Here is a 144,179-nt window from a genome sequence, read left to right as displayed (position 1 = left end):
CAATGTCATTGATCTATCCTCAGTTTTTTTCCTATAACAGCTATTAAACTCTAATTGTTTTAAAGTCACCATTGGCCTCACGGTGAAATCCCTGAGCGGTTTCCTTCCTCTATGTCAACTGAGTTAGGAAGAATGCCTGTATCTATTGATACCCCATCCAAAGTGTAATTAAAAACTTCACCATGCTCAAAGGGATATTCAATGTCTTTTTGTTGTTCCTATCTACAAATAGGTGCTTGGTCCTGGTCCTTGTAGTTGAATCTGTGTATGAAATTCACTGCTCGACTGATGGACCTTACAATTATTTGTATGTGTGGGATACAGAGATGAGGTAATCATTCCAAAATCATGTTAAAGACTATTGCACACAGAGTAAATCCATACTACAGTGGGGGGAAAAAGTATTTGATCCCCTGCTGGAACTTTTTGGACTTTTCGTCTGGACTTTGTGCCTGCGCTTTGTGCATTTTGATTACTGGACTAAACGCGCGAACAAAAAGGAGGTAATTGGACATAAAGATGAACTTTATCGAACAAAACAAACATTTATTGTCTAACATGGAGACCTGGGAGTGCCATCAGATGAAGATCATCAAAGGTAAGTGATTAATGTTAACGCTATTTCTGACTTTTGTGACACCTCTCCTTGGTTGGAAAATGGCTGTATGGTTTTCTGTGGCTAGGCGCTGACCTAACATAATCGCATGGTGTGCTTTCGCCGTAAAGTCTTTTTGAAACTGGACACTGTGGCTGGATTAACAAGAAGTTTATCTTTACAATGGTGATTAATACTTGTATGTGTGAGGAATTTTAATTATGAGATTTCTGTTTGAATTTGGCGCCCCGCAATTTCATGGGCTGTTGGGGAGGTGGGATGCTCACGTCCCGAACGATCCCAGAGAGGTTAAAGGTTTGCACGGCTCTCTCCACTGCTCCGTTTGATGCCGGATGGTGAGGTGGTGACAGAATGTGCCTAACTCTGTTGTTCTTGTAAAACATTTCAAAATCGTTTGACGTGAAAGGAGGGCCATTGTCCGATACGAGCTCCTTGACTAGTCCAAAGGATGTGAACAGGTGTCTGAGAAGATTGATGGCCTTCTCAGCTGTGGTCAGTTGAGTAGGGAACACTTCCATCCACTTGGAATGGACATCAACGACAACAAGGAAATGTTACATGTCAATCTCGGCGTAATCCACATGGATGCATTCCCATGGTGTAGCAGCCCAGGACCATGGATGAAGAGGATGCTCACGTCCCGAAGGCTTGTTGCGAACAGCTTCACAAGGTCAGCTGTGGCCTACATGCTGTTGAATGTCCTGGTCCAGGCAACCACAGATAACTGCAGGCGAGTGCTTTCATTCGAGTGATCCCTGGATGTCCCTCATGCAGTCAGATAGCAGTCTCCTCTGGAATTTGTGAGGTACCACCACCCTTGATCCCCACAGAACACATCCTTGATCAGTAGACAATTGGCCTTTCTTGTCAATGATTGGACAAAGGTTATCGTTATTTACGAAGGTTGGCCAACCGCCTAATGTTAAGTCTTGATCTCATAAATAAAGCACATATTAATCTAAAATCATAGCCTACATGTTTAGGTTTGTGCTCTTAAGTTGTACCTGAAGGTTCCTGCTCTGAACTGACCACCATCTCCAATACTCTGTTATCATACTCACTATCATTGGTGCATCAGTAGGCTACACTAATACAGCTCTGGGAAAAAAAAGAGTGGTCTCTTAAGCCATTTTGCCACAAATTTGGAAGTATGCTTGGGGTCATTGTCCATTTGGAAGACCCATTTTGCGACGAAGCTTTAACTTCTGCTTTAACTGATGTCTTGAGATGTTGCTTCAATATATCCATATAATTTTCCTGCCTCATGATGACATCTATTTTGTGAAGTGCACCAGTCCCTCCTGCAGCAAAGCACCCCCACAACATGATGCTGCCACCCCCGTGCTTCACGGTTGGGATGGTGTTCTTCGGCTTGCAAGCGTCCCCCTTTTTCCTCCAAACATAACGATGGTCATTATGACCAAACAGTTCTATTTTTGTTTCATCACGCCAGAGGACATTTCTCCAAAAAGTACAATCTTTGTCCCCATGTGCAGTTGCAAACCGTAGTCTGGCTTTTTTATGGTGGTTTTGGAGCAATGGCTTCTTCCTTGCTGAGCGGCCTTTCAGCTTATGACGATATAGGACTCATTTTACTGTGGCTATAGATACTTTTGTACCTGTTTTCTTCAGCATCTTCACAAGGTCCTTTGCTGTTGTTCTGGGTTTGATTTGCACTTTTCGCACCAGAGTACGTTAATCTCTAGGAGACAGAATGCGTCTCCTTCCTGAGCGGTGTGACGGCTGCTTGGTCCCATGGTGTTTATACTGCGTACTATTGTTTGTACAGATGAATGTGGTACCTTCAGGCATTTGGAAATTACTCCCAAGGATGACCCAGACTTGTGGAGGTCTAAAAGAAAAATACTGAGGTCTTGGATGATTTCTTTAGATTTTCCCATGATGTCAAGCAAAGAGGCACTGAGTTTGAAGGTAGGTCTTGAAATACATCCACAGGTACACCTCCAATTGACTCAAGTTATGTCAATTAGCCTATCAGAAGTTTCTAAAGCCATGACATCATTTTCGAGAAGTTTCCAAGCTGTTTAAAGGCACAGTCAAACTTAGTGTATGTACATTTCTGACCCACTGGAATTGTGATACAGTGAATTATAAATGAAATAATCTGTCTGTAAAAAATTGTTGGAAAAATTACTTGTCATGAACAAAGTAGATGTCCTAACCGACTTGCCAAAACTATAGTTTGTTAACCTCTTAGGGATCCCTTAAGCTCGAATCCCGCTCGAATCCCGTTATCGGGATAGATTTGACAACATCCAGTGAAATTGCAGAGCGCCAAATTAAAACTACAGAAATATAAATATTTAACATTCATAAGTGTAATACATCAAAATTAAGCTTAACTTGTTGTTAATCCAGCTGCTGTGTCAGATTTCAAATAGGCTTTATGGCGAAAGCACACCATGCGATTATCTGAGGACAGCGTCCCCGCATACAAAAACATGAAAATCATTTTGCAACCTGGCAGGTACGACACGAAAGTCAGAAATAGCAATATAATAAATGCCTTACCTTTTGAAAATCTTCATCTTTTTGCAATCCCAAATCTCAGTGACACAATGAATGGTCATTTTGTTCGATATATTCCTTCTTTATATCCCCAAAATTTCCATTTATTTGGTGCATTTGATTCGCAGCTCACTCTCACTCTTGGATTGCGTCCTACCTGACAGGTCGCTCCTATCAGGTGGCGTGGCGAGAATCCATGTCCACACCACGTGCTCTCACCACTGGTGTCCCCCAGGGCTCAGTTCTAGGCCCTCTCCTATTCTCACTATACACCAAGTCACTTGGCACTGTCATATCCTCACATGGTCTCTCCTATCATTGCTACGCAGACGACAAACAATTAATCTTCTCCTTTCCCCCTTCTGATAACCAGGTGGCGAATTGCATCTCTGCATGTCTGGCAGACATATCAGTGTGGATGACGGATCACCACCTCAAGCTGAACCTCGGCAAGACGGAGCTGCTCTTCCTCCCGGGGAAGGACTGCCCGTTCCATGATCTCGCCATCACGGTTGACAACTCCATTGTTTCCTCCTCCCAGAGTGCTAAGAGCCTTGGCGTGACCCTGGACAACACCCTGTCATTCTCCGCTAACATCAAGGCGGTGACCCGATCCTGTAGGTTCATGCTCTACAGCATTCGCAGAGTACGACCCTGCCTTACACAGGAAGCGGCGCAGGTCCTAATCCAGGCACTTGTCATCTCCCGTCTGGATTACTGCAACTCGCTGTTGGCGGGGCTCCCTGCCTGTGCCATTAAATCCCTACAACTCATCCAGAACGCCGCAGCCCGTCTGGTGTTCAACCTTCCCAAGTTCTCTCACGTCACCCCGCTCCTCCGCACACTCCACTGGCTTCCAGTTGAAGCTCGCATCTGCTACAAGACCATGGTGCTTGCCTACGGAGCTGTGAGGGGAACGGCACCTCCGTACCTTCAGGCTCTGATCAGTCCCGACACCCAAAGAAGGGCACTGCGTTCATCCACCTCTGGCCTGCTTGCCTCCCTACCTCTGCGGAAGCACAGTTCCCGCTCAGCCCAGTCAAAACTGTTCGCTGCTCTGGCACCCTAATGGTGGAACAAGCTCCCTCACGACGCCAGGACAGCGGAGTCAATCACCACCTTCTGGAGACACCTGAAACCCCACCTCTTTAAGGAATACCTGGGATAGGGTAAAATAATCCTTCTACCCCCCCCCAAAAAAAAGATATAGATGTACTATTGTAAAGTCGTTGTTCCACTGGATATCATAAGGTGGATGCACCAATTTGTAAGTCGCTCTGGATAAGAGCGTCTGCTAAATGATGTAAATGTATTTACATCATTTACATTTACATTTACATCATTTAGCAGACACCGGTTCCAACTCGCCCAACATGACTACAAAGTATCTAATAAGTTACCTGTAAACTTGGTCCAAACATTTCAAACAACATTTCTAATCCATCCTCAGGTACCCTAAAATGTAAATAATCGCTAAAATTTAAGACGGGATAAACTGTTTACAAAACCGGAGAAAAATAACTTGGAGCGCGCTCCTGTTCACGCGCACCAAAATACTTGAGTCTATCTGAGTGACACGTAGAGAGAATAGGACGATTCCTTAATTTCTCAAAATAAAAACATCGAACAATTTCTAAAGACTGTTGACATCTAGTGGAAACCATAGGAACTGCAATCTGGGCACTAATAAATCAGGTTTCCCATAGTAACTGCCTGAGTAACAGGTAGTTTACTTTGGGCACGCTTTTCATCCGGACGTGAAAATACTGCCCCCTAGCCCAGAGGTTTTAACAAGAAATTTGTGGAGTGGTTGAAAAACGAGTTTTAATGACTAAAACCAAAGTGTATGTAAACCTCCGACTTCATCTGTAGCTGCATCTGTGGCAAGGGCCATTCTCTTTTTTATTCTCCCCCCCCTCTTCTTTCCTTTTCTGACCGTCCATTTCACCGTGCAACTTGTCTAAAATGTTATCGGTAGAGAAGCAGGTAGATGGTTGCACGACAAAGCCTATTCCCCCTCAGGAAAATAAAAAGATTTGGCATGGGTCCTCAGATCCTCAAAAGGTTCTACAGCTGCAACAGGATGCTTTCTGACTGCTTGCATCACTGCCTGGTACGGCAACTGCTCGGCCTCCGACCGCAAGGCACTACAGAGAGTAGTGCGTATGGCCCAGTACATCACTGGGGCCAAGCTGCCTGCCTTCCAGGACCTCTACACCAGGCGGTGTCAGAGGAAGGCCCTAAAAATTGTCAAAGACCCCAGTCACCCCAGTCAAAGACTGTTCTCTCTACTACCGCATGGCAAGCGGTACCGGAGCGCCAAGTCTAGGACCAAAAGGCTTCTCAACAGCTTTTACCCCCAAGCCATAAGACTCCTGAACAGGTAATCATATGGCTACCCGGACTATTTGCATTTTGTCCACCCAACAGTTAATCAAATGGCTACCCGGACTATTTGCATTGTGTGTGTGTTGTGTGTGTACCTCCCCCCCAACTACTGCTGCTCTCTGTTTATCATATATGCATAGTCACTTTATGTATATAGCCTTGCTACTGTTATTATTCACTGTCTTTTTACTGTTGTTTTTTATTTCCTTAACTATTGTTCACCTAACACCAATTTTTTACTTAAAAATTGCACTGTTGGTTAGGGCCTGTAAGTAAGCATTTCACTGTAAGGTCTACACCTGTTTTATTCGTTGAATGTGACAAATGAACTTTGATTTGATATGCGTTGCGGAGAGACCTGATGTCATTTTTGGTGCACGCACCCTCGGCTGGGACACTGCAGCGAGACAGTGAGAGTCGCACCTGATGCGTGGATTCTTCGTCAACGTATTCCTGCTTGCTATAATATTGCTGGTAAAGTTGAATATTCACGGCAGGCCAAAACGACCCTCAGGCCACAGGGAAATGTCCCGACGGCCAGTCCGCCACTGTTTGCTTGTGTGTGTGCTCAGCACGGGTGTATAGAGGGAAAAGTCCTAATGCAGTTGAGAGAGTGAGACACAGAGGGGAAAGGGAATTTAGGGAGAAGAACTATGTGATGCTTGGCTTCTTTTTTTGTTGTGCCCCGCAAATGCACATGTACAAATGGAACACTAGAGCCAAAGCAAATTAATGTATTCCTCAAGACAAAAATATTGTTTTACAGTATTTGAAAAAATCGATTTTTGGTTAAAGATACTCGATTACTCATCATGCCCTTCCCTATTCTTAAAGCTACAATGTGTTTATTTTTGGGGGACCTGACCAAATCCACATAAAAATGTAATATATAGATTTGTCATTGAAATTAAGTCTAACAAGTGTTTGAGCTGTTCTATGTTCACTTTTTGTATGCTTCCTGTGCTTAAGTTTCGTTTTTGCGTCTTTTACTTTCGGTTTTGTACATCAGCTGAAAATAGAATATGTTTATTTATGGAAAATATATTTCACAGCGGTTTAGATGGTACAATGATTCTCTACACTATAAACTGTGTGCACAATTATTAGGCAAGCTGTATGTTTGAGGATTCATTTTATTATAGAACAACTACAGCGCACTCGGTCAATCCAAAATGTTAAACCTCAAACCTGAATATTTAAGAAAGTAAAAGTGAGGTTTTGGCTTTCTTTGGAGAATATCTATGCGTGCACAATTATTGGGCAACTATTAGTGTGCACAATTATTATGCAACTAAATGAAAAACGAAAAGTTCCCCATCTCACTTGTTTATTTTCATCTGTTAAAGTGAGAATAATAAACAAACAACTCAAAATGTAAAAATAAACATTTCTGACATTTCAACGACAACAAAAAAAATCGGTGACCAATATAGCCACCCTTCTATTCAATAACAGTCATAAGCCTTCCATCCATGGAGTCTGTCAGTTTCTTGATCTGTTGACGATCAACTTTTTGTGCAGCAGCAACCACAGCCTCCCAGACACTGGTCAGAGAGGTGTACTGTTTTCCTTCACCGTAAATTGTCAATTTAAGAAGGGACCACAAGTTCTCAATAGAGCTTAGGTCAGGTGAGGAAGGGGGCCATGTCATTATTCTTTCATCTTTAAGGCCTTTACTGGCTAGCCACGCAGTGGAGTACTTCGATGCATACGATGGAGCATTGTCCTGCATAAAAATCATGGTCTTCTTGAAAGATGCAGACTTTTTCCTGTGCCATTGCTTGAAGAAAGTGTCTTCTAAAAACTGGCAGTAGGTTTGGGAGTTGAGTTTGAGTCCATCTTCAACCCGAAAAGGTCCAACTAGCTCATCTTTAATAATACCACCCCATACCAGTACCCCACCTCCACCTTGCTGGCGTCCGAGTCGAGGTGGAGCTTGGCTCAGTGCTCTGAGCTATGTCTCTGAGCACTGAACACCTTGTACTTCTGGGCACTCCAGGTAGGTTGCAGTTCTGGAATATGACAGCACTGGAGGATAATGGGTTCCTGGTAGCTTCACGTTTGATTCTTCTCAAATCTTTGGCAGTTAACTTGTTTGGGATGGGGGCAGTATTTTCACGGCCGGATAAAAAAACATACCCGATTTAATTTGGTTACTACTCTTGCCCAGAAATGAGAATATGCATATAATTAGTAGATTTGGATAGAAAACACTCTAAAGTTTCTAAAACTGTTTGAATGGTGTCTGTGAGTATAACAGAACTCATATGACAGATGGGCCGATTCTCGGCAGTCATTCATTTTGATTCCGGGCCCAGTCCGACACCCGATTCCGGGCCGATTCAATCAGTTCTGGGGGGCTGCTTCTGGGCCGATTTCTCATTGCTAGCTGGGTTTGATTCTGTTGATCATGCTATTTTATTGAATAAGTTGTCTACGATAGGCCAGAGTTCTGACGCCTGTTCATGGTTTCATGATTATCTTAGTGACAGAAATCAGGACATCGTAATTCATGGGGTTAAATCTGAATTTCTTGAAGTACATAAAGGTGGCACCACAGGGGTCGATTTTGGGACCTGTTCTCTTCACTATTTACAGTATATAAACACTGTTGGTCCATCTGTTAAAATCTACAGTGCATTTGGAAATTATTCAGACTCCTTGACTTTTTCAAAATGTTATGTTACAGTCTTATGTAAATAAGATATGCATTTTTAGATTAAGGCTTTAACGTAACAACATTAAGGAGTCTGAATAGTTTTATAAGGTATGTATTTTTTAGAATAAGTATTCAGACCGTTTGCTATGAGACTCGAAATTTAGCTCAGGTGCCAGAAGGACCCAACAAGAATAGTAAACAAAAACATTTTGACCAACTGGGGTCCTTTTATTAGTCCCCACAAGGTCAAATGTTATTTCTAGGGGGTTTAGGGTTAAGGTTAGAATTAGGGTCAGGTTTAGGGGTTTTGAATGTGACTGAATTGTGTGTCCCCACAAGATTATTTATACAAGAGTGTGTGTGTGTGTTTATGTCTGCATTACATTCTTGTATACAATCTGGGGTCAGAGAGAAGGAGAGACCCAGGCCAGCTGAGGCTACAGCTGTTGAGCTGCTCAGACAGAAAGAGACTGGAATTCTTACTTGAAGATGATGAGAGCCATGACCACAAGGACTCCAAACAGATGGGCTATCTGGATCTGTTTTTTCAGGTTACCAATGCAGTCCTCCGCCACCATACTCGGGGAGGGCGAGAGGGAGAGACTGACTCCCCAGCCCTTCTGCTTTTCGTTACAGGCCTCACAATTAACATAGCTAACACACGTGTTAATGTTTTTAAATGTATGTAAAGTCTTTTGTCTGTAATGTATTTCTGTTGTGTCGCACCTCAGTAAGACTAGTTGTCGCCTTAGGCGTCGGCTCATGTGTAACCTAATAAATAAAAGCCGCCCCCTTGGTCCTCATTCAATTTCCCACATACAGACATGCATACATATCTCTCCTACTCTCCCTCCACTCTAACATGATTTGAAGTAATAATTTGATTAGCAGGTGTCGTGTCTTTGGCATCATTAAAGTGAAGACTGTTATTTTATGAAATACATTCTCTGTATTATTATTACTTGATAAAACTAATCATGTAAATGTATTTAACTAGGAAGTCGGGGCACCAAGAAAAATCTTCAGATTACAAAGTTATAATTTTCCTAATATATATTTTCATATCTGATCAATTTGTCTTCTAATGAATGAATTATTCTTTACCTCACATTAGTCTCATTCCAAACATTGTTAATTGTTGGTTATCTGCATGAACCCAGCCTTTAGTATGAATCATCCATACACCAATTGTCTTAATAATTAATGTAGTAGAGATCAGTGTTTAGAGAACTGAATTTGTTTGACATAGCATTAGTCTGTCAGTGTAACTGAGGAGTTTACACAGGAACTGTGGCCTGTCAATAGCTATTAGATTGTGGTTACATTTCTCCAGGTCCATCGCTCAGCATTTCACGAAAAGAAAGGCGGAGAGATGGCTTTGTTTCAATGAAGGATTTAAGCTTTAAATACCTCAAGGTTGCCCTCTCATTTAAATACATTATGTGCCCCAATGGCTGTGTTACACCACGCCATTCATTGCGCTACGTTTGTTTCTCTGGTTGCCTCTAAGGTTACCGTCTTCTTGGTTACTCCACAGGACAAATACCCAGGCAGAGATTGACCTGGTGTGCAAGATCGCCAACGAGTCTGAGGCGTCGGAAGCCATGCTATATCATCATGGAAGTATGTGAAAGGAAGTAGGCTAAATAAACGGGCTTGTCAAGTTTCTGCAAAGCCTTCTGGCTTGTGATGTAAGAGTGTGCAGGAATTAGGTTGCTATGTCCAGTCATTATAAAATGCCACAATTTAACACACTATTTATCCACAAGTTGGAGAAGTTATTCATTTCTCCAACAATTCTAGCATTACAGTATATGGGGTTTTATGTGAAGCTATGGCAATGAGACACAATGCTATCTTATTTGTGTGTAAGCACTTGGTGGTTGTTAGCATTAGCATGGTGTAGCACTGGCCTGTGACATTGTTTGGAGCTTGTCATTCCTCTGCTATGCCATACAGAGGAGGTGTGAAGAGAAAACTGGCCAAGACTGGGCCTGATTTGGGCCAACCATACAGCTAGTAGAGAGGTGGTTACTCAAGTGATGATTAACCTTGCCTGTCACCTGAAGACTTGAGCTCCCCTAGTCAGTCCCACAATGATAACTGAGGTTCTCAAATCAAATCAAATGTATTCATATAGCCCTTCTTACATCAGCTGATATCTCAAAGTGCTGTACAGAAACCCAGCCTAAAACCCCAAACAGCAAGCAATGTAGGTGTAGAAGCACAGTGGCTAGGAAAAACTCCCTAGAAAGGCCAAAACCTAGGAAGAAACCTAGAGAGGAACCAGGCTATGAGGGGTGGCCAGTCCTCTTCTGGCTGTGCCGGGTGGAGATTATAACAGTACATGGCCAAGATGTTCAAATGTTCATAAATGACCAGCATGGTCAAACAATAATAATCACAGTAGTTGTCGAGGGTGCAACAAATCAGCACCTCAAGAGTAAATGTCAGTTGGCTTTTCATAGCCGATCATTCAGAGGATCTCTACAGCTCCTGCTGTCTCTAGACAGTTGAAAACCGCAGGTCTGGGACAGGTAGCACGTCCGGTGAACAGGTCAGGGTTCCATAGCCGCAGGCAGAACAGTTGAAACTGGAGCAGCAGCACGGCCAGGTGGACTGGGGACAGCAAGGAGTCATCATGCCAGGTAGTCCTGAGGCATGGTCCTAGGGCTCAGGTCCTCCGAGAGAAAGAAAGAGAGAATTAGAGAGAGCATACTTAAATTCACACAGGACACCGGATAAGACAGGAGAAATACTCCAGATGTGACAGACTGACCCTAGCCCCTCGACACATAAACTACTATGTTGACCCAGAGTTAAAGTCTTAAATTAATCTAGGCTCATGTGGATGAAGCCTCTTCTAACCACAAGATTATTAAATACCAGTGACTGGTGACTAACAGGACAGATACAGACAAACAGCCGATGGCCAGAGGAGATGCCTGATTCACAGTCAATGCTCTTGCAGACTCTGCATTTCAGATTTGACACATAGGTGTGTTCAGTATGGAGTAAAATATACATAGCTGACTGAAAGTATAGATTTGGGGAGCCACCATCACGCTTCTTCATTATAACGATGCTGCTTACAATTTTCCAGTCATTTTAAGATTGTTGAGACATAGTTATTGTGGGCAGGGCTGTTTAGGTATAAGGTCATTACAGTAATGGATGGAAGGAAAGAGTGGATTAGATTAACACTGTGCTGGAGCCTGGGATGGGTCAAAGTCACAGCAGTGGGAAATGGGATCTGGTACCACAGGAACCTATAGAGAATAAGATCCAGCCAGACATGACTTGTTGATTGCAGATCTCATCCAGATGGAATAGGAACACAACAACAAGATTTGCTTGTTTTTATCCAATTTAAATGTAATTGTTTGTTTGTGGGAATTTTATAAAACAAAAGAACAATATCCAAGGTCTGAGGAATCATTGATTTAATTTACCCTAATAAATCTGATTAGAATTAAAGACAAAATAAATATGGGTGAGATTGTGTAGCTTTGATGGAAGGAGTGGGCAATCTCTCCATGGCTGAGGAGACTGTTTTGCATGCTTGTTCTATAATAGCATTTTGTGGTGGAGAGAAAATCAAGATGATTATGTCCCTGTCTGCTTTGGAGGGCAAAGGTTGACTGTTATTTTTAGTTTTTGGAGGTGCAATTATATTACCTACCTGAGAGACTGGATTGCTCACGTGCATGCGCTGGTGTGTGTAGGTCAATGGAGCCATTGCTTGTCTGTCTGATTAGCGGTAGTATCATGTAGCTGAGTTGTGTGTCCTCAGGCATGGTTTACAACCCGAGCTAAGGACTGTCAACAAGCACAAGACAAACTGCAATCCATAGGTTGTTTTAACTTTTGTCTCTTGAGTAAATGTGACAGACACCTCATCTTTTGAGATTAAACATCTAGATTAGAATCAGAATCACTTTTATTTGTCATGTACATTTACATGTATGAGGAACTTAACCTGATGAAATGGTGCTGACCAAAGTAAACAGAATATATACAGACAGACATATCCGAGACAATAAAAACTGTAATATCTTATGTTTCACCGTGACGTGACTGAACGACGACACGGATAATATACAGTTGGCTGGGTTTTCCATGCATCGGCAGGATAGAACAGCTACGTCCGAGGGGTGGGGTGTGTGTGTCTATTTGTCAATAACAGATGGTGCGCAATGTCTGATATTAAGGTAGTCTTGAGGTATTGCTCGCCTAAGGTAGAGTACCTCATGATAAGCTGTAAACCAAGAGAGTTTATCTATATTTTTCGTAGCGGTCTACTTACCATCACAAACCGATGCTGGCACTAACACCGCACTCAACGAGCTATATAAGGCCATAAGCGAACAAGAAAATGCTCATCCAGATTTGGCGCTCCTAGTGGCCGTGGACTTAATGAAGGCAAACTTAAATCCGTTTTACCTAATTTCTACCAGCACGTCAAGTGCAACCAGAGGAAAAAAGACTCTGGATCACTTTTACTCCACACACAAAGCTCTCCCTCGCCCTCCATTTAGCAAATCTGACCATAATTCTATCCTCCTGATTCCTGCTCACAAGCAAAAACTAAGCAGGAAGTACCGGTGACTCGCTCAATACGGAAGTGGTCAGATGAAACAGATGCTACGCTACAGGATTGTTTTGCTAGCACAGACTGGAATATGTTCTGGGATTCATCCAATGGCATTGAGGAGTATACCACCTCAATCACCGGCTTCATCAATAAGTGCATTGACGACGTTGTTCCCACAGTGACAGTACGTGCATATCCCAACCAGAAGCCATGGATTACAGGCAACATCCGCTCCGAGCTAAAGACTAGAGCTGCCGCTTTCAAGGAGCGGGACACTCATCCGGATGCTTATAAGAAATCCTGCTATGCCCTCAGACAAATCATCAAACAGGCATAGCGTCAACACAGGACTAGGATTGAATCCTACTACACCGGCTCTGATGCTCGTCAGATGTGGCAGGGCTTACAAACTATTACGAACTACAAAGGGAAACCCAGTCGTGAGCTGCCCAGTGACACGAGCCTACCAGATGGGCTAAATGCTTTTTATGCTCCCTTCGAGGCAAGCAACACTGAAGCATGCATGAGAGCACCAGCTGTTCTGGACGACTGCGTGATTACACTCTCCGTAGGCCGATGTGAGAAAAACATTTAAAAAGGTCAACGTTCACAAGCTGTGGGGGGGCAAATGGATTACCAGAATGTGTACTCACAGTATGCGTGGACCAGCTGGCAAGTGTCTTCACTGACATTTTCAACCTTTCCCTGACTGAGTCTGTAGGCCTGATCACCGACAACGATGAGACAGCCTATAGGGAGATGTCAGAGACCTGGCAGTTTGGTGCCAGGACAACAACCTCTCCCTCAACGTGAGCAAGACGAAGAAGATGCTCATGGACAACTGGAAAAGGATGGCCTAACACCCCCCCCCCCCCATTCCCATCGACGGGGCTGTAGTGGAGCAGGTCAAGAGTTTCAAGATTCTTGGTGTCCACATCACCAACAAAGTATCATGGTCCAAACACACCAAGAAAGTTGTGAAGATGGCACAAGACTGAAAAGATGTGGCATGGGTCCCCAGATCCTCAAAAAGTTATTCAGCTGCACCATCGAGAGCATCCTGACCCTTTGCATCACCGCCTGGTATGGCAACTGCTCAGCATCCGACCATAAGACACTACAGAGGGTAGTTCGTATGGCCCACTGCATCACTGGGGCCAAGCTTCCTGCCATCCAGGACCTACATACTAGGCGGTGTCAGAGGAAGGCCGTCACCAAGTCATAGACCGTTCTCTCTGCTACCACACGGCAAGCAGTACCGGAGCTCCAAGTCTAGTTTCAAAAGGCTTCTTAACAGCTTCTACCCCCAAGCCATAAGACTGTTGAACAATAAATCAAATGGCATTTACATTGACCCCACCCTTTGTTTTTACACTGCTGCTACTCACTGTTTGGTGTCTATGTATAGTCACCTTACAAATTACCTGGACTAACCCTATACATTGACTTTATTTGATTTCTTTACTTTAGTTTATTTTGGAAATATTTTCTTAACTCTTTCTTGAACTGCATTGTTGGTTAATTAAGGGCTTATAAGTAAGCATTTTACTGCAAGTTCTACACCTGTTGTTTTCGGGGCATGTGACAAATAGAATTTGATTTGACTTTATCCTGATCGAACATCTCTGGAGAGACCTGAAAATAGCATTCAATGCATTTTAGAATTAGCCTGTAACTTATGTGGAAAAAGTAAAGGGATCTGAATACTTTCCAAAGGCTGCAGACCACGTAGACACTTCTCTTATAAATGCCTACAGACAGCTGTCAGCAGGGTTTTCCATGGTACCGTTACGCCCTCACTCTAGTCTTCTCATAAGACTAGTGAAAAGCCTTCTCCTATAAGACTATGTATACCATTTTATGCGTTACTTGCCTTAATTTTATTGTAACATTGTGAAAACCAACAACTTTAGGCTGCCATTGACAGTCATGTTGTTATAATGTTCTATATATGTTGTATATAATGCACAGTAATAATGTATGGTGGCAGGATTTAAGCTATTATCAGACCTTCTGGAAAAAAACTTTTCAGCATAAGCAGCTTGACTACTGCTTGAGTACTGCAGCTGTATTGATCTACTGTACTTCAACAACAGATATACTCACATTGAATGGCTTGATTAGGATTTAAACCTTCTCTCAAACAACTTCATACATACTCTTAGAATAGGTTTCCCCCTACCCTGCTAGCAGATACCCATAGACTTCCAGTCATTGCACTAATGCTAGTTAGCATTGGCTCACAAAACTACCTTTAACTTCCTTCATACTGGACACAGATTCATACAAATAGTATCCCTTAGATCATCTGACTCTGGGGAAGTAAACAAAGGGCCTCATTGTCAAAATCCTGAAGTATCCTTTTAAGAGGCTAAGCCGGGGGGTGCTTCTACTATGTTAACATAGGGAATTGTTTTAAGATGGTCATACCAAGGATCATTTAGATATTTGATTTTGAATTTTAGGACCCCTTTCGGTATAATATATTTTTACACAAAAATTATTTGATAAAACCTTTGTATTAAGGATCCTCATTCTTTCTGGGGTCCAGCAACATTAAGGCAGTAATATACAATACCATTTTTTATTGGAATCACTTTTATAGATAACTTTGACACCTTCTGGAAACAGAAGATACTCTACAGGAATGATGGAGTGTTAAGGCTGTGTAAGGGAGGCGAAGTCAGGTGCAGGAGAGCAGAGTAGAGTAAACAGGCGCACTTTTATTCCATTCAACAATAGACACAAAAATTGACAGAAGTGCCCAAAACCACGGAACATAAACTATCGCGCGTGAACATACACCATTAACAATGAACAATTAGTACAAAATTGCCCTGAATACCTCTGTTGATCCTACAGCTATTATATGCAGTAATCATGAGCCTTTAAACCAGAGTTATACTGTTAGCACTGAGGCGGTGTGCCATAGTAGGAAGACCACCATGTGCAGCTCACCCTGCTCTATCAACTCCAATATATAAATAACATGAGCAAATCTACTTCTGATAAGCTTCCCAGTAAAGCTTAAAAAACAATCAAGCAACCCAGAAATATGCTAAAAATAGTCCATATTAATATATGCAGCCTAAGAAACAAGGTCCATGAAGTCAATAACTTGCTTGTAACAGATGACATTCATATTCTGACTATCGCTGAAATTCACTTAGACAATACATTTTGATGATACAGTGGTAGCATTACATGGTTATAACATCTACCGAAAAGACAGAAATGCCAACAGGGGTGGTGTTGGGGGTCTATATTCAGAGCCACATTCCTGTAAAGCGGATCTAATGTTAAATACTGTTGAAGTAATATGGCTACAGGTTCATCTGCCTCACCTGAAGCCCATTCTTGTGGAAAGTTGCTGTAATGATTATCTTTAGGAGAAGTAGAGGAGTCAGGCGCAGGACACAGGGATCAATGTAAACAAACGTGTTTACTTGAAAAATCAATAAATCTTCTCCTAGGAAAATACATATTGCGGAAAAACACCTCCGACCACACAAAACAGGAAACAATCACCGACAAGACAAACAGGAAATGCAGAGGTTTAAATAATGAACATAATTAGGGAAAATCAAAAACAGGTGTACACAATAAAGACAAAACCAAACGAACAGTGAAACATCGATCGGTGGCAACTAGTAAGCCGGTGACGTCGACCGCCGAACGCCGCCCGAACAAGGAGAGGGGCCGACTTCGGCGGGAGTCGTGACAGTACCCCCTCCTGACGCGCGGCTCCAGCTGCGCGCCGACACCGGCCTCGGGGACGACCCGGAGGACGGGGAGCAGGGCGATCCGGATGGAGACGATGGAACTCTCGCAGCAGGGAAGGATCTAACACATCCTCCACCGGAACCCAGCATCTCTCCTCCGGACCGTTCCCCTCCCAGTCCACGAGGTACTGAAGGCCCCTCGCCCGACATCTCGAATCCAGGATGGATCGAACGGAGTACCCCGGGGCCCTCCCGCACCTCATTCTCCTGGAGTGGACCAGCCACCACCAGCCTGAGGAGAGACACATGGAACGAGGGGTTCATGCGGTAATTGGGGGGAAGCTTTAACCTATAACATACCTCGTTCACTCTCCTCAGGACTTTAAACGGCCCCAGAAACCGCGGACTCAGCTTCCGGCAGGGCAGGCAGAGGGGCAGGTTTCTGGTCGAGAGCCAGACCCTATCCTCACTGCGGTGACGGTCTGCACCAATTTTCTGGCGTCGAACGGTGCGCTGAAGGTGGACGTGAGCGGCGTCCCAGGTCTCCTCTGCACGCTGGAACCAATACTCCACCGCAGGAGCCTCGGTCTGACTCTGATGCCAAGGGCCAGAACTGGCTGATACCCCAACACGCACTGAAAGGGAGAGAGGTTAGTGGAGGAGTGGTGGAGTGAATTCTGAGCTATCTCTGCCTAGGGCACAAACGCCGCCCACTCCCCCGGCCGGTCCTGGCAATAAGACCTCAGAAACCTACCCACATCCTGGTTAACTCTCTCCACCTGCCTGTTACTTTCAGGGTGAAAGGTAAGGCTGACCGAGAACCCCAGGTGTTCCATGAATGCCTTCCAGACCCTTGACGTGAACTGGGGACCCCGATCAGACACTATATACTCAGGCACACTAGTGCCGAAAAACGTGTAAACAGAGCCTCCGCAGTCTGTAGGGCCGTAGGGAGACCGGGCAAAGGGAGGAGACGACAGGACTTAGAAAAACGATCCACACCGACCAGGATCGTGGTGTTACCTTGTGAAGGTGGAAGATCGGTTATAAAATCCACCGATAAATGTGACCACGGCCGTTGTGGAACGGGTAAGGGTTGTAACTTACCTCTGGGTAAGTGTCTAGGAGCCTTGCACTGGGCGCACACTGAGCAGGAGGAAACATAAACCCTCATGTCCTTAGCTAAGGTGGGCCACCAGTACCTCCCAGTAAGACAGCGCATAGTCTGCCTAATCCCAGGATGACCAGAGGAGGGTGACGTGTGAGCCCAGTAGATCAATCGGTCTCGGTCAGCAGACGGAACGTACAGACGCCCAGATGGACACTGAGGGGGAGCGGGCTCTGCACGTGACGCCCACTCCATGTCCGTTTCCAGCTCCCATACTACCGGTGCCACTAAACACGAGGCTGGGATTATGGGCCGCTCCTCTGTGTCATACAGCCGGGACAGGGCGTCTGCCTTAACATTCTGGGAACCTGGTCTGTAAGAGAGGGTAAACACAAAACGGGTGAAAAACATGGCCCACCTTGCCTGGCGAGGGTTCAGTCTCCTCGCCTCCCGGATGTACTCCAGATTGCGGTGGTCAGTCCAGATGAGAAAAGGGTGTTTAGCCCCCTCAAGCCAATGTCTCCACACCTTCAAAGCCTTGACGACAGCTAACAGCTCCCGGTCCCCCACATTATAGTTTCGCTCCGCCGGGCTGATCTTCTTAGAGAAGAAGGCACAGTGGCGGAGCTTAGGTGGCGTACCCGAAAGCTGAGAGAGCACAGCTAGGATTGAGGTCAGGGCATTGTGATGGCCACTCCAATACCTTGACTTTGTGGTCCTTAAGTCATTTTGCCACAACTTTGGAAGTATGCTTGGGGTCATTGTCCATTTGGAAGACCCATTTGCGACCAAGCTGTAACTTCCCGACTGATGTCTTGAGATTTTGCTTCAATATATCCACATCACTTTCCATCCTCATGACGACAACTATTTTGTGAAGTGCACCAGTCCCTCCTGCAGCAAAGCACCCCCACAACATGATGCTGCCACCCCCTTGCTTCACTGTTGGGATGGTGTTCTTCGGCTTGCAAGCCTCCCCCTTTTTCCTCCAAACATAACGATGGTCATTATGGCCAAACAATTCTATTTTTGTTTCATCAGACCAGAGAACATTTCTCCAAAAAGTACAATCTTTCTCCCCATGTGCAGTTGCAAACTGTATTCTGGCTTTTTTATGCCGGTTTTGGAGCAGTGGCTTCTTCCTTGCTGAGCGGCCTTTCAGTTTATGTCAATATACTTTTGTTATGTTTCCTCCAGCATCTTCACAGGGTCCTTTGCTGTTGTACTGGGATTGATTTGCACTTTTCGCACAAATGTACGTTCATCTCTAGGAGACAGAACACGTCTCCTTCCTGAGCGGTATGACGACTGGTATGATTTATACTTGCATACTATTGTTTGTACAGATGAATGTGGTACCTTCAGGCGTTTGGAAATTGCTCCCAAGGATGACCCAGACTTGTGGAGGTCTAAAAAAAAAGTTCTGAGGTCTTGGCTGATTTCTTTAGATTTTCCCATGATGTCAAGCAAAGAGGCACTGAGTTTGAAGGTAGGCCTTGAAATACACCCACAGGTACATCTCCAATTGACTCAAATGATGTCAATTAGCCTATCAGAAGCCTCTAAAGCCATGACATCATTTTCTGGAATTTTCTAAGCTGTTTAACCCCTGTGCGGCCTCGGACATCCAGCGAAAAATCTTATCGCCATTAGCATAACAAAATGTAATATTTTTCTTTTTCTTTTTTTTTTTCAAATTATATCGTTTTATAGATACACCTCTCCTGAATCGAACCACGTTGTCCGATTTCAAAAAGGCTTTACAGCAAAAGCAAAACATTAGATTATGTTAGAGGAGTATATCGTAAAAGTAGCCACATAGCCATTTTCCGACCAACCACATGCATCACAAATAACCAAAAAACAGCTAAATGCAGCACTAACCTTTGACAATCTTCATCAGATGACACACCTAGGACATCATGTTACACAATACATGCATTCTTTTGTTCGATAAAGTTCATATTTATATATAAAAACAGCATTTTACATCGGTGCGTAACGTTGACTAACTATTTTCCCTCAAATGCATCCGATGAAACAGAGCTACAATTTACTAAATTACTATTCGAAAACATTTTTAAAATGTAATATTGTCATTCTAAGATTTATAGATGAATATCTCTTGAAAGCACCTGTAATGCCAGATTTAAAATTAACTTTACTGGGTCATCATACTTTGCGATGAAAGGGGATGCGATACTCTGAAAAATAGGCTAACGTTACAGGTCAGCGCCATCTTGAAACAATCGCGAATCACATCTAGTCTTGTATACTATTGTCAATAATCCCTTACCTTTGGTTGTCTTCATCAGAAAGCACTTCCAGGCATCCCAGGTCCACAACAAATGTATTTTCGTTCGAAAAAATTACTCCTTTATGTTCCAAGAGCTTGTTCTTGTTTGCGCGTCTGAAGGCTGATCCAAATGCTCCGTCGGCCGCGGGACAGCCATTTCGAGAAAATGCATTTTTTTCCCATTTAGGTTCGTTCAAACATGTCAAACGTTGTATAACATAAATCTTCAGGGCGTTTTTCAACAAGAGAGCCAATAAGATTTGAGGGGGACGATTGCATTGTGTTTCAAAACGTTTCGAAAGGGGAGGGTAACCAGGGGCGCCGGCGTCATAATGGTGATGGCCCTCTCCGTGTGACCACGTTCCACAGCGTCTCATTCATTCAGTTTTAACAGTAGGAGACTCAAACCACTTTGTAAAGACTGGGGACATCTAGTGGAAGCAATAGGAAGTGCTCAATGAACCATAGCTCACGGTGTGATTAATAGCCAACGTGATGAAGTTGAGTTCGCAATTCAGAATTCCACTTCCTGTTTCGATCTGTCTCAGGATTTCGACTGCCATATGTGTTCTGTTATACTCACCATTCAAACAGTTTTAGAAACATTAGGGTGTTTTCTATCCACAACTATTAATTATATGCATATCCTAGCTTCTGAGTTTGAGTAGTAGGCCGTTTAAAATGGGCACAATTTTTTTTCAAAATGCGCTGTGGCGCCCCCTTTCCTAGGCGACCGTCAAGAGGTTAAAGGCACAGTCAATTTAGTGTATGTCAACTTCTGACCCACTAGAATTGTAAACATGGGACCTCCACATCCGACTTCTTCACCTGCGGGATAGTCTGAGGAGGAAGGGGTGAGGTTGCTGAGGAGTATTTATATCTGTAATAAAGCCCTTTGACTGGGCCTGGCTCCCCAGTGGGTGGGCCTGTTTCCCAGGTGGGTGGGCCTCTGCCCAGTCATGTGAAACCCGTAAATTAGGGCCTGATACATTTATTTCAATTGAAGGAACCTATCCTATAAAGTTTTATCCTATTTTCTATTGGATTTTTGTATTGGAATCCTTTTGTATCTTATAGGAATCTCATAGGAGACCAATAGGACTGGTTACACAATCTGATAGGATTTTTCTACTATGGATCCTGTTCTTGGATTCCTATGGGATTCTATAGGATAAAATCCTATAGGATAGAATCCCATAGGACTCCAATAGGACTGGTTCCAAAATCTGATAAGATTTTTCTACTAGGGATCTACCAGAAAACGGGGTTGATTTGCACACACAGACAAGGCACACACAGTGCATTTGGAAAGTATTCAGACCCCTTGACTTTTCCCACATTTTGTTACATTACAGGCTTATTTTTAAATGGCCCAAAAATGTTTTGCAAATGTATACAAAAAACTGAAATACTGAAATATTACATTTACATAAGTGTTCAGACCTTTTACTCAGTACGTTGTTGAAGCACCTTTGGCAGCAATTACAGACTCGAGCCTTCTTGGGTATGACGCTACAGGCTTGGCGCACCTGTATTTGGGGAGTTTATCCCATTCTTCTCTTCAGATCCTCTTATGCTCTGTCAGGTTGGATGGAGAGTGTTACGCCACAGCTATTGTAAGGTCTCTCCAGAGATTTTAAATCGGGTTCAAGCCCGGGCTGTGGCTGGGCCACTCAAGGACATTCAGAGACGTATCCTGAGGCCACTGCATTGTCTTGGCTGTGTGCTTAGTGTCGTTGTACTATTGGAAGGTGAACCTTCACCCCAGTCTGAGGTCCTGAGCACTCTGGAGCAGGTTTTCATCAAAGATCTCTCTGTACTTTGCCCCGTTCATCTTTCCCATGATCCTGACTAGTCTCCCAGTCCCATTTAACGTCTTCATTTAACTTTTAATGACATCCCAAAATAGACAATCTTCCACATTCCATCTCTCATCATTACCAGCATTCGGAGGATGAAATATATTGTCCCTGTGTCCATTGTTTGATCTTCTAGATTTGGGTTGTAAACTCTTCATAAGGCACGAAGACATTCCGATCACCAATACTAGAGACCAGAAAGGAGTTGGTCTGCTGCCTTACAATTTACAATTGACGTAAGGTGTCATAAAACCCCCACATCAATCCCTCTACAGAGAGAGCTCTGTAACCTGGTCCTTTGGATCCTCACAGGAGAGGCATGGCACTCCAGACGTGATGCTTGGCATTCAGGCCAAAGAGTTTAACCTGTTAGGGCTAGGGGGTAGTATTGACACGGCTGGATAAAAAACGTACCCGATTTAATCTGGTTACTACTCCTGCCCAGTAACTAGAATATGCATATAATTATTGGCTTTGGATAGAAAACACCCTAAAGTTTCTAAAACTGTTTGAATGGTGTCTGTGAGTATAACAGAACTCATATGGCAGGCCAAAACCTGAGAAGATTCCATGCAGGAAGTGGCCTGTCTGACAATTTCTTGCCCTTCTTGATTATCTCTATCCATTACAGAGGATCTCTGCTGTTACGTGACACTTCCTACGGCTCCCATGGGCTCTCAGAAGGCGACAAAAAGCTGAATCGTGGCTTTGCAGGCTCTGGCTGAAAAAAAGTAGCGCGTTTGGGTAGTGGCTGGTTACAGTACTGTGAGACTCACGCACGTGCCCGCGTCGACAGAATGCTTTGTTTTCTTTCCTCTGTTTACCTAAACGCAGATTCCCGGTCGGAATATTATCGCTTTTTTACGAGAAAAATTGCATAAAAATTGATTTTAAACAGCGGTTGATTTTAAACAGCGGTTGACATGCTTCGAAGTACGGTAATGGAATATTTAGATTTTTTTTGTCACGAATTGCGCCATGCTCGTGACCCTTATTTACACTTCGGATAGTGTCTTGAACGCACGAACAAAACGCCGCTATTTGGATATAACGATGGATTATTTTGGACCAAACCAACATTTGTTATTGAAGTAGCAGTCCTGGGAGTGCATTCTGACGAAGAACATCAAAGGTAATCAAACTTTTGAAATAGTAAATCGGAGTTTGGTCAGGGCTAAACTTGGTGGGTGTCTAAATAGCTAGCCGTGATGGCTGGGCTATGTACTCAGAACATTGCAAAATGTGCTTTCACCGAAAAGCTATTTTAAAATCGGACACCTCGATTGCACAAAGGAGTTCTGTATCTATAATTCTTAAAATAATTGTTGTGTTTTTTGTGAACGTTTATCGTGAGTAATTTAGTAAATTCACCGGAGGTTTGCTAGTTCTGAACGTCACATGCTAATGTAAAAAGCTGGTTTTTGATATAAATATGAACTTGATTGAACAAAACATGCATGTATTGTATAACATAATGTCCTAGGTGTGTCATCTGATGAAGATCATCAAAGGTTAGTGCTGCATTTAGCTGTCTTCTGGGTTTTTGTGACATTATATGCTAGCTTGAAAAATGGGTGTCTGATTATTTCTGGCTGGGTACTCTGCTGACATAATCTAATGTTTTGCTTTCGTTGTAAAGCCTTTTTGAAATCGGACAGTGTGGTTACATTAACGAGAGTCTTGTCTTTAAAATGCTGTAAAATAGTCATATGTTTGAGAAATTGAAGTAATAGCATTTCTAAGATATTTGAAAATCGCGCCACGGGATTACACTGGCTGTTGCGTAGGTGGGACGAAACATCTCAAGGATGATCAATGGAAACAGGATGGACCTGAGCTCAATTTCGAGTCTCATAGCAAAGGGTCTGAATTAGGGTCTGTTTTTTATTTTTTATAAATTTGCAAACATTCCTAAAACCTGTTTTTGCTTTGTCATTATGGGTTATTGTGTGTAGATTGATGAGGAATTTTTTTTATTTAATCCACTTCAGAATAAGGCTGTAACGTAACAAAATGTGGAAAAAGTCAAGGGGTCTGAATGCTTTCCGAATGCACTGAATATTTAGCAATAACAAAGAAGAAAAAACATTTCTACAATAATAACGTTAGAAAACCAGAGATTCTCTGAAGCTGACCTTGGGAGTTAGGCTAATTAACACTGCAAGCTCATGCTAGCTGTGATGTCATCAGTCACTCTTAAAGGGACATGCTTTCTTACAGGTAAGTTGATACCGATTGGGGCGCTGGAGATGGGGGGTGTGAGCAGGTGGGTCTGGGCAAGGTTGATGTTGTGGATGTTTGAGTATGTTGTTGTTTATATGTGTATGTTTTGTATTGTTGCAACAAAAATTAAATAACTATAGGATTCAATCGGATTACTTTGATTTCCAGTAGGAACAAAAGTAGTCCTATAGGATTCTGATATAGGTGATACTAAATCCTAACATATATGGTACAATAGGATTACTTTTGATTTCCAATCGGGGGAAAAAGTTATCAAATATGATTCCATTTGGATTCTGATACAGGTGACACAAATAATACTTTAGGACTGCAAGAATCCTATAGGCAGTGGCGACCTTTCATTCAGGGCAGGTGGGGCTTTCCTGTTTTTCATTTTATTTAGGCATTAATACATGTCACATATCAGTTTGCAAACAATGTAAAGAATATATATATAATTGAGTTAATAAAGTAATATTCTTGAGTAAAGCAGCTCCAAAATGCAGGTGTTTCAGCCTAGCTCAGTGTTTTCTGTGGTGGTGGGGCAAGCCAGAAGAAAATATGGGTCAAGGTCGAGCGCTCAAGGTCATTGGCCACAGATAACATTACGTCAAATCACATTATATCTACAGTAGCTTTGATTGGACTGATCATGTCAACATCATACTTTCAAAATCGTAGCTAGCAGTCATCAACATGAATGAAGTCGACAATTTACTGGCAAATCCTTTTTAATCCTTGCATATGAAGAGAAATAATGAAGAGAAATTATAGATAAAACGTATCAGTGCTCATCGGCCATTGGACATAAACATTACACAACAAGTTGGAAATCGCAAATTCAACAATGAATGATTTGGAAGGAATCAGTGTGGCTAACTGCAAGCATTGCAAAGCAACCATTAGCCTGCTATTCAGTGGAGTGGCTGTGTGGTCCCAAGTCTAAGATTAAGGCTCTCTTTAACTATTTTAAAATTATAAACATTCAACATTGGCCATGCAGTCAATGAAACATGATTTGTGCAGCACTCAAAACAACTGTTAACTCGGGAACTGCAAACTTTAGTGAGTTCAAGACAACTGGGAACTAGGGAAAAAATGAGCTATGACTGGGAAAATACGTTTGTGTACGGACAGACGCTGGGAGATGCGAAGCAAGTACAGGGAGTGAATATTTAATAAATAACAGACATGAAACAAAACACGGACAGCTTCTGGACAAGAGAAATATAACATTAATGCTGACACAGGGATCAAACTGAGGAATAGACAAATATACTGAAGAAGAGGCAATCGATAAAGTAATGGAGTTGAGGTGAGTCCAATGAAGCGCTGATGCGCATAATGATGGTGACAGGTGTGCGTAATGATGGGCAGCCTGGCGCCTTCGAACGTAAGATAACACAGATAACACTGCTACTCCTACTGCTCTCTCCTCGTCTGACTACGTGTTCTCGCATACCCCTAGAGCATCGAGCCAGCGGGGTGGTGGCACTGGAATCCTCATCTCTCCCAAGTGGACATTCTCTCTTTCTCCCCTGACCCATCTGTCTATCTCCTCATTTGAATTCCATGCTGTCACAGTTACCAGCCCTTTCAAGCTTAACATCCTTATCATTTATCGCCCTCCAGGTTCCCTTGGAGAGTTCATCAATGAGCTTGACGCCTTGATAAGTTCCTTTCCTGAGGATGGCTCACCTCTCACAGTTCTGGGTGACTTTAACCTCCCCACGTCTACCTTCGACTCATTCCTCTCTGCCTCCTTCTTTCCACTCCTCTCCTCTTTCGACCTCACCCTCTCACCTTCCCCCCCTACTCACAAGGCAGGCAATACGCTTGACCTCATCTTTACTAGATGCTGTTCTTCCACTAATCTCATTGCAACTCCCCTCCAAGTCTCCGACCACTACCTTGTATCCTTTTCCCTCTCGCTCTCATCCAACACTTCTCACTCTCCCCTACTCGGATGGTATTGCGCCGTCCCAACCTTCGCTCTCTCTCTCCTGCTACTCTCTCCTCTTCCATCCTATCATCTCTTCCCTCTGCTCAAACCTTCTCCAACCTATCTCCTGATTCTGCCTCCTCAACCCTCCTCTCCTCCCTCTCTGCATCCTTTGATCTCCTCTGTCCCCTATCCTCCAGGCCGGCTCGGTCCTCCCCTCCTGCTCCGTGGCTCGACGACTCACTGCGAGCTCACAGAACAGGGCTCCGGGCAGCCGAGCGGAAATGGAGGAAAACTCGCCTCCCTGCGGACCTGGCATCCTTTCACTCCCTCCTCTCTACATTTTCCTCTTCTGTCTCCGCTGCTAAAGCCACTTTCTACCACTCTAAACTCCAAGCATCTGCCTCTAACCCTAGGAAGCTCTTTGCTACCTTCTCCTCCCTCCTGAATCCTCCTCCCCCTCCCCCCTCCTCCCTCTCTGCGGATGACTTCGTCAACCATTTTGAAAAGAAGGTTGACGACATCTGATCCTCGTTTGCTAAGTCAAACGACACTGCTGGTCCTGCTCACACTGCCCTACCCTGTGCTTTGACCTCTTTCTCCCCTCTCTCTCCAGATGAAATCTCGCGTCTTGTGACGGCCGGCCGCCCAACAACCTGCCCACTTGACCCTATCCCCTCCTCTCTTCTCCAGACCATTTCCGGAGACCTTCTCCCCTACCTCACCTCGCTCATCAACGCATCCTTGACCGCTGGCTACGTCCCTTCCGTCTTCAAGAGAGCGAGAGTTGCACCCCTTCTGAAAAAACCTACACTCGACCCCTCCGATGTCAACAACTACAGGCCAGTATCCCTTCTTTCCTTTCTCTCCAAAACTCTTGAACGCGCCGTGCTTGGCCAGCTCTCTTGCTATCTCTCTCAGAATGACCTTCTTGATCCTAATCAGTCAGGTTTCAAGACTGGGCATTCAACTGAGACTGCTCTTCTCTGTGTCACGGAGGCTCTCCGCACTGCTAAAGCTAACTCTCTCTCCTCTGCTCTCATCCTTCTAGACCTATCTGCTGCCTTTGATACCGTGAACCATCAGATCCTCCTCTCCACCCTCTCCGAGCTGGGCATCTCTGGCACCGCGCACGCTTGGATTGCGTCCTACCTGACAGGTCGCTCCTACCAGGTGGCGTGGCGAGAATCTGTCTCCGCACCACGTGCTCTCACCACTGGTGTCCCCCAGGGCTCTGTTCTTGGCCCACTCCTATTCTCGCTATACACCAAGTCACTTGGCTCTGTCATATCCTCACATGGTCTCTCATATCATTGCTATGCAGATGACACACAATTAATCTTCTCCTTTCCCCCTTCTGACAACCAGGTGGCGAATCGCATCTCTGCATGTCTGGCAGACATATCAGTGTGGATGACGGATCACCACCTCAAGCTGAACCTCGGCAAGACGGAGCTGCTCTTCCTCCCGGGGAAGGACTGCCCGTTCCATGATCTCGCCATCACGGTTGACAACTCCATTGTGTCCTCCTCCCAGAGTGCTAAGAGCCTTGGCGTGATCCTGGACAACACCCTGTCGTTCTCCACCAACATCAAGGCGGTGACCCGATCCTGTAGGTTCATGCTCTACAACATTCGCAGAGTACGACCCTGCCTCACACAGGAAGCGGCGCAGGTCCTAATCCAGGCACTTGTCATCTCCCGTCTGGATTACTGCAACTCGCTGTTGGCTGGGCTCCCTGCCTGTGCCATTAAACCCCTACAACTCATCCAGAACGCCGCAGCCCGTCTGGTGTTCAACCTTCCCAAGTTCTCTCACGTCACCCCGCTCCTCCGCTCTCTCCACTGGCTTCCAGTCGAAGCTCGCATCCGCTACAAGACCATGGTGCTTGCCTACGGAGCTGTTAGGGGAACGGCACCTCCGTACCTTCAGGCTCTGATCAGGCCCTACACCCAAACAAGGGCACTCCGTTCATCCACCTCTGGCCTGCTCGCCTCCCTACCTCTGAGGAAGCACAGTTCCCGCTCAGCCCAGTCAAAACTGTTCGCTGCTCTGGCACCCCAATGGTGGAACAAGCTCCCTCACGACGCCAGGACAGCGGAGTCAATCACCACCTTCCGGAGACACCTGAAACCCCACCTCTTCAAGGAATACCTGGGTTAGGATAAGGTAATCCTTCTAACCCCCCCCCTTAAAAGATTTAGATGCACTATTGTAAAGTGGTTGTTGCACTGGATATTATAGGTGAATGCACCAATTTGTAAGTCGCTCTGGATAAGAGCGTCTGCTAAATGACTAAAATGTAAATGTAAATGTAAATGTAAGAGAGGGGGAGTGGGAGCAGGTGTGACAGTTTGGAACTTTCATCCAACTCGGAATTGTACATTTGGAACTCGGGCCTCTTTTTAGATCTACGACCTGATGATCACTGATGTAATCATGATTCAACTGTTTTTTTCCAGAGTTCCCAGTTGTCTTGAAAGCACCATAAATCCAGAGAATGCCAGACTTTGATGGCAAAGTTTGCCTAAGTAGGGCCGCCATGCCATCTTCCTGTTCAAGTGAGCACAGCACAACAAGGTGAGTCCAAAAATGTATTGTATGCTGCTGCATAAATGATATCATATGCCAAGGGGATGTGTATACTGTAGCTAAGAAAGTAATACTAAGTGTATGTTGTGTAGCCCATGTGCCTCGCTTTAATAATTTGGTCTATTTTCACCACTTAATTTCGACTACTGTTCTGACTTGATGGTGCACATGTAGCCTACAACCTGTTTTTGAGAAATGTAATCATTGAATATTGTAAGAGATTTCATTGTCTGCTTATATGCCCCCTTTATTTATCCTACCATTCTGACTTTGTGTACAGGGAGAACACTGTAAGAACAGCCCATGTTCTGAATTCTGTCGCTGTACATTTCAAAAGTGCTGAACACATAGTTATATTGACTACGTCCGTCCCAGATCGCTCATTAATGTCTTAATTGAAATTACGGATTGCCTCTTATCTGCTTGTCGTCCCCTTATGCCATAGTTTCTACATCTCAATTGTCAGTAGAAACCACATTTGTTTAAGCAAGTCAGCCATATCAGCAATGTTTTTTTAAAAGGCAGTAAATGAGGCTGAATGAACTGTTTCGCTGCCAACAAGGCTCCGCTGATAGCCAGGTGTCGCAGTGGTTAGGTGTTGAGCCTGCTGTTGGGACAGCTTTATGTAGGCCCTAACAGTTTGTGGGCAGTGTTTGTCACCATTATAGTGCAATTCATGCATTGTTTAGTTTTGTGTTGTGTAGTGGCTTTGCTGGCATGCATCCCACATGTTCTTTTTTGCACGACCAAGATGTACATGCCAAAATCGACACTGCCTATAGGATCCAATATGATACTTTTTTATTTCCAATACTTGCAGAAAACTTAGACATAAACAATAAATATGGTACAGTACAACAGGGAAAATAGAATAAAGATGCTCTTCCCCTCTGATCTGAAAACAACGCGCTCTGTGTAGCAGATAGAAAGTCACAGTGACACGATGCTGCTGCCAAATTAAGTGATTATGCAACACTTGCTATTGCACACTGGCTTTGGCCATGTTGTAGGGAGGGGAGGAGCGGGGTCCTAAGAGTTCGCTGCCATTCACGTTTCATCACTTGAGCGCTCGACTACCCCGGATCGGTCCTAGGACGCATTTTAGGCGCGTGGATGCATACTTGCTATCACTGACTACCTTTTTTACTTGTATCGCGTTTGCAGTGGTTTCCGAACGAGCAGGAGCCAAAGAGGTTAAATAAGTGCGGTTTTCGCGATGGGAGCACAGACCTCAGCGCATCGGGACGGGAAGAGCCAAGAGGATGCATCAGCCGAGAATCTGAGATCAGCGGTGAACGCGATTTCGGAGGGAGATAGCGTCGTCGAATCCAAGGTAAAACAATGGTACCCAGTAATGGCCACTTTACAGCTGACAATGTCAATATCTACTACCCTCAGGCTTAGCCTACACCCCAGGTTTATAAACATATTTGAGTTTATTTTGATAAACAAAGTATAAAATATTGGGCATCAATGTTGAATATTTTTGAGAAATCATAAACTCACGATGCTGCGATGCAGTGCCACTTTTTTTCTGCTGAGTAATGCTATGAGGTGCCTGTGGTCGCTGCAGTTAGCTTGTCTGTAGTAGGCTGTAGTAGCGGACTAAACTCTACTCCCGCAGTAATAAAAACGCCAACTGTGGTCTGCCGTGGTCACGATTTACGGCTCAGTACCATGGGCTCACGGCATCAACAGTCCCTGTGTGCGTTTCAACAGCCTATACGCAATATTCCAACATTTATAGATGTTTAAGATACATGGATCTGCTGCTGCTGATGATGATGGAGAATGATAAGAAGAATAAAACAGATGTATTAAACATTTACAATCATATTCACAACACACATGCAGTCATAATACAGGCTGTAATATTTTGTAGCTTGTAATGAATGACACTCCCCAGGTTGATTGACAGCCACTTGTCTTGGTCTTCAGATTTAGCCTCCACATCTAGATAGTTTCCTGCACTTTTTGAAACATATTCAAAGATACCCTAGATAAAATGATGAAAATCATAAGAAAGGTATTGGCCAGTAATAACCTTTTAGCTTTTTGTGTCACATAATAATGCCATGTTTTGATTCCAATGTACTTGTCCAAGCTCATACATGGCTGACTAATTTAACAATTTGCTGGTCCCATGTTAGTATGTAGGGTGCATAACTGCCACATCTATGTTATATTGCGAACAATGAACTATGGATCATGTTGACAACAAGGTTCATATGACTGACACTGATTCTGCTGTGGTGGACAGTGCAGTGCAGTTCCCCAGACTCAGCAGCGCTGGGAAGGCATGTCTCAATTTGCACCATGTGAAAAGAAAAATAACAAGAGCACAGCAAATGTCCAAGGGGGTGCCTTGCTGGTTCTGACTTAAGATCCAGACGCACCGACGCACACACGCGCACACACACCTTAATTTAATTAGGCATAACAATCATTCTTTTACTTTGGCTAGTGTTCTAGAAGCCAGGCGTGGCACAGTGAGTGTCCAACATGATACACTCTGCAGCTGGGAGCTGTGGATAGGCATCAGTGATGTTTTTGTTCTACTGTAAGATAAGAGGAGATATGCCCACTGACTCCAGATGGGTTATGGATATATTGCTTCTGTGTGAACGCTTCTGTAGGTTATGTGTGAATAATTCAGCTTTAAGAGGACTTCAGTTAATGGCTTGGTACATTTGGCCACCTGCTGTTTTTGAAGCACCATTAAACAAAATGCATTTCTTGACCTTTCAGTAGCCAGAAGTTGAAAAGTCAAGTTGATCTTTATTTTGTTGTATTTTAAAGGTCAACAGCTACATCAAAGAGTATTGAAATATTACCCTTCTATGCTGAACAGCAAATTAATAGTAAATATTAAAGACTTTCAAAGTTCCATTATATTTTGATGAAGCTGTATAGCACAAACTAAGCATTCACTCAAGCTTGTTTTTCTGTGTGCTGTGTTTGCTCCTGATGTCATGGTGTGTAATAGTGAGGGTATTGTGATTTGTGATTTTAGCAAGAACAGAGAAGTAGGCATGTATGTATTGCAGATGACAATATGTACCCCATTGTAGCAGCTTTGTAGGACTATTCAAGCAACTTGCAACTTTGCTACTTCAAATATTTTTGCTTTCTCACCAATCTCAAATTTTAGTAACTTCTTGCATTTTTACCCAACGAAGTTGGAGGGATTGGATACAGGAGCCAGCTTTATGCAATGATGATGAAGGTCATTATTTTGATGGTTTCCCATCTAAAATGTTTCCCATCTGATTGGTTTAATGTCCACCTATCGAACTGGAGAGCATTCTAAACTTGATAAGACCAGGAAGAGATCAACTCCTCACTGAAGTAGCTATGAGTCGCATACACACCTATTCAGTTTCAGCCTGAAGTAAATCAAAAGTTTACAGTTTTTCAGCCCTTTAGTGACGAAACTAACATTGAATGCATGTTTACGGCAGAGTCTTTGTCATTTGGCCTAGGACATTGTCTCTCAGGGCCATCATGTGTTAACTTGTTATGGATAGGGGGCAGTATTTTCACGGCTGGATAAAAAATGTACCCGATTTAATCTGATTATTACTCCTGCCCAGAAACTAGAATATGCATATAATGATTAGCTTTGGATAGAAAACACTCCAAAGTTTCTAAAACTGTTTGAATGGTGTCTGTGAGTATAACAGAACTCATTTGGCAGGCCAAAACCTGAGAAGATTCTGTACAGGAAGTACCCTGTCTGACCATTTCTTGGCCTTCTTGATCATCTCTATCCAAAACAGGGGATCTCTGCTGTAACGTGACATTTTCTAACGCTCCCATAGGCTCTCAGAAGGCGCAAGAACGTTGAATGATGACTTTGCAGGCCATGGCTGAAAAACAGTAGTGCATTTGGATAGTGGTCGATCTGAGAACAATGAGACTGGGGGCGCGTGCACGAGAAGACTATTTTCTGTCTTTGAACGAAAACAACGACTCCCGGTCAGAATATTATCGCTTTTTTACGAGAAAAATCGCATAAAAATTGATTTTAAACAGCGTTTGACATGCTTCGAAGTACGGTAATGGAATATTTGGAATTTTTTGGTCACGAAATGCGCCGGGCACGTCACCCTTCTTTACCCTTCGGATAGTGTCTTGAACACACGAACAAAACGCCGCTATTTGGATATAACTATGGATTATTTGGAACCAAACCAACATTTGTTATTGAAGTAGAAGTCCTGGGAGTGCATTCTGACGAAGAACAGCAAAGGTAATCCAATTTTTCTTATAGTAAATCTGACTTTGGTGAGTACCAAACTTGGTGGGTGTCAAAATAGCTAGCCCGTGATGGCGAGCTATCTACTCAGAATATTGCAAAATGTGCTTTCACCGAAAAGCTATCGGACACCGCGATTGCATAAAGGAGTTCTGTATCTATAATTCTTAAAATAATTTGTTTTTTGTGAACGTTTATCGTGAGTAATTTAGTAAATTCACCGGAAGTTTCGGTGGGAAAGCTAGTTCTGAACATCACATGCTAATGTAAAAAGCTGTTTTTTGATATAAATATGAACTTGATTGAACAAAACATGCATGTATTGTATAACATTATGTCCTAGGAGTGTCATCTGATGAAGATCATCAAAGGTTAGTGCTGCATTTAGCTGTGGTTTTGTTTTTTGTGACATTATATGCTAGCTTGAAAAATGGGTGTCTGATTATTTCTGGCTGGGTACTCTGCTGACATAATCTAATGTTTTGCTTTCGCTGTAAAGCCTTTTTGAAATCGGACAGTGTGGTTAGATAAAGGAGAGTCTTGTCTTTAAAATGGTGTAAAATAGTCATATGTTTGAAAAATGGAAGTTTTCGGATTTTCGAGGACTTTGTATTTCGCGCCACGCCCATCATTGGATAATGGAGCAGGTGTTCCGCTAGCGGAACGTCTAGATGTAAGAGGTTAAGAGTTTTGGTCGGGATGCAAATCCAGCCAGCTTTAGATGTTTGCTGTTGTCTTTAAGCCTACCTTATGGTGTGAGGTTTCGCTTACCTCATATGTCATATAATCCAGCCCATCTGACTGAGTAGACCCTCATGACCTGTTATAACATAGGTGTACCATCTTTATGATATTGAAATGTAGGATTGTCACCCAGTGGCAATGAGAAGCTAGACCATCTCAGGGATGGTGGGGATACAGCTCTAACAGATCCACAGATGATGCAATTTCTATTGCACTCCACACTGTCCTTTCCCACCTGGACAAAAGGAACACCTACGTGAGAATAATATTCATTGACTACAGCTCAGCGTTCAACACCATAGTGCCCTCAAAGCTCATCACAAAGCTAAGGATCCTGGGAATAAACACATCCCTCTGCCACTGGATCCTGGACTTCCTGATGGGCCGCCCCCAGGTGGTAAGGGTAGGTAACGACACATCTGCCACGCTGATCCGCAACACTGGAGCCCCTCAAGGGTGCGTGCTCAGTCCCCTCCTGTACTCCCTGTTCACCCATGACTGCATGGCCAGGCACGACTCCAACACCGCCATTAAGTTTGCAGACGACACAACAGTGATAGGCCTGATCACCGACAATGACGAGACAGCCTATAGGGAGGAAGTCAGAGACCTGTCGGGTGGTGCCAGAATAACAATCTATCCCTCAATGTAATCAAAACAGAGGAGATGATTGTGGACTACAGGAAAAGGAGGACCGAGCATGCCCCCATTCTCATCAACGGGGCTGTAGTGGAGAAGGTTGAGAGCCTCAAGTTCCTTGGTGTCCACATCACCAACAAACTAGAATGGTCCAAACACACCAAGACAGTCGTGAAGAGGGCAAGACAAAACCTATTCCCCCTCAGGAGACTGAAATGATTTGGCATGGGTCCTCAGATCCTCAAAAGGTTCTACAGCTGCAACATTGAGAGCATCCTGACTGGTTGCATGGCTGCCTGGTACGGCATCTGCTCGGCTTCCGACCTTAAGACAAATTGCAGACTGTCGGTCACACTTGATATGGCCACACAACTTTTACCATGTAGGTAAAGCATGTAGGTGAGCATGTCATAACATCTCTTTTTTTGAAAGCGTGTTCAAGCAGAGGAGTTGTTGCCTTCATCAACTCGGAAATTAGTGACTAACACGCGCACCCCTTCTACGGGCATGTGGGGAGGGTTCTTGAAATGTAACATCCATCACAATGTAGCAGCTGGAATCCAGCAGCCCATTCTAGCCGTTTCAAAAGGAGGCGTGACAACATCGTGATATTTGATATATGGTTACGCAAGAATAGGCGGGATCCTAAATACTAGTAATGGGGGGTGGAAACGATATTTACTTATCACTATGTTATTTTTGGACGATAGTATATTGATATTTGACTCCTAATATCGATTTGTAAAAAGCCAACTAGCTAATGTAGCTAGTGATAACTACCGCTAGTCGGCACTACTTGCACCAAAACTCGGTTATTTTTCACCCTATAGCTTGTTCTCCATCTTCTTTTTAAATAATGAGCCATCATGTTTTCAGCACTTTTATTTCCCTGACTGATAAAAACATATTTTCTCATGCTCTCTCATCTCTCTGTAGCAGACATATAGTGAGCAATATGTTTGGAATATCAAATTGCAATAAAATCACCGTATCGTATCGCAATACATATAGAATTGTGAGAATCGCAATACATATCGTATCGGCACCTAAGTATTGTGACAATATTGTATCGTGAGGTCGCTGGCAATTCCCAGCCCTACAAAATACATTGTTTTGCTCCTGACACACAATACCTGTGTCAATCAAGAAATGTATGTAGCATGAACATTCCTTACACAGCACCATCCATCCATAAGCACATACATGCATTCATACAAACACTGTTTACACATGCCTGTATCATGCAGTTCACAATAGAGGGCCATTCACTTGCTCTCAGCAGAACACAGTAGCGGGTGATTATAAACATTGACATGGTTAACCTCTATGGGCTAGGCGGGACGAATTCGTCCCACCTACGTAACAGCCAGTCTTATCCAGTGGCGCGATTTTTGAATCGTTTGAAATACTATTACTTCAATTTCTCAAACATATGACTATTTTACAGCTATTTAAAGACAAGACTCTCGTTTATCTAACCACACTGTCCGATTTCAAAAAGGCTTTACAACGAAAGCAAAACATTAGATTATGTCAGGAGAGTGCCCAGCCAGAAATAATCAGACACCCATTTTTCAAGCTAGCATATAATGTCACCAAAAACCCAAACCACAGCTAAATGCAGCACTAACCTTTTATGATCTTCATCAGATGACACACCTAGGACATTATGTTATACAATACATGCATGTCTGTTCAATCAAGTTCATATTTATATCAAAAAACAGCTTTTTACATTAGCATGTGAAGTTCAGAAAAAGCATACCCCCCGCAAACTTCCGGGAAATTTACTAACAGTTTGCTAAATTACTCACGATAAACGTTCACAAAAAGCATAACAATTATTTTAAGAATTATAGATACATTACTCCTCTATGCACTCGATATGTCCGATTTTAAAATAGCTTTTCGGATGAAGCACATTTTGCAATATTCTAAGTACATAGCCCAGCCATCACGGCTAGCTATTTAGACACCCGGCAAGATTAGCCTTCACCATAATCACATTTCCTATAAGAAAAATGTTCTTACCTTTCTTGTTCTTCGTCAGAATGCAGTCCCAGGACTTCTACTTCAATAACAAATGTAGGTTTGGTTCAAAATAATCCATCGTTATATCCGAATAGCGGCGTTTTGTTCGTGCGTTCTAGACACTATCAGAATGGTAATCCACGGTCGTGCGCATGGCGTGACAAAAAATGTCTAAATATTCCATTACCGTACTTCGAAGCATGTCAACCGCTGTTTAAAACCAATTTTTATGCCATTTATCTCGTAGAAAAGCGATAATATTCCGACCGGGAATCTGCAATAAACTAAACAGCCGAATTAAAATACTCCATGGGGGCTAATCGCACACGCGCCTCATTCCATTGTCACCTAATGGGACACTTGAATAAGGCGATAATCTGTTTCAGCCTGAGGCTGCCTCGTCAACCTTCAGGATTTTCCCGCCTTCTGAGAGCCTATTGGAGCCCTGGGAATTGTCACGTTACAGCTAAGATCCTTACTCTTCAATAAACAGATGCAAGACGCACGACTCCTTGTCAAACAGGCCACTTCCTGCATGAAACCTTGTCAGGTTTTTGTCTGCCATAGGAGTTCTGTTATACTCACAGACACCATTCAAACAGTTTTAGAAACTTTAGGGTGTTTTCTATCCAAACCTGAACAATAATATGCATATTCTAGCTTCTGAGTTGGTGTAGGAGGCAGTTAAAAATGGGCACATATTTTTTCCAAAATTATCAATACTGCCCCCTAGCCCAAACAGGTTAATGTTATGTAATGTAATGAGTAGATCGCTTAAAGGCCCATACGTTCTTTTATAATGAGCTTTGGCTGATCTAGCTCCATTATGACTCTTTTTATCCTGTTTAGGACTGAAGGACGAGGCAGGCATAGAGGGATGGGAGTGGGTGAGGAGGGGGGAGGAGGAGAAGAGGGCGTAAAGCCAAATTGAGGAGCCATTGAGGATAGGCTGAGGGAGACAGGCTTGAGTGTGCACCAGCCCAAAACAGCCAGGAAGGAGAGTGTTTTGGGTGGGTGGGGGGACGGCGGGATGAGAGAGGGGGAGAGAGAGAGGTCAGGAGAGAGGTAGAGAGAGACCAAGAGGTGGAGTGAAATGGGGGCCTGCCAGGGTGACATAAAGACAGATTAATCGGGTGATTGTTCCTGGTCCCCTTGGTTAAAAGGACCCTGATGACAGCAGGGGTAGAGAGTGAAACGGACTCAGGTAAAGAAAGAGTCTAATGGGGAGATCTAGGCAGCCAGGCCACCCGTGATACAAGTCAGTATTCGACGTCCATCCATGTCTGAACACGTTGGAAAATGACGCGGAAACTGGCCACTAGGGGCAACAGTGAGCGGTGTTACCTTCAAGTAGATTCCATTTTTTGATTGTAGATGGGGTTGGCAGATGAACGTCTAATTCTGACATGAGACTGTGAGAGCTAGTTGGATCGAGGACCTCCTCTCTCATCTGCAGCTATGGGTTAATGGTAGAGTTTGTACTGAGTAGGAGTCTGTAGCTAGGATTCAACAATATAGCATTAACCTATCCAGTCCTGTCAGATCTTTGATCACAAAGGAAAGGCAATGATGAGAGAATGCTATTGAAGACTACTGGGACATGCATGCCTTTGATTCAACCTTTCATTGACTAGGATCATGTTGTAGGAGCCTCACCTGATTATATCATTCAGTTAAACCATATTGGAAGTAGCTTCTGGAGGTTAATCACGTTTATTTATAAAGCCCTTTTTACATCAGCCGATGTCACAAAGTGCTGTACAGAAACCCAGCCTAAAACCCCAAACAGCAAGCAATGCAGATGTAGAAGCACAGTGGCTAGGAAAAACTACCTAGAAAGGCAGGAGCCTAGGAAGAAACCCAGAGAGGACCCAGGCTCTGAGGCGTGGCCAGTCCTCTTCTGGCTGTGCCAGGTGGAGATTATAACAGTACATGGCCAAGATGTTCAAATGTTCATAGATGACCAGCAGGGTCAAATAATAATAATCATAGTGGTTGTAGAGGGTGCAACAGGTCAGCACTTCAGGACAAAATGCCAGTTGGCTTTTCATAGCTGATCATTCAGAGTTAGAGACAACAGGTGCGGTAGAGAGAGAGAGTCGAAAACAGGTCCGGGACAAGGTAGCACGTCTGGTGAACAGCTCAGGGTTCCATAGCCACAGGCAGAAAAGTTGAAACTGGAGCAGCAGCACGACCAGGTGGACTGGGGACAGCAAGGAGTCATCAGGCCAGGTAGTTCTGAGGCATGGTCCTAGGTCTCAGGTCCTCCGAGAGAAGAGAGCAAGAGCAAGAGAGAGAGAATTAGATGTAGGATATTTAAATTCACACAGGACACCGGATAAGACAGGAGAAATACTCCAGATATACAGTGCCTTGCAAAAGTATTCATCCCCTGTGGCGTTTTTTCCTATTTTGTTGCTTTACAATCTGTAATTTTAAATTGATTTTTATTTGGATTTCATGTAATGGAATTGGGCTAATTCTTTATGAAAGGCAAAAGCAGTTTGGGAAGGGAAATAGAATTGGAATTCCCTTTATCTTATCTGATATTTTTTTCTAATCTTTACAGGAAAATGCCACAGGCACTGCGAAGAATTTAGCCCGTCCGTAAGCAAGACGTCGGTCTCGGCGACATGGCTGGTTTTCCTTTTATAGTCCATGATTGTCTGTTGTCCCTGCCACAAATGTCTCGTGTCTGAGCCGTTGAATTGCGACTCCATTTAGACATATTCATCTTTAAGTAAATCACATACATTTGGTTCCACCTTTGGTCTACAACCAAACTCTAACGTATAACTGTTGGGATCAACTGAAAACATGCCCTGTATTCCAGCCATGTCTTTAATACATAAAATACATAAAATGCTGGTTGTCCAGTAGATTGGTCAGACCATCGTTGAATAGTAAGAAGCACAGGCACTTCCTGTTTGAGTTTCTTCCTATAGGATGGGAGGAGCAGGATGGAGTCATGGTTAGATTTGCCAAAAGGAGGACGGGGGAGGACCTTGTAAGCATCCCGGAAGTTTGAATAGCAATGTTCGAGAATCTTAGTAGAGCGAGTAGGACAGTCAATATGTTGATTGAATTTCGGCAGCCTAGTCCTCAGATTTGCTTTGTTAAAATCACCAGATACAATAAATGCAGCCTCAGGATATGTGGTTTCCAGTTTGCATAAATTCCAGTGAAGTTCTTTGAGGGCCGTTGAGGTTTCGGCAATAAATGGGATGTAACGGCTGTGGCGATGACGGAGGAGAATTCTATTGGGAGATAATATGATCGCCATTCAATTGTGAGGTATTCTAGGTCAGGTGAACAAAATGACTTGAGTTCCTGTATGTTCCTAAAATTACACCATGAGTCGTTAATCATGAAACACAACCCCCCCCCGCGCACCCTTCTGCTTCCCGGAGAGATATTGATTCCTGTCTAAACGATGTACTGAGAATCCTGCTGGCTTTACTGACTCCTACAGAGTATTAAGAGAGAGCCATGTTTCCATGAAACAAAGTATGTTACAGGCCCTCCAGAACACCTACAGCACCCGATGCCACAGGAAGGCCAAAAAGATCATCAAGGACAACGACCACGCGAGCCACTGCCTGTTCACCCCGCTACCATCCAGAAGCCGAGGTCAGTACAGGTGCATCAAAGCTGGGACCGAGAGACTGAAAAACAGCTTCTGTCTCAAGGCCATCAGACTGTTAAACAGCCATCATTAACAGAGAGGCTGCTGCCTACATACAGACTTGAAATCATTGGCAACTTTAATAAATGGATCACTAGTCACTTTAATAATGCCACTTTAATAATGTTTACATCTTGCATTACTCATGTCATATGTATACACTGTATTTTATACAGTATACACATATACTGTATACTGCTTTGTCATTGCTCATCCATATATTTATATGTATATATTCTTATTCCATCCCTTTACTTATATTTGTGTATTAGGTAGTTGTTGTGGAATTGTTAGATTACATGTTAGATATTGCTGCACTGTCAGAACTAGAAGCACAAGAATTTTGCTACACTCGCAATAACGTCTGCTAACCATTTGTGTGACCAATACAATTTGATTTGAATAATTAACATTTTCTTAGAAAGCAATCTACCTTTCCACAATTCCTTTACTCATACATAAAGTACTTCAGGAGGTAATAAATGCTTCACAGATTGGGTGTGGAGGATATTTTTTGTGAACGTATTAGAACAGCCATGGTCTTGTTTGTGTTTGGTCCTGTGTACCCGTTGTTTTAGGTTAAAGTGTATGTCATGTGCAAGGAAAGTCTTAACATGATGCGAAACAGCTCCAGGCGTTCCATGCTTTTCTTAACTCTTGTTCTGAGCACCTGAGATTCACTATGAAATCTGACACACGTCAAATCAGTTTTCTTGATCTTTTGATTTTGTGTGAGGATAATGTTCTATACACAGTTTGTTGAGGGCTGATAGCTGTCACCCGCTTCCATTGAAAAACAGTTTGCCCTTCAGCCAATTCTGTTGAATCAAAAGAATTTGCAATAAACAAATCAGATTTCCACAGAAACATGGCTGATGCAAAGATTAAAGGAATGGGGGTACAAGAAATGTCAGATCAGTACTGCCGTTGAGAAAATCCCAAACAATTGAGACATGATCTCTTTCAAGGACTGCCTCTCAAAAATAAGCAGTCTTGCATTCTTACAACAGCCTATTCAAAGTGCTCTGAACAAATTAAGGGAATCGTTCAAACTTTGCCACATTCTAAGATCCGATGACGGTATTGGTAATGTGTTTTCGGACCCTGCCTTGGTCATATTCTCACGGGGCAGAAATCTTAGAGATCAATTGATAAATTCTGATTTACCACCCCAAAATACCCCAGCACAACGTCACCTTGCGCCTCCAGATGGAAAAAACAAGTGTAATGGGTGCACTCAATACAATGGCACTTATAAATGTAGATTCTTCAAACACCCCCAAACAGAGAAACAGATCCCAATCAATGGTGTTATCAGGTGCTCCACTAAGACAGTTATTTATCTTATAACCTGTCCTTGTGGTAAAAATGATGTAAGCAAAACGAAGCGTGAACTGAAAGTAAGAATCTCTGAGCATCTTAGCACCATTAGGTGCAAAAACTTGATGTACCCAATTGGGGACAGTTTTTGGAAGCAAACCACTCTATTTTGTCCCTTCTCTTTATCGGCATCGAACACATCACCCTCCCTAGGAGAGGGGGTGACCTTAACAATTTATTGTTACAACGAGAGGATTGATTAAATCCTAATTGCAATTTTTAGAGGAGATCAATTGGGACATTTCTGCCCACGTCATCAGTGAGACTCTTCTAACGCAGTTCCATAGTTCTGTTGTTTATGGAAGGGTAGTATACAGTTGTAGTGTGTTTGTAGTGTCTCGTTAGTATGGGTGTGTAATTGACTGTGTTTCCTGTGTTTAGTAGGCTTGGGCGGTGTACAGATTGTCATACCAACCTCGAGCCATAACGGGATATTCAGTAATACCGACACTGAACACAAGGGGCACGATTGTAATCTGAAGGTTAGCACTGCTAACAATTACATGTAAAATCCCATAGAGAATGCTAACGAAATGCTAATGAGTTCATTGCAAACATTTGATACAGTCTCTGACGTAAGGTATTTGCAGGACAGACATCCTAGCTCATAAAGTTATACAAGTAACAAAAAAAATGCTACTCACAGTTTGCTGCATGCACAATTCATATATTAGACAGCAATTATCTTGATCCAGAAGGGGATTCTCTGCTGTTGACAAGTGAAACTTGGTTTTGAAAGAAGCTAACCACTTAGCTAAATAGTTAACTAGTTGCAACATTTTCAACCCAAATGCAAAACTGCAGAGTATTTAGCACATTTTATAGAGTTAACATATTAGTTACAAGATATCTAGCTGGTAAACATTTAGTTGTGAGTTCCATATCGTAACTAGATCACCTAGATCACCTGGATGCACAACAGTGAGTGTCTCACAAGGCTCTGGTCTCACGTCGTTGTGAGCTTGTAAACAAAAATCACGTGACTGGGGACTACAGGTAAGCTTCATAATGAAAAATTATGACAGTTGAAATGAAAAACGCAATCTTCTTTATCTCCTAACATACTGGTTTTGAATGGCGCTGGAAGAGAATGCTGCCGTTTTACGGGCTCTTAACCTGTTATGGCTAGGGGGCAGTATTTTCACGGCTGGATAAAAAACGTACCCGATTTAATCTGGTTACTACTCCTGCCCAGTAACTAGAATATGCATATAATTACTGGCTTTGGATAGAAAACACTCCAAAGTTTCTAAAACTGTTTGAATGGTGTCTGTGAGTATAACATAACTCAAATGGCAGGTCAAAACCTGAGAGATTCCTTTACAGGAAGTGGCCTGTCTGACCATTTCTTGAACTTCTTTGCCATCTCTATCTTTTACAAAGGATCTCTGCTCTAACGTGACACTTCCTACGTCTTCCATGGGCGCTCAGAGCCCGGGAAAAACCTGAATGTCGTCATCCCAGCCCCAGGCTGAAACACATTATCGCCTTTCTCAAGTGGCCGATCAAGGGACTGTGGGCTTAGGCGCGTGCCCTGGCCGCCCCCGTCTTTGTGATTTTTCCTCTGTTTGCCGAAAAGGAGATTCCCGGGTCGGAATATTATCGCTTTTTTACGAGATAAATTGCATAAAAATAGATTTTAAACAGCGGTTGACATGCTTCGAAGTACGGTAATGGAATATTTAGAATTTTTTTGTCACGAATTGCGCCATGCGCGAGACCCTGATTTACCATTTCGGATAGTGTCTGGGACGCACAAACAAAACGCCGCTATTCGGATATAACGATGGATTATTTTGGACCAAACCAACATTTGTTATTGAAGTAGCAGTCCTGGGAGTGCATTCTGACGAAGACAACAAAAGGTAATCAAACTTTTATAATAGTAAATCTGATTTTGGTGAAGGCTAAACTTGCCGGGTGTCTAAATAGCTAGCCCGTGATGCCTGGGCTATGTACTTAGAATATTGCAAAATGTGCTTTCACCAAAAAGCTATTTTAAAATCGGACATATCGAGTGCATAGAGGAGTTCTGTATCTATAATTCTTAAAATAATTGTTATGCTTTTTGTGAACGTTTATCGTGAGTAATTTAGTAAATTGTTAGCAAATTCCCCGGAAGTTTGCGGGGGGTATGCTAGTTCTGAACATCACATGCTAATGTAAAAAGCTGTTTTTTGATATAAATATGAACTTGATTGAACAAAACATGCATGTATTGTATAACATAATGTCCTAGGTGTGTCATCTGATGAAGATCATCAAAGGTTTAGCTGTCTTCTGGGTTTTTGTGACATTATATGCTACCTTGAAAAATGGGTGTCTGATTATTTCTGGCTTGGTACTCTGCTGAAATAATCTAATGTTTTGCTTTCGCTGTAAAGCCTTTTTGAAATCGGACAGTGTGGTTAGATAAAGGAGATTCTTGTCTTTAAAATGCTGTGAAATAGTCATATGTTTGAAAAATTGAAGTTTTTGTATTTTTGAGGAATTTGTAATTCGCGCCACGCCTATCATTGGATATTGGAGCAGGTGTTCCGCTAACGGAACGTCTAGATGTAAGAAGTTAACCAATTGTGTGTGTTTTTTTTGCATTATTTGTAACTTATTTTGTACATAATGTTTCTGCCACCATCTCTTATGACCGAAAAGAGCTTCTAGATTTCAGGACAGTGATTACTCACCTCGTGCTGGTTGAAGATAATTTCTTTAACGAGTCGGATGCAAAGGATTTACTTCAGACACCCGACAGGCCCTCATGCCCGTCTACCATCAGTCCTATTAGCCAACGTACAATCATTGGATAACAAAATAGATGAGCTATGATCATGAATATCCTCCCAGCAGGACATTAAAAGCTGTAAGATCTTATGTTTCACCTAGTCATGGCTGAACGATGACTTGGATAAAATACAGCTGGCGGATTTACGCTGCATCGGCAAGATAGAACAGCTAACTCCGGTAAGACAAAGGGTGGCGGTCTGTATATTTGTTAACCAAATCAAATCAATCAAATTTATTTTTATATAGCCCTTCGTACATCAGCTGATATCTCAAAGTGCTGTACAGAAACCCAGCCTAAAACCCCAAACAGCAAGCAAAGCATGTGAAAGAAGCACGGTGGCTAGGAAAAACTCCCTAGGAAAAACTCCCTAGAAAGGCCAAAAACCTAGGAAGAAACCTAGAGAGGAACCAGGCTATGAGGGGTGGCCAGTCCTCTTCTGGCTGTGCAGGGTGGATATTATAACAGAACATGGTCAAGATGTTAAAATGTTAAAATGTTCATAAATGACCAGCATGGTAAAATAATAATAATCATAGTAGTTGTCGAGGGTGCAACAAGCACGTCCGGTGAACAGGTCAGGGTTCCAGGGTTCCAGAGGCAGAACAGTTGAAACTGGAGCAGCAGCACGGCCAGGTGGACTGGGGACAGCAAGGAGTCATCATACCAGGTAGTCCTGAGGCATGGTCCTAGGGCTCAGGTCCTCCGAGAGAAAGACAGAAAGAGAGAGAGAATTAGAGAGAGCATATTTAAATTCACACAGGACACCGGATAAGACAAGAGAAATACTCCAGATGTAACAGACTGACCCTAGCCCCCCGACACATAAACTACTGCAGCATAAATACTGGAGGCTGAGACAGGAGGGATCAGAAGACACTGTGGCCCCATCCGATGATACCCTCGGACAGGGCCAAACAGGCAGGATATAACCCCACCCACTTTGCCAAAGCACAGCCCCCACACCACTAGAGGGATGTCTCCAACCACCAACTTACCGTCCTAAGACAAGGCCGAGTATAGCCCACAACGATCTCCGCCATGGCACAACCCAAGGGGGGCGCCAACCCAGACAGGAAGACCACGTCAGTGACTCAACCCACTCAAGTGACGCACCCCTCCCATGGACGGCATGGAAGAACACCAGTAAGCCAGTGACTCAGCCCCTGTAAAAGGGTTAGAGGCAGAGAATCCCAGTGGAAAGAGGGGAACCGGCAAGGCAGAGACAGCAAGGGCGGTTCGTTGCTCCAGCCTTTCCGTTCACCTTCACACTCCTGGGCCAGACTATACTTAATCATAGGACCTACTGAAGAGATAAGTCTTCAGTAAAGACTTAAAGGTTGAGACTGAGTCTGCGTCTCTCACATTGGTAGGCAGACCATTCCATAAAAATGGAGCTCTATAGGAGAAAGCCCTACCTCCAGCCGTTTGCTTAGAAATTCTAGGGACAATTAGGAGGCCTGCGTCTTGTGACCGTAGCGTACGTGTAGGTATGTACGGCAGGACCAAATCGGAAAGATAGGTAGGAGCAAGCCCATGTAATGCTTTGTAGGTTAGCAGTACAACCTTGAAATCAGCCCTTGCCTTAACAGGAAGCCAGTGTAGGGAGGCTAGCACTGGAGTAAAATGATCAAATCTTTTGGTTCTAGTCAGGATTCTAGCAGCCGTATTTAGCACTAACTGAAGTTGATTTAGTGCTTTATCCGGGTAGCCGGAAAGTAGAGCATTGCAGTAGTCCAGCCTAGAAGTAACAAAAGCATGGATAAATTTTTCTGCGTCATTTTTGGACAGAAAGTTTCTGATTTTTGCAATGTTACGTAGATGGAAAAAAGCTGTCCTTGAAGTCTTGATATGTTCTTCAAAAGAGAGATCAGGGTCCAGAGTAACGCCGAGGTCCTTCACAGTCTTATTTGAGACGACTGTACACCCATCCAGATTAATTGTCAGATTCAACAGAAGATCTCTTTGTTTCTTGGGACCTAGAACAAGCATCTCTGTTTTGTCCGAGTTTAAAAGTAGAAAGTTTGCAGCCATCCACTTCTTTATGTCTGAAACACAGGCTTCTAGCGAGGGCAATTTTGGGGCTTCACCATGTTTCATTGAAATGTACAGCTGTGTGTCGTCCGCATAGCTGTGAAATTTAACATTATGTTTTCGAATGACATCCCCAAGAGATAAAATATATAGTGAAAGCAATAGTGGTCCTAAAACGGAACCTTGAGGAACACCGAAATTTACAATTGATTTGTCAGAGGACAAACCATTCACAGAGACAAACTGATATCTTTCCGACAGATAAGATCTAAACCAGGCCAGAACTTGTCCATGTAGACCAATTTGGGTTTCCAATCTCTCCAAAAGAATGTGGTGATCGATGGTATCAAAAGCGGCACTAAGATCTAGGAGCACGAGGACAGATGCAGTGCCTCGGTCTGACGTCATTAAAAGGTCATTTACCACCTTCACAAGTGCAGTCTCAGTGCTATGATGGGGTCTAAAACCAGACTGAAGCGTTTCGTATACATTGTTTGTCTTCAGGAAGGCAGTGAGTTGCTGTGCAACAGCTTTTTCTAAAATTTTTGAGAGGAATGTAAGATTCGATATAGGCCGATAGTTTTTTATAATTTCTGGATCAAGATTCGGCTTTTTCAAGAGAGGCTTTATTACTGCCACTTTTAGTGAGCTTGGTACACATCCGGTGGATAGAGAGCCGTTTATTATGTTCAACATAGGAGGGCCAAGCATAGGAAGCAGCTCTTTCAGTAGTTTAGTTGGAATAGGGTCCAGTATGCAGCTTGAGGGTTTAGAGGCCATGATTATTTTCATCAATGTGTCAAGAGATATAGTACTAAAACACTTTAGTATCTCCCTTGATCCTAGGTCCTGGCAGAGTTGTGTAGACTCAGGAGCTTTGGAGGAATACCCAGATTTAAAGAGGAGTCTGTAATTTGCTTTCTAATGATCATGATCTTTTCCTCAAAGAAGTTCATAAATGTATTACTGCTGAAGTGAAAGCCATCCTCCATTTGCGAAGGCTGCTTTTTAGTTAGCTTTGCGACAGTATCAAAAATAAATTTCGGATTGTTCTTATTTTCCTCAATTAAGTTGGAAAAATAGGATGATCGAGCAGCAGTGAGGGCTCTTCGATACTGCACGGTACTGTCTTTCCAAGCTAGTCGGAAGACTTCCAGTTTGGTGTGGCGCCATTTCCGTTCCAATTTTCTGGAAGCTTGCTTCAGAGCTCGTGTATTTTCTGTATACCAGGGAGCTAGTTTCTTATGACAGATGTTTTTAGTTTTTAGGGGTGCAACTGCATCTAGGGTATTGCGCAAGGTTAAATTGAGTTCCTCGGTTAGGTGGTTAACTGATTTTTGTCCTCTGACGTCCTTGGGTAGGCAGAGGCAGTCTGGGAGGGCATCAAGGAATCTTTGGGTTGTCTGAGAATTTATAGCACGACTTTTAATGCTCCTTGGTTGGGGTCTGAGCAGATTATTTGTTGCAATTGCAAACGTAATAAAATGGTGGTCCGATAGTCCAGGATTATGAGGAAAAACATTAAGATCCACAACATTTATTCCATGGGACAAAACTAGGTCCAGAGTATGACTGTGGCAGTGAGTAGGTCCAGAGACATGTTGGACAAAACCCACTGAGTCGATGATGGCTCCGAAAGCCTTTTGGAGTGGGTCTGTGGACTTTTCCATGTGAATGTTAAAGTCACCAAAAATTAGAATATTATCTGCTATGACTACAAGATCCGATAGGAATTCAGGGAACTCAGTGAGGAACACTGCATATGGCCCAGGAGGCCTGTAAACAGTAGCTATAAAAAGTGAGTGAGTAGGCTGCATAGATTTCATGACTAGAAGCTCAAAAGACGAAAACGTCATTGTTTTTTTTTTGTAAATTGAAATTTGCTATCGTAAATGTTAGCAACACCTCCGCCTTTGCCGGATGCACGGGGGTATGGTCACTAGTGTAACCAGGGGGTGAGGCCTCATTTAACACAGTAAATTCATCAGGCTTAAGCCATGTTTCAGTCAGGCCAATCACATCAAGATTATTATCAGTGATTAGTTCATTGACTATAACTGCCTTGGAAGTGAGGGATCTAACATTAAGTAACCCAATTTTGAGATGTGAGGTATCACAATCTCTTTCAATAATGGCAGGAATGGAGGAGGTCTTTATACTAGTGAGATTGCTAAAGCGAACACCGCCATTTTTAATTTTGCCCAACCTAGATCGAGGCACAGACACGGTCTCAATGGGGAGAGCTGAGCTGACTACGCTGACTGTGCTAGTGGCAGACTCCACTAAGCTGGCAGGCTGGCTAACAGCCTGCTGCCTGGCCTGCACCCTATTTCATTGTGGAGCTAGAGGAGTTAGAGCCCTGTCTATGTTCGTAGATAAGATGAGAGCACCCCTCCAGCTAGGATGGAGTCCGTCACTCCTCAACAGGCCAGGCTTGGTCCTGTTTGTGGGTGAGTCCCAGAAAGAGGGCCAATTATCTACAAATTCTATCTTTTGGGAGGAGCAGAAAACAGTTTTCAACCAGCGATTGAGTTGTGAGACTGCTGTAGAGCTCATCACTCCCCCTAACTGGGAGGGGGCCAGAGACAATTAATCGATGCCGACACAGAGAAGTCTCGGCCTCCGACTCCGACTCGCTTAATGGGGAGAACCGGTTGAAAGTTTCTGTCGGCTGAATAAGCGACACCGGTTGAGCATTCCTACAGCGTTTCCCTCCAGAAGCCATGAGAAAGTTGTCCGGCTGCGGGGACTGTGCGAGGGGGTTTATACTAACGTTACTATCTGTACTTACTGGTGGCACAGACGCTGTTTCATCCTTTGCTACACTGAAATGACCCTTGCCTAACGATTGCGTCTGAAGCTGGGCTTGCAGCACAGCTATCCTTGCCGTAAGGCGATCGTTCTCCTATATATTATAAGTACAACGACTGCAATTAGAAGGCATCATGTTAATGTTACTTAGCTTCGGCTGTTTGAAGTCCTGACGAACCATGTCCAGATAAAACCTCCGGGGTGAAAAAGTTGAATGAAAAAAGTTGAGTGAGGGAAAAAGTAAAAATATGAATGAAAAAAGTTGAGTGAGGGAAAAAGTTAAAATATACGGTAATGAAAAAGTAAAAAACCGTCAGGTAGCAAAGTAAGATCGGCAACAAAACGCACAGCAGCGTAAACAAGTCTGCAAGTTGTGACCGGAAACCGGAAAGCTGGTGCACAAAATCTAATATTAAGGAAGTCTCAACATTTTGCTCACCTGAGGTAGAGTATCTCATGAGAAAGCTGTAGACCACACTATTTACGAAGAGATTTTTTATTTACCACCACAAACCGATGCTGGCACTAAGTTCGCACTCAATAAGCTGTATAATGCCATAAGCAAACAGGAAAACGCTCGTCCAGAGGCGGCGCTCCTAGTGGCGGGGACTTTAATGCAGGGAATCTTAAATCTGTTTTACCTAATTTCTATCAGCATGTTAAATGTGCAACCAGAGGAAAGAAAACTCTAGACCAGCTTTACTCCACACACAGCGATGTGTACAAAGCTCTCCCTCACCCTCCATTTGGCAAATCTGACCATAATTATATCCTCCTGATTCATGCTTACAAGCAAAAACTAAAGCAGGAAGCACCAGTGACTCGGTCAGTAAAGAAGTGGTCAGATGACGCAGATGCTAAACTACAGGACTGTTTTGCTAGCACAGACTGGAATATGTTCCAGGATTCTTCCGATGGCATTGAGGAGAACACCACATCAGTCACTGGCTTCATCAATAAGTGCATCGATGACATCGTCCCCACAGTGACCGTATGTACATACCCTAACCAGAAGCCAAGGATTACAGGCAATATCCGCACTATAATAATATTTGGAAGATAAATACACAACGCAGAGACAGAGTACGAGAATAGAACTAACGATCAATGGAAAGTGTTTTTTCTGTAATGGGAATTATCCATCAATGTTTCGGAGACATGGGAGGAATATGTCTTCTGAAATAGGATACTTGTTATTTAGCCATTTGCTAATTTTATTGCAAGGAATTCTAATTGTTCAACCACAGGCTAGGGCTGGGTTATAAAACTGCATGCTGTTCCTTTATTCACTGTAGAGAACTACTGAGAGAGCATCACTGAGGACAGGGAAGAATGACCGTCTACCTCCCTGTATGATTTGTCCTCTTCGACTAAACCTATTTTCCTCCCCCTGATTTGCTTGGGGTTTGTGTTATTGAAGAGTAACATCAATTGCTAACAGGACTGTGCTAAAGGGTAGAGCTGCCGTTTTCAAGGAGCGGGACTCTAACCCAGACGCTTATAAGAAATCCCGCTATGCCCTCAGACAAACCATCAAACAGGCAATGCGGAAAACAGGACTAAGATTAAATCGTACTACACCATCTCTGACGCTCATCGGATGTGGCAGGGCTTGCAAACTATTACAGGCTACAAATGGAAGCACAGCCACAAGCTGCTCAGTGACACAAGCCTACCAGATGAGCTAAATTACTTCTACGCTCGCTTCGAGGCAAGTAACACAGATTAAATGACTACCAAGAGTGTCCAAAGCTGTCATCAAGGCAAAGGGTGGCTATTTGAAGAATCTCAAATATAAAATATATTGTGATTTTTTTTAACACTTTTTTGGTTATTACATGATTCCATATTTGTTATTTCATAGTTTTTATGTCTTCACTATTATTCTATAATGTAGACAATAGTAAAAATGAAGAAAAACCCTGCAATGAGAAGATGTTCTAAAACCTTTGACCGGTAGTGTGTGTTTCATATTTGGTGTGTGTCGGGGAATGTCAAAAGGACAAACAATTCATAACTCATTAGGGTCATGCTGTTGTGTGGTGTATAGGGGCATGGCGGATGTGTCCCTCTCCCTCCTTCCTTCCCTACCCAGCTCCCTCCATCCACTGTAAAATCTCTGAGATTTACTGAGGGATCGTCAGTGTAAATCCTGCAGCCTTGGGAAGTGTACAGAGGGATGGGGAGACTCCCACACTACAGAATAGCTGACTGTGGTTATGCTTTTTGCTGAGCGACGGAAATGGATAGGGTACACGTACAGCTCCTCTCTGATAGAATATCTTATCTGTCTACGGCTGGTACACAGTAGACATGGCTGGGGGGGTTGAGACTGTCTCTGTTTCGATATGAACATCTGACAGCTTTTTAAAATGTTTTTTTGGGGGGGTAGATCAGCTTTAATATATTGCAGATAGATTGTGGGTTCTATCAATGCAATTGTTTGCATAATTTTCAATCCCCACTTTTTTATAGTATCTTTTAATTATATTTTCCTGCTTTATTATTTTCCCATAACACTACCCCCCCCCACACACACACACCTAAAACCTAAACTAATGGATCAATATTTAGACTTCTACTTCCAACTTATACATTATACATTTTACGAGCACGGTACATTTTACGTTAGTTATCCCTCTTTTCCTTTAGTCCCACCCTTCTGCCATCTATCTCTGAAAAGTTTTGATTTTTGCCAATATATTTTTAAACTGTGCTGTGATGTTTCACAAAAGTTCTGAACCATTCTCAAATCAAATCAAAGTTTAATTGTCACGTGCGCCGAATACAACAGGTGTAGACCTTACAGTGAAATGCTTACTTACAGGCTCTAACCACCAGTGTAATTTCTAAGTAAAAAGAAAAAAAGGTATTAGGTGAGCAATAGGTAAGTAAAGAAATAAAAACAACAGTAAAAAGACAGTGAAAAATAACAGAATCGAGGCTATATACAGTAGCGAGGCTATAACAGTAGCGAGGCTATATACAGGCACCGGTTAGTCGGGCTGATTGAGGTAGTATGTACATGTAGATATGGTTAAAGTGACCATAAACAGAGAGTAGCAGTTGCGTAAAAGAGGGGTTGGCAGGTAGTGGGTGCCGGGACACAATGCAGACAGCCAGATAGATAGCCAATGTGCGGGGGCACCGGTTGGTCGGGCTAATTGAGGTAGTATGCACATGAATGTATAGTTAAAGTGACTATGCAAATATGATAAACAGAGAGTAGCAGCAACGTAAAAGAGGTGTTGGGGAGGGGGGGCACACAATGCAAATAGTAGCCATTTGATTAGCTGTTCAGGAGTCTTATGGCTTGGGGGTAAAAACTGTTGAGAAGCCTTTTGGTCCTAGACTTGGCGCTCCGGTACCGCTTGCCAGGTGGTAGTAGAGAGAACAGTCTATGACTGGGGTGGCTGGGGTCTTTGACAATTTTTAGGGCCTTCCTCTGACACTGCCTGGTGTAGAGGTCCTGGATGGCAGGCAGCTTAGCCCCAGCGATGTACTGGGCCGTACGCACTACCCTCTGTAGTGCCTTGCGGTCGGAGGCCGAGCAGTTGCCGTACCAGGCAGTGATGCAACCAGTTGGGATGCTCTCAATGTTGCAGCTGTAGAACCTTTTTAGTTTCCAGAGGGGGAATAGGCTTTGTCGTGACCTCTTCACGACTGTCTTGGTGTGTTTGGACCATTCTAGTTTGTTGGTGATGTGGACACCAAGGAACTTGAAGCTCTCAACCTGCTCCACTACAGCCCCGTCGATGAGAATGGGGGCATGCTCGGTCCTCCTTTTCCTGTATTCCACAATCATCTCCTTAGTCTTGGTTATGTTGAGGCACAGGTTGTTATTCTGGCACCACCCAGCCAGGTCTCTGACCTCCCTATAGGCTGTCTCGTCGTTGTCGGTGATCAGGCCTACCACTTTTGTGTTGTCTGCAAACTTAATGATGGTGTTGGAGTCGTGCCTGGCCACACAGTCGCGGGTGAACAGGAGGGGACTGAGCATGCACCACTGAGGGGCTCCAGTGTTGAGGATCAGCATGGCAGATGTGTTGCTACCTACCCTCACCACCTGGGGGCAGCCCGTCAGGAAGTCCAGGATCCAGTTGCAGAGGGAGGAGTTTAGGCCCATGATCCTTAGCTTAGTAATGAGCTTTAAGGGTACTATGGTGTTGAACACTGAGCTGTAGTCAATGAATAGCATTCTCACGTAGGTGTTCCTTTTGTCCAGGTGGGAAAGGGCAGCGTGGAGTGCAATAGAGATTGCATCATCTGTGTTTTCTGTTTGGGTGGTTTGCAAATTGGATTGGGTTATGGTGTTGATGTGATCCATTACCAGCTTTTCAAAGCACTTCATGGCTACGTCTGTGAGTGCTACGGGTCAGTGGTAATTTTGGCAGGTTGCCTTCATGTGCTTGGGCACAGGGACTATGGTGGTCTGCTTGAAACATGTTGGTTTTACAGACTCAATCAGGGACATGTTGAAAATGTCAGTGAAGACACCTGCCAGTTGGTCAGCACATGGCCGGAGCACATGTCCTGGTAATCCGTCTGGCCCTGCAGCCTTGGGAATGTTGACCTGTTTAAAGGTCTTACTCACGTCGGCTACGGAGAGCGTGATCACACAGTCATCCAGAACAGCTGATGCTCTCATGCATGCCTCAGTGTTGCTTGCCTCGAAGCGAGCATAGAAGTGATTTAGCTCGTCTGGTAGGCTCGTGTCACTGGGCAGCCCTCTGTAATAGTTTGCAAGCCCTGCCACATAAGAGAAGCGTCGGAGCCGGTGTAGTATGATTCAATCTTGCCCTGTATTGACTCTTTGCCTGTTTGATGGTTCGTCGAAGGGCATAGTAGGATTTCTTATAAGCTTCTGGGTTAGAGTCCCGCACCTTGAAAGTGGCAGCTCTACCCTTTAGCTCAGTGTGAATGTTGCCTGTAATCCATGGCTTCTGGTTGGGGTATGTACGTACAGTCACTGTGGGGACGACGTCCTGGATTCACTTATTGATAAAGCCAGAGACTGATGTGGTGTACTCCTCAATGCCATCGGAAGAATCCCGGAACCTGTTTCAGACTGTGATAGCAAAACAGTCCTGTAGTTTAGCATCTGCTTCATCTGAGCACTTTTTTATAAACCGAGTCACTGGTGCATCCTGCTTTAATTTTTGCTTGTAAGCAGGAATCAGGAGGATAGATTTGTCAGCTGATTTACCAAATGGAGGGCGAGGGAGAGCTTTAAGCGTCTCTGTGTGTGGAGTACAAGTGATCTAGAATTTATTTCCCTCTGGTTGCACATTTAACCTCTATGGGCTAGGTGGGACGCATGCGTCCCACCTACGTAACAGCCAGTGTAATCCCGTGGCGCGATATTCAAATACCTCAAAAATGCAAAAACTTCAATTTTTCAAACATATGACTATTTTACACCATTTTAAAGACAAGACTCTCGTTAATCTAACCACACTGTCCGATTTCAAAAAGGCTTTACAACGAAAGCAAAACATTAGATTATGTCAGCAGAGTACCCAGCCAGAAATGATCAGACACCCATTTTTCAAGCTAGCATATGATGTCACATAAACCCAAACCACAGCTAAATGCAGCACTAACCTTTGATGATCTTCATCAGATGACAACCCTAGGACATTATGTTATACAATACATGCATGTTTTGTTCAATCAAGTTCATATTTATATCAATAACCAGCTTTTTACATTAGCATGTGACTAGCATGTGACTAGCATTCCCACCGAACACTGCCGGTGAATTTACTAAATTACTCACGATAAACGTTCACAAAAAACACAACAATTATTTTAAGAATTATGGATACAGAACTCCTCTATGCACTCGCTATGTCCGATTTTAAAATAGCTTTTCGGTGAAAGCACATTTTGCAATATTCTCAGTAGAGTAGGCTAGCTATTTAGACACCCGGCAAGTTTAGCATTCACCAAAGTCAGATTTACTATAAGAAAAATGTTATTACCTTTGCTGTCTTCGTCAGAATCCACTCCCAGGACTTCTACTTCAACAACAAATGTTGGTTTGGTCCCAAATAATCCATTGTTATATCCAAATAGCGGTGTTTTGTTCGTGCGTTCAAGACACTATCCGAAAGGGTAAAGAAGGGTTACGAGCACGGCGCATTTCGTGACAAAAAATGTCTAAATATTCCATTACCGTACTTCGAAGCATGTCAACCGCTGTTTAAAATCCATTTTTATGCCATTTTTCTCGTAAAAAAGCGATAATATTCCGACCGGGAATCTGCGTTTAGGTAAACAGAGGAAAGAAAACAAAGCATTCGGTCGACGCGGGCACGCGCCTGAGTCTCACAGTACTGTAACCAGCCACTACCCAAACGCGCTACTTTTTTTCAACCAGAGCCTGCAAAGCCATGATTCAGCTTTTTGCCGCCTTCTGAGAGCCCATGGGAGCCGTAGGAAGTGTCACGTAACAGCAGAGATCCTCTGTAATGGATAGAGATAATCAAGAAGGGCAAGAAATTGTCAGACAGGCCACTTCCTGCATGGAATCTTCTCAGGTTTTGGCCTGCCATATGAGTTCTGTTATACTCACAGACACCATTCAAACAGTTTTAGAAACTTTAGGGTGTTTTCTATCCAAAGCCAATAATTATATGCATATTCTAGTTACTGGGCAGGAGTAGTAACCAGATTAAATCGGGTACGTTTTTTATCCAGCCGTGTCAATACTGCCCCCTAGCCCTAACAGGTTAATACAACATAAGCGTAATCAATTATTATAATACATCAATCATTGGGTGCAGCCCCTATCATGACCCCAAGGTGAACTCTATCAGTAGAAATGCTGCTAAATGTGTCAATGTAGGTGGACTGAAATAAGAACCCTGCCTTCCTTACATCTGACATCCGTCACATCTCCAGTAATGAGGTTAGGACAAGCACAAAGTAAAGTAGCAGCATGTGAGAAACAAGTGCCCGACCGGCCGCCAGACAATATAAACTTCCAAGAAATACCTTTTGTTTGTGATTCTTTTATATTTTTAAGCGTTGAAATTGAATCAGGGAGGACTGGTGATTGGCTAGGGAACCTGCTGTGTCCCTCTCTGCTTTTATTTTATCTAATGTTAAATCTAATGTTATTCCAGCGTCTGCATTGGCCATACAACATTTACTACGATGCAGCCTCTGCTGAAGACACGACATTCATACTTCTTGCACTTTGCGGATCATGGCAGAACTGTTGTGACGGAAGTTGTCAAGGAAGTGAGTTTGTGTTTAACCTGTCTGGGATAGGGGGCAGTATTTTCACGGCCGGATAAAAAAACATACCCGATTTAAACTGGTTACTACTCTTGCCCAGAAACGATAATATGCATATTATTAGTATATTTGGATAGAAAACACTCTAAAGTTTCTAAAACTGTTTGAATGGTGTCTGTGAGTATAACAGAACTCATATGGCAGGCAAAAACCTGAGAAGATTCCAAGCAGGAAGTGGCCTGTCTGACAATTTGTAGTCCTTCTGTTGCATCTCTATCGAAATTACAGTATCTGTGCTGTTACGTGACACTTTCTAAAGCTTCCATTGGCTCTCTAAAGCCTTCAGAAACCAGATTGACGCGTCTCCTGTCTCTGGGCAGATAACAGGAGCAGAGTTTGTCAGTGGACTGCCTGGTGACAGAGAGACAGGAGATGCACGTTCACGAGACCTCGCGAATTTTTCCTTTCCGTCTTTGAATGAATACAATGTTGTCCGGTTGGAATATTATCTCTATTTTATGTGAAAAATAGCATAAAAATAGATTTTAAACAGCGTTTGACATGCTTCTAAGTACGGTTAAGGAACATTTTGAATATTTTTTGTCACGAAATGCAGTCGCGCGTTACCTTTTGGATAGTGACCTGAATGCACGAACAAAACTGAGGTATTTGGATATAACTATGGATTATTTGGAACCAAAACAACATTTGTTGTTGAAGTAGAAGTCCTGGGAGTGCATTCTGACGAAGAACAGCAAAGGTAATCCAATTTTTCTAATAGTCATTCTGAGTTTAGGTTGCCCCAAACTTGGCGGGTGTCAAATTAGCTAGCCATGATGGCTGAGCTATGTACTCAGAATATTGCAAAATGTGCTTTCGCCGAAAAGCTATTTTAAAATCTGACATAGCGAATGCATAAAGGAGTTCTGTATCTATAATTCTTAAAATAATTTTGTCAACGTTTATGATGAGTAATTTAGTAAATTCACCGGAAGTTTTCGGTGGGTATGCTCGTTCTGGACATCACATGCTAATGTAAAAAGCTGGTTTTTGATATAAATATGAACTTGATTGAAAAAAACATGCATGTATTGTATAACATAATGTCCTAGGAGTGTCATCTGATTTAAGATCATCAAAGGTTAGTGCTGCATTTAGCTGTGTTTTGTTTTTTTTGACATATATGCTTGCTTTGAAAATGGCTGTGTGATTATTTTTGGCTGGGTACTCTCCTGACATAATCTAATGTTTTGTTTTCGCTGTGAAGCCTTTTTGAAATCGGACAATGTTGTTGGATTAAAGAGAGTCTTATCTTTCAAATGGTGTAAAATAGTCCTATGTTTGAGAAATTGAAGTTATAGCATTTTTGAGGGATTTGTATTTCGCGCCACGCGATTCCACTGGCTGTTGAATAGAGTGGGACACTAACGTCCCACCTAGCCCAGAGAGGTTATACAGCACGTACCGCCCCCACCTACCGTTAACCAATCATGTCAATGCTGAGCTATACAGATTCATGCTGAACCTTCCAAAGGGCTCAGCATAGCTACATATACCTACGCAATTTAAAAAAATATTGGGAGATGCACAGTAGGGTTGGGTGGTATCCAGGTTTTCATATCGTCATACAATCCTTCTCTCATCCTGGGATTTATGATATTACCTGCTTAGTACACAAGGGGGCGCCAAAAGTTAGTTTTGTTGTCTTCACTGTTATTCTGCAATGTAGCAAATAGTAAAAACTGTACGAGTCAAAAGTATGGACACACCTACTCATTCAAGGGTTTTTCTTTATTTTACTGTTTTCTACATTGTAGAATAATAGTCAAGACATTAAAACTATGACATAACCCTGAGTGACGGGTCCCCACTGTTGTCCCCACTCATTTCAACCCAAAACAATCTATGTGATGAAGTTAAATCAACGTGGAAAACTCATTGGAATTGCAAAAACTCATCAACGTAAGGGCATTTCATATTTTTTTTCACCTAAATCCAATGACATGATGACATTTTTTGTTGATTTCATGTTGAATTGGCAATACTTAACAACTCAACCAAATGTAAATCAAAACTAGACATTGAACTCACGTGTGTGCCCAGTGGGGTGTCTGTTAAAATAGGATTTGATTTGCTTTACAAACGTATATTATCAGAAGCCGTGTTATTTCAATTGGATCTAATAACAGTGTCTTCAGAAAGTGTTCAAACCCATTGACTTATTCCACATTTTGTTGTGTTACAGTCTGATTTTTTTTATCATCCATCTCTACACAATACCCCATGTTTTTAGAATTGTTTGCTAACTTATTGAAAATTAAATACAGAAACATTTCATTTACATAAGTATTTCCAACCCTGAGTCAATACATGTTAGAATCACCTTTGCCAGTGATTACAGCTGTGAGTCTTTCTGGGTAAGTCTCTTAAGAGCTATGCACACCTGGATTGTACAATATTTCCTCATTATTTTTCAAATTCTTGAAGCTCTATCAAGTTGGTTGTTGATCATTGTTAGACAGCCATTGTCATGTCTTGCAAGAGACCTTACATGTGTGGGGTACAGAGATGAAGTAGTCATTCAAAAATAATTTTCAACTATTATTGCACACTGAGTGAGTTCATGCAACTTATTACGTGACTTGATAAGCAATGTGTTACTCCTGAATTTATTTAGGCCTACCATAACAAAGAGGTTGAATATTTATTGACTAAAGACATTTCAGCTTTTCATTTTTTATTCATTTGTAAAAAAATATATTAAATATTGTGTCTCTTGGGGAATCCAATCTCAGTGAGACTTGTTACAGAGAAAAAAGTTGAATGATCATCAGCATAGCAAGTACAAACCTAGCTTGTTAGTAGGAATCAATACACATTGAAGATCAGAGTATCAAAGAGAAAAAATATACACTACCGTTCAAAATGTTGGGGTCACATAGAAATGTCCTTATTTTCCATGAAAACATCAATGAAATGAGTTGCAAAATGAATAGGAAATATAGTCAAGATGTTGACAAGGTCAGAAATAATAAGTGTGTCCTTCAAACTTTGCTTTCGTCAAAGAATCCTCCATTTGCAGCAATAACAGCCTTGCAGACCTTTGGCATTCTAGTTGTCAATTTGTTGAGGTAATCTGAAGAGATTTCACCCCATGCTTCCTGAAGCACCTCCCACAAATTGTATTGCCTTGATGGGCACTTCTTATGTACCATACGGTCAAGCTGCTCCCACAACAGCTCAATAGGGTTGAGATCCAGTGACTGTGCTGGCCACTCCATTATAGACAGAATACCAGCTGACTGCTTCTTCCCTAAATAGTTCTTGCAAAGTTTAGAGCTGTGATTTGGGTCATTGTCCTGCTGTAGGAGAAAATTGGCTTCAATTAACCTCTCTAGGGTAGGGGGCAGTATTTGCACGGCCGGATAAAAAACGTACCCGATTTAATCTGGTTGTTACTACTGCCCAGAAACTAGAATATGCATATAATTGTTTGATTTGGATAGAAAACACCCTAAAGTTTCTAAAACTGTTTGAATGGTGTCTGTGAGTATAACAGAACTCATATGGCAGGCAAAAACCTGAGAAGATTCCTTACAGGAAGTGCCCTCTCTGACCATTTCTTGGCCTTCAACACTTTCTTTATTAAAAACTGAGGATCTCTGCTGTAACGTGACACTTCCTACGGCTCCCATAGGCTCTCAGAAGGCGGCAAAACGTTGAATGATGACTTTGCAGGCCATGGCTGAAAAACAGTAGCGCATTTGGATAGTGGTCGATCAGAGAACAATGAGACTGGGGGCGCGTGCACGAGACGACTCCATGTTTTTATTTTTTCGTCTTTGAACGAAAACAGGGTTTCCCGGTTGGAATATTATCGCTTTTTTATGAGAAAAATCGCATAAAAATTGATTTTAAACAGCGGTTGACATGCTTCGAAGTCACCCTTCGTCACCCTTCGGATAGTGTCTTGAACGCACGAACAAAACAGAGGATATTTGAACATAACTATGGATTATTTTGAACCAAACCAACATTTGTTATTGAAGTAGAAGTCCTGGGAGTGCATTCTGACGAAGAACAGCAAAGGTAATCCAATTTTTCTTATAGTAAATCTGAGTTTGGTGAGGGCCAAACTTGGTGGGTGTCAAAAGTAGCTAGCCCGTGATGGCGAGCTATCTACTCAGAATATTGCAAAATGTGCTTTTGCCGTAAAGCTATTTTAAAATCGGACATAGCGATTGCATAAAGGAGTTCTGTATCTATAATTCTTAAAATAATTGTTATGTTTTTTGTGAACGTTTATCGTGAGTAATTTAGTAAATTCACCGGAAGTTTGCGGTGGGTATGCTAGTTCTGAACGGCACATGCTAATGTAAAAAGCTGTTTTTGATATAAACATGAACTTGATTGAACAAAACATGCATGTATTGTATAACATAATGTCCCAGGAGTGTCATCTGATGAAGATCATCAAAGGTTAGTGCTGCATTTAGCTGTGGTTTGGGTTTATGTGACATTATATGCTAGCTTGAAAAATGGGTGTCTGATTATTTCTGGCTGGGTACTCTGCTGACATAATCTAATGTCTTGCTTTCGTTGTAAAACATTTTTGAAATCGGACAGTGTGGTTAGATTAACGAGAGTCTTGTCTTTAAAATGGCGTAATCAGATTAAATCAGATTAAATCGGGTATGTTTTTTATCCGTCCGTGAAAATACTGCCCCCTAGCCATAACAGGTTAATGAAGCTGCCAGTTGAGGACTTGTGAGGCGTCTGTTTCTCAAACTTAAAACTGTAATTTACTTGTCCTCTTGCTCAGTTGTCCACCGGGGCCTCCCACTCCTCTTTCTATTCTGATTAGAGCCAATTTGTGCTGTTCTATGAAGGGAGTAGTACATAGCGTTTAAGAGATCTTCAGTTTCTTAACAATTTCTCGCATGGAATAGCCTTCATTTCTCAGAACAAGAATAGACTGACGAGTTTCAGAGGAAAGGTCTTTGTTTCTGGCCATTTTGAGCGTGTAATCGAGCCCACAAATGCTGATACTCGAGAGACTCAACTAGTCTAAAGAAGGCCAGTTTTATTGCTTCTTTAACCTCTTACATCTAGACGTTCCGCTAGTGGAACACCTGCTCCAATATCCAATGATGGGCGTGGCGCGAAATACAAACTCCTCTAAAATACAAAAACTTCAATTTTTCAAACATATGACTATTTCACAGCATTTTAAAGATAAGACTCTCCTTTATCTAACCACACTGTCCGATTTCAAAAAGGCTTTACAACGAAAGCAAAACATTAGATTATGTCAGCAGAGTACCAAGCCAGAAATAATCAGACACCCATTTTTCAAGCTAGCATATAATGTCACAAAAACCCAGAAGACAGCTAAATGCAGCACTAACCTTTTATGATCTTCATCAGATGACAACCCTAGGACATTATGTTATACAATACATGCATGTTTTGTTCAATCAAGTTCATATTTATATCAAAAACCAGCTTTTTACATTAGCATGTGACGTTCAGAACTAGCATACCCCCGCAAACTTCCGGGGAATTCGCTAACATTTTACTAAATTACTCACGATAAACGTTCACAAAAAGCATAACAATTATTTTAAGAATTATAGATACAGACCTCCTCTATGCACTCGATATGTCCGATTTTAAAATAGCTTTTTGGTGAAAGCACATTTTGCAATATTCTAAGTACATAGCCCAGGCATCACGGGCTAGCTATTTAGACACCCGGCAAGTTTAGCACTCACCAATATCAGCTTTACTATTATAAAAGTTTCATTACCTTTTGTTGTCTTCGTCAGAATACACTCCCAGGACTGCTACTTCAATAACAAATGTTGGTTTGGTCCAAAATAATCCATCGTTATATCCGAATAGCAGCGTTTTGTTCGTGCGTTCCAGACACTATCCGAAATGGTAAAGAAGGGTCGTGCGCATGGCGCAATTCGTGACAAAAAAATTCTAAATATTCCATTACCGTACTTCGAAGCATGTCAACCGCTGTTTAAAATCAATTTTTACGCCATTTTTCTCGTAGAAAAGCGATAATATTCCGACAGGGAATCTCCTTTTCGGCAAACAGAGGAAAAAATCACGAAGGCGGGGGCGGTCGGGTCACGCGCCTAAGCCCAGAGTCCCTTGATCGGCCACTTGAGAAAGGCGATAATGTGTTTCAGCCTGGGGCTGGGATGACGACATTCTCTTTTTTCCCGGGCTCTGAGCGCCTATGGACGACGTAGGAAGTGTCACGTTAGAGCAGAGATCCTTAGTAAAAGATAGAGATGGAAAAGAAGTTCAAGAAATGGTCAGACAGGCCACTTCCTGTAAAGGAATCTCTCAGGTTTTGACCTGCCATTTGAGTTCTGTTATACTCACAGACACCATTCAAACAGTTTTAGAAACTTTAGGGTGTTTTCTATCCATATGTAATAAGTATATGCATATTCTAGTTACTGGGTAGGAGTGGTAACCAGATTAAATCGGGTATGTTTTTTATCCAGCCGTGAAAATACTGCCCCCTAGCCAAAACAGGTTAAACAGCGCAGGAGTTTTCAGCTGTGCTGACATAATTGCAAAAGGGTTTTCTAATGATCAATTAGCCTTTTAAAATGATAAACTTGGATTGGATAACACAACGTGCCATTGGAACACAGGATGTGATGGTTACTGATAATGGGCCTCTGTACACCTATGTAGATATTCCATTCAAAATCTGCTGTTTCCAGCTACAACAGTCATTTACAACATTAACATTGTCTACACTGTATTTCTGATCAATTTGATGTTGTTTTAATAGACAAAAAAAAGATGCTTTTCTTTAAAAAACAAGGACATTTCAAAGTGACCTCAAACTTTTGAACAGTAGTGTATATTTTGTACACAAAATGTACTGTCAATGACTATGGATTTAAGGAGGGGTGGTTCTGCTCTCCCCTGGGATGTGGCAGAATAGGTCACTGGTGTAACGCCCTGGCCATAGAGAGGGGTTTTTTGTTCTTTATTTTGGTTAGGCCAGGGTGTTACATTGGGTGGGCTTTCTATGTTCCTTTTTCTATGTTTTTGTATTTCTTTGTTTAGGGCCGAGTAGGGTTCCTAATCAGAGGCAGCTGTCTATCGTTGTCTCTGATTAGGAATCATACTTATGCAGCCTGTTTTCCTTTGGGGTTTTGTGGGTAGTTGTTTTCTATCATGTGTGTGTTCACCTGGCAGAACTGTTGGCTTTCGTTTTCCCTGTTTGTTTTTGAAGTGTCTCATTAAAAATCATTATGACCAATTACCACGCTGCATCTTGGTCCCCTCTTCCAGACGATCGTTACAACTGGTAATGTTCCCTGTTATTTTTGAGACGTGATGTTATACACCTCTCCTGAATCGAACCACGTTGTCCGATTTCAAAAAGGCTTTACAGCAAAAGCAAAACATTAGATTATGTTAGGAGAGTACCCTGCCAAAAAAATCACACTGCCATTTTCAAAGCAACTTGCATGCATCACAAATACCCAAAACACAGCTAAATGCAGCACTAACCTTTGACAATCTTCATCAGATGACACTCCTAGGACATCATGTTACACAATACATGCATTTTTTGTTCGATAAAGTTAATATTTATATATAAAAACATCATTTTACATCGGCGCGTGACGTTCAGAAAATATTTTCCCTCAAATGCTTCCGGTGAATTAGCGCTACAATTTACAAAATTACTATTCGAAAACATTTAAAATTTAATATTGTTATTCAAAGAATTATAGATTAACATCTCGTGAATGCAACCACATTGCCAGATTTAAAAATAACTTTACTGGGAAATCACACTTTGCAATAAACGAGGTGGTATGCTCAGAAAAATAGGCTAGGCGATACATGTTAGCGCCATCTTGGAACCATCTAAAATCAAATATACTATTGTAAATATTCCCTTACCTTTTATTATCTTCATCAGAAGGCACTTCCAGGGATCCCAGGTCCACAACAAATGTAGTTTTGTTCGAAAAAGTTAATAATTTATGTCCCAATAGCTCCTTCTTGTTAGCGCGTTCCGAAGGCTACTCATAATGTACTGTAGCGCGCGGGACTTGTCGCCACGAAAGAGCAAAAAATATATATTTACGTTCGTTCAAACATGTCAAACGTTGTATAACATAAATCTTTAGGGCCTTTTTCAACCAGAGCTTCAATAATATTCAAGGCAGACGATTGTATTGTCTTACTAAACGTTTCGGAACAAAAGGGTTCCCATGGGCACCCGCGTCATAGTAGTAATGGCCCTCCCCCTGTGACCAACTTTCCAAGCCTCTCTTTCGGTCAGTTTCTACCATAGAAGACTCAAACCACTTTGTAAACACTGTTGACATCTAGTGGAAGCCTTAGGAAGTGCTAAATGAATCCTAACTCGCGGTGTGTCTCATAGGCAAAGTGTTGAAGGTGATTCCACAAATCAGATTTCCACTTCCTGCATGGAATCTTCTCAGGTTTTTGCCTGCCATATGAGTTCTGTTATACTCACAGACACCATTCAAACAGTTTTAGAAAATTCAGAGTGTTTTCTATGCAAATCTACTAATTATATGCATATTCTAGTTACTGGGCAGGAGTAGTAACCAGATTAAATCAGGTACGTTTTTTATCCGGCCGTGCAAATACTGCCCCCTATCCCCAACAGGTTAAACCCCAAACCAACTATGATGTTTATAGTAGTTCCCAGACCCAACCCATCCGTATGTCTTACAGTGGAATCTAGTCTCTCACTCGCTCCGCTTCCTCTGTCATGGTGTCTTCACTCACCCATTATGCAGTTGGACCTCACTTCACGTCAGAACTATGCACGCCCCAAGGAGAGACATGACAATCTTAACCACTGCAGGTACTGTTCGTAGTAGTGTGTCTCTCAAACCAATGATGTTCTAACACCCCGCCTGGTGTCTCTAGATGTACACTCAATCTCCAGAATTCAGCTCGTGCCCTTGGTTATATCTCTGCTTTCACTTGAGGATATACACACACTGCAACACATGGGTTATTTCCTGACAACATCATTTGTGATATTTGAATAACCCCATCCCGTCCTCCCATCGGTCCCCCAGTTACCAGTAACCAATCCATGTGACATGAGTCATCATACACTGATATCCCAACAATGCTACTAAAGTAACCATTGCTACTTCCAACATGGCCCATGACTATAGTCTCACAATACCCCTCATTTGCGCAGTAGTCCAATTCCATGCTATCAATATAGCATCCTACGCTACTAGTACTGCTCCTTCAGTTACTGTCCCTACATCGACTGCTGTGAGAATAGCTATAGCTCGGAATTTGTCTCCTGCTCTCCTATTGCCTTCGTGGTTTACTGATAAGTCTCTAGCCATCAACATCTCCAATGACCTCCTGTGTTCTGCTACAGCTGGTACCTGCAGATAATACATCCCTGTGCTCAAGTTAGGTACACATCTCTCATCCCAAGGCCGACCCCAAAACACACAAAAACAACACCCCTGCCACGCCCTGACCATACTACAATGACAAAGGACCCCATTACTGGTCCGGACGTGACAGTTATCCTCTCCGTTGGGTTAAGCCATGGAAGAGTAGCCAGCAGTTAAAGCTTAATTTTTTTCTGCTTCGGTAGTCATACTCTGTCTGGGGTGAAAATGTAGGCCTAAATTTTGTAAGTACTGTACCATGCTCAGATTCTTAATGACATCTCAGATTTAATTATTTGCAAACAGGGACAGTTTTGTTGCAAACAAGACGCACTGATTTGGCATTGGAGAAATAGGATAAGATAAACACATAGTCCTATCTCTTTGTCCATTCTTAGCATGTAATTTCCGTAATTTGTGTGGTATTAAAAAATATTATGCTAATCTGTAAAAAGACGTTGAATTGCATGAAATGTTTAGAAAAGGCAATTTTTTTTCTCTGACCTTGTCATAGGCGTCGTAAGGTTTGGACCAAGGCGCAGGGGGTATAGTGCTCATCTTCTTAATTTATTCAAAGATAACACTTACACAAAATAAACAAAACGACGAAACAGTTCCGTAAGGCAACACTGGCTATACAGGAAAACAACCACCCACAAAACACAAGTGAAACCCCAACTAAATATGGCCTCCAATTAGAGACAACGACAACCAGCTGCCTCTAATTGGAGGTCCTACCAAAACCCCAACATAGAAATAGAAAACTAGATTTAAACAGAAATAGAAAGCATAGAACCTAAACCAAAAACACCGAAACACACAAAACAAACAAACTACAATGACAAATAACCCCTTTTACTGGTCAGGACGTGACAGTACCCCCCCCCAAAGGTGCAGACCCCGAAAGCACCTCAAAAACAACCCCAAACTTAAAGGGAGGGAAGGGAGGGTGGCCACCGTCAACAACGGTCCCTGTGCTACACCCCCCCTTCCCAATCCTCCCACTACGGAGGTGGCTCTGGCTCTGGGTGTAGCTCCCGTTCAGAAGACTAGGCTGGGGAGCGTTTCTGGAGCCTCCTGGCTGAGGAGCGTCGCTGGAGGCTCCGGGCTGAGGAGCGTCGCTGGAGGCTCCGGGCTGGGGAGCGTCGCTGGAGGCTCCGGGCTGGGGAGCGTCGCTGGAGGCTCCGGGCTGGGGAGCGTCGCTGGAGGCTCCGGGCTGGGGAGCGTCGCTGGAGACTCCGGGCTGGGGAGCGTCGCTGGAGACTCCGGGCTGGGGAGCGTCGCTGGAGACTCCGGGCTGGGGAGCGTCGCTGGAGGCTCAGGGCTGGGGAACGTCGCTGGAGGCTCAGGGCTGAGGAGCGTCGCTGGAGGCTCAGGGCTGGGGAGCGTCGCTGGAGGCTCAGGGCTGGGGAGCGTCGCTGGAGGCTCAGGGCTGGGGAGCGTCGCTTGAGGCTCAGGGCTGGGGAGCGTCGCTTGAGGTTCAGGGCTGAGGAGCGTCGCTGGAGACCGAGTGCTCACAGCAGGCACTGGCTGTACCGGGTTATGGAGGCACACTGGAGGCCTGGTGCGTGGGGCTGGCTGTGGAGGCGCCAGACTAGTAACACGCACCTCAGGGCGAGTGCAGGGAGCAGGTACAGGACATACTGGACTGGGCAGGCGCACTAGAGGCCTGATGCGTGGGGCTGGCTTTGGAGGCGCCAGACTAGTGACACGCACCTCAGGGCTAGTGCGGTGAGCAGGAACAGGACATACTGGACTGGGCAGGCGCACTAGAGGCCTGATGCCTGGGGCTGGCTTTGGGGGCGCCAGACGAGTAACACGCACCTCAGGGCTAGTGCGGGGAGCAGGAACAGGGTAAACTGGACCGAGGAGATGCACTGGTGGCCAGAAGCGCTGCGCCGGCGCACTTCTCCCTGGCTGCCGGCCAACTCTCGCCCGGCAACGCTGCGGAGCCCTTATTGACCGCACCGGACTGTGCGTGCATATGGGCGACACAGTGCGTATCTGTCGCTCCCCATAATTAGCACGGGGAGTTTGCTCAGGTCTCCATCCTGACTCTGCCCAACTCCCCGTGTGCCCCGATGCCTCTCGGCCTCACGTAGCTCCCTTAATTTCCTCTCCCAGAAACGTCGTTCTGCCTCCCACGTCCATCCTTCTCCTCGGTGCTCCAATCCCCGCTGCTTGGTCCTTGTTTAGTGGGTGGTTCTGTCATAGGCGTCGTAAGGATTGGACCAAGGCACAGCGGGTATAGCGCTCATCTTCTTAATTTATTCAAAGATAACACTTAAACAAAATAAACAAAATGACGAAACAGTTCCGTAAGGCAACACAGGCTATACAGGAAAACAACCACCCACAAAACACAAGTGAAACAAACCCCAACTAAATATGGCCTCCAATTAGAGGCAACGACAACAAGCTGCCTCTAATTGGAAGTCCTACCAAAACCACAACATAGAAATAGAAAACTAGATTTAATCATAGAAATAGAAAACATAGAACCTAAACCAAAAACACCAAAACACACAAAACAAATATCCCCTGCCACGCCCTGACCAAACTACAATGACAAATAACCCCTTTTACTGGTCAGGACATGACAGACCTGCAAATATGATGATAGATTCATGCAATGCTTTTACTATAAAGGAGAATTTTCAACCCTTACAACCTTCTGGCTCGCAGCCCTGTGTGCTATCAAAATTCCTGCGATGCCATGTTTTTTTTTATTTATTTTATTTCACCTTTATTTAACCAGGTAGGCAAGTTGAGAACAAGTTCTCATTTACAATTGCGACCTGGCCAAGATAAAGCAAAGCAGTTCGACACATACAACAACACAGAGTTACACATGGAGTAAAACAAACATACAGTCAATAATATAGTAGAAAAATAAGTCTATATACAATGTGAGCAAATGAGTTGAGATAAGGGAGGTAAAGGCAAAAAAGGCCATGGTGGCAAAATAAATACAATATAGCAAGTAACACACTGGAATAGTAGATTTGCAGTGGAAGAAAGTGCAAAGTAGAAATAGAAATAATGGGGTGCAAAGGAGCAAAATAAATAAAATAAACAAATACAGTAGGGGAAGCCGTAGTTGTATGGGCTAAATTGTAGATGGGCTATGTACAGGTGCAGTGATCTGTGAGCTGCTCTGACAGCTGGTGCTTAAAGCTAGTGAGGGAGATAAGTGTTTCCAGTTTCAGAGATGTTTGTAGTTTGTTCGAGTCATTGGCAGCAGAGAACTGGAAGGAGAGATGGCCAAAGGAGGAATTGGCTTTGGGGGTGACCAGAGAGATATACCTGCTGGAGCGCGTGCTACAGGTGGGTGCTGCTATGGTGACCAGTGAGCGGAGATAAGGGGGACTTTACCTAGCAGGGTCTTGTAGATGACCTGGATCCAGTGGGTTTGGCGACGAGTATGAAGCGAGGGCCAGCCAACGAGAGCGTACAGGTCGCAGTGGTGGGTAGTATATGGGGCTTTGGTGACAAAACGGATGGCACTGTGATAGACTGCATCCAATTTGTTGAGTAGAGTGTTGGAGGCTATTTTGTAAATGACATCGCCGAAGTCGAGGATCGGTAGTATAGTCAGTTTTACGAGGGTATGTTTGGCAGCATGAGTGAAGGATGCTTTGTTGCGAAATAGGAAGCCACTTCTTGATTTAACTATGGATTGGAGATGTTTGATGTGAGTCTGGAAGGAGAGCTTACAGTCTAACCAGACACCTAGGTATTTGTAGTTGTCCACATATTCTAAGTCAGAACCGTCCAGAGTAGTGACGCTGGACAGGCAGGCAGGTGCAGGCAGCAATCGGTTGAAAGCATGCATTTAGTTTTACTTGTATTTAACCTCTCTGGGCTAGGTGGGACGTTGCGTCCCACCCTAGTCAACAGCCAGTGGAATCCCGTGGCGCGATATTCAAATACCTTAGAAATGCTATTACTTCAATTTCGCAAACATATGACTATTTTACACCATTTGAAAGATAAGACTCTCCTTTATCTAACCACACTGTCCAATTTCAAAAAGGCTTTACAATGAAAGCAAAATATTAGATTATGTCAGCAGAGTACCCAGCCAGAAATAATCAGACACCCATTTTTCAAGCTAGCATATAATGTCACAAAAACCAAAACCACAGCTAAATGCAGCACTAACCTTTGATGATCTTCATCAGATGACACTCCTAGGACATAATGTTATACAATACATGCATGTTTTGTTCAATCAAGTTCATATTGATATCAAAAACCAGCTTTTTACATTAGCATGTGACTAGCATTCCCACCGAACACTTCCGGTGAATTTACTAAATTACTCACGATAAACGTTCACAAAAAACATAACAATTATTTTAAGAATTATAGATACAGAACTCTTTTATACAATCGCGGTGTCCTATTTTAAAATAGCTTTTCGGTGAAAGCACATTTTGCAATATTCTGAGTAGATAGCCCGGCCATCACAGGCTAGCTATTTTGACACCCACCAAGTTTGGTACTCACCCAACTCAGATTTACTATAAGAAAAATTGGATTACCTTTGCTGTTCTTTGTCAGAATGCACTCCCAGGACTTCTACTTCAACAACAAATGTTGGTTTGGTTCCAAATAATCCATAGTTATATCCAAATAGCGGCGTTTTGTTCATGCGTTCAAGACACTATCCGAAGGGTAACGAAGGGTGACGCGCCCGGCACGTATCGTGACAAAAAAATTCAATATGTTCCATTACCGTACTTCGAAGCATGTCAAACGCTGTTTAAAATCAATTTTTAAGCGATTTTTCTCGTAAAATAGCGAGAATATTCCGACCGGGAGTCTGAGAAAGTAAAATGGACTCTTCACGTGCACGCGTGCGCCCGTCTCATTGTTCTCAGATCGACCACTTACCAAATGCGCTACTGTTTTTCAGCCAGTAACTGCAGAGTCATCATTCAACGTTCTGGCGCCTTCTGGGAGCCTATGGGAGCCTTAGAAAGTGTCACGTTACAGCAGAGATCCTCTGTTTTGGAAAGAGATGACAAAGAAGGCCAAGAAATGGTCAGAGAGGGCGCTTCCTGTTTGGAATCTTCTCAGGTTTTTGCCTGCCATATGAGTTCTGTTATATTCACAGACGCCATTCAAACAGTTTTAGAAACTTTAGCGTGTTTTCTATCCAAATCAAACAATTATATGCATATTCTAGTTACTGGGCAGGAGTAGTAACCAGATTAAATCGGGTACGTTTTTTATCCGGCCGTGCAAATACTGCCCCCTATCCCCAACAGGTTTTAAGAGCAGTTGGAGGCCACGGAAGGAGAGTTGTATGGCATTGAATCTCGTCTGGAGGGTTGTTAACACAGTGTCCAAAGAGGGGCCAGAAGTATACAGAATGGTGTCGTCTGCGTAGAGGTGGATCAGAGACTCACCAGCAGCAAGAGCGACATCATTGATGTATACAGAGAAAAGAGTTGGCCCAGGAATTGAAGCCTGTGGCACCCCAATAGAGAGTACCAGAGGCCTGGACAACAGGCCATCCAATTTGACACATTGAACTCTATCAGAGAAGTAGTTGGTGAACCAGGCGAGGCAATCATTTGAGAAACCAAGGCTATTGAGTCTGCCGATGAGGATGTGGTGATTGACAGAGTCGAAAGCCTTGGCCAGGTCAAAGAATATGGCAGCACAGAATTGTTTCTTATCGATGGCGGTTACGATATCATTTAGGACCTTGAGCGTGGCTGAGGTGCACCCATGACCAGCTCTGAAACCAGATTGCATAGTGGAGAAGGTGCGGTGGGATTCACAATGGTCGGTAATCTGTTTGTTGACTTGGCTTTCGAAGACTTTAGAAAGGCAGGGTAGGATAGATATAGGTCTGTAGCAGTTTGGGTCAAGAGTGTCCCCTCCTTTGATAAGGGCGATGACAGCAGCTGCTTTCCAATCTTTTGGAATCTCAGATGACACAAAAGAGAGGTTGAACAGGCTAGTAATAGGGGTTGCAATAATTTCGGCAGATAATTTTTGAAAAAAAGGGTCCAGATTGTCTAGCCCGGCTGATTTGTTGGGGTCCAGATTTTGCAGCTCTTTCAGAACATCAGCTGACTGGATTTGGGAGAAGGAGAAATGGGGAAAACTTTGGCGAGTAGCTGTGGGGGGTGCAGTGCTGTTGACCGGAGTAGGGGTAGCCAGGTGGAAAGCATGGCCAGCCGTAGAAAAATGCTTATTGAAATTCTCAATTATAGTGGATTTATCGGTGGTGACAGTTTCCTATCCTCAGTGCAGTGGGCAGCTGGGAGGAGGTGTTCTTATTCTCCATGGACTTTACAGTGTCCCAGAACTGTTTTGATTTTGTGTTCCAGGAAGCAAATTTCTGCTTGAAAAAGCTAGCCTTGGCTAGCTTTTTCTAACTTCCCTGAAAAGTTGCATATCACGGGGGCTGTTCGATGCTAATGCAGAATGCCACAGTATGTTTTGTGTTGGTTAAGGGCAGTCAGGTCTGGAGAGAACCAAGGGCTATATCTGTTCCTGGTTCTACATTTCTTGAATGGGGCATGCTTATTTAAGATGGTGAGGAAGGCATTTAAAAAAAAAATAACCAGGCATCCTCTACTGACGGGATGAGGTCAATATCCTTCCAGGATACCCGGGCCAGGTCGATTAGAAAGGCTTGCTCACTGAAATGTTTCAGGGAGCATTTGACAGTGATGACTGGAGGTCGTTTGACCGCTGACCCATTACGGATGCAGGCAATGAGGCAGTGATCGCTGAGATCTTGGTTGAAAACAGCAGAGGTGTGTTTAGAGGGCAAGTTGGTTAGGATGATATCTATGAGGGTGCCCCTGTTTACGGCTTTGGGGTGGTACCTGGTAGGTTCATTGATAATTTGTGTGAGATTGAGGGCATCAAGCTTAGATTGTAGGATGGCTGGGGTGTTAAGCATGTCCCAGTTTAAGTCACCTAGCAGCACGAGCTCTGAAGATAGATGGGGGCAATCAGTTCACATATGGTGTCCAGAGCACAGCTGGGGGCAGAGGGTGGTCTATTTCAGGCGGCAACGGTGAGAGACATGTTTTTAGAGAGATGGATTTTTAAAAGTAGAAGTTCAAATTGTTTGGGTACAGACCTGGATAGTAGGACAGAACTCTGCAGGCTCTCTCTGCAGTAGATTGCGATACCGCTCCATTTGGCCGTTCTATCTTGTCTGAAAATGTTGTAGTTAGGGATGAAGATTTCAGAGTTTTTGGTGGACTTCCTAAACCAGGATTCAGACACGGCTAGGACATCCGGGTTGGCAGAGTGTGCTAAAGCAATGAATAAAACAAACTTAGGGAGGAGGCTTCTAATGTTAACATGCATGAAACCAAGGCTATTATGGTTACAAAAGTCATCAAAAGAGAGCGCTTGGGGAATTGGAGTGGAGCTAGGCACTGCAGGGCCTGGTTTCACCTCTACATCACCAGAGGAACAGAGGAGGAGTAGGATAAGGGTGTGGCTAAAAGCTATGAGAATTGGTCGTTTATGACTTCCGGAATAGAGAGTAAAAGGAGCAGGTTTCTGGGGGCGATAAAATAGCTTCAAGGTATAATGTACAGATAAAAATATGGTAGGATGTGAGTACAGAGGAGGTAAACCTAGGCATTGAGTGATGATGAGAGCGATATTGTCTCTAGAAACATAATTGAAACCAGAATATGTCATAGCATGTGTGGGTGGTGGAATTGAAAGGTTGGATAAGGTATAATGAGCAGGGCTAGAGGCTCTACAGTGAAATAAGCCAATAAACACTAACCAGAAGAGCAATGGACAAGGCATATTGACATTAAGGAGAGGCATGCTTAGCCGAGTGATCATAAATGTCCAAGTGAGATTCAGACAGCTAGCAGGGCCATAGGTAGCGTACAGGGCAATGCGTACAGGGCAAAGAACCGTTTCAAAAACTGCATTTCTAAGACTTTGGTCTGTCTCAAGAAGTGAGGGTAAATGGTAGACATGTTCTCTACTATCCACTTTGTTTTAATTATTATTTTGGGTGTAGGTCTGGTACTACATCGTCAGCCTGTATTGATCATATTTTTACCACTATGGCTGAACATTGTTCCAAACCTGTATCAGTGCCACTCGGTTGTAGTGCTCATAACTTGGTTAACTTTTTAAGGCTAGGGGGCAGTATTTGGAAGTTTGGATGACTGAGGTGCCCAAAGTAAACTGCCTGTTACTCAGGCCCAGAAGCTAGGATATGCATATGCATGGTAGTATTGGATGGAAAACACTCTAAAGTTTCTAAAACTGTTAAAATAATGCCTGTGAGTATAACAGAACTGATTTGCCAGGCGAAAGTCCCAAGGACAATCCATCCAGGAATTTTTTTGTTGTTGAGGTCATTGGAGTTTTCAATGCTTTTCTATGGGAAAGTCTAATAATTAGGACCCAGATTGCAGTTCCTATGGCTTCCACTAGATGTCAACAGTCTTTAGAAATTGTTTCATGCTTGTTTTTTGAAAAATGAAAAAGTATTCGTATTCTTTCAAAGGATCCCTCAAAAGCACTCTAGTCTTTTTGTGCGGGTGAATGAGTGCGCACTCCTCGTTATTTTTCTCCGGTATTGAACACAGTTTATTCCGTCTTAAATTTTATCGATTATTTACATATTAGGGTACCTGAGGTTGGATTAGAAACGTTGTTTGAATTGTTTGGACGAAGTTTACAGATAACTTTTTAGATTCCTTTGTAGGCATGTTGGAACAGGTCTGTTTCTGAATCAAATGCGCCAAATAAACATACATTTTTGGGATATAAAGAAGGACTTTATCGAACAAAACGACCATTCATTGTGTAACTGGGACCCTTTGGATTGCAAAAAGATGAAGATCTTCAAAGGTAAGTGATTTATTTTATCTCTCTTGTACTTTCGTTATGCCTCTGCTTGGTTGGAAAATGTTTGTGCCGCGTTCCGGTGAGGATGCGCACTTGGTTGTTTATCTCTGGGAATGAACATACTATTTTCCGTCTTAAATTTTATCGTTTATTTATATATTAGGGTACCTAAGGATTGATTAGAAATGTTTTTTAACATGTTTGGACGAAGTATATTGGTAATGTTTGGTATTCATTTTGTATGCATTTCATTCAATAAACCAGTGGATTATTGAATGAAGCGCGCCAAACTAAACTGACTTTTTGGGGATATAAAGAAGGACTTTATCGAACAAAATGACCATTCATTGTGTAACTGGGACCCTTTGGATTGCAAAAAGATGAAGATCTTCAAAGATAAGTGATTTATTGTATCGCTATTTTTGAGTATTGTGACACCTGTGGAACCTCTCCAGTTACAGTGCCTTGCGAAAGTATTCGGCCCCCTTGAACTTTTTGACCTTTTGCCACATTTCAGGCTTCAAACATAAAGATATAAAACTGTAATTTTTTGTGAAGAATCAACAACAAGTGGGACACAATCATGAAGTGGAACGAAATTTATTGGATATTTCAAACTTTTTTAACAAATAAAAAACGGAAAAATTGGGCGTGCAAAATTATTCAGCCCCCTTGAGTTAATACTTTGTAGCACCACCTTTTGCTGCGATTACAGCTGTAAGTAGCTTGGGGTATGTCTCTATCAGTTTTGCACATCGAGAGACTGAAATTTTTTCCCATTCCTCCTTGCAAAACAGCTCGAGCTCAGTGAGGTTGGATGGAGAGCGTTTGTGAACAGCAGTTTTCAGTTCTTTCCACAGATTCTCGTTTGGATTCAGGTCTGGACTTTGACTTGGCCATTCTAACACCTGGATATGTTTATTTGTGAACCATTCCATTGTAGATTTTGCTTTATGTTTTGGATCATTGTCTTGTTGGAAGACAAATCTCCGTCCCAGTCTCAGGTCTTTTGCAGACTCCATCAGGTTTTCTTCCAGAATGGTCCTGTATTTGGCTCCATCCATCTTCCCATCAATTTTAACCATCTTCCCTGCCCCTGCTGAAGAAAAGCAGGCCCAAACCATGATGCTGCCACCACCATGTTTGACAGTGGGGATGGTGTGTTCAGGGTGATGTGCTGTGTTGCTTTTACGCCAAACATAACGTTTTGCATTGTTGCCAAAAAGTTCGATTTTGGTTTCATCTGACCAGAGCACCTTCTTCCACATGTTTGGTGTGTCTCCCAGGTGGCTAGTGGCAAACTTTAATCGACACTTTTTATGGATATCTTTAAGAAATGGCTTTCTTCTTGCCACTCTTCCAAAAAGGCCAGATTTGTGCAGTATACGACTGATTGTTGTCCTATGGACAGAGTCTCCCACCTCAGCTGTAGATCTCTGCAGTTCATCCAGAGTGATCATGGGCCTCTTGGCTGCATCTCTGATCAGTCTTCTCCTTGTATGAGCTGAAAGTTTAGAGGGACGGCCGGGTCTTCGTAGATTTGCAGTGGTCTGATACTCCTTCCATGTCAATTTTATCGCTTGCACAGTGCTCCTTGGGATGTTTAAAGCTTGTGAAATCTTTTTGTATCCAAATCCGGCTTTAAACTTCTCCACAACAGTATCTCGGACCTGCCTGGTGTGTTCCTTGTTCTTCATGATGCTCTCTGCGCTTTAAACGGACCTCTGAGACTATCACAGAGCAGGTGCATTTATACGGAGAATTGATTACACACAGGTGGATTCTATTTATCATCATTAGTCATTTAGGTCAACATTGGATCATTCAGAGATCCTCACTGAACTTCTGGAGAGAGTTTTCTGCACTGAAAGTAAAGGGGCGGAATAATTTTGCACGGCCAATTCTTCAGTTTTTTATTTGTTAAAAAAGTTTGAAATATCCAATAAATTTCGTTCCACTTCATAATTGTGTCCCACTTGTTGTTGATTCTTCACAAAAATATTACAGTTTTATATCTTTATGTTTGAAGCCTGAAATGTGGCAAAGGGTCGAAAAGTTCAAGGGGGCCGAATACTTTCGCAAGGCACTGTAACTGTTAATAAACAATGATTCATTTAAGATTGACTTTGAGTGTCGCATGTGTAGAATTTCCACTACAATTTGGCATCACGAAAAGGATGATTGATTCTGCCTGCGGTGCTTTCCAGTGGGGGTCTGCAAGGAAAACCGGTGGCACATTTTATGAAGCATGAGGGAAATTCCAATCTGACCAAAAGAGAACGAGGACCAGCCCAGACACTTACTGTGAGCTGCCCAGGAGTAGACACATCATCCATGAACAATTGAAGGACATGTCTCCTAAATTTCAGTAAGTCAATTTAACCTGTTATGGCTAGGGGGCAGTATTTTCACGGCTGGATAAAAAACGTACCCGATTTAATCTGGTTACCACTCCTACCCAGTAACTAGAATATGCATATACTTATTACATATGGATAGAAAACACCCTAAAGTTTCTAAAACTGTTTGAATGGTGTCTGTGAGTATAACAGAACTCATATGGCAGGCCAAAATCTGAGAAGGTTTCATTCAGGAAGTGGCCTGTCTGACAAGGTGTCGTTCTTCTTGTCTCTGTTTATTGAAGAGTGAGGATCTTAGCTGTCCCGTGACAATTCCTACGGCTGCCATAGGGTCTCAGAAGGCGGTAAAAAGCTGAATCGTGGCTTTGCAGGCTCTGGCTGAAACAAAGTAGCGCGTTTGGGTAGTGGCTGGTTACAGTACTGTGAGACTCAGGCTCGTGCCCGCGTCGACCGAAAGCTTTGTTTACTTTCCTCTGTTTAGCTAAATGGACATTCCCGGTCGGAATATTATCGCTTTTTTACGAGAAAAATGGCATAAAAATGGATTTTAAACAGGGGTTGACATGCTTCGAAGTACGGTAATGGAATATTTCGATTTTTTTTGTCACGAATTGCGCCATGCGCGCGACCCTTATTTACCCTTTCAGATAGTGTCTGGAACGCATACGAACAAAACGCCGCAATTTGGATATAACGATGGATTATTTTGGACCAAACCAACATTTGTTATTGAAGTAGCAGTCCTGGGAGTGCATTCTGACGAAGACAACAAAAGGTAATCAAACTTTTATAATAGTAAATCTGATTTTGGTGAAGGCTAAACCTGCCGGGTGTCTAAATAGCTAGCCCGTGATGCCTGGGCTATGTACTTAGAATATTGCAAAATGTGCTTTCACCAAAAAGCTATTTTAAAATCGGACATATCGAGTGCATAGAGGAGTTCTGTATCTATAATTCTTAAAATAATTGTTATGCTTTTTGTGAACGTTTATCGTGAGTAATTTAGTAAAATGTTAGCAAATTCATCCGGAAGTTTGCGGGGGGTATGCTAGTTCTGAACGTCACATGCTAATGTAAAAAGCTGTTTTTTGATATAAATATGAACTTGATTGAACAAAACATGCATGTAATGTATAACATAATGTCCTAGGTGTGTCATCTGATGAAGATCATCAAAGGTTAGTGCTGCATTTAGCTGTCTTCTGGGTTTTTGTGACATTATATGCTAGCTTGAAAAATGGGTGTCTGATTATTTCTGGCTTGGTACTCTGCTGACATAATCTAATGTTTTGCTTTCGCTGTAAAGCCTTTTTGAAATCGGACAGTGTGGTTAGATAAAGGAGAGTCTTGTCTTTAAAATGCTGTGAAATAGTCATATGTTTGAAAAATTGAAGTTTTTGTATTTTTGAGGAATTTGTAATTCGCGCCACGCCTATCATTGGATATTGGAGCAGGTGTTCCGCTAGCGGAACGTCTAGATGTAAGAGGTTAAATGAATTTGTATAAAAAATAAATGATAAAACCAATAAAATTAAGGTGAGTAATGCATAAAAAGGTAACCATAGTCTTATAGAAGGTTATTCACTCGTCTTATGAGAAGACTGGACTGAGTGCGTAACGGTACCATGGAAAAACCCTGCTGACAACTGTCTGTTGGTATTTATAAGAGAAGTGCCTACGTGGTCTGCAGCCACTTCTAATAGCATGGGGTGTTATTATATATGTATGTGAAAGATACATATGGTGCATAGGAATACATTAACAGACAATTATTGAAGATGCACATGGGGCAATAAGGGAGTTTACCAAGTGTGTTTTGGAATAGTACTAAGTGAATGTGGATGTGAAAGAAGTGTGAGTGTGGAAAGGACATGTTAAACTGATTGAAATTTGGATAATAAGCAAATTGAAATGTGGATAATAAGAGGATTGAAATGTAGCTATTAAGTACTGAGTGAATGACAGCTGTCAGGGGATGAGCTCCAGTGTGAAAGAGGTCTGAATGAATATCCCAACCAGTTCTGTGTGAGCTGAGTATTCCAGTTCTGTGTGAGCTGAGTTTTCAATCTAAAATGTTATCTATGGGGTTCTGTCCACCACTGCCCATCGTAGTCTGGGACTACTAGCACAAGGTGTTTTTGAGCATGGTGTGTTTTATATGTATAGGAAGTTGCGGCAAGAGAACCATTGAAGTTGATTATGGTGCATAGGATGTAACAATATAAATGTCCATGTGGTCTGAACCACTGATAATAGCACGACATGGGGTGGTGTGATGTAAATACCTAATTCCACCACCTCCCGTCGGATCTACAGTGACTTACGAAAGTAATCACCCCCTTGGCATTTTCCCTATTTTGTTGACTTACAACATGGAATTAAAATGGATTTTTGGGGGGTTTGTATAATTTGATTTAAACAACATGCCTACCACTTTGAAGAAGCAAAATATTTTTTATTGTGAAACAAACAATAAATAAGACAAAAAAACAGAAAACTTGACCGTGCATAACTATTCATCCCCCCCAAAGTTAATACTTTGTAGAGCCACCTTTTGCAGCAATTACAGCTGCAAGTCTCTTGGGGTATGTCTCTAAAAGCTTCGCACATCTAGCCACTGGGATTCTTCAAGGCAAAACTGCTCCAGCTCCTTCAAGTTGGATGGGTTCCGCTGGTGTACAACAATATTTAAGTCATACCACAGATTCTTAATTGGATTGCGGTCTGGGCTTTGACTAGGCCTTAAACCACTTGAGTGTTGCTTTAGCAGTATGCTTAGGGTCATTGTCCTGCTGGAAGGTGCACCTCTGTCCCAGTCTCAAATCTCTGGACGACTGAAACAGGTTTCCCTCAAGAATTTCCTTGTATTTAGCGCCATCCATCATTCCTTCAATTCCTTCAATGATACTGCCACCACCATGCTTCACTGTGGGGATGGTGTTCTCGAGGTGATGAGAGGTGTTGGGTTTGCACCAGACATAGCTTTTTCCTTGATGGCCAAAAAGCTCAATTTTAGTCTCATCTGACCAGAGTACCTTCTTCCATATGTTTGGGTAGTCTCCCAAATGCCTTTTGGCGAACACCAAACGTGTTTTCTTATTTTTTTCTTTAAGCAATGGCTTTTTTTCTGGCCACTCTTCCGTAAAGCCCAGCTCTGTGGAGTGTACGGACTAAATTGGTCCTGTGGACAGATACTCCAATCTCTGCTGTGGAGCTTTGCAGCTCCTTCAGGGTTACCTTTGGTCTCTTTGTTGCCTCTCTGATTAATGCCCTCGTTGCCTGGTCTGTGAGTTTTGGTGGTGCTTCGTGGGATGTATAAAGTTTCAGATATTTTTTTATAACCCAAACCTGATCTGTACTTCTCCACAACTTTGTCCCTGACCTGTTTGGAGAGCTCCTTTGTCTTCATGGTGCCGCTTGCTTGGTGGTGTCCCGTGCTTAGTGGTGTTGCAGACCCTGTGGCCTTTCAGAACAGGTATCCTGAGATCATGTGACACTTAGATTGCACAGAGGTGGACTTTATTTAATTAGTTATGTAACTTCTGAACGTAATTGTTTGCACCAGATCTTATTTTGGGGCTTCATAGCAAAGGGGGTGAATACATATGCATGCACCAATTAACAAGTTATTCTTTTCATTTCACTTCACCAATTTGGACTATTTTGTGTATGTCCATTACATGAAGTCCAAATAAAAATGCATTTAAATTACAGGTTGTACTGCAACAAAATAGGAAAAATGTCATGGGGATAAATACTTTTGCAAGGCACTGTACAGGTTAATGATAACATGTCTCAGGATCTCAATCGAGGGTTACATGTCTCAGAGGATAACATGACTCATTAGAGATAACGAAGATAACATGTCTCATCAGTGGAGTTTGATGGTATAACGCTATTATGTATGTGGAGATATGAAAGAAGAAAGTACTATTCCCGAATATGCTGTTACTAGAGATTGGCGCTGCATGACAAGACCAAGCTAAACAAAGGTAAAAAGAAAGGATATTGTCAGCACAAAATTAAGTCAAGGGTGATAGAAAATGCCAAATAATGGCCCCCTATCATATACACTGATAAAATATTGTATCATGTGTGAAAGGCATTACAAGTTTGAATTCCACCAAGTAGAAAGAGAAGAGGTGGAAAGGATGCTGCTGCTGTCTCGTTCTGATGATAGGTCAGGTCAAATCAAATTTTATTGGTCACATACTCATATTTAGCAGATGTTATTGCGGGTGTAGCGAAATGCTTGTGTTTCTGGGTGTAGCGAAATTCTTGTGTTCCTAGCTCCAACAGTGCAGTAGTATCTAACAATTCACAAAAATACACACATCTAAAAGTAAAGAATGGAATTGATAAATATTAGGATTTAGCAATGTCAGAGTGGCATTGACTAAAAGACAGTAAAATAGAATACATGACCGACCGGCTGAAATCGGTCTTATGTAGCAAATTGAACATTTTTTTTTTTTTACATTGTATAAAAGTAGAGACTCAGAGCTACAAAATGGTATATCATACACTGCATTTGAGGAACAATGGGAAAGTAATTCTGATTTGAAAGTTGATAAACTTGTAAACTCACTTGCCTTTCAATGTTTTGGTACCTACTGGAGAGCTCTCCTTTGTCCACACCCTTTCAATATTGTTCACACACTCTTAAGCCAGCCCCACCCATCTCTTTAAGGATTCACATGTGAAGTCATGTGCTAAGCAGTGAGTAGCGTAGTAAAGGTAGTAGCCTACAAAAGGAAAAATTCCAGGTAAACAGAAAGTGTCCAGATAAAAATATTTTATAGATATTAGATGATGCTTACCAAGACACACTTGTCTAAATGGATGTGTCATGTGAAAGAAATGCTATAACCTCCAGCCACATATTGCCAAGTGGATGGGTCTCTGCAGAAGGTCTAAACAGTACAGCCAAATGGTTACTTGCATAGTAGCAATATCAGAAATGGATAGTGTCAATATAAATAAAATAATAAACAGTATGTACAAGAACAATATCAATAACAAGAACAGTGACAGATTAGGTAGTTATTTGCATACAATCAGGGGTAAAGTGGCTGAGCACCAGGATAACAAAAAAATTGTAGCAGCAACATATGGCACTGCAGATAGTGCTGATTACTGGTCCGTCCGAACCAAGCATGAACAAGGGAATCTATATTCGGAGAGCCTGTCCTGCCCTTGACTTTGGTGCAGGGCATGTGATGTCCATAGCCTCTTTGTTGCAAAACTACCTGATTTTCTCAAAAACATCAGTTTGTCTAGCTGTCCAGTCCAGATGGTGCTTGTACAGGCTGATCATCTATGGGAGGAAGGATGTTCGCATTGCGCACCAGCTGAAACCTGATCCCGACTGAGTCCGGAAGCTCTTTGGCGATAACAACATCAGGCTCCAGAGCATCGAAGCTGTAAAACAGGATATAACAAACAAAAACATTTGACATTACAACCTTGCACAACATCATTTCACCTCCCAAGTTTAGATAAGAAGAACAACCTCATACAATGCAATGAAAATAATATTCACCTGAAGTGCTGGTACTGCTTGAACAGTGGCTGTGGAGTCAGGTGATGTTGTCAGCCATAGCTTTCCACCAGCATCGTACCATCCTCCAGTCCAACCATCTGTGGGATGTTGACCCCTGTCACGGTGCTGTCCTTCACAACACCAGCAATCTCAGACAAAGTGTTCATTCTGGTCTTTCTGAAGCGCTGCTTAATGAGGCCGAAGCACCAGTCGGGGGCAAACTTGGTGTGGCCTGTGAACAGGATGTGAATGTCCAGACTGTGGTGGAGCTTGCGCATGGTCCGCCAGGCACAATACCAGTGCACAAACTTGTTCTTGTTTTGGCCACTGCAGTTATCACAATTCAGGTCCACACGTGTCCCCCAACTCCGTAGTTGGTGAAGAAATGGTGCATGTAGTTGATGACTGCGCTGCTGCCTTTGCTGGATGACATGCCTTCGTCAATCAAGTAGTTGACTTGTTGTGGCAATCCTTCACAGCAAACACCAAACAAGCCACACTTGCAAGGAGTTAAAAAGTAGATGGGACCTTGCTGCATAGGGTCAGAAGGATAGTGCACCTGCAAACAACAAAGAACATTAAGATAAGTTAATGAAAAGAAAATGTAAGCCCGACTACACGTACCTCTGGAAAATAAAGAAAAAAATGTGAGATCAATAAAAGTAATGCCAATCATGTTGGAGGTCAATTAAATAATCAAAACATGTTGTTTATGCTTTACATACCAAGTGGCTGCATAGGGTCAGAAGGATATTGCACCTGCAAACAACAAAATACCATTAAGATAAGTTAATCAAAAGAAAATGTAACATAAAATGTAATGTCATTTTTTAATGCATCATTATCAGGTCATTGAAATAATCAAAATGTGTTGTTTATGCTTTGCATACCAAGTGTTGTCATCGATTACTTGTAGAGACGCCACACTGCTGCTTTTGTCACATGGGATGGCAGCATCTTTCAACCAAAGTGTTTGGGTCCTGGGTGGCGTCCTGGTAATACTATTGCATTATCCTCTGCATAGTTGTTGATGAAGTTCACCACTCGCTGCAAGTCCTCATGCTTCAGGTGTAACCTGTGCTTGCTTGGACCAGCTCTCTTTTTGATGGGAGGCATTAGATAATTCTCCTTGTATGACTGGTGGAAGAGAGTCAGGCATGTTCTACTGATGCTGAAAGACAAATTCCAGATACAAATATTTTGGCATTATTATACAACAGTTAGCCGTAATCACCGTCAGACACACCTGGCTAACTTGATGGGTCATATAATCATCTGGCGAAATGGAGTCTTTTGTTTGCACATGCTAGCTAAACAATGATCCATAATCCTAATCCATAGAGTACTAGCAATACAAACCGATTGTCACAGCTAGCTAAACTTAACCAAATAGGTTCAATGTTAGCTAGTTAGCTAGCTAACATTAGGCTATTTAGCAATGCAAAATGGCATTCTGAGAACATTACTACACACAGATCTCAAACATAATGTTAGCTAGCGAGCCAGACATCTAACGTCAGATAGCTAGCTAACAGTAAGCTTTAATTTGCAATGAAAACAACTTTCTGACAAAATTAGAAACGTATAATATCTGAAACTGTAGCTAGACTCTTCCCCGCATACATAGATTAATGCTTCATGGCAGACTGCAACCCCTTTCATTAAATAAGATGTATTGTGTCGTTTCCATTTTGTTTGTACAGCTTGATTAGCATCAAGTCACTCTGGTTCACACTGACTGTGTGCAATGTCATAAGAATCAACTTCAACTTTAACCCCCACCCAAACTTTGACCATTTTACTCGCCCTAGCAGAGCTGGTTAGGCTGTTTTCATGTTATCCAGAGCGTTGGTGACTGTATGACAACAATTTATTTACGCTTTTTTGCGGATGTTTACTGACACCAGTCATTTTCAACCGGTATTGAACGTTCGTAAATTCATCAGTTATTCTGCACTCTGGCACACTCAGACGAGAATGCTCTGAAACAATTGTTGCAGTGACGTTCTATTGAAATTGATATTTGCATAGTTGAGTCTTTTGTTAAGTTTTACTACGCAATACATAAAAAAGCCTTGTTAGACAGGATTACCTATACAAACTGACCAGCTCAAATAGACGGAAGCGTGCTATATGGCAGACCAATCCAAAATCATCTCTCGGCTTGTCCAACCAACTCATAATCTCAGCCAATCATTGGTAGCGAGAAGGTTGCCCCCTTTTTGTGTAGCTTAACCAACTAGGCTTGTAATTTAACAATTGTATTCGTATTGACAGATGGCATACACGTTTGTTATTAAGGTACATGAAAGTTCACATGTTCGAGAAGGCATTTCTGCTAAAAAAAAACAATTTTGATTTAAAAAAAATTATGTTTACATTCAAACGGTTCTCATGTGAAGTAGTGACCCGCGATATACGCCTCGTTTCCTGAAACAGGTCACATACAGTTCACATACAGTGTATACATATGTAATGAGTAAAGCAGTATGTAATATTATATTAAAGTGACTAGTGTTCCATTTTTAAAGTGACCAGTGATTTCATGTCTATGTACATAACGCAGCAGCATCTTGGAGAGTTCATAAATGAGCTTGACGCCTTGATAAGTTCCTTTCCTGAGGATGGCTCACCCCTCACAATTCTGGGTGACTTTAACCTCCCTATGTCTACCTTTGACTCATTTCTCTCTGCCTCCTTCTTTCCACTCCTCTCCTCTTTTGGCCTCACCCTCTCACCGTCCCCCCCTACTCACAAGACAGGCAATACGCTTGACCTCATCTTTACTAGATGCTGTTCTTCTACTAATCTCACTGCAACTCCCCTCCAAGGTAGTGGTCGGAGGACCACTACCTTGTATCCTTTTCCCTCTCGCTCTCCTCCAACACTACTCACTCTGCCCCTACTCAGATGGTATGGCGCCGTCGCAACCTTCGCTCTCTCTCTCCTGCTACTCTCTCCTCTTCCATCCTATCATCTTTTCCCTCTGCTCAATCCTTCTCCAACCAATCTCCTGATTCTGCCTCCTCAACCCTCCTTTGACTCTCTTTGTCCCCTATCCTCCCGGCCGGCTCGGTCCTCCCCTCCTGCTCCGTGGCTTGACGACTCATTGCGAGCTCACAGAACAGGGCTTCGGACAGCCGAGCGGAAATGGAGGAAAACTAGCCTCCCTGCGGACCTGGCATCTTTTCACTCCCTCCTCTCCACATTTTCTTCCTCTGTTTCTGCTGCTAAAGCCACTTTCTACCACTCTAAATTCCAAGCATCTGCCTCTAACCCTAGGAAGCTCTTTGCCACCTTCTCCTCCCTCCTGAATCCTCCTCCCCCTCCCCCCCTCCTCCCTCTCTGCGGATGACTTTGTCAACCATTTTGAAAAGAAGGTTGACGACATCCGATCCTCGTTTGTTAAGTCAAATGACACCGCTGGTCCTGCTCACATTGCCCTACCCTATGCTTTGACCTCTTTTTCCCCTCTCTCTCCAGATGAAATCTTGCGACTTGTGACGGCCGGCCTCCCAACAACCTGCCCGCTTGACCCTATCCCCTCCTCTCTTCTCCAGACCTTCTCCCTTACTTCACCTCGCTCATCAACTCATCCTTGACCGCTGGCTACGTCCCTTCCGTCTTCAAGAGAGCGAGAGTTGCACCCCTTCTCAAAAAACCTACACTCGATCCCTCCGATGTCAACAACTACAGACCAGTATCCCTTCTTTCTTTTCTCTCCAAAACTCTTGAGCGTGCCGTCCTTGGCCAGCTCTCTTGCTATCTCTCTCAGAATTACCTTCTTGATCCAAATCAGTCAGGTTTCAAGACTGGTCATTCAACTGAGACTGCTCTTCTCTGTGTCACGGAGGCTCTCCGCACTGCTAAAGCTAACTCTCTCTTCTCTGCTCTCATCATTCTAGACCTATCTGCTGCCTTTGATACTGTGAACCATCACATCCTCCTCTCCACCCTCTCCGAGTTGGGCATCTCCGGCGCGGCTCACTCTTGGATTGCGTCCTACCTGACAGGTCACTCCTACCAGGTAGCGTGGCGAGAATCCGTCTCCGCACCATGTGCTCTCACCACTGGTGTCCCCCAGGGCTCAGTTCTAGGCCTTCTCCTATTCTCGCTATACACCAAGTCACTTGGCTCTGTCATATCCTCACATGGTCTCTCCTATCATTGCTAGGCAGACGACACACAATTAATCTTCTCCTTTCCCCCTTCTGATAACCAGGTGGCGAATCGCATCTCTGCATGTCTGGCAGACATATCAGTGTGGATGACGGATCACCACCTCAAGCTGAACCTCGGCAAGACGGAGCTGCTCTTCCTTCCGGGGAAGGACTGCCCGTTCCATGATCTCGCCATCACGGTTGACAACTCCATTGTGGCCTCCTCCCAGAGTGCTAAGAGCCTTGGCATGACCCTGGACAACACCCTGTCGTTCTCCGCTAACATCAAGGCGGTGACCCGAACCTGTAGGTTAATGCTCTACAACATTCGCAGAGTACGACCCTGCCTCACACAGGAAGCGGCGCAGGTCCTAATCCAGGCACTTGTCATCTCCCGTCCGGATTACTGCAACTCGTTGTTGGCGGGGCTCCCTGCCTGTGTCATTAAACCCCTACAACTCATCCAGAACGCCGCAGCCCGTCTGGTGTTCAAACTTCCCAAGTTCTCTCACGTCACCCCGCTCCTCCGCACACTCCACTGGCTTCCAGTTGAAGCTCGCATCTGCTACAAGACCATGGTGCTTGCCTACGGAGCTGTGAGGGGAACAGCACCTCCGTACCTTCAGGCTCTGATCAGTCCCTACACCCAAACAAGGGCACTGCGTTCATCCACCTCTGGCCTGCTCGCCACACTACCTCTGCGGAAGCACAGTTCCCGCTCAGCCCAGTCAAAACTGTTCGCTGCTCTGGCACCCCAATGGTGGAACAAGCTCCCTCACGACGCCAGGACAGCGGAGTCAATCACCACCTTCCGGAGACACCTGAAACTCCACCTCTTTAAGGAATACCTGGGATAGGATTAAGTAATCCTTCTAACCCTCCCCCCAAAAAAAGATATAGATGTACTATTGTAAAGTGGTTGTTCCACTGGATATCATAAGGTGAATGCACCAATTTGTAAGTCGCTCTGGATAAGAGCGTCTGCTAAATTACGTAAATGTAAATGTACATCTTAGGTGCGGGTTGAGTTGCTGGGTAGTAGCCGGCTATTGATGGCTATTAACAGTCTGATGGCCTTGAGATAGAAGCTGTTTTTCAGTCTCTCTGTCCCAGCTTTGATGCACCTGTACTGACCTCACCTTCTGGATAATAGCGGGGTGAACAGGCCGTGGCTTGGGTGGTTGATGTCCTTGATGATATTTTTGGCCTTCTAGGTGTCCTGGAGGGCACGCAGCATGGCCCCGATAATGCGTTGGGCATACCGCACCACATTCTGGAATGCCCTGCAGTTGCGGGCTGTGCAGTTGCCGTACCAGGTGGTGATACAGCCCGACAGGATGCTCTCAATTGTGCATCTGTAAAAGTGTGAGGGTCTTAGAGACCAAACCACATTTGTTCAGCCTCCTGAGGTTGAAGAGGCGCTGTTTCCTGGCACCACTCCGCCAGGACCCTAGCCTCCTCCCTGTAGGCTGTCTCGTCGTTGTTGGTACTCCGACTTAAAACCGTTATGTTGTTTGCAAACTTGATGATTGAGTTGGACACGTGCGTGGCCAGGCAGGCCAGAGGTGGATGAACGCAGTGCCCTTCTTTGGGTGTAGGATCTGATCAGGGCCTGAAGGTACGGAGGTGCCGTTCCCCTCACAGCTCCGTAGGCAAGCACCATGGTCTTGTAGCAGATGCGACCAGGCAGTCATGGGTGAACAGGGAGTACAGGAGGGGGCTGAGCATGAACCGTTGTGGGGGCGGCCTGTCAGTAAGTCCACAACCCAGTTGCACGGGGCGGGGTTCAGACCCAGGGCTCCTGAGCTTAATGATGAGCTTTGAGGGTACTATGGTGTTGAATGCTGTGCTGTAGTCAATGAACAGCATTCTTACATAGGTATTCCTCTTACACAGATGGGATAGGGCAGTGTGCAGTGCTATGGCGATTGCATCGTCTGTGGATATACTTGGGCGGTATGCAAATTGAAGTCGGTCGATGGTGTCAGGTAAGGTAGAGGTGATATGATCCATAACTAGCCTCTCAAAGCCCTTCATGATGACAGAAGTGAATGCTACGGGGCGATAGTCATTTAGTTCAGTTAACTTTGCTTTCTTGGGTATAGGAACGATGGTGGACATCTTGAAGCAAGTGGGGACAGCAGACTGGGATAGTGAGAGATTCAATATGTCTGTAAACACTCCAGCCAGCTGGTCTGCGCATGCTCTGAGGACCCGATAGGGATGCCTTTTAGAGGGTTAACATGCTTTAATGTCTTACTCATGTCAGCCAGGGAGAACGAGAGCTCACAGTCCTTGGGAGTGGTGGCACTGTGTTATCCTCAAAGCGGGCAAAGAAGGTGTTTCGCTTGTCCGTGAGCAAGATGTCGGTGTCCGCGACATGGCTGGTTTTCAAATCAAATCAAATCCTTGATTGTCTGTAGACCCTGCCATATACTGTAGACCCTGCCACATAGGCAGGCGGGTAGCCTAGTGGTTAGAGCGTTGGGCCAGTAACCAAAAGGTTGCTAGATCGAATCCCCAAGCTGACAAGGTAAAAATCTGTAATTTTGCCCCTGAACAAGGCAGTTAACCCACTGTTCCTAAGCCATCATTGTAAATAAGAATTTGTTCTTAACTGACTTGCCTAGTTAAATAAACGTTAAATAAAATTTAAACATACGTGTTGTGTCTGAGCTGTTGAATTGCTACTCCACTTTGTGTACTGACATTTTGCCTGTTTGATTGCCTTATGGAGGGAATAACTACACTGTTTGTGTTCTACCATATTCCCAGTCACTATGCCATGGTTAAATGCGGTGGTTCGTGCATTTAGTTTTGTGTGAATGTTGCTGTCTCTCCACTGTTTCCAGTTTGGGTAAGTTAATAGTCACAGTGTGAACATCATCCCCTCATCCCCTATACACTTCCTGATGAACTCAGTCATTGTATATGTATATGCCAATGTTATTCTCAGAGGCTACCTGGACCATGTCCCAGTCTGCGTGATCAAAACAATCTTGAAGCATCGATTCCGATAGGTCAGACCAGCATTGGATAGACCTTAGCATGGCTACTTACTGTTTGAGTTTCTGCCTATAGGAAGGGAGGTGCAAAATGGAGTCGGGATCTGATTTGTCAAAGGGGGGGTCTTGTAGCCATCCCGGAAGGGTTTGAGCGTTTTAGCAGCATGAGTACTACAGTCATTGTGTTGATAGAACCTCAAGTTAAAAGTTAAAATCCCCAGCTACAATAAAGGCGGCCTCAGAATATGTGGTTGCCAGTTTGCACAAAGTCCAGGGTAGTTCCTTGAGAGACGTCATGGTATCGCCTTTAGGGGGAATATACACGGCTGTAACTATAACTGAAGAGAATTCTCTTGACAGGTAATACGGTCAGAATTTGATTGTGAGGTATTCTAGGTCAGGTGAACAAAAGGACTTGAGTATCTGTACGTTATCACAATCACACTATGAGTACTTAATCATGAAATATACACCACCGTCGTTCTTATTCCCGGAGTTCTTTATTTCTGTCTGATCGATGTACTGAGAACACAGCTGGCTGTATGGACGGGGACAGTATATCCAGAGACAGCCATGATTATGTGAAACAGAGTATATTACAGTCCCTGATGTCTCCCTGGAAGGAGATCCTCACACTGAGCTCGTCCACTTTATATTCCAGAGACTGAACATTAGCGAGTAATACACTCGGAAGCAGTGGATGGTAAGCACGCCTCCTGAGTTGGACTAGAGGTCCACTCCAAATACCTCTTCTCCGCCAGCGGCTTCTTGGAGCAGCCTAAGTTCAATTGCCCTGGGGGGTATGAACAAAGGATCCAATTCGGTAGTCATATTCCTGGTCGTAATGCTGGTGAGTTACCATTGCTCTGATATCCAAAAGTTCTTTACGGCTGGATGTCATAACACACAACAACATTCTGGGCTAATAATGTAAGAAAACAAAATACTGCAAAGTTGCTTAGGAGCTAGAAGCAAAGCTGCCATCTTGCATCCCAGGTACAAATAATCTTGACGGCAAATTGCTTAGAGTTACAACCAACCACATATTCACCCCAATTTTAATTGGTGCTTGGTGTGTGGGATGTGCCCAGAAATCTGGAAAGAGTCAAACGTCATTCCACTACCTAAGGGAAACAAATCTGCCTTCACAGCATGTTGCCTGTGTTAAGATGTGTTAGGATTCGGCATGGGCCTTCAGATCCTCAAAAAGTTCAACAGCTGCACCATTGAGAGCATCTTGAATGGCTGCATCACCGCTAATTGAGGGCCTGATGATCAGTTGCCAAGTTGAATCAGTTGTGCTTCAATAAAACTGTGTACTGTTGGGGGTACTCGAGGACCAGAGTTGGGAACCACTGGCCTAAATTATGATGGCATTAGCATTATGGGCATTTGCAATGCACATTGTTTACATATTATTGAGCTTATGTGTTCTCAATTTAAAAATGATAACAGTAGTAAATGTAAACTCAGCAAATAAAGAAGCGTCCTCTCACTGTCAACTGCGTTTATTTTCAGCAAAGTTAACATGTGTAAATATTTGTATGAACATAAGATTGAACAACTGAGACATAAACTGAACAAGTTCCACAGACATGTGACTAACAGAAATGGAATAATGTGTCCCTGAACAATGGGGGGTCAAAATCTAAAGTAACAGTCAGTATCTAGTGTGGCCACCAGCAGCATTAAGTACTGCAGTACATCTCCTCCTCATGAACTGCACCAGATTTGCCAGTTCTTGCTGTGAGATATTACCCCACTCTGCCACCAAGGCACCTGCAAGTTCCCGGACATTTCTGGGGGGAATGGCCCTAGCCCTCACCCTTCGATCTAACAGGTCCCAGACGTGCTCAATGGGATTGAGATCCGGGCTCTTCGCTGGACATGGCAGAACACTGACATTCCTGTCTTGCAGGAAATCACGCACAGAACGAGCAGTATGACTGGTGGCATTGTCATGCTGGAGGGTCATGTCAGGATGAGCTTGCAGGAAGGGTACCACATGAGGGAGGAGGATGTCTTCCCTGTAACGCACAGTGTTGAGATTGCCTGCAATGACAACAAGCTCAGTCCGGTGATGCTGTGACACACCGCCCCAGACCATGATGGACCCTCCACCTCCAAATCGATCCCGCTGCAGAGTACACGCCTCGGTGTAACACTCATTACTTCGACAATAAATGCGAATCCGACCATCACCCCTGGTGAGACAAAACCTTGACTCGTCAGTGAAGAGCACTTTTTGCTAGTCCTGTCTGGTCCAGCGACAGTGGGTTTGTGCCCATGGGCAACGTTGTTGCCGGTGATGTCTGGTGAGGACCTGCCTTACAACAGGCCTACAAGCCCTTAGTCCAGCCTCTCTCAGCCTATTGCGGACAGTCTGAGCACTGATGGAGGGATTGTGCGTTCCTGGTGTAACTTGGGCAGTTGTTGTTGCCATCCTGTACCTGTCCCGCAGGTGTGATGTTAGGATGTACCGATCATGTGCAGGTGTTGTTACACGTAGTCGGCCACTGCGAAGATGATCAGCTGTCCATCCTGTCTCCCTGTTGCGCTGTCTTAGGCGTCTCACAGTACGGACATTGCAATCTATTGCCCTGGCCACATCTGCAGTCCTCTTGCTTCCTTGCAGCATGCCTAAGACACGTTCATGCAGATGAGCAGGGACCCTGGGCATCTTTCTTTTGGTGTTTTTCAGGGTTAGTAGAAAGGCCTCTTTAGTGTCCTAAGTTTTCATAACTGTGACCTTAATTGCCTTCCATCTGTAAGCTGTTAGTGTCTTAACGACCGTTCCACAGGTGCATGTTCATTAATTGTTTATGGTTCATTGAACAAGAATGGGAAGCAGTGTTTAAACCCTTTACAATGAAGATCTGTGAAGTTATTTGGATTTTTACGTATTATCTTTGAAAGACAGGGTCCTGAAAAAGGGATGTTTCTTTTTTTGCTGAGTTTATATATCCAGTGCATTCGGAAAGTATTCAGACCCCTTGACTTTTTCCACATTTTGTTACGTTACAGCCTTATTCTAAAATGGATTATATTAATGTTTTTCCTCATCAATCTACACATAATACACCATAATGATGAAGCGAAAACAGGTAAAAAAATTTTGGGGCAGATTTATTAAAAACAGAAGTACCTTATTTACATAAGTATTCAGACCATATGCTATGAGATCTCAGGTGCATCCTTTTTCCACTGATCATCCTTGAGATGTTTCTATAACTTGATTGGAGTCCACCTGTGGTAAATTCTATTGATTGGACATGATTTGGAAAGGCACACACCTGTCTATATAAGGTCCCACAGTTGACAGTGCATGTCAGAGCAAAAACCAAGCCATGGCTTGGACAAAAAGATTTGTCCGTAGAGCGCCGAGACAGGATTGTGTCGAGGCACAGGTATTATTACTGCACAGTTTTAAATCTGAGATGGCACATGCCCTTGTGCCCCCTATCGCCATGACACCTCTGGGAGGTTTGTAGCTACTTTGTTATGAATTTGACATTATATGTCATTTGTTGGATGGAGGAATATTATTATGATACCTGTTTTTTTATTTTGAAACCTTGATGAAAACCATTTGTTTTTTTCTGCTCTCTTGACATGACAATGAGTGGATTGAATACTGTGCGGATGCTGTGCTTTACTGATGAGTATCTCTGCTGTATTGTTGGAGTTATCTTTCAGTGCTCTCTCTCCCCCCTTCCTCATCAGCTGCAGCAGAAGAATGGACTGATCTCCATCTCCAGTCTGAATGGGAAGGCAGATGAACAGACAGAGCTCTATGACCACTCAGAGGACAATACCCTGGCAGAGGAAGGTTAGAGAGACAGTTGTTTATTTATCTATGTGATTGTGATTATCTGTGAGCTTGTGTTTATGTATGGATGTGTCTGTTTGAGTTTGTCCCTGATCCTATTTGTGTGTTCGATGTGCAGGTGGGTGGGGTGTGTGTGAGAGAGTGTGTGTGGTATGGCCCCTGACTGACACAAAATACAATATCACCCATGTTCAGCCTCTGGCCCTTCGTGTGTGGGTGTGGGTGTCTGTGTGATCTGTAGATCCCTGCAACTATGTCCCTCTAGAGCCTCTTGATCCTTCACTAATCTTTCTGTCAATGCTGATGTAACGATCGTCTTAGAGACCAAGATGCAGCGTGGCACGTGTTCATGATTATTTATTTAAATCAAACAAACACAACAAAGGGAAATGAAAGCGCACAGTTCTGTCAGGTACAGAAACACAGAACAACTACCCACAAACACAGGTGGTGAAATGCTGCCTAAGTATGATTCCTAATCAGAGACAACGATAGACAGCTGCCTCTGATTAGTAGCCATATTCGGCCCAAAACATAGAATGCCCACCCCACACCCTGACCTAACAAAATAGAGAAATAAACCGTCTCTCTCAGGTCAGGGCGTGACAGTACCCCCCCCCAAAGGTGCGGACTCCCGGCCGCAAACCTGAACCTATAGGGGAGGGTCCGGGTGGGCATCTATTCTTGGCGGCGGCTCTGGTTCGGGGTGTAGCCCCCACTCCGCCCGCTGATCCCCCCGCTTCTGTGTCGCCGGAGGAACGTGACCGTGACCGTGGATCATTGCCGGAGACTCTGGGCTGCAGGCCGCCGCTGAAGACTCTGGGCTGCGGGCCGTCTCAGCGGGTTCCGGGCTGCGGGCCGTCTCAGCGGGTTCCGGGCTGCAGGCCGTCTCAGCGGGTTCCGGGCTGCGGGCCGTCTCAGCGGGTTCCGGGCTGCGGGCCGTCTCAGCGGGTTCCGGGCTGCGGGCCGTCTCAGGGGGTTCCGTACTGGGGACCGTTGCTACAGCCTCCATGCCATGGATCACCACTGGAGGCTTTGTGCCATGGATCATCACTGGAGGTTTTGTGCCATGGATCATCTCTACAGGCTCCGGGCCATGGATCATCCCTACAGGCTTCTTGCCATGGATTATCACTTGAGGCTCCGGGCCATGGATTATCACTGGAGGCTTCGTGCCATGGATCATCCCTACAGGCTCCGGGCCATGGATCATCACTGGAGGCTTTGGACCATGGATCATCACTGGAGGCTTCTTACGTGGCGCCGGAACGGGTCTCACCGGACTGAGGAGACATACTAACAGCCTGGTACGTGGAGCAGGCACAGGGCGTACCAGGCTGAATAAACTCACTGGAGGGAGAGTGCGAGGAGCAGGCACATGCTCACCACGATAAGCACGGGGAGTTGGCTCAGGTCTCAACCCTGACTCCGCCAATCTAGCCATGTGCCCCCCCCAAAAGAATTTGGGGGCTGCCTCTCGTGCATCCGTCCTTGCCGTGCTAGTTCCTCTCTTGCTGCCTTCACCTGCTTCCCCGGCAGGCTTCTGTATCTCTCCAATACTTGCCCCTGAGTCCAATCTATCCTCTCTCGCAACTCCTCCAGAGACCAGGAATCCATCTCCTCCCGGGCACGCTGCTTGATCCAGTTGTGGTGGGTAGTTCTGTAACGATCGTCATAGAGAGGTGACCAAGATGCAGCGTGGCACGTGTTCATGATTATTTATTTAAATCAAACAAACAAACTCGAACAAAAATAACAAAGGGAAACGAAAGCGCACAGTTTTGTCAGGTACAGAAACAGAAAACAACTACCCACAAACTCAGGTGGGAAAAGGCTGTCTAAGTATGATTCCTAATCAGAGACAACAATAGACATCTGCCTCTGATTAGGAACCATACTCGGCCCAAAACAAAGAAATACAAAACATAGAATGCCCACCCCACACCCTGACCTAACAAAATAGAGAAATAAACCGTCTCTCTCAGGTCAGGGCGTGACAGCTGAAGGGAAACCTACAGTCTCCTATTGGAGCTTTGAAACTGGTCCCTCACATGGTGACCAGACCGTCCGTGTGCAACATCGTGCGCCTTATTTTGTTCACCCACACCAGACACGATCAGGACACGCAGGTTGAAATATCAAAATGAAATCTGAACCAACTATATTAATTTGGGGACAGGTCAAAAAGCATTAAACATATATGGCAATTTAGCTAGCTAGCTTGCTGTTGCTAGCTAATTTGTCCTGGGATATAAACATTGGGTTGTTATTTTACCTGAAATGCACAAGGTCCTCTACTCTGACAATTAATCCACAGATAAAAGGGTAAACCGAGTTTGTTTCTAGTAATCTCTCCTCCTTCAGGATTCTTCTTCTTTGGACTTTATATGGTGGTTGGCAACCAACTTTAAGGTGCATTACCAACTGGACTGGAGTGTGGACCTCAGTTCATCTTTCAATCACCCATGTGTGTATATGCTCCTAAAAACCAATGAGATGGCATGTGGGTATATGCTCCTAAAAACCAATGAGGAGATGGGAGAGGCGTGACTTGCAGTGCATCAAGCATCACAAATAGAACCAAGTTCTATTTTAGCGCCTGGCTACGCAGACGCTTGTTGACGCGCGCAAGCAGAGTGGTGCAATGATTGAATAACATGTATGTGTACATTTATTTTGCAACCCTCGCACACGCGAGCCATGTGATCCGCATGTCACACACTCAAATAGCCAACACACATCTGGACTGCGTGGAGGCTCAGTTGTTCTAGGTAATCTGGTGTAAGACTGTGTGTAGACACCTGCCCATTCACTTGAACTAGCCTGAAAGTCATTTGTTTGTGGGATCTTAACTAAAGCCAGGTAGAATTCCTCACGACCCTGCCCACTCTGTGTATGTGTGTTTGTTTATTTACGTTAAGGTTCCTAACAGGGTCTCCGTCTATCTGGGAGGGCTGCATGGGCACTTCCCTCCCTAAATATTTAGCAGGCCGTGACCTGACTCGAACAAAAGTGAACCTCGCCGTTTAATAACTCTGTTCTGCAAGGGGAAGGAGTAACTCTATGCTACTTTAAACAGAGAGATATGTCACATACCACACTGTCAAAAAGCCTATTTAATGAGGTGATGCACTGTATGTAGAGAATGATCTGGTGAGATTAGACGTACAGCACATTAGGAAAGTATTCAGACCCCTTCACTTTTTCCACATTTTGTTACGTTACAGCCTTATTCTAAAATGGATTAAATACATAAAAATCCTCATAAATCTACACACAATACCCCATAATGAGAAAGCGAAAACAGGTTTTTCAAAATTTTTGCAAATTTTAAAACAGAAATACCTTATTTACATAAGTATTCAGACCCTTTGCTCTGAGACTCGAACTTGAGCTCAGGTGCATCCTGTTTCCATTGATCATCCTTGAGATGTTTCTACAACTTGATTAGAGTCCACCTGTGGTAAATTCAATTGATTGTACATGATTTGGAAAGGCACACTCCTGTCTATATAAGGTCCCACAGTTGACAGTGCATGTTAGGGCAAATGCCAAGCCATGTGGTCAAAGGAATTGTCCGTAGAGCTCAGAGAGAGGATGGTGAGGATGGCACAGAGAGGATGGCACAGATCTGAGGAAGGGTACCTTCCCTGTAGCTCAGTTGGTAGAGCATGGTGTTTGCAACGCCAGGGTTGTGGATTCGATTCCCACGGGGGGCCAGCAAAAAAAAAAATGTATGAAATTGTATGAAATGTATGCATTCACTACTCTAAGTCGCTCTGGATAAGAGCGTCTGCTAAATGACTAAAATGTACCAAAACACTTCTGCAGCATTGAAGGTCCCCAAGAACACAGTGGCCTCCATCATTCTTAAATGGAAGAAGTTTGGAACCACCAAGACATTTCGTAGAGCTGGTCGCCCGACCAAACTGAGCAATTGGGGGAGAAGGGTCTTGATAAGGGAGGTGACCAAGAACCCGATGGTCACTGACAGAGCTCTAGAGTTTGACTGTGGAGATGGGAGAACCTTCCAGAAGGACAAACATCTCTGCAGCACTCCATGCAAACATAGACTTGGAATCACTTGCCACTTTAATAATTGGAACGCTAGTCACTTTGTTTACATAATGCTTTACTCATCTCATATGTGTACATACTGTATTCTATTGTACTGTATTTTAGTCAATGCCACTCCGACATTAATTAATCTAATTTTTATATTTCCTAAATCCATTTTTTTGACTTTTAGATTTGTGTGAATTGTTAGATAATACTGCACTGTTGGAGCTAGGAACACAAGCATTTCACTACACCCGCAATAACATGTTAAAACCTGTTAAGGATAGGGGGCAGTATTTTCAAATTCGGATGAAAAACGTGCCCAAATTAAACTGCCTCCTACTCAGACTCAGAAGGTAGGATATGCATATTATTAGTAGATTTGGATACAAAACCTGAGAAAAATCCAACCAAAATCCAAACATCCTTGATGTTTTTACAAATTGATTAGAGTCCACCTGTTGTAAATTCAATTGATGGACATGATTTGGAAAGGCACAACACTGTCTATATAAGGTCCCACAGTTGACAGTGCATGTCAAAGCAAAAACCAAGCCATGAGGTTGAAGGAATTGTACGTAGAGCTCAGATCTGGGGAAGGGTTCCAAAAAATGTCTGCAGCATTGAAGGTCCCCAAGAACACAGTGGCCTCCATCATTCTTAAATGGAAAAAGATTGGAAACACCAAGAGCTGGCCGCCCGGCCAAACTGAGCAATCGAGGAAAAGGGCCTTTGTCATGGAGGTGACCAAGAACCTGATGGTCACTGACAGAGCTCCAGAGTTCCTCTGTGGAGATGGGAGCACTCCACCAATCTGCAGCACTCCACCAGTCAGGCCTTTATGGTAGAGTGGCCAGACGGAAGCCACTACTCAGTAAAAGGCACATGACACACCACTTAGAATTTGACAAAAGGCACCTAAAGGACTCAAGATTCTCTGGTCTGATGAAACCAAGATTGAACTCTTTGGCTTGAATGCCAAACGTCAAGTCTGGAGGAAACCTGGCACCATCCCTACGGTGAAGCATGGTGGTGGCAGCATCATGCTGTGGGTATGTTTTTCAGCGGCAGGGACTGGGAGACTAGTCAGGATCGAGGGACTGATGAACGGTTGCAAAGTACATTGAGATACTTGATGAAAACCTGCTCCAGAGCGCTCAGGACCTCAGACTGGAGTGAAGGTTCACCCTCCAACAGGACAATGACCGTAAGCACACAGCCAAGACAACGAAGTAGTAGCTTCAGGACAAGTCTCTGAATGTCCTTGAGTGGCCCAGCCAGAGCCTGGACTTGAACCCGATCGAACATCTCTGGAGAGACCTGAAAATAGCTGTGCAGCAACACTCCGCATCCAACAAGACAGCGCTTGAGAGGATCTGCAGAGAAGAATGGGAGAAACTCCCCAAATACAGGTGTGCCAAGCTTGTAGCGTCATACTCAAGAACACTCGAGGATGTACTGAGTTAAGGGTGTGAATACTTATTTATTTATACATTTGCAAAAAATTCGAAAAACGTTTTTGCTTTGTCATTATGGGCTATTGTGTATAGATTGAGGAAAATATTTTATTAATTTTAGAATAAGGCTATAACGTAACAAAATGTGGAAAAAGTCAAGGGGTTTGAATACTTTCTGAATGCACTGTATATAATTTATGTTTCATTTAAATTGAAACTTTATGCTCCAATGTCTTAGTTTAATGTTTCTTTTGATATATTACCTTGTGTTTTTCACATTCTTTTATCCCTTAGAGAAATTGATGAGAAAGATTTTTCATTAGTTGGCTCTTAAAAGATAGGATTCTCTTCAGACATGCATTAAAAGCTAACATTAGCAAGGTTGTCAGAGGGAAAATTATTCATATTGAACTGTATTCTAATACCGTTGTTTTATGGATATATTGCATGTGTGTGTGTTTGTGGTGGGGGGGTTAGGGGCGTGTGTGTATTTATCTGGCAGATAGACAGTCAGGAGAGTGCACCTCAGTCACGCTCAAGGTCCTAAATGATATCATAACCGCCATCGATAAGAGACATTACTGTGCAGCCGTATTCATCGACCTGGACAAGGCTTTCAACTCTGTCAATCACCGCATTCTTGTCGGCAGACTGAACAGCCTTGGTTTCTCAAATGACTGCCTCACCTGGTTCACCAACTACTTCTCTGATAGAGTTCAGTGTGTCAAATCGGAGGGCCTGTTGTCCGGACCTCTGGCAGACTCTATGGGGGTGCCACAGGGTTCAATTCTCGGGCCGACTCTCTTCTCTGTATACATCAATGATGTCGCTCTTGCGACTGGTGATTCTCTGATCCACCTCTACGCAGACGACACCATTATGTATACTTCTGGCCCCTCTTTGGACACTGTGTTAACTAACCTCCAGACGAGCTTCAATGCACTACAACTCTCCTTCCGTGGCCTCCAACTGCTCTTAAATGCAAGTAAAACTAAATGCATGCTCTTCAACCGGTCGCTGCCTGCACCTGCCGCCCGTCCAGCATCACTACTCTGGACGGTTCTTACTTAGAATATGTGGACAACTACAAATACCTAGGTGTCTGGTTAGACTGTAAACTCTCCTTCCAGACTCACATTAAGCATCTCCAATCCAAAATTAAATCTAGAATCGGCTTCCTATTTCGCAAAAAAGCATCCTTCACTCATGCTGCCAAACATACCCTCGTAAAACTGACCATCCTACCGATCCTCGACTTCGGCGATGTCATTTACAAAATAGTCTCCAACACTCTACTCAACAAATTGGATGCAGTCTATCACAGTGCCATCTGTTTTTTCACCAAAGCCCCATATACTACCCACCACTGCGACCTGTACGCTCTCGTTGGCTGGCCCTCGCTTCATACTCGTCGCCAAACTCACTGGCTCCAGGTTATCTACAAGTCTCTGCTAGGTTAAAGCCCTGCCTTATCTCAGCTCGTTGGTCACCTTAGCAGCACCCACCCGTAGCACGTGCTCCAGCAGGTATATCTCTCTAGTCACCCCCAAAGCCAATTCTTCCTTTGGCCGCCTTTCCTTCCAGTTCTCTGCTGCCAATGACTGGAACGAACTGCAACAAAATCATTGAAGCTGGAGACTCATATCTCCCTCACTAGCTTTAAGCCCCAACTGTCAGAGCAGCTCACAGATCACTGCACCTGTACATAGCCCATCTGCAAATAGCCCATCCAACTACCTCATCCCCATACTGTATTCATTTATTTATCACATTCATCTTATGCACATCTATCACTCCATTGTCTAATTCGTATATTGTAATTATTTCGCCACCACGGCCTTTGTATTGCCTTACCTCCCTTATCTTACCTCATTCGCACACACTGTGCACACACTGTATATAGATTTTCTTCAACTGTATTATTGACTGTATGTTTTGTTTATTCCATGTGTAACTCTGTGTTGTTATATGTGTCAAACTGCTTTGATTTATTCTTGGCCAGGTCGCAGTTGTAAATTAGAACTTGTTCTCAACAAGCCAACCTCATTAAATGAAGGGGAAATAAAATAAAAAATAAAAGTGATGTACTGGGCCGAACGCACTACCTTCTTTAGTGCCTTGCGGTCGAAGGCCGAGCAATTGCCGTACCAGGAACTGATGCAACCAGTCAGGATGCTCTCGATGTTGCAGCTGTAGAACCTTTTGAGGATCTCAGGACCATGCCAAATCTTTTTAGTTTCCTTAATAGGCTTTGTCATGCCCTCTTCACGACTGTCTTGGTGTGTTTGGACCATTCTAGTTTGTTGGTGATGTGGACATCAAAGAACTTGAAGCTCTCAACCAGCTCCACTACAGCCCCGTCGATGAGAATCCTTTTCCTGTTGTCCACAATCATCTCCTTAGTCTTGGTTACGTTGAGGGATAGGTTGTTATTCTGGCACCACCTGGCCAGCTCTCTGACCTCCTCCCTTTAGGCTGTCTCGTCGTTATCGGTGATCAGGCCTACCACTGTTGTGTCATCTGAAAACTTAATGATGGTGTTGGAGTCGTGCCTGGCTATGCAGTCGTGGGTGAACAGGGAGTACAGGAGGGAAGGAGGTCCCTGGGGGGCTCCAGTGTTGAGGGTCAGCGTGGCAAATGTGTTGCTACCTACCCTCACCACCTGGGGGCAGCCCGTCAGGAAGTCCAGGATCCAGTTGCAGAGGGAGGTGTTTAGTCCCAGGATCCTTAGCTAAGTGATGAGCTTTGAGGGTACTATGGTGTTGAACGCTGAGCTGTAGTCAATGAATAGCATTCTCACATAGGTGTTACTTTTTTTTGTGAATAGCATTCTCACATAGGTGTTCCTTCCGCTTTCCCTGTTTTGTCCAGGTGGGAAAGGGCAGTGTGGAGTGCAATTGAGATTGCATCATCTGTGGATCTGTTTGGGCGGTATGCAAATTGGAGTGGGTCTAGGGTTTCTGGGATAATGGCATTGATGTGAGCCATTACCAGCCTTTCAAAGCGCTCTACGGCTATGGATGTGAGTGCTACGGGTCTGTAGTCATTTCGGCAAGTTGCCTTCATGTTCTTGGGCCCAGGGACTATGGTGGTCTGCTTGAAACATGTTGGTATTACAGACTCAATCAGGGACATGTTGAAAATGTCAGTTAAGACACCTGCCAGTTGGTCAGTATATGCCCAGAGCACACGTCCTGGTAATCCGTCTGGCCCCGCAGCCTTGTGAATGTTGACCTGTTTAAAGGTCTTACTCACGTCGGCTACAGAGAGTGTGATCACACAGTCGTCCGGAACAGCTGATGCTCTCATGCATGCCTCAGTGTTGCTTGCCTCAAAGCGAGCATAGACGTGATTTAGCTCGTCTGTTAGGCTCGTGTCACTAGGCAGCTCTCGGCTGTGCTTCCCATGTAGACTTTATTAGTTTGCAAGCCCTGCCACATAAGATGAGCGTCGGAGCCGGTGTAGTATGATTAAATCTTAGCCCTGTATTGACGCTTTCGCTGTTTGATGGTTCGTAGCAGGGCATAGCAGGATTTCTTATAAGCTTCCAGGTTAGTCCCACACCTTGAAAGCGGCAGCTCTACCCTTTAGCTCAGTGCGAATGTTGCCTGTAATCCATGGCTTCTGGTTGGGGTATGTACGTACAGTCCCTGTGGGGACGACGTCCTTAATGCTCTTATTGATAAAGCCAGTGACTGATGTGGTGTACTCCTCAATGCCATCGGAAGAATCCCGGAACATGTTCCAGTCTGTGATAGCAAAACAGTCCTGTAGTTTAGCATCTGCTTCATCTGACCACTTTTTTATAGACCGAGTCACTGGTGCTTCCTGCTTTAATTTATGCTTGTAAGCAGGAATCAGGAGGATAGCAGTTGTGGTCGGATTTACCAAATGGAGGGCGAGGGAGAGCTTTGTACGCGTCTCTGTGTGTGGAGTACAGGTGATCTAGAATTGTTTTGCCTCTGGTTGCACATTTAACATGTTGATAGAAATTAGGTAGAACTGATTTAAGTATCCCTGCATTAACCTGTTATGGCTAGGGGGCAGTATTTTCACGGACGGTTAAAAAACGTACCCGATTTAATCTGATTAGTACTCCTGCCCAGAAACTAGAATATGCATATAATTATTAGCTTTGGATAGAAAACACTCCAAAGTTTCTAAAACTGTTTGAATGGTGTCTGTGAGTATAACAGAACTCATTTGGCAGGCAAAAACCTGAGAAGATTCTGTACAGGAAGTACCCTGTCTGACCATTTCTTGGCCTTGTTGATTATCTCTATCAATTACAGGGGATCTCTGCTCTTACGTGACACTTTCTACGGCTCACATGGACTCTCAGAAGGCGGCAAAATGCTGAATCGTGGCTTTGCAGGCTCTGGCTGAAACAAAGTAGCGCGTTTGGGTAGTGGCTGGTTACAGTACTGTGAGACTCAGGCTCGTGCCCGCGTCGACCAAAAGCTTTGTTTTCCTTTGTCTGTATAGCTAAACGGAGATTCCCGGTTGGAATATTATCGCTTTTTTACGAGAAAAATGGCATAAAAATGGATTTTAAACAGCGGTTGACATGCTTCGAAGTACGGTAATGGAATATTTAGAAATCTTTTGTCACGAATTGCGCCATGCTCGCGACCCTGATTTACCATTTCGGATAGTGTCTTGGAACGCACAAACAAAACGCCGCAATTTGGATATAACGATGGATTATTTTGGACCAAACCAACATTTGTTATTGAAGTAGCAGTCCTGGGAGTGCATTCTGACGAAGACAACAAAGGTAATGAAACTTTTGTAATAGTAAATCGGAGTTTGATCAGGGCTAAACTTGGTCGGTGTCTAAATGGCTAGCCGTGATGGCTGGGCTATCTACTGAGAATATTGCAAAATGTGCTTTCACCGAAAAGCTATTTTAAAATCGGACATATCGAGTGCATAGAGGAGTTCTGTATCTATAATTCTTAAAATAATTGTTACGTTTTTTTGTGAACGTTTATCGTGAGTAATTTAGTAAATTCACCGGATGTTTGCGGGGGGGTATGCTAGTTCTGAACGTCACATGCTAATTTAAAAAAGCTGTTTTTTGATATAAATATGAACTTGATTGAACAAAACATGCATGCATTGTCTAACATAATGTCCTAGGGTTGTCATCTGATGAAGATCATCAAAGGTTAGTGCTGCATTTAGCTGTGGTTTTGTTTTTTGTGACATTATATGCTAGCTTGAAAAATGGGTGTCTGATTATTTCTGGCTGGGTACTCTGCTGACATAATCTAATGTTTTGCTTTCGCTGTAAAGCCTTTTTGAAATCGGACAGTGTGGTTAGATTAACGAGAGTCTTGTCTTTAAAATGCTGTAAAATAGTCATATGTTTGAAAAATTGAAGTTTTCGGATTTTAGAGGAATTTGTAATTCGCGCCACGCCCATCATTGGATATTGGAGCAGGTGTTCCGCTAGCGGAACGTCTAGATGTAAGAGGTTAAAGTCTCCGGCCACTAGGAGAGGAGCGCCGCCTCTGGGTGAGTGGTTTCCTGTTTGCTTATTTCCTTATATAGCTGACTGAGTGTGGTCTTATTGCCAGCATCTGTCTGTGGTGGTAAATAAACAGCCGCTAAAAGTATAGCTGAAAACTCTCTAGGCATGTAGTGTGGCCTGCAATTTATCACAATATACTCTTCAGGCGAGCTAAATCTAGAAACTTCCTTAGATTTTGTGCACCCGTTGTTGTTTACATATATGCACAGACCACCCCCCCCCTCATCTTACCGGAGTGTGCTGTTATTTCTTGCCGGTGCAGCGTGTATCCCGCTAGTTGAATATCCATGTCGTCATTCAGCCACGATTCCGTGAAACATAGGATATTACAGTTTTTGATGTCCCGTTGGTAGGATATTCGTGATCGTACCTCGTCTAATTTATTGTCCAATGATTGCACGTTGGCGAGTAATATTGACTGTAACGGCAGCTTTCACCCTCGCGTTCTGCGGATCCTCACGAGGCATCCAGCTCTCTGTCCTCTGTTCCTGCGTCTCTCCCTCTTGCAACTAACTGGGATGTTGGCCTTGTCGGGTGTTAGAAGAATGTCCTGTGCGTCCTGCTTGTTGAAGAAAAAATCATTGTCTAATCTGAGGTGAGTGATCGCTGTCCTGATATCCAGAGGCTTTTTTTTGCTGTAAGATACGGTTGCAGAAACATTATGTACAAAATAAGTTACAAATAATGCGAAAAAAATCACATAACAGCACAATTGGTTGGGTGACCGTAAAACTGCTGCCATTTCTTTTGCTGCCATTTTATAACCTAAACAATAAAGAAACTGCGTCTTACAGTAGATGCATGAGTGGATAAAGTCATAGCTATAATTTTGGAAGAAGCAACAGCTGAGGAGTTTACAGTATACCCTTGTCTGTAAGCTTTCTTTGTTTTGGGACTGAATCTTTGTTCAAGCGTTGGCAATGGAATTGCTTTCATTGTGAAACACACTGCAGTCTCCTCCAGGGCTTGTTGTTGGGTGGTGTCAATGATCAAACCTTTTGTTTTACGAAATCTGACTGCAATTAATCTATCAAATGATTGATTAAATCCACTCAAGGGGTCAAAATCTCTCAGCTACTGCTTTTCTAATGTGGTTTAAATTATCTTCAAATGTTGAAAATGAAATCTTTAGATACAGTTGAAGTCATTAAAACTCGTTTTTCAACCACTCCATAAATTTCTTTTTAACAAACTATTGTTTTGGCAAGTCGGTTAGGATATCTACTTTGTGCATGACAGAAGTAATTTTTCCAACAATTGTTTACAGACATTGTTTGCAGTTATTTCACTGTACCACAATTCCAGTGGGTCAGACGTTTACATACACTAAGTTAACTGTGCCTTTAAACAGCTTGGAAAATTCCAAAAAATGATGTCATGGCTTTAGAAACTTCTGATAGGCTATTTTACATAATTTGAGTCAATTGGAGGTGTACCTGTGGATCTATTTCAAGGCCTACCTTCAAACGCAGTGCCTCATTGCTTGACATCATGGGAAAAATCAAAATAAATCAGGCAAGAAATCAGAAAATAATGTAGACCTCCACAAGTCTGCTTAATCCTTGGGAGCAATTTCCAAACGCCTGAAGGTACCACGTTCATCTGTACAAACAATAGTACGAAAGTATAAACACCATTGGACCACGCAGCCGTCATACCGCTCAGGAAAGAGACGCGTTCTGTCTCCTAGAGATGAACGTACTTTGGTGCGAAAAGTGCAAATCAATCCCAAAACAACAGCAAAGGACCTTTTTTATTTACCTTTACCATGACCTGTTCTGATTTTTGGTGCTGTTAGAAGCAAATCAGAATGGGACCGTAATTGATACTTATTTACTGACCTAACTAAAAAAGAACAGAGATAAAATGGCATTTTACCCAATATGGCCTTATAAATCATTGTATACCAGTGTTTAAGCCTACTCAAGGTCAATGACGACCAGCCAACAGCGCTGTAGAGATCACAATGATGTGTTAGACGTTTCTGATTTGTAATGAACCTGAGGGCTGCATGATACACTGAATCAAGTGCTCTCAGGGTAGTGGCTGAGGCCTGCATATATATAACATCACTAAAATATAAAACCGACAGTAATGTACATCGTACCAGCTCCTTCCTGGCCTCAAAAGAAAAACAAGCCTTATGCCGGTAATAAAATCGTATTTTCAGCTTGAGCTTCCTTATCAAGTTCTCTACATGCACAGTGAAGCTCAGCTTATCATCAACCCACACACCCAAATATTTGTACACTTTAACTTGCTCTATATTAGGTCCAGCCAATGTAGCAATGACATGATTTGTAACATGCCTGGCATTTGAAAATACCATGCATTTTGTTTTACCTGAATTTAGAATCAGCTTTAAATCATACAGATTCTGTTGTATGATGTTAAATGCTCTTTGGGCATTTTTAAAAGCTAAAGATAAACTACTACCACTTGAATAAAGAACAGTATCATCTGCATAAAAATGAACATCCACTGTTTCAATAATTAACCTTGTGAAGATGGTGGAGGAAGCAGGTACAAAATAATCTATATCCACAGTAAAACGAGTCCTATATCGACATAACCTGAAAGGCCGCTCAGCAAGGAAGAAGCCACTGCTCCAAAACCACCATAAAAAAGCCAGACTACGGTTTGCCACTGCACATGGGGACAAAGATCATACTTTTGGGAGAAATGTCCTCTGGTCTGATGCAAGAAAAATAGAACTGTTTGGCCATAATGACCATCCTTATGTTTGGAGGAAAAAGGGGGAGGCTTGCAAGCCGAAGAACATCATCCCAACCGTGAAGCACGGGGGTGGCAGCATCATGTTGTTGGGGTGCTTTGCTGCAGGAGGGACTGGTGCACTTCACAAAATAGATGGCATCATGAAAGAAAATTATGTGGATATATTGAAGCAACATCTCAAGACATCAGTCAGGAAGTTAAAGCTTGGTCACAAATTGGTCTTCCAAATGGACAATGACCACAAGCATACTTCCAAAGTTATGGCTTAAGGACAACAAAGTCAAGGTATTGGAGTGGCCATCACAAAGCCCTGACCTCGATCTTATTGAAAATGTGTGGCAGAACTGAAAAAGTGTGTGCGAGCAAGGAGTCCTACAAACCTCACTCAGTTACACCAGCTCTGTCAGGAGGAATGGGACAAAATCCACCCAACTTATTGTGGGAAGCTTGTGTAAGGCTACCCAAAATGTTTGACCCAAGTTTAAATTGTTTAAGGCAATGCTACCAAATACTAATTAAGTGTATGTAAACTTCTGACCCACTGGGAATGTGATGAAAGAAATAAAAGCTGAAATAAATCATTCTCTCTACAATTATTCTGACATTTCACATTCTTAAAATAAATTGGCGATCCTAAGTGGCCTAAGTCAGGGAATCTTTACTAGGATTAAATGTCAGGAATTGTGAAAAACTGAGTTGAAATGTATTTGGCTAAGGTGTATGTAAACTTCCGACTTCAACTGTACATTATATCAGTTTGATATTTTTTATTGTTTTCTACCCATTTTCCTTTTGCCCTGACAGTCTTGTTTCTAGTCTGGCTCCACCCTATGTGCCCGTGTGAGATAAAGAGTGCCTGCTGGTTGTTGTTTGTGGGAATGTGTATTACCTCAACCTAAAGATGAATACTTATCTCCCTGTCATTTCAGTTGATGGCGTGTCCGTGTCTCAGAAGGAGGTTGTTCCTGAGATGATGGACTCCCTCCAGGCTGCGGTGGCCTCTCAGGTGAACAGAGAGAAGGAGGAGAATGAGTCTCCTGACGCCAACAACATCACCGGGCCTGAAGAGAAGGAGGTTGAGGAGAAATCGGGTGAGGCCAACGAGGTGGGTTTCAAGAAGATCTTCAATTTCATCGGCTTCAAGTTCACTCTGAAGAAGGACAAGAATGAGAAGACTGATCCGGTGCAGATGCTGAAGTTGATGGACAAGGACGTGGAAGGAGGGACTAAGGGGTCTGAGGAAACTAAAGAGGAAGCCGCCACTGCAGAGGAGAGGAAGGCGGCTGAGCCAGAGACCGCCACTGTTGAGGCTGACGCTGTTGAGGCTGCAACTCCAGTGGATGCCCCATCTGAGACTGTGGATGGAGAGGCTGCAGAGAAAGAGCCCTCGGACCCAGCTGCAGCTGCAACTACCCCACGTGGCCAGGAGGCCCCCGCGTCCCCCTTCAGAAGGTTCTTTACACAGGGAATCTTCTCCAACCAGCGCAAGAAGGCAAGTATCAAAAAGGCCAAAGAGGAGGAACCAAAAGAGAAAGCTGCTGAGGAGAAGATAAAGGAGGGAGAGGAGAAAGCAGAGGCTGGGGTGGAGCGAGAGAAAGCAAAGGAAGAGGTGAAGGAGGTGGAGCCAGTGACACTATCAGAAACTGAGACACCTGAAGCATCTGCCGAAGAGATCAACGAGGAGATCCAAGCCGAAGTTGACATGGAAATCTCAGAAGCCGCTATTACTGATTATGCCAAACAAGCAGAGGAGAATGTTGAAGGAGCTGTGGATTCAGACAAGGCCCCAGTTGAGGTCACCACCGAGGTTGAGCTTTTCTCATCCCAGAATAAGGTCAAGGCCCAGGGAAGCCCACTGAAAAAGCTCTTTACTGGGGCTGGCCTGAAGAAGCTCTCTACCAAGAAACAGAAGAAAGACAAGAAAGATACGGAGACCAAGCTGACCGAGTCTGGGGAACAGGCACCTGAACAGCTCCAGCCCTCTACAGAGTCAGCAGAGGTCCAGAAACCTGACAGTGGGGCATCATCTCCAGAGGAGTCTGGTGAGCATGCCATCGGGGTGGAAGCTACCCAAGCTGAGGTCAGCCTAGAGGCTGATGAGGAGGTAACCAGATCAGACGAAGGCAAGAAGAAAGAAGGTATCATGCACTGGTCCTCCTTCAAGAAGCTGGTGACACCCAAGAAACGAGTCAAGAGGCCCTCTGAGAGCGAGGACGAGACAACTGTTGAGAAGGCCATGTCGGCCACCCTGTTCTCCACTGAGAGCGCCGTGTTTGTGGAGAAAAAGAAAGAGGAGCCGGAACTCACTGAGGAGGAGCCAAAAACCGAAACCACAGAGGACCTGGAGGGCAGCACAGAGGACCCCAAAAAGATGAAGATGGACACCTCACTCTCCTGGGAGGCCCTGATGTGTATGGGCAACAAGAAGAGGACCAGGAAGACCTCTGAAGATGAGGAGACCAAAATCGAAGAGGAGGCACCACCAACTGGGGAAGAGCAGGTTAAGACAGCAGAGTCTCCTCTTGGCAGCTCCGGAGAGGCAGACAAGGAAAACACAGTGTCATCCCCCGAACCATCCACTAGCCCCGCCGCAGGAGACTCCACCTGGGATACTCTCAAGCGTTTTGTCACCCATAGAAAGAAGCCCAAAAACGAGGAGAAGACAGATGAATCTGGTGGCGAACAGGTAATCTCAGACAGTGAAATTCCCAAAGAAGAGTCCTCCTTCTCTCTGAGGAAACTCATTCCCGGACGCAGAAAGAAGAAGCTGCTTTCCTCCAATCTGGGGTTTGTTGAGGAAGATTCCGACACACCAGCCGTGGTCCCTCTCTCAGAGTTCGACAACGAGCATGCCGAGAGTAAAGAAGAGGCTGAAGCCGAAATGACAGTGGAGACAGTGGATTCTGAGGAAGCAGCACCAATCACTCAGGTCCAATTTTCCATTGAAGAGAGATCCCCCTCTTGGATCTCAGCCACGGGGGTCATGGAAAACCTCCAGGAGATTCCACATGATCAGCTGAGTGACATCCCAGAAGAGGGTGCCGCCACCCCCAAATCTGCTGACACCACCATCGCAGAGGACATTGCAGAACAGACCTCAGAGGCAGTCTCATGCCAAAAGCAGGAACCTGAGTTGTCTGTTGCCAAGGTGACTGAAAATTCTGATGCCGAGAACATTTTAGAGCAGATCCCAGAAGCAGTCATTTGCCAGGAGCCTGATCTGTCTGTTTCTGAGGTAACTGAAGAGATGATCCCAGCCACGTATGGCAAAACCACCCCTCTGTCCAATGAGCCTGAGACAGAGTCTTTGGAGGTCCAGCAGGAGGCTGTGGAGCTGCTCAGTGATCTCCCAAGCCTGACTTCTGTGGAAATCATAGAGATCCCACTGGAGGAGGCTGCTTCCGTCCCAGAACCCACTCCGCCGATCGAGTTCGCCGAAACCAAATCAAATGTTGTCTTGATGGTGCATGAAGAAATCGAGGGTTCCGCCATCTGCACTGTCCTGGGCACCAAGGAGATCGCCAAGGTGGCTGTGGAGAAGCTTGTAATTCCCACCATGGAATGTCTAGCTGAGATCAGCAATGGTCTGTCTGCTGAAATGCCGGTAGAAGATAAGGCTGATCCAACTGAGGCGGCTGACACTAATGAAGACCCAGTGTTCCAGGCTCAAGTGGAGCAGGTCGAAAGCATATTCCTGGAGCCGCCACTAGAGAAAACTATTGAAGACATCCCAAATCCTGATATAGCCACTGAGGGTAAAGAGCATGAAGATGAAAAGGTCGTCACGATCAATAATATCAAGATGGAGGTTGAAATTGTTGAGGCCCCTGCGGTGAATGAGAACATTGTGGACCCCATTGTACCAACTGTCGAAGACTCCATTGCTGCTAACATTTTGGATGGCTCTGAGGCACCTGTCATTGAGGTCAAAAGTAAAGAAGAGATGGCTGCCGTCGAAGAGGTCACTGCTGTAGAGGAGGTGAATGAGCCTGCTGCCCGAGAAATGGTCACTTCACTAACTGATGCTAACCAGCCCACAGTCACTGAAGTGTGCGAGGCAGCCATTGTTGCCCCTGCTGAAGAGTTTGCCATTGTAAAGCAGACCACGTACCTCGTCTGCCCACTGTCTGAGTCCTTGGAAACCCAGCAAGTGGAGGTCACAGAGGCCATGGCAGTGGAAAAGGTCTCAGTGGCAGTTGCAGAGCCCGCTGGCGATGACCAAATTCAAGTGCAGGTGACTGAGGTTGGCGTTACAGAGGCTGAAGAGACAAAGGAGGCAGAGGCCATGGAGGAGACGGGCTTGGTCGTCGCTCAGGTGGTCATCCAGAGTGCTGTGGAGAAAGTGTCTGAAGCAGAGTTTGAACCCAAAGCGCCTGCCACTGCTACCATCACAACTGAAGATGCACCACCAGTCCAGGTGGTAGCAACGATAGAGAAAGAGATTGAACTAGTAGCAGAGGAGAAACCTGTCATTGCTGAAACTCCTGTAGTCCAAGTTGAGGCACCAGCACCAGAAACCCCAGCAGAGGTGTCTGCTACTCCAGAGGCACCAGCCGAGGCTGAAAAAGCACCAAAGGAAGTCCACGAGGCTGTCCAGATCATTGACACCGTTCCAGTCTCAGTTGAAATCACAAAGAGTCTCATGGAAGAGGTTACCAAGGAGGTGGAGGATGTTCTCAAAGAGGAAGTAGAGGAAATAAAACAGGAAGTGGAATTAAAGCAAGCAATGGAGGTCAATGTAAGTGTGGAGAAAGTTGTAGAGGTTGAAGTTGTAACCGAGGTGGACCAGACAGAGAGTGAGACAGATGGAAAGGCAAAGGAGGAGATCAAAGAGGTAGAGGGCAACATTGACGCATTAGAGGTTCAGGAAGTTCCACAATCTGAGGGAGAGGAAGTAGTTAATGAATTCCAACTCGAGGTTCAACAAGCTGAGGTAAAAGCGGTGGTTCAGGAAGTGATAGCAGAGGTTCCCACACCAGAGACAGCTGAAGAGAAGTCAGAAGCAACGGTTGTGACAGAAGAGACCCCAGTCCCAGATGCCCCCACAGAGACTGCTGAAGCCCCAGCCCAGCCAGAGGAGACAACTACAGAGGTTGTAGTCCCACAGACCACACAGGTGGTCATACAGGCAACAGAGATCATTGAAGAGGCAGCGGAGGAAATCATGGTGGAGGTGGTAGAAAAAGATGCCATTGTAAGCTCACCAGAGACAAAGGAAGCCCCGGCCAATGAAGACACAACAGACCCTGAACAAACGGCAGACACCCCCGCCCCTGTTCCAACTGTCGCCGATGTTGTCGAAACAAACATGAAAGACGACAGTGCCGCAGTTCAGGAACAGACATCGGACGGCCCCCAGACAGCACTGGAAGAGCATCAAACGGATGTTTCAACAGAGGCTGTGGCTGCCATTCAAGACGCCCCAGTTAACAGCATGGAAGAGGAGGTTGCTGTTGCCATGGCTGTGACAGTTGCCAGCTCAGCGGAGCCAGCGGCAGAGAAGGCGACGTCGGTGAAGTGTGCGGAGGTGATGGTGCAGGTGATTGAGGATGTGGTGAAGGAGATCAAACCTGTCTCCTAAGAGCTCACAGTAGCATCCTGAGCAGGTGAGGAGTCTATATTATACAATTACCTTTTTTAAGCAGTGAGTGGATGTTGTCAAAGAGTTCCAAAAATATTTCCCCACAATTACTATAAATCCATTTAGTTAATGTTAGTCATCTGATCATACCCTCTGCCTTGTCTTCTACCACAAGAAAGTGAAAGAAAGTGCTTTCTTGTGTTTTACCAAGGTATTCATTCTAGATATGTTATTATGGTTATTTTATTCCACTAGCAAAAAAAGAGTGATAGAAAAGAGTACCACATTTATTTTGTTATTTCCAGAATTCCTTTGTCGGGTATCACACAATCTTCTCATGGTGGCTTTTTAAAAACAACAATGGGCCCTACTTTTATTAGGGGAGAGAGAGAGAGCAAGAGAGAGATGTAATCTACAATATATCCCATAAAGCATTCTCCACTCAGACACATGAGTCATAAAGTTATTCTGTTTTAAACTACTCTGAGTGCTCAAAGTATAACATCTTAGAAAGATCTCTTAGAAGAAGAAAAATCACTGATTGGGCTTTTCTAGATAACTCAGTTGCCTAATTGCTATCCACAGGATGGGAGATGGAGACCAGTTCCCTTTCAGTCAGCACTCTCGGTACAACACCACTTTTAGGAGTCAAACTCTCGCGACTTTGACAGGTGTAAGCATTAGGCTCGGATTCATTATTAAAATTCTTCCACTCTTCACCTCGATGTGAGCAGTAACGATTCACACTACTAAAAACTAAATTTTTGGGAACGCAAGACTATCTAACTTTGTGCCAACTAAACTGTCCCTTCATGGTAGAGCGTGCTCACCCCCTAGACTTTACGTGCTGGAGTTTGTATTTGTTCTCATAGTTTCCTAATCACAAACAATTAGTTATTCTTCATTTATTTGTGCAATGAGTAAGCTGGATAAAAATGCTACTGAGATGATGAAGGCTAAGCCGAGTTCAGTTTCGCGACCATGCCCCTAGTCATGCAGTTATTTTATATCTCCAAAAGATACTCAATATTTCTGTGTTTGTCTCGGCTTGGAGTAGAGGCATGAATGAATGACGCATTGGACACCAGGGCTTGGTGTCCAATGCTTCATTCATAGAACTGTGCCGAGTTCATTCTGCGCATGTCCCGGTGTACCGTTCTGGTGCTCGGGAAAAGCATGGGAGCTACTGTGGTGGCACATTGTCATCTTTGGCTGATGCTCTCACAGGTGCCAGACAGGGACAGACAGATGTACCCTGATGAGACGATTTTCTCCTATGGGGTTGTTCAGCTCGGCCCTGGAGGCCACACAGGCGTGGTTCAAGGTTAAAAGAAGCAGGAATAAGCGCCGCACGCTTTTCTCCCTCGGAGGTCCTTCAGGGCTGTTGGTGGAGCACCTTCCCTAAAGCCGACAGGTGGAGCCCCGCTGGCTAAGAGGGGTGCCCCAGGGGCCAGACCCAGCACCAGGGCAGATTGTTACGAGTCCGAGGCAGAGCCTCCCCAAACACCCATTGTGACAGCAGTACCCCCAAGTGGCACGGCCAATCTGGGTGTGTCACTGATGGCCAATGCCCCCGAATCCAGAGTGGACCGGGCTTCAGACAAACATTTGCACGTAAACACATCGTTTCAACCCCATTGTTCATGGGTATCAAAAGTGTTGTGTATCCCACATGTGATTTCAATCAAGCATTTTCCCTCCTCCACATTCAGACACACAGTTGTCTTCCTTGTCTTGTCGCATAAACTGAATTTAGGTGAACTATTCAAATTTTTGCAACCAGGAAATGGCGGAGTGATTTCTGCATAGTGCAGGAAATATCCTCCCTGCTCCAGAAGTAGGCAATACCGGCCCTGCTGGTACAGTCAGTATTCCGAAAAGGGAAGGGGGCTACGTTCCGATTCTAGACCTTCGTACCCTAAACAAGCACCTCAGGGTTTGCACATTCAGAATGCTCACAAACCAGAGGCTGTTATGGTCCATGCGTCCCGGCGATTGGATCAGCACAATCAACCTGAAGGAGGCATATTTTAATGTGCCCATGTACCCTGGTCACAGGAAATTTTGGAGGTTCCATTATGAAGCGATAGCCTACGAGTTTTTGATCCTGTTGTGCTGACTCTCCCTCTCGCTTCGTGCCTTTTTAAAGGTAGTGGAGGCAGCTCTGGCACCCATGAGGGGCCAGTGGCTGAGGGTGTTGGCCTATCTGGACGATTGGCTGATAGCAGCAGAGTCAAGGGAACAAGCTATGTTGCACACATCCAGGCTAGTGTCCCATATTCAGTCTCTAGGTTTTATTGCAAACCAGAAAAAGAGCTGTCGGACCCCATTGCAGTGCATTCTGTTCCTGTGTCTCGAGTTAGACTTGCACGTGAATCACACTTTTTATATCCATGCAGAGGGTATCCAGGTTCTGGCTCAGCTTTGCCCAATTTTGGATTTTTTGCCAGTTCCTTTCGCCAGTGCGTTTTCGCCAGTTCCTGCGCTTACTGTGGATGATGGCTTCTATGGTAGTAGGCGTTCCCCTGGGGCTATTATTGATGCAGCCTTTCAAGCACTGGGTGCTAGCCACTCGCTTGGACACAACTCGCCACCTAAACCGGTCGCGTTGGGTGTCCATGGCATGGCTGCGGGCACTGGCCCAGTGGGAGGACCCCCAGGTACTGTCGCAAGTGGTTCTCATGGGCCAGGTGTTATTCCGCAAGGTGGTCACAACAGGGATGCGCTGTGCAATGGCTACACAATTCTGGGGATATGGACGGTGATTACTAATGTTACTGTCCCCACTACAACAACAAAAAATACTTGTCATTTTGTCCTTTAAACATTTAACTGAAATACTGTAGAATTCCTTTCCTTCCTATGGAGGACTGCTCCTACTGGGGAGTGCCAATATGGCCCACCAGTGGCTTCAAAGCCTCTCAATAGCCAATACATACAGTGCTTTCAGAAAGTATTCACACCCCTTGCCTTTTCAATATCCAGAATTTAAAATTGATTAAATATATTTTTTTCTCTCACTGGCCTACATACAATACCCTATAATTTCAAAGTGGAATTATGCTTTTGGAGAAAAAATCTGAAAAGGAAAAGCTGAAATGTCTTCAGTTAATAAGTATTCAACCCCTTTGTTAAGCCTAAATAAGTTCAGGAGTAACAATGTGCTTAACAAGTCACAAATTGCATGGACTCTGTTTGCAATAATAGTGTTTAACATAATGTTTTTATGACTACCTCATCTCTCTACCTGACATGAATATCCCTTTGAGCATGGTGACGTTATTAATTACACTTTGGATGGTGTATCAGTACACCCAGTCACTACAAAGATACAGGCGTCCTTCCTAACTCAGTTGCCGGAGAGGAAAGAAACCGCTCAGGGATTTCACCATGAGGCTAATGGTGACTTTAAAACAGTTATAGATTTAGTGACTGTGATAAGAGAAAACTGAGGATGGATCAACATTGTAGTTACTCCACAATATTAGCCTAATTGAAAGTGAAAAGAAGGAACCCTGTACAGAATAACAATTTTCCAAAACATGCATCCTGTTTGCAGCAAGGCACAAATACTACTGCAAAACAAGTGGCAAAGCAATTCACTTTTTGTCCTGAATACAATGTGTTATGTTTGGGGCAAACCACTCTCCATATTTTCAAGCATAGTGGTGGCTGCATCATGTTATAGGTATGCTTGTAATTGTTAAGGACTGGGTGTTTTTCAGGATGCATTTTTTTATGCAATGGAGCTAAGCACAGGCAAAGTCCTAGAGGAAAACCTGGTTCAGTGTGCTTTCCACCAGACACTGGGAGATGAATTCACCTTTCAGCTGGACAATAAACTAAAACACAAGGCCAAATCTACACTGGAGATGCTTACCAAGAAGACAGTGAAATGTTTGAGTGGCCGAGTTACAGTTTTTACTTAAATCTTCTTGAAAATCTATGGCAAGAACTGAAAATGGTTGTTTAGCAATGACCAACAAACAATTGGAGTTTGAAGAATAATGGGCAAATGTGGCATAATCCAGGTGTGTAAGGCTCTTAGAGATTTACCCATAAAGACTCACAGCTGTAATCTCTGCCAAAGGGGATTCTAACATGTATTGACTTAGGGGGTTGAATACTTATCTAATCAAGACGTGTTTTTTTTGGGGGGGAAATCTTCTACAAATGTTACAATTTTTCTAAGGGGTGTGATCACTTTCTGAAGGCACTGTAGCATCAGCAAATCAACATCATTTAGTTCCTCTGGGCCTGGCCTCTGAGAGGCCGCGAGGTTTACCTCTGAAGGTTATTGCTGCTATTCAGTCTGCAAGGGCACCCTCCATGAGAGGGCTGTATGTGTATAAGTGACAGGCGTTTGAGCTCTGGTGCCAAGATAAAGGACTTGTTCATTTTCAGTGCTTCGTGAGAGACATCCTAGTGTTCCTACAGGAGCTTTTCGAGCAGCGTCGGGCATTCTCCACACTGGGGGCCCAACACTTGGTTGTTAGGTTCCTTAAAGGTGTGTGCTGTCTCAGACCGGTCTCTAAACCTATTGCGCCAACATGGGATTTGGCTATGGTTTTGGAGGCGCTCTTTGAGACTCTGGAATCGGTGGATCTTAAGATCCTCTCCTACATGACCTTCCAGCTCATGGCTTTGACCTCGGCTAAACGTGTTGGGGACCTCCACGCGTCATCCAAATACCCTTCCTGTACTCAGTTCGCCCCTGGCAACGGTAAGGGGACGTTGCATCCGAATGCTGCCTTCTTCCCGAAAGTCATGGTTATGTCCCACTGGACTTTAGCTTTTGAGCAATTTCCCTTATTGCCTCCTCCTTTTGCTTCTGAAGCGCAACAGAGGTTACATGCCCTGTGTCCAGTACAAGCTTTACGCACGTACATTGAGCGGACCTGGGATTTCCGGTTAGGTGACCAGTTTTATGTGTGTTTTTCCAGCTCACAGCAGGGCACTCTCTAAGCGTCTCTCCCACTGTGGAGACTATCTCCCTGGCATATTGCAGAAAGGGCCAAGGGTTACATAGCGGTGTTTCGCGCCCACTCCACCAGGTGTCTGGCAGCGTCTTAGACATTATTTAAAGGGTTGACTGTAGGGCATATCTGTGCTGCGGCGAGCATCACCACTCACTTTGAGGTTTTATCGCTTGGATGTCACTGCTCCCAGTGTAGCCCACAGCATGCATACAGCTAGGACAGGAGAGGGTCATTAGGCAGCGTGTCCCGTGTGCACAATACCCAACTACTGCATCTTGAGGGGTGGAGGTCTGGGTGGTCTGCCATGGGCCATTTCATTTGGTATCCGTTGGGGCCAGCTTGGGGCGGGATTCTAGTTCCCCATACTTGTGTTGTACCACAAGTACTGACTGAAAGGGAACGTAATGTTATGAATATAACTACTGTTCCCTGAAGGAGGGAAATAAGGTACAACACCTGTTTGGCCCCGCACCGCCCGTTCCTAGGCTCTGTGAAGTGCAGTACTGAATTGAAGGAATGAATCCGAGCATCACGCTTATCACCTGTGGAAGACATGATTTTTGTTCTTCAATCGAAGTCGCTAGAGTGCAACTCCCCATAGTTATGTTGAACCTTGTTTCCCACCTTCAGGGAACAGTAGTTATGGTTATAACGTGTGTTTCCAAGGATAATGGTATCCATTTATTAATAACATGTATTTCTCTCTACCCCAGCTATAGATGCAAGATGGTTGACTGGGAGACCGACTGTCCTGACCAGGAAGTGAGTGATAGTGAAAAGGGGAGCGAGAGAATGCTCTATGGAGAAACACACAGACTCAGCTCCAACCCACCCTGCCCAGAGTGACTGAGCGACAACTTCCCCCCTCGATTTCCCCCCTGCCCCCTTCACCCCCTCTCCTGCAGCACCAGCCCCTTCACACAGAGGTGATCCCCCCCACCCCTGGAGTGAAGCATCAATCCCCCTAAACACACACCAAGCCACTGTCCTAGTCCCACACATCTGAAGCTTCCCACCTGGCTGGTAATCAATGTGATGTACGCTTGCTGTCTTGGTGAGCTTCCATCGCCCTTGCTGCAACTCGGGAGTCTGCTGTCCCATGGAGAGTGTGTGTGTGTGTGTGTGTGTGTGTGTGTGTGTGTGTGTGTGTGTGTGTGTGTGTGTGTGTGTGTGTGTGTGTGTGTGTGTGTGTGTGTGTGTGTGTGTGTGTGTGTGTAAAAGTTAAAAGTGAGTTCGAGAAAGTGTGTGTGTGGTCTTATTATCTTGTATATTGTAATTATATTTTGTGAGTATTTTCTCATTCTCCCCATCCTTTATCTTTTCTATTTCTGATTGTATAGAATATGTGCCCCATTTTCTCATACATATGTAAGACAATGTCTGGATTTTGCAGAAATTCTACCTTAACCATGGTACAGATGTGATTTCAATGGCAGGTTCCGGTATCATTGATTACAGAGGATGAAAGCCAATAGAAGTGCAACAATCTTAAACTTTAACCTTTGACATTGTACTTACCTTCACCTTTCAGCCTGACAATATATTTTCTGCTCCTACTGTAGATAAAACATTCTTCACTGGCAGACTGACTGTGAAAAAAGTATTGTTACTTTCTGAAATATATAGTATGTCTCTGATTATCATGTAGAAATAAAATAAAGCACTATAATACACTACAATGCAAATTTGGCTGAGATAACAAGGCCTAGGAGGATGGAAAGTTGCATAATGGTAAAGGCCATCCATAGGCCACGTACTCTCATGCAATGCCATACCAATTGGCCACATAGTGGCGCTATAACAAACGATTGAAAAGGGAAATGCCCCTCACCCCATGTGACCTAAAGTCCTGAAATTCAGTACATAGGTCCCTCCCCTCACAAGGTGCAAATTTGCCTCAAGAACGCAATGGCTGCCATGATGGATTATTCGCTATTTTGAATTCTGTTGAAAAACACTCAATACTCCTCTGGCACTGAATGACCGATCTCCACAGAATTTGATACATGGCATCTACGAACGAATTTAGGAAATAAGAAAGGCTAATAGTTCTTCCATGAAGGGTATCTATATTATTATGAAGGTAAGTTAATGTTTTCATTATGAAGATTGCATTTATACTGATTTGAATATCTAAATAACTAGGGTTTTGCAATGTCATCCTAAGACTTGCTTGATACAGTACAAGAGCTCAATCTCGAAGCGTGCAATAAACCGTGTGTAGTTATTCTAAACATATTTCTGTAGTAAACCCTCTTGATATTGGTATTCTGTAGCAAGTTTGACATAGGTTTGCATTCAGCAGACGCCAATAGTTTTTGCAATAATGTTTTTTAAGAACGAGTACTAATGCATGCGCTGTGTAACGTTGATATAGTCCATCGGAAAAGTTATTTCTCAACAGGTTACATCTGACACAATCATGTCTAAACCATCTCGAGTGGCGCAGCGTTCTAAGGCACTGTATCTCAGTGCTAGAGGCATCACTACAGACACTGGGGTTCGAATCCAGGCTGTATCACAACCGGCCGTGATTGTGAGTTCCATAGGGCGGTGCACAATTGGCCCAGCGGCGTCCGGGTTTGGCCGGTGAAGGCCATCATTGTAAATTAGATTTGTTCTTAACTGCCTTGCCTAGTTAAAGGTTATAAAAAATCTCTGGCCACAACGGTGATCTTTTAAATGAGCAAAGTAGGCAATGCATCTGAAGTTATGTTAAACAAAATGTTTAGCTAATTCAGTGATGTTTATATGAGGCAAAGTAGTGTGAAATTCTGTCATAAGCAAAATATAAATCGATGCATTTTTTTCCTGGTGCCACACCAGTAATGCTTTCCTGGCCAATGTAGTAAATTAGGCCAAATTTTACCAGAGCGAATATCGACAAAGGGTCTTGGAGTATGTGTTCATGTAGGATAACTTTTGCTGAGAGAGAATGAATGGTGATATACCATACATTTTCTTTGTTTGATGACAATGTCAATAAATAACATAGTTAGGTGGTGACCTTTGTTGCCCAGTATGCATGTAGCAGTTAAACTGTTATGGTTGTTACTGTCATTCCAAAAGCATTACCAACATTTTCTATCTTCAGAATGTTGCCAAGTATGGTACTATTTTGTAGAAAAAAGGAAGGGAAGCACTGCTAAGGTACACAATAGTAGGTTTTGGTCGACAAAAGGGGTACACTGGTAATCAAAAAGAAAGGAGGACCAAGGCACTCTTAATAATATTAATTAAAATGCCTTCATTTCTATGACATGTTCAAGGGAAACAAAGGTGAAAAACGACAACGCGTTTTGGCTGCATGGCCTTCGTCAGGGAGTACAAAGATATGATAATACCACGTTCTCTTTTGAACAGCTTTTTCCAATCAACCCTGTTTTGAAGCGGGAGTGGTTACAGATTCATTGGACAATACCTAGTAAGCAATACTATACACATTAAAAAGTGAAATACTGTAGATATGTTATCAAAATGCAAATAAAGTCTAGAAGTATCAGAACCCGTAGAAAAGTAGTTCTAACCTTGAATATAACTGGGCAAAGTAGCAGTGACTATTTTAGCATGCAAATCTTGGTGGGGAAAACTCCCCAAAGAAGTGTTAGATGCATGCCAGCAAAGCCACTACACAGCACAACACTAAACAATACATTAATTGAACTATAATGGAGACAAACGGTGCCCACAAACTGTTAGGGCCTACATAAAGCTATCCCAACCGCAGTCCCAACACCTTACCACCACTACACCTGGCTATCAGAGGAGCCTTGTCTAGTAGCGAAATAGTTAATTCAACCTCATTTATTGCCTTTTAAAAAAACATAGCTGAAATGGCTGACTTGCTTAAACAAATGTGGTTTCTACTGACAATTGAGATGTACAAACTATGGCATAAGGGGGCGACAAGTGGATAAGAGGCAATCCGTAATTTTGATTAAGACATTAATTAAGGATTGGACACTTTCAATTTCCGCCTAAAATGACATACCCAAATCAACTGCCTGTAGCTCAGGACCTGAATCGAGGATATGCATATTTCTGATACTATTTGAAAGGAAACACTTTCAAGTTTGTGGAAATGTGAAATATATGTAGGAGAATAATACATTAGATATGGTTCAAGATAAAACAAAAAAACATGTTTTCTTTGAAACGCGAAAAGAAGGCCATACACTGACCTAGGAATATGGGTGTAATTTAGATGTTATCCAGAAGATGGCACCAGTGTGTGCATCAAACTGATTCTACATAATATTTTGTATCCCTGGTGCCCCTCACGAGTTTACCCAAATGTACCCAAGTGTCTGAATTGGTCAATTGATAAATTCCCAAGTACGTAACTATAGAAAACATGCAAAAATATTATGGTATTATATTTTTTTAGTTTACACACTCCAAGGAATGTCATACATGATGGGTCATTAGCTTCCCTACATAAAATACACTAACCTTCACACATCTAGATGTCCGGACGGGGTTTGTGTGGAGCCAGAGACAGCCAAAGGGTCAGACTGAAGGATCCAGATCAGTTAGAACTCAAGTTTACTATTACTTATTTAATTTAACCTTTATTTTAGCAGGAGATGAACATCAATCATTTTACGGATGAGCCCTGCATCAACACATCAAATAAACATACAGTGGGGGAAAAAAGTATTTGATCCCCTGCTGATTTTGTACGTTTGCCCACTTACAAAGAAATGATCAGTCTATAATTTTGATAGTAGGTTCATTTGAACAGTGAGAGACAGAATAACATCCAAAAAAATCCAGAAAAACGCATGTCAAAAATGTTATAAAATGATTTGCATTTTAATGAGGGAAATAAGTATTTGACCCCTCTGCAAACATGACTTAGTACTTGGTGGCAAAACCCTTGTTGGCAATCACAGAGGTCAGACGTTTCTTGTAGTTGGCCACCAGGGTTGCACACATCTCAGAAGGGATTTTGTCCCACTCCTCTTTGCAGATCTTCTCCAAGTCATTAAGGGTTCGAGGCTGATGTTTGGCAACTCAAACCTTCAGCTCCTTCCACAGATTTTCTATGGGATTAAGGTCTGGAGACTGGCTAGGCCACTCCAGGACCTTAATGTGCTTCTTCTTGAGCCACTCCTTTGTTGCCTTGGCCGTGTGTTTTGGGTCATTGTCATACTGGAATACCCATCCACGACCCATTTTCAATGCCCTGGCTGAGGGAAGGAGGTTCTCACACAAGATTTGACAGCACATGGTCCTGTCAAATGATGGGGTGAAGTTGTCCTGTCCCCTTAGCAGAAAAACACCCCCAAAGCATAATGTTTCCACCTCCATATTTGACGGTGGAGATTGTGTTCTTGGGGTCATAGGCAGCATTCCTCCTCCTCCAAACACTGCGAGTTGAGTTGATGTCAAAGAGCTCCATTTTGGTCTCATCTGACCCCTACACTTTCACCAGTTGTCCTCTGAGTCATTCAGATGTTCATTGGCAAACTTCAGACGGGCATGTATATGTATTCTTGAGCAGGGGGACCTTGCGGGCGCTGCAGGATTTCAGTCCTTCACGGCGTAGTGTGTTACCAGTTGTTTTCTTGGTGACTATGGTCCCAGCTGCCTTGAGATCATTGACAAGATCCTCCTGTGTAGTTCTGGGCTGATTCCTCACCGTTCTCATGATCATTGCAACTCCACGAGGTGAGATCTTGCATGGAGCCCCAGGCCGAGGGAGATTGACAGTTCTTTTGTGTTTCTTCCATTTGCGAATAATCGCACCAAATGTTGTCACCTTCTCACCAAGCTGCTTGGCGATGGTCTTGTAGCCCATTCCAGCCTTGTGTAGGTCTACAATCTTGTCCCTGACATCCTTGGAGAGCTCTTTGGTCTTGGCCATGGTGGAGAGTTTGGAATCTGATTGATTGATTGCTTCTGTGGACAGGTGTCTTTTATACAGGTAACAAACTGAGATTAGGAGCACTCCCTTTAAGAGTGTGCTCCTAATCTCAGCTCGTTACCTGTATAAAAGACACCTGGTAGCCAGAAATCTTTCTGATTGAGAGGGGGTCAAATACTTATTTCCCTCATTAAAATGCAAATCAATTCATAAAATTTTTGACATGCGTTTTTCAGGATGTTTTGGTTGTTATTCTGTCTCTCACTGTTCAAATAAACCTACCATTCAAATTATAGACTGATCCTTTCTTTGTCAGTGGGCAAACATACAAAATCAGCAGGGGATCAAATCCTTTTTCCCCCACTGTATTCTATATATGGGGAATGGGGAGCACAATCAATATAATGAAATATGTGGACCAATAGACAATAAGACACTGAATGACACTGAATGACAGCCACACAATGTCATATCCAAAATAACCTACACATAGGCTATACTAATATATGGTATCCCACAAAAATATCTCAAATGAATATGCAACCATTTAAACAACTACAATAGCATGAGAAGCAAAAACATATTTTACTTAATGGTCTAAAAGGACATTTTCCTTCCAAAAACATTTCTTCCGCGTTCAGCCAAAACTTACGCTCACTGGAAGAGTCCTCTATTAGTTCTGGTTCACTCTCCCAGTCAAATTCTTCAATAATTTCATCCATGTCCTACTTTTACAGTTCTCAGAAGAGTTTGAAGAACTAATTGAGCTATGCATAATGCAAACTCCTCTTCGTCCAGTTTATTTTCAATGGAGAATGAATCCCATTGCGCGTGGGCTTAGCACAATGGCCTTTACTCATACAAAGGGCCATCACATACTCATGTAATGCCCAGCTCATTGGCTAGCTAGTTATGCTTCAAAATGATAGGTGGTCATTGGACCAAGATACAGTCAATCCAGTGAACACCGCCCGTCTCAATGATGTCTGTCCTTCATGGGCTAAAAGAGGTGTTGTGTAGCCAATACTTAATGTAGAATGGTGAAACAGTTTGGTTGCCTTCTAGAGTGTCTGAGGATTACACAGAAATCGAACTTGACGGGGTAAAACAAGGTATAGTGTTAAATTTCATCAATTGTTTTGATGCAAGTTGAGTCGGAATTCATGAGAAACGCTGTATACAACATGGATCATGATTGGATATCAAAATTGATTTTATCAAACAAAACTATGCTACATTTTATCTCTGGGACCCACAGGATGACAAATCAAAGCAAGACTACTGAATGTAAGTACATTATTTACCTTCAGAGGTGAATGTATCAAACCACTTGTCTTGATAAGCATATCAAGTTGTCTTGATAAGCATAAAAGGTGAAATAAAAAATAAGCAGACAATGAAATCTCTTAAAATATTTGACATTTCTCTAAAACAGGCTATAGGCTACATGTGCACCACCAAGTCAGAACAGTAGGCTAAATAATGAGGGGAGAAGGGACCACATTATTAAGGTGAGTCACATGGGGGGGAACAAGGTCGAATCATGACTTTAGTTATCTTCAGTTCGAGACTTGGAATTCCAAGTTGGATGAAAGTTCAAAACATATTTTCCCAGTCTGAGCTAGTTTTTTTCCCCCAGAGTTCCTAGTTCTCTTGAACTCCAGTTGTTTTGAACATGGCAAAAGTCATGCTGGATTGACAGCATGGCCAATGCTGAATGTTTATCCTTTTAAACTTGTAAAAGACACCACTAAACCCAGACTTGGACCACATATCCACACCACTGAATAGCAGGCCAGTGATTACTTTGCAATGCTTGCAGTTAGCCACTGATTCCTTCCAAATGACTCATTGTTGAATTTGTGATTTCCAGCTTTGATGTGTAATGTTTATGGCCGATGTGCACTGATACGTTTCATCTATAATTTCTCTTCATAATTTCTCTTCAAATGACAAGGATTTATTTGCCAGTAGATTGTTGACTTGATTCATGATGATGACTGCTAGCTTGCTAGCTAAGATTTCAAAATTATGTTGACATCAGTCCAATCAAAGCTACTGTTGGTATAATGTGATTTGTCATCATTTTATCTGTGGCCAATGACCTTGACCCTTCTTGGAAGGTTACTTCTAATGTAACTCTATGGCAGCTTGAATTTTCGAGCTCTCCCTGTAGATTTTGCGGTAACGTAGTGTCCCCATGAGTGACAGAATACTGAGCCAACCACGGCGTAACTAGAGAACATTACCAACCCCTACGCTCCGTATTTTCGCTGGCTGCCCCACCACCACAGAAAACACTGAGCTAGGCTGAAACACCTGCATTTGGGAGCTGCCTTACTCAAGAAAGCAAAAAAGAGACCACGTTTGTATGCAGCTTTATTAACTCAATTATTATAAAAAAAAATGTTTTACATTGTCTGTAAACTTATATTTGACACGTATTAATGGCAAAATAACATGCAAAACAGGCAACAACAAAAAACAAAAACCGGTAGGGCTTTTCCCTGAACGACGGGTCGCCACTGCAAAGTGGTAAGAATAGGCAGTGGTGTAAAGTACTTATCCCAAAAAACGACTTAAGTACTACTGTTATCTGTGCTTTACTTTATTATTTCAATTTTTTGCAACTTTCACTTCACTACATTCCTAAAGAAAATAATGTACTTTTTACTCCATCCCGGACACCCAAAAGTACTCATTACATTTTGAATGTTTAGCAGGAGAGGAAAATGTTTCAATTCACACACTTGTCAAGACAACATGCCTACTGCCTCTGATCTGGCGGACTCACTAAACACAAATGCTTTGTTTGTAAATTATGTGTGGGTGTTGGATTGTGCCCCTGGCTATCTGTACATTTAAAAAAAATATATACATTATTGTGCCATCTGGTTTTCTTAATATAAGCAATTTGAAATTATTTAAACTTTTACTAAAGTATATTTTTGCAATTATATTTACTTTTGATACTTAAGTATATTTAAAACCAAATACTTTTAGACTTTACTTTACTGGATGACTCATTTTTACTTTTATATTAAGGTATCTTTACTTCTACTCAAGTATGACAATTTGGTACTTTTCCACAACTGAGAATAGGAGAGCCATCTATTTTTATAGTACACTAGATCACAGCAAACATGGACCACAGCAGTCTAAACACACCTGAGGGCAATACAGCATTATGTCCACTAGATGACGGCAAAGGGAACTCACAACCCTACAGGAAAAGTGAGAAATCCAGATCTTAATTTAAACCAGGACACTTAGTGGCCTGTAGTTTGTAAATCCCAAATCTTTCCCTTTGGTTTAGTTGTTTAAGATGGTCCCATTTTCTAATTGAGGCCGGAACATGATCAATACCTATAGCTTGTAGGAAGGCATGGTCGCCATGGCGTAAGGACTTGTAGTGCCTTGCCATGGGGTAGTCTTCAATGCCTACCCTTATGGCGTACTTGTGTTCCACTAAGCGGTCTTGAAGGCGTCTCTTACTCATGGACGTCCAGTCCAACCGTTATAATCAGGGCTGTAGTGCTGTGGGTGCACAGCGGAGCGGCTCTCCGCCTCTTCTCAGAATGGTGCTTTGTCTTGCAAGATCACTTCATTATTAATTATATTCTTCATAACAAACCAAAAATAATATCAGGCTACTGTTATACCAAAAACACCATGTAATTTCTTATGACAATTTAGGATGATTGTGCTGAAATGCTGTTTTTTTTCGTTATGTGGTGGCTGTGTTCAACTTCATCTTCTCTAAAATTCGATTAGTTAGGCTAGTTAGTCACCTTTCCTTACATCATTCAAGAAGATCGAAATGCATATTCCCATGAAACGGATTGTGATAAAATGGTTGGCATGTATGCAGCATGGACGTTTCACCTGTGAAACGTGAAGAATTATCATTCACGACTGACCGTGATGATGTCATAATTTATAATAAAATGGGCGTAATTTGGTGTTTTAGGATTTTAAAAAATAACATTTTCCTCTTACAGTATGTAAAGGCATAGGAAATAATGCAAGTTGGATGATGCATTGTATGTAACCTATATTCTAAAATGATTTTATACAATAAACTTCATGTTGGTACTAACTTTCATTCAGAAATGATGGTTTAATAATAAAAAATGGTGCTCCGGAGGACTACCAAAAAATACCACTAGAACACCGGTTAAAATAAATGTAAAGGAATTTCCATGTGTGGTCAGCTGATAATTCCAGCACCATTTTGTTTGGGAAAGCGTCATGGCGAAGCATGGGAACTCTACACACATTAGGCCTATCGCCTACCTGATGAGCTTCCCTGATGTTTTCCTGAACTTTCCAATACTTTTCCGATGCATTTCAGTCACTTAGCCTACTGATGTGAATACACATTTGACACCTTTCCAATAGGCTATTCAAGTCATTTGACATATTTTTATTGTTTAAAAAGGTCATAAGGCCTACATCGTTTCAATAACAATATAGTTGAAACCACGATTGGCTTCATTCATTTACTGAATCTATTCACGTAATTTTATGCTAGGTTACTTGCTGATAGATTATTTTAAATATTATTGTAACAGTAGGCCTACCTACACAATAATCTCATATTGGGTTACTGACCACAATCGATTGAATTAATGATAATAAGTGTTGATACATTTATTTGGCCTTGGCGAGCACAGCACATGGAAGAAAACATAGCACTGCAGGAAGGGGTGCTGGAAGTACTGCAGAAAAATGTAAATGCATTGGCCAAATTTTAGGGTGAGTGTTGGTAAAGTGGGACACTTTCTGAAAATTCATTTTCCGGGAACACCTTACAGATAACATTCTAAATAGCTTAAGAACTCTACTAAACTATACAAAAGAAAAAAATTAAGAAATATTCAAACAAGATGGATGACTATTCAAAAAACACATTGTGCTGAGACCACATTTTAAGTCAATACTGGCAAATTGGGACACCTTGATTGTTTAAAGTAGGACATTTAATTATTTATTGTAAATAAGGAAGAATTTGAGTAATTTCTATACTTTAATGAGAAACTTCAATTATTCATTCAAATGAAATATATTAAAACCATATATTTTTGGGTAATATTATTATCATCATCCATCATCCTTTATTATAATTATATGAGGTAGTCTATATGTATTGTATAGCCTATAAATCCAATAAAATGTACTTCATCTAGGCCTATAAGCTCAACATTGTTAACACTACACTCTAATGGAGATTTGGTAGAATGAAACCAGAAAGACCTTACCCCTCAACAATTACAATGCCTGTTTTATTGTCACCAGAGTCAAATACAGCAAAATTAACCTGTTGGGGCTAGGGGGCAGTATTGACAATTTTGAAAAAAATATGTGCCCATTTTTAACTGCCTCCTACACCATCTCAGAAGCTGGGATATGCATTAACAGATTTGGATAGAAAACACTCTGAATTTTCTAAAACTGTTTGAATGGGTAAGTATAACAAAACTCATTTGGCAGGCAAAAACCTGAGAAAAATACAACCAGGAAATGAGAATTTTGTGGCTGTACTATTTTCGAGTCTTTGCTAATATATCACACAGTGACAAAGGATTCATTTCGCACTTCCTACGGCTTCCACTAGATGTCAACGATCTTTATAAAGTTGTTTGAAGCGTCTATGATGAACAGAGACCGGATGACAACGAAGAGAAGTTGACGTCCCTGGGAGTCATCACTTCATTATTGCGCGCACCTGCGCGTGCAAGTGAGGCGAGACATTTTTCAAAAAACGGTTTAAGACACTGGAGAGGTCGGGTTGAAATATTACTGATGTTTCAGGTTAAAAGTGGCCCTAAAGATTGATGCTAAACAACGTTTGACATGTTTGAATGAACGTAAATAGAATTTTTTTTAAACTTTTCGTCGTGACTTCCCCCCCCCTGCCCTACTTTTGAGGAGCCTACTGAACGCCTAACAACATGGAACAATTTGGAGTTATTTGGACATAAATTATGAACTTTGTCAAAAGAAACCACATTTGTTGTGGACCTGGGATTCCTGGAAGTGCCTTCTGATGGAGATAATCAAAGGTAAAGGGATATTTACAATAGTATTATTGATATTAGATGGTGCTAACCTGTATATCCTAGCCTATTGTTCTTAGCATAGGACCCCGTTTATTGCAAAGTGTGATTTCCCAGTAAAGTTATTTTGAAATCTGGCAATGCGGTAGCATTTACGAGATGTTAATCTATAATTCTTTGAATGACAATATTATAATTTACCAATGTTTTCGAATAGTAATTTTGTAAATTGTAATGCTGATCCACCGGAAGCATTTGAGGGGAAAAAAATTCTGCCACTGTAAAATGCTGTTTTTGGATATAAATATGAACTTGATGGAACAAAAATGCATGTATTGTATAACATAATGTCCTAGGAATGTCATCTGATAAAGATTGTCAAAGGTTAGTGCATAATTTTAGCTGGTTTTCTGCTTTTGGTGACGCCTGTCCTTGAATTGAAAATGGATGTTTGTACTTTTTTGGCTATGTACTGTCCTAACAAACTTTATGCTTTCGCCGTAAAGCCTCTTTGAAAATCGAACAATGTGGTTAGATTAAGGAAATGTTTATCTTTTAAATGGTGTAAAATAGTTGATTGTTTGAGAAATTGAAATTATTAGATTTTTGATGTTTTCAATTTCCCGCCTTGCTATCAATCCCAACTGAGGGATTAAGGCTAGCCCTAGCCCCAACAGGTTAACTTTGTTAGTCATCATATACAGTTGAAGTCAGAAGTTTACATACACTTAGGTTGGAGTCATTAAAACTCATTTTTCAACCACTCCACAAATTTGTTGTCAACAAACTATAGTTTTGCTTTTAGATGAGCTTTTCTTAGTACCCAATTCACATTCATTATATAGATAGGCACGCATTATTTTGTCTGGTTTAGCGTCCCAGATAAAGCAAAATATTTTTTGCTCGTATATGATTTGAAAAATGAATCATCAGGAGTAGGCATCTCCATAAGTAAGTGAGTAAACTGAGATATGACTAAGTGTAACAGTGTAGGTTCCGTCCCTCTCTTCGCTCGAACCAGGGACCCTTGCACACATCAACAACTGACACCCACGAAGCATCGTTACCCATCGCGCCACAAAAGCCACGGCCCTTGCAACGCAAGGGGAACAACAACTTCAGGTCTCAGAGCGAGTGACGTCACTGATTGAAACACTATTAGCGCGCACCACCGCTAACTAACTAGTCTTTTCACATCGGTTACACTCACCCCCCTTTTGACCTCCTCCTTTTCCGCAGCAACCAATGATCCGGGTCATGGCACCAATGTAACAGTGTAGGTTCTGTCCCTCTCTTCGCCCCAACCTGGGCTCGAACCAGGGACCCTTGCACACATCAACAACTGACACCCACGAAGCATCGTTACCCATCGCGCCACAAAAGCCGCGGCACTTGCAACGCAAGGGGAACAAACGCTTCAGGTCTCAGAGCGAGTGACGTCACTGATTGAAACGCTATTAGCGCGCACCACCGTTAACTAACTAGCCATTTCACATCGGTTACATAAGGAGTTAATCAGGGCAATTTTTCCATAAATAGATGGGTATTTACCTCTCCATGGATGCAGGATCTTGACTATTTTTACAAGGTGTCACAGCCTGATCTATTTCACCTGTCTTTGATTGTCTCCAGGTGTCACCTATCTTCCCCATTATCCCCTGTGTATTTATACCTTTGTTCTGTCTCTTGTCAGTTCGTCTTGTTTGTCAAGTCAACCAGCATTTGTGTCTCAGCTCCTGCTTTTCCCAGTCTCTGGCTTTCTCGCCCTCCTGGTTTTGACACTTTGAGCCTGCCCCTGAGCCTGCCTGCCGACCTGTACCTTTGCCCCACCTCTGGATTATGGACCTCTGCCTACCCTGAGCCTGCCTGCCATCTGGTACCGTTGCATCACCTCTGGTTTACTGACCCCTACATTCCATTACCTGTCTATTGCCTGCCCTTGTTGGATTATGAAACCATTGTTAACCTGTTAGGGCTAGGGGGCAGTATTGACACGGCTGGATAAAAAACATACCCGATTTAATCTGGTTACCACTCCTACCCAGTAACTAGAATATGCATATACTTATTACATATGGATAGAAAACACCCTAAATTTTCTAAAACTGTTTGAATGGTGTCTGTGAGTATAACAGAACTCAAATGGCAGGTCAAAACCTGAGAGATTCCTTTACAGGAAGTGGCCTGTCTGACCATTTCTTGAACTTCTTTTCCATCTCTATCATTTACTAAGGATCTCTGCTCTAACGTGACACTTCCCACGTCATCCATAGGCGCTCAGAGCCCGGGAAAAAACAGAATGTCGTCATTCCAGCCCCAGGCTGAAACACATTATCGCCTTTCTCAAGTGGCCGATCAAGGGACACTGGGCTTAGGCGCGTGACCCGACCGCCCCCGCCTTTGGGATTTTTTCCTCTGTTTGCCGAAAAGGAGATTCCCTGTTGGAATATTATCGCTTTTCTACGAGAAAAATGTCGTAAAAATTGATTTTAAACAGCGGTTGACATGCTTCGAAGTACGGTAATGGAATATTTAGAATTTTATTGTCACGAATTGCGCCATGCGCGCGACACTTCTTTACTATTTCGGATAGTGTCTGGAACGCACGAACAAAACGCCGCTATTCGGATATAACGATGGATTATTTTGGACCAAACCAACATTTGTTATTGAAGTAGCAGTCCTGGGTGTGCATTCTGACGAAGACAACAAAAGGTAATCAAACTTTTATAATAGTAAATATGATTATGGTGAGTGCTAAACTTGCCGGGTGTCTAAATAGCGAGCCCGTGATGCCTGGGCTATGTACTTAGAATATTGCAAAATGTGCTTTCACCAGAAAGCAATTTTAAAATCTGACATATCGAGTGCATAGAGGAGGTCTGTATCTATAATTCTTAAAATAATTGTTATGCTTTTTGTGAACGTTTATCGTGAGAAATTTAGTAAAATGTTAGCGAATTCCCCGGAAGTTTGCGGGGGGTATGCTAGTTCTGAACGTCACATGCTAATGTAAAAAGCTGGTTTTTGATATAAATATGAACTTGATTGAACAAAACATGCATGTATTGTATAACATAATGTCCTAGGGTTGTCATCTGATGAAGATCATCAAAGGTGAGTGCTGCATTTAGCTGTCTTCTGGGTTTTGGTGACATTATATGCTGGCTTGAAAAATGGGTGTCTGATTATTTCTGGCTTGGTACTCTGCTGACATAATCTAATGTTTTGCTTTCGTTGTAAAGCCTTTTTGAAATCGGACAGTGTGGTTAGATTAACCTGTTAGGGCTAGGGGGCAGCATTTGCACGTCTGGATAAAAAAAATGTACCCGATTTAATCGGGTTACTAATCCTACCCAGTAACTAGAATATGCATATACTTATTATATATGGATAGAAAACACTCTAAAGTTTCTAAAACTGTTTGAATGGTGTCTGTGAGTATAACAGAACTCATTTGGCAGGCAAAACCCTGAGACATTTTCTGACAGGAAGTGGATACCTGATGTGTTGTATTGACTTTAAACCTATCCCATTGAAAAACACAGGGGCTGAGGAATATTTTGGCACTTCCTATTGCTTCCACTAGATGTCACCAGCCTTTACAAAGTGTTTTGAGTCTTCTGGAGGGAGATCTGACCGAACAAGAGCCATGGAACGATGATGTCCCATTAGACACCTGGCGCGCGAGTTCATGTTGGGTACCCTCGTTCCAATACGTTATAAAAGAGTATGCATTCGTCCACCTTGAATATTATTCATGTTCTGGTTAAAAAGGCCCTAATGATTTATGCTATACAACGTTTGACATGTTTGAACGAACGGAAATATATTTTTCCCCTCGTTCATGACGAGAAGTCCGGCTGGCTTAGATCATGTGCTAACAAGACGGAGATTTTTGGACATAAATGATGAGCTTTTTTGAACAAAACTACATTCGTTATGGACCTGTGATACCTGGAAGTGACATCTGATGAAGAGAATCAAAGGTAATGGATTATTTACATAGTATTTTCGATTTTAGATCTCCCCAACATGACGTCTAGTCTGTATCGCAACGCGTATTTTTCTGGGCGCAGTGCTCAGATTATTGCAAAGTGTGATTTCCCAGTAAGGTTATTTTTAAATCTGGCAAGTTAATTGCGTTCAAGAGATGTAAATCTATAATTCTTTAAATGACAATATAATATTTTACCAATGTTTTCTAATTTTAATTATTTAATTTGTGACGCTGACTTGACTGCCGGTTATTGGAGGGAAACGATTTCCTCAACATCAATGCCATAGTAAAACGCTGTTTTTGGATATAAATATGAACTTGATAGAACTAAAAATGCATGCATTGTCTAACATAATGTCCTAGGAGTGTCATCTGATGGAGATTGTAAAAGGTTAGTGCATCATTTTAGCTGGTATTATGGTTTTGGTGACCCTGTCTTTGACTTGACAAAACATTACACACAACTCTTGTAAATGTACTGCCCTAACATACTCAAAATTTTTGCTTTCGCCATATAACCTTTTTGAAATCGTAAAACGTGGTTAGATTAAGGAGATGTTTATCTTTCAAATGGTGTAAAATAGTTGTATTTTTGAAAAATTTGAATTTTGACATTTATTTTATTTGGATTCAAATTTGCCGCTCTTGAAATGCACCTGCTGTTGATGGAGTGCACCACGGGTGGCACGCTAGCGTCCCACCTAGCCCATAGAGGTTAACGAGAGTCTTGTCTTTAAATAGCTGTAAAATAGTCATATGTTTGAGAAATTGAAGTAATAGGATTTTTAACGTTTTGAAAATCGCGCCACAGGCTGCCAGTGGCTGTTACGTAGGTGGCAAGCGTCCCACCTAGCCCATAGAGGTTAATTCGACGTTGTCTGCATCTGGGTCTTACCTTCATACCTGATACAAGTTTCTATTGAAATTCATTGTGGAAAGCTCATTTAACCTCTATGGGCTAGGTGGGACGCTAGCGTCCCCCCCGTGGTGCACTCCATCAACAGCAGGTGCATTTCAAGAGCGGCAAATTTGAAACCAAATAAATGTCAAAATTCAAATTTTTCAAACATACAACTATCTTACACCCTTTGAAAGATAAACATCTCCTTAATCTAACCACGTTGTCCGATTTCAAAAAGGTTTTACGGCGAAAGCATAAAGTTAGATTATGTTAGGAGAGTACATTGACAATAGCTGTGTGTAATGTTTTGTCAATTCAAAGACAGGGTCACCAAAACCATAAAACCAGCTAAAATGATGCACTAACCTTTTACAATCTCCATCAGATGACACTCCTAGGACATTATGTTAGACAATGCATGCATTTTTAGTTCTATCAAGTTCATATTTATATCCAAAAACAGCGTTTTACTATGGCATTGATGTTGAGGAAATCGTTTCCCTCCAATAACTGGCAGTCAAGTCAGCACCACAAATTAAATAATTAAAAATAGAAAACATTGGTAAAATATTATATTGTCATTTAAAGAATTATAGATTTACATCTCTTGAACGCAATCAACTTGCCAGATTTAAAAATAACCTTACTGGGAAATCACACTTTTCAATAATCTGAGCACTGCGCCCAGAAAAATACGCGTTGCGATACAGACTAGCCGCCATGTTGGGGAGATCTAAAATCGAAAATACTATGTAAATAATCCATTACCTTTGATTCTCTTCATCAGATGTCACTTCCAGGTATCACAGGTCCATAACGAATGTAGTTTTGTTCAAAAAAGCTCATCATTTATGTCCAAAAATCTCCGTCTTGTTAGCACATGATCTAAGCCCGCCGGACGTCACTTCATGAACGAGGGGAAAAATTATATTTCGTTCGTTCAAACATGTCAAACGTTGTATAGCATAAATCATTAGGGCCTTTTTAACCAGAACATGAATAATATTCAAGGTGGACGAATGCATTCTCTTTTATAACGTATTGGAACGAGGGTACCCAACATGAACTCGCGCGCCAGAGTCTAATCGGCCATCACCGTTCCATGGCTCTTGTTCGGTCAGATCTCACAGTAAAGACTCAAAACACTTTGTTAAGGCTGGTGACATCTAGTGGAAGCAATAGGAAGTGCCAAAACATTAATCAACCCCTGTGTGTTTCAATGGCATAGGCTTAAAGGTAATTCAACACATCAGGTATCCACTTCCTGTCAGAAAATGTCTCAGGGTTTTGCCTGCCAAATGAGTTCTGTTATACTCACAGACACCATTCAAACAGTTTTAGAAACTTTAGGGTGTTTTCTATCCATATATAATAAGTATATGCATATTCTAGTTACTGGGTAGGATTAGTAACCAGATTAAATCGGGTACGTTTTTTTATCCAGCCGTGAAAATACTGCCCCCTAGCCCCAACAGGTTAAATCTTTTGTGATATGAATACCAAGTATGTCTGCTTCACCGTCAGCCCATTTTATAAGTAAACTGCAGGGTAATGTAAAAGTTGTATTTTTTTTTAAGATCCAATACATACAGTAATATTGTACACTTATCATAATTAGGTTTCAATGAGACATTGCAGGGATCTAGCTTGCAGACTGAATATAAAACTTGAGTCACCAGCATACATGGACACCTTTGTTTTTAGGGCGTGCACAGGGAAGGGCATATCCACAGGAACGATAGTTACCGGAGTGTAACTCCAGTTCTATGAGTGGAGCGGAGCCCCATAGGGTGAGAGTATGCACACACCTGCAGCCAATAGGAGTACAGGTGTCCCTATATAAGGGATGCTTCCTCTCATATCTCAGCCTCCGAAAAGAATTATCTTCAGCGACTGGGGTGGCAGGGCCCCCTATGGGGCTCCGCTCCACTCATAGAACTGGAGTTACACTCCGGTAACTATCGTTCTACATCGTGGAGCTCCGCCCCATAGGGGAGCTCTGCTCCTAGTGGTTTAAGGCGGAGCGAAACGCTCCCAAAATGTACTCCCTGCCGAGCCAAACACTTTCTACTTAAGAAAAGGTCAGCTCAGCAATGGCTGTGACCAATTCCCACAGTACTGTAACTTACCGTGAACCACAGTAAGTTACAATGTGCTGCGTCCTTGATCTAATCCGCTCACTCAGTCTAAAGGCAAAGCCAATGACTAATGACCAGATCATAGAATATGAGTCATACTTACTGTACCACAGATAGATGAACTCAACTCTATTGATATTCAGATTGGTCTAATAGTACTGTAATATCAATTACAAAACTATATCCCTAATCCCTCTGCCCAACACAGTCAGCCTGGTGGGCAAATTATAATACATGACTCCACTGTGCCATTCAGCCAGGAGTCATGTCCTGCAGTCCTTCTAATAAACAGGGAAAAACGGACCTGATGGAAACCCTGTCCATTAGTCCTGTGTTTTTCCACCTTATTTATAGCCTTCACCTCAGCAAAGCTGAGTACAGGCTGAACCAATTTAGAAGACATGTTCACTGCTTTCTCAGTGTAACTCACCACACTCAAACCATAGGTAGAGCCAATGATTCGTGGGCAGACGATATATTTTAGGCCAACTATCCTGCTTTAGCAGATGTATGATGCCTCAATATTCCTTCAACTTTAGTGACCGGTCTAATAGTCAAGTAACACTAGGTTACAGTACTATTTCCCAGCACGATGACACACTGGTGGCAGTCTAAACATTCCCTGTTGTATTGACTATGTCAAACAAAGGCTATGTTACATGTGTCTCTCACGTGTCTGTCAAAAAAAGAGCGGACCTAATGGGAACCCAGCCCATTAGTCCTGCAACCTTTCTTAACTCAAGTTCTGTCCTCAACTACGCTGAGTACAGAACGAGCTAAAGAATTAGACGACATGTCCAATAGGTAGAATCGGATAAAAGGAGACGATGACGACCACGACGCCGCTGCACAAATATCCTCTACCCCAATTCCTCTGAACAGTGCCGTAGACGCCGCTACTCCATGAGTGGAGTGGGCTCTTACGCCATGAGGCATTGGTCGGCCCGCCCGCCTCATAAGCCGTCTCAATGCCTTCGCAAAGCCAATGAGACAGCCGCTGCTTTGAAAGTGGTCTACCCAGTGCGTTAGCACCGTGACACACAAACAACTGAGGTGATGACCTAATCATCGCCGTGCGCTGCACGTAGCACGCTAATCGCGCACCGGGCACAGGCGATGAAGTCTCTCCTCTCTCTGCTCCTCATGAGGAGGGGGGGAGAAAGCCCATAGCTCAACAGTCTGTGACCTGTAGAGTTCTTAATAACCTTCGGCGTAAATGCCGGGTTAGGACGTAACACCGCTCTGCTCAAGTTGCCATTTATGGCAAGGCAGTCGGGTCTCGTCGAAAGAGCACACAAATCACTGACACGCTTGGCTGTAGTCAAGGCAAGCAACAGTGCCGTCTTCAGAGACAACATCTTGAGGGGAATTTGATTCGATGGTTCGAACGGCGTCTCACAGAGCGCCTCGAGTACCAACGTTAAATCCCACTGTGGTAGCATGGCTCTAGCCACTGGCCTAAGCCGCCGCGTCCCCAATAGAAACCGTTTCACTAAAGGATGACTGAACACAGTGTCTCTGCCAAACCCCTCATGACAAGCTGAAATCGCTGCCGCGAACACCTTAATGGTGGCAGGTGAGCGCTGCTTGTCAAACATGAACTGTAGGAAAGAGAGCACATTCTCAACCTGACAGCACACGGGGTCCACATTCTCTGTAACGCACCATTGTGAAAACACGTTCCATCTACTGGCATAAGTCCTGTATGTGGAACTGGCACGTGAGCCCTGTATGGTTCTGATTACTGAATCAGATAACCCACGGCACTCTAACCTGTCCCTCTCAGGAGCCAGACCTTCAGTGGCTGGCCGATCAGAGGCCATTGCTCTATCATGCCTGCCGCCTGAGACATCGCGTCCTGTCGATGTGGAATTGGCCATGATGGCGCAATCAACATTTGAATCATCTCCGCGTACCACGGAGCCCCTGGGCGGTCGGGGCTATCAATATGATTGACAGCCCTCCTGTTCTCACACGGGCTAACAGTGGGAGAATGCAGGACAGCGGTGGAAATGCGTACAGGAGAACCCTTGGCCACTGGTGCGCAAAAGCGTCTATCCCTAGTGGCGGTTCGTCCTGGGCTCGTAGAGAAAACCATAGGGGACATTGCGCGTTCACACGTGATGCGAACAGGTCCACCTCGGCTCTCCCGAACCGTTCCCATATTTGGAGAACAATCTCGGGGTGCAGTCACCACTCGTCATCTCGGGGACCCCTCGAGACATGAGGTCTGCACCGATATTCTGACAGCCTGGGATGTGTGCTGCTGTCAACGAGCGAAGGTGCTCGTGAGCCCACAGCCACAATTCCTCCGCCAACCGGTGGAGTGCAGGAGACCTGATTCCCACTTGGCGATTTATGTAGGCTACTGTCGTTCTGTTGTCTGACCAGACCAGCATGTCGTGCCCCCGTAGGGTGGACACGAAGTGGGTCAGAACCAGTAGAACCGTTTCCAATTCCAGGAGGTTGATGTGACGTCCCGATTGTGACCACACACCCCCGACTACCCGAGCCTGACATGTCCCTCCCCATCCAGTCAGACAAGCATCTGTGTACACTGGGATGTAGGATGACACTCTGCCTATTGCGACCCCTTGTGTCATTACGCACGGGTCTCTCCAATAGTTCAGATCCGCTCTGAGCGAGAGGGGAACTGTCACCAACCGACGACGGTGCCTCACTGGGTCCAGTCGTAGTTGAGCAAACCATCGCTGTGTTTTGCGCATGTGCAAAAGTCCCAGCGGAACCACGGAGTGGGCAGACGACATTAGACCCAAAAGTGTCATGACGGAATGCGCCGTCACCATGTGATTCGGATAACACTTTCTCAGGACTAGCAACAGGGCAGGCCGTCGAGGATCCGAAATTCGCGCCCTCATAGTCAGTGTCTATCTGTAACCCCAGATAGACAATCTGCTGACTGGGCCAAGGCGCACTCTTTTTACAATTCACAGCGAACCCCAGACGCGTGAGGTGAATCACTGTCTGTGTCGTGTGTGTAATCGCCAGCTCTGCTGATGGGGCCAAGACCAGTAGGTCGTCTAGGTAGGCTAATAGCCTTATCCCCTGACGGCGCGGCGGCTCCAATGCCGCCTCTACACATTTGGAAAACGTGCGAGGTGCCAGAGCGTACCCGAATGGCATTCTCGCATACTCGTACGCCACCCCTTGAAAGGCGAAACGCAGAAATTTCCTGTGACGCGGAAGTACCGGCACATGAAAATACGCGTCCTTTAGATCTATGCTCACACAAGTCTCTGTTGTGAATACATTCCAGTAGGCGTTTTGTCGTGAGCATTCGGAAAGGCCGTTTGGCTACGCTCTCGTTGAGAGTGCGTAAATCCAATATCGGCCTCATTCCCCCCGTCTTTTTTGGCACTAGGAAATAGGGCGAGTATAGCCCGCTGTTCCTTTGCTCCTGGGGAACTACTGTGACCGCCTCCTTCGCCAAAAGTTCCGTAATCTCTTTCACAAGAGCGGCTACTTTCTCTGGCGTCTTCATCACCATCTCCACCACACCCGAGAACGGGGGTGGGGTTCGATGGAATTGAATGGCATAACCCTTCTCCAGCGTCCGACTTAGCCAGGAGTAGAGGGTGCAGCTTCGCTGCCACTCCCAATAGTGCTCTGAGAGCGGGAGAGCGCGAAGCTGTGGTACAGACAGTAGGAAGGACCTGTATTCCTCTATGGCCCAAGCCGCCGCTGTCTCCCAACACTGAAGTGCTGGGACAGCCCAAGGTGGGCCCCCCACGAAAGGGGGAGGGAACACTAACGCGTTCTGTGAGAATCGGGGGGCGCCGACACTTCGGTTCTACATGTAACCTTGTGGTTCCAGCCCTCTGTGAACTCAGCACGGGTCTGCACTACACTAATTGAGGCGCCAGCCTGAATTAGTGTGCAGTCTCCCAACAGCGATTGCTTCATCGACCCGCTAAGGGGCTGTGTACGCATGCTGCTATTAAAACCCCTATCTACTTCACTCCTCAGTGTGTGTAGTGCTGGGTTTTTATGAGGTATAGCATGACGGCTCATTACGAGCGTCCGTCTTGCTTTCCTCTTGTCATTCCCACTCACAACGTTCCTCTGTGTGCGTTCAGCTCCGCTGCTGCACACAGTGGTGAGAGGAAGAGCGAGAGATAGAGAGAGAAGGAATCTGAGCGGTCTCTGTTTTGTTATGGAAAAGAGGTTCTCTTGTGACAAAGTCAAATGGAACACATTCTTTATTGAACACAGACACAATGACTCCTCCATCCCTTTGCAGGGGTGGGGGATGAACAGTGGGCGCCCTCACAAGAAGTGCAGCGCTCTCTCCCGTCCTCTCCCCCTCGTCCCGTCATGGCCGTCGTCTTTTCTGACTGCCTCTCGGCTGCCAGGGCGACGAAATGAACGGGGTCTCTCTCGCCGGTTTCACGGCCGCCTTCTCTGGTGCCGCCGAGGGGCTGGGCCCGCTCTCGGCACTCCAGGTGCAGCTGCTCGACGGGCTCTCCGTCTGGCCGTAGACCCTGGTCTACTGGAGACGGTGTAGCGATGGGGATCTTTTGTAGCTGTCTTCGACCCTCCTGCCAAAGGCAGGTGTCTAGCCAGCTGCTTTTTCTCCTCCCTCAAGCTTCCCGAAACGCGCCGGTCGCATGTGTGTACGGCGGCTCCAAAAAGGGCGCTGTCAGAGATGGGGCGTTTAATAGGGCGGCTTTGTCGGTCTCCTTCATAGCCGTCAAAGACAACCAGAGGTGTCGTTCCAGGACCACCAAAGTGGCCTTGGATCTCCCCGCACATACAGCCGATGCCTGTGTGAGATGGAGAATGGCGCCGGAAATCTTCGACGCTTCCTCCATCTCCTCTCCCGACAGCCCCTCTCTACCCGTGGTGAGACGGGAGAGAGAGGCTGCTAAGAGGGCAATATTATTCGCTGCTGCCACAGCCTGTGTACTTAGAGCAAAGGCCTTCTCAGCCAGCTGCGCTGTGAGGCGGTCCTTGGTCGTTGGTAATGTGGGTCTCTTGGCAGACGGCCAAGAGCTCGAACCTGGCACGAGGTAAGCCGCTAGTGCTGCCTCGAGCCTAGGTATCTCTTGGAGTCGTTCTCCGTCTACCTTGGTGAATGGGATATACGCCTTCACCGGCGCTCTGGCCGTCAAAGGCGTTTCCCATGCACCCTCCACATATCTAGCGAGCGAGGGGCATGGTCGGCGCCAAAAGTACCGTTGCCCATCTTGGTCTGGAATAGGGGCCGCCACCATCAAATCCACTTCCGGAACGGAGGGAATGGGGGGCAGTGTAATATCCAGCCTGCTCGCAGCCCGCTCAATGAGCCCTGTAAAATCAGAGCGCAGAGAGGCCACAGCAAAGGAGGGCTGCTGAAAATTCAGAGCCCATCTCCTCCTCGCCTAAGGATGAGAAAATCCCCTCTCTCTCCCTAGGGAGGGGGTCCTTTCAGCCTCGGTCGGTGGACTGGATTCTTTTGGTGAAAAACCCAGACACTTCTCAACATCCTCATCCTCTTTAGAGGCGCCGTCATCAAATGATTCTGAGGCTATCATGGATATAGCGTCCTCAAGAGGGAAATCCTCACTGAAAAACGCCCATCGCTGTTTCCTCTCCTTTAAAGAAAGGAGTGAACAGCTAGGGCATTCCAGGGGATCTGTGAGGCCGCCCCTAGCGTGCTTTGAACCTAAGCACACAAAACAAAGTTTGTGTGGGTCCAGAGCCGCCATAGTGGAGCAGCGACACTGAGCTCTTAAAAGAGCTTTTGGGGGTGGAAAAGGTGTGCTCATATTCGGACGACATCAACAACAGGATATTGACGACGGGTTCATCCTGAGATTTCTTCTCTTCTCTTCTAGGCTTCTTCAGTCCAGTCCTGTCGCTGAAGATAATGGGAGGCTGATTGAGGGGAAGCATCCCCTTATATAGGGACACCTGTACTCCTATTGGCTGCAGGTGTGTGCATAATTTTCTCTCAGGCTATTCGCTGCCTAGGCAGCGGGGTAAACCACTAGGAGCAGAGCTCCCCTATGGGGCTCCGCTCCACTCATAGAACTGGAGTTACACTCCGGTAACTATCGTTCTACATCGTGGAGCTCCGCCCCATAGGGGAGCTCTGCTCCTAGTGGTTTAAGGCGGAGCGAAACGCTCCCAAAATGTACTCCCTGCCGAGCCAAACACTTTCTACTTAAGAAAAGGTCAGCTCAGCAATGGCTGTGACCAATTCCCACAGTACTGTAACTTACTGTGAACCACAGTAAGTTACAATGTGCTGCGTCCTTGATCTAATCCGCTCACTCAGTCTAAAGGCAAAGCCAATGACTAATGACCAGATCATAGAATATGAGTCATACTTACTGTACCACAGATAGATGAACTCAACTCTATTGATATTCAGATTGGTCTAATAGTACTGTAATATCAATTACAAAACTATATCCCTAATCCCTCTGCCCAACACAGTCAGCCTGGTGGGCAAATTATAATACATGACTCCACTGTGCCATTCAGCCAGGAGTCATGTCCTGCAGTCCTTCTAATAAACAGGGAAAAACGGACCTGATGGAAACCCTGTCCATTAGTCCTGTGTTTTTCCGCCTTATTTCTAGCCTTCACCTCAGCAAAGCTGAGTACAGGCTGAACCAATTTAGAAGACATGTTCACTGCTTTCTCAGTGTAACTCACCACACTCAAACCATAGGTAGAGCCAATGATTCGTGGGCAGACGCTATATTTTAGGCCAACTATCCTGCTTTAGCAGATGTATGATGCCTCAATATTCCTTCAACTTTAGTGACCGGTCTAATAGTCAAGTAACACTAGGTTACAGTACTATTTCCCAGCACGATGACACACTGGTGGCAGTCTAAACATTCCCTGTTGTATTGACTATGTCAAACAAAGGCTATGTTACATGTGTCTCTCACGTGTCTGTCAAAAAAAGAGCGGACCTAATGGGAACCCAGCCCATTAGTCCTGCAACCTTTCTTAACTCAAGTTCTGTCCTCAACTACGCTGAGTACAGAACGAGCTAAAGAATTAGACGACATGTCCAATAGGTAGAATCGGATAAAAGGAGACGATGACGACCACGACGCCGCTGCACAAATATCCTCTACCCCAATTCCTCTGAACAGTGCCGTAGACGCCGCTACTCCATGAGTGGAGTGGGCTCTTACGCCATGAGGCATTGGTCGGCCCGCCGCCTCATAAGCCGTCTCAATGCCTTCGCAAAGCCAATGAGACAGCCGCTGCTTTGAAAGTGGTCTACCCAGTGCGTTAGCACCGTGACACACAAACAACTGAGGTGATGACCTAATCATCGCCGTGCGCTGCACGTAGCACGCTAATGCGCGCACCGGGCACAGGCGATGAAGTCTCTCCTCTCTCTGCTCCTCATGAGGAGGGGGGGAGAAAGCCCATAGCTCAACAGTCTGTGACCTGTATGAGTTCTTAATAACCTTCGGCGTAAATGCCGGGTTAGGACGTAACACCGCTCTGCTCAAGTTGCCATTTATGGCAAGGCAGTCGGGTCT

The 144,179-nt window shown here is 43.7% G+C and overlaps 1 protein-coding gene across 1 annotated transcript; it reads left to right on the top strand.

Annotated features, from left to right (window-relative positions):
* Nucleotides 1-29,542: 29,542 nt before the first annotated feature.
* Nucleotides 29,543-119,374, top strand: LOC106571757 (A-kinase anchor protein 12). The gene is made up of 4 exons (XM_014145182.2): nucleotides 29,543-29,861; nucleotides 93,245-93,350; nucleotides 108,068-112,744; nucleotides 118,412-119,374. Exons 1-3 carry the CDS (start codon nucleotides 29,745-29,747, stop codon nucleotides 112,717-112,719), a joined length of 4,875 nt encoding a protein of 1,624 aa, XP_014000657.2. The 5' UTR covers nucleotides 29,543-29,744; the 3' UTR covers nucleotides 112,720-112,744; nucleotides 118,412-119,374.
* Nucleotides 119,375-144,179: the final 24,805 nt, after the last annotated feature.

Source organism: Salmo salar, chromosome ssa15, assembly GCF_905237065.1.
Source record: "Salmo salar chromosome ssa15, Ssal_v3.1, whole genome shotgun sequence".
NCBI classification, from domain to species: Eukaryota; Metazoa; Chordata; class Actinopteri; order Salmoniformes; family Salmonidae; genus Salmo; species Salmo salar.
This window is presented reverse-complemented; position numbering and strand designations above follow the sequence as displayed.

Coding starts and splice junctions, on each gene's coding strand:
- LOC106571757 (XM_014145182.2), top strand. CDS start 29,745: ATGGGAGCACAGACCTCAGCGCATCGGGACGGGAAGAGCCAAGAGGAT. Junction 29,862..93,244: donor ATAGCGTCGTCGAATCCAAG/GTAAAACAATGG, acceptor CTTCCTCATCAG/CTGCAGCAGAAGAATGGACT. Junction 93,351..108,067: donor CAATACCCTGGCAGAGGAAG/GTTAGAGAGACA, acceptor CTGTCATTTCAG/TTGATGGCGTGTCCGTGTCT.